We start from the raw sequence: 104,203 nt of genomic DNA on the forward strand, positions 1-104,203 counted from the left end.
AGGAGAGCAAACTCTAGCAGATTAAGAATAGAAAACAGGTGTTAAATTCTTATTTTCTAAGATCTTTTTCCTTGTTAATTTTCAATCACCATAATAATGCACGTATTTTAATCCTATCACTTTTTCCTAGTCAAGTGTTTTTTGTTGTTTCTTAGAGATTTTTTTGTAAGATATTATTCTCTTATGTGGCCTTTATATTATTTACGGTGTTTGCTATGTTTATTATTTTTTTAATAAACATATACGGTATTATGATTATTTCTATTAATTTAGATTACTGTAAATATGGAATCGATATTATGGTTATTTCTATTAATTTAGATTACTGTAAATATGGAATCGGTTAATTGATTTTAAAAATCAATTAACAATATTGTTTCCTTGATGGAATGAAACAATACGGTGTTTACCATTTGAGGGTCCCTAACCTAGCCTATAAATAGAGTGCCTGTGTACACCATCAGTACAGCCATCAAACAATAGGCATAGGTTAGAAGACACCTCATAATTTTGTTCTTAGAAGTTCTGGATGAATGCTTAAGCAACAATGGCGGGAGGTATGCCTAAAAAGTTCTATTTAATTTTCCGCTGCGCATGTTAGGTTAAAGAAATAATTGCTATTTAATTATTTCTAACATGTGGTATCAGAGCCATCCTCTGTGCTATTTTGCTTAGCGTATAATTTTACTATGCGTTATCAATATTGAATCAAGTATTTTTTATTGGTTATCTATATTGAATCAAGTATATTCTATTTGGTATTGTTCACTTCTGTTTGTCAATATTGTTTGAGCAATATTTCGTCTTTTGTGACATGATAGAAACGCATTAGCGATTATTTTGTAAATATTTGTTGTTCACGTACTGTTTGTGAAAACCCATAAATTTGATATAACTATTTTTTGTTTTATCACTATTCTGTATATTGTGATATACTGCCTAATTTTGAGTTGTTGTAATCTTGATATGGGTATTTTCATAAAGGGGTGGCGGCTAGGGTTCCATTTTTAGGGTTTTCAACTCATCTTGAACATTACGGGTCGGGTTGGTTGGTGACTGGGTAGGGTTTCGACCCATTAAAGTTTTTGGGTTGGATATATTTTTCGGGTAGGGTTTTTTAAAACCCATGCAGTTTTGAGCCATTTAAGTGGGCTGACCAAGTTTGGGCCAGCACTATACATAGACCCAGAGGCTTGACCTGATTAAGTGGGTTGACCCAATTGCCCAAATACAGTAGCCCATTTGGAGTCTTGTGACCCAGAAGCCCAACCTAACCAATTGCCCAAATACAGTAGCCCATTTGGAGTCTTGTGACCCAGAAGCCCAACCTAATATAGTAGCCCATTACAGTAGCATTTAAATAAAATAAAAGATTTGGCTCATATGGGGTTCGAACTTGGGACCTTCATGTCCATAAAGTGACAAGCTTCAAACCATTGAGCTAAGCCTATTTTTATGCTTTCACATTAAGGTTTTATTTCCTTTATTATTTACAGTATTGTGTATTAAAATTATTGTTTATTTAATACATGAATTGAGGAATATATTTTTAATTGTTGAATTTATATTGTTTAAATATAAATTGCTTGATGCCTAGACCTAAGAATAATTAACAATACCATATATACTGGTGTGTTTACAGTAATATCTAAGAATGCAATGTCGGGGAAAGTTCTGGCAAGAAAAGTCTTGGGATTTAAGTGTGTCCGGTGTGACCCCCCTCACTTTCCTGGGAGCTCATCTGCTTGCACCTTGGAAAATGCTGTTTACCCCATTTAAGTATTGGTTTGTTATATTCCTGGGGCTATTAAGGGGACATCTATAAAGTTGTTAGATGTTAATGAAGTAGCAATTATCATGATAATTTTGAGAGAGCCACAGCATCCCAATTTTGAATGACAATTGTATCAAGATTACACACACGTAATTATCATAATAATTATGGGAGAGCCAAAGCATCCCATTTTTGTATGATAATTACATCAAGATCACACGCATGAACCTCATAAAGATTTATTAGATGTTCATGAATTACAACGTGATTATTATGATTTTGGGAGAGCCAAAGCATCCTAATTTTGTAATAATTGCATAAGGATCGTACACATGAACTTCATATAAAAAAATTAACATCGTATTGTAATTAACTCATAAATTTAATTACCTATCCCCAAAGGGAAGTTTTTATTTTTATGACTTAATTAGAATGAGATAACAAATTTAGTATTAAAAGTAAAATTTCTTTCGGTTGCCCAAAGGTACGAAGAATTTTATTTATTAATATTTAAATTTATTAGTCTTATCAATAAAGAGTAAATTTCATGTGTGATGCAACATTTGCCCAAAGGTAGGTTGAAATTTACTATTTAAATTGGCATTGGCTAATTTAAAATAAAGTTACTTCATAGCATTAAAGTATTTTTTATTTTTTATATTCTTGATCATTGCAGCTATTCGTATTACTCTACTTTTGGTAGTTTTATATTCCAATACTTTAAGGTAATATTTTCTCTGACTGAAAAATATTAATATGCTTTTTTATTTGGGGTGTTAAAAATTTTGGTGCTCCGTGTGGACAAACCACCTACTCCCGCAGAATTAAGTACGCCACGTGAGATTATTAAGCATGAACGGTGGGAGTGATTTAATCACTTAAGTTAGATGTTCATGAAATCTCATGTCACTAAAGTCATCAGAGATTTATTCCTTAATGTTTTAGAGCTAAAGTTTTATAAAGGTTGTTTATGAACATTTAGTAAGTTCAAACAAAACTTGGCCAGAACCCTAATAGAAAAAAGCTTTAAAGACAAACCTTTTACAGTTTCTAAAGTGTTTATAATCTCATTATGGGAATGAAGGAAATTATAGCTTGGCCTAAGTCTATAAAGATTGAAATTTTTTTTGAGTCATTATTGGTCTATTTCATTTTTGAATTCTCTCTTCTAAGTGTAGAATTTTATTTTTTACTACACATAAGGATAAATGGTTAGTAAGTGAATTTCTAACCATGTGTGTTCAAGAGAATCTATAAAGTGTTCACATGATTACTCATGTTAAGGGAAAGACTGATAAATGTAATCATGCCCAACACTTAAAGCATGAGAATAAGGTGCCAATAGAGTATTATGGCAATCAAGATACCTATTTCTCATGCAATAAGGAAAATTAAGGGCATACAAAGAAAGATTGCGTGAAGTATGAGAAATGACTTAAAATAAAGATAATCTCATATATCTAGTATGTCGTGAATCTCTTTTAGTGACTCATTCAAATATGTTGTGGATTGATTATGGTTTAACAATCCACGTTGTCAACACAAATGCAGAGTCTTTTTAAAAGTGAATAACACGTGTTTATAATTTGAGGTTGTTGGGATCTATAGGTTAATTTTGAGATTCAGTTATATTTTTTACCTAAAAAATTATTTATATTCCATAAATCTTTTAGAAATTTATTTTCTAGTTTGGTTTGTTAAAAATTTCAATTTTATTTTTGAAATTTTTCTTATTTTAGGTGGAATATTGGTTGGAGTTTATTTAAAGTCTATTTAAAATTGGCCTACATCCCAATTTTTGAAACAAAATTATTTGTTTGTTTCTGCATACTGATGTTGACGTAAAGTAGAGTCTTTGAGAATTTAAAAATGCTCTTGTTATGGCTTTGGAGATTGCAATATATCTCTATACAGAAAATAAAAGTCGGTAATTTACTGACTTTGGTACTTGTGTGGACTGCATAAGGGAAAGCATACCAACAAGACCATTAGAGGTGCCAAAGAGAGCCTTTTAAAATTCTTGAGATCATGTACATTGAAATGTGTTAACTTTTCCATACTCATTGCCTAAATGGTCAGAGATATTTTTATCTCTTTTAGTTATGACCATATAAAGTTTATATATCTCTATCTTCTAAATATTAAAGCTGGGGTATTGAATGTTTTTAATACCTATAAGGAAGAAGAAGAGGAGAAACAATTTGAAGATCATAAGATCTAATATAGGCATAGAGTATTAAGGTAGGTACACACAAAGGGAAATGATTAGTAATACTAATCTGCTATTACCCTTATAGAGTAAAGCTTTGAAGACCGTTGTGTATATGTTAAACAGTATTCCATCTAAGGTTGTCCATAAGACACCTTTTAAAGTATGAAATAGATGGAAGCTTAATTTAAATTATTTACACATATGGGGTTGCCTTGTTAAAGAGAGGATTTATAATCCTCGCCTTAGGCAATTAGATTCAAGGACAACCAGCGGATCTTTTATAAGCTATCTAGTAAACTTTAAAGGGTTTTAATGTTTTATTGTCCTTCATATAAGCCTAGAGTTGTTGATTGTAAAATTTCTAGAGGATACAGAACCTAGTGGGAGTGCTCATTCACATAAATTGGAATTTGAGGAAGCACTAGAGTTGGCCAAATCTCCTCCTCATAGAGGATGATTGATTGTATTCAGGGAAAATCAGATTGATTATCCTGAGCCACAATCACTTCTAGAACAACCAACTCATACAGAACAGGTTCAAAATCTATTCTCCCATTACAAAATGCAGAGAAAGTAGAATTAAGAAAATCCTATAGAATAAGTAGATCAACAATTCTTAGTGATCATGTTGTATATCTCCCAGAGTCTGATGTTGACATTGGACATAGAGATGATCCAAATTTGTTTTCACATGCTATGAATGGAGAAAACTCCGCATTGAGATTCAGTGCCATGAAGTAAGAGATAAATCTATCGCTCAAAAGTCAAGCTAGACTCGTAGCCAATGTTTTTACTCATAAGGAATGCATTGATTATCGTGAAACATTCTCTCCAGTGTCTAAGAATGATTCATCAAAATAATCATGGCATTAGTAGCTCATTTTGATCTAGAGTTACATCAAATTGATGCGAAAACAACATTTATGAATGAGGATCTTAAAGATGAGGTTTACATGACACAACCTAAACGTTTTATAAAATAACAGTCAGAAATACTTGCAAATTAAAGAATTCTATTTATGGGCTGTGATAGATCTCTCACCGGTGATATATTTTTTACAAGGTAATTGTTTTATTGTTTACTGAAAACCTTGTTAATTAGTATATATACCTTAAGGTCAGTGGGAGTACAGTAATCTTTCTAGTCCTATATGTAGATATTGTTTTTACAAGTGGTGATTTAGGTTTGCTACATAAGGTTCATTTCACAAAACTTTGAAATGAAGGATTTGGGTGAAACCTCTTATGTCTTTTGACATAGAGATTCACAGAGACATAAAGAATATTAACATTGTCTCGGAAGGCCTACATTGAAAAAGTTTTGGGAAGATTTAGAATGAAGGATTATGTACCTTCAGTAGCAATTAAGAGAGACTAATTAAATACAGATTAATGTCCCAAAAGGTATTGGAATAAGGGCAGATGAAAAGTTTTTTAAAGCGTCTGCATTATGCATAACCATATGACTGGCAATAAGAATATTGGGTCAATAAAGTGCTGCAAATAAAGTCTTGCGGTATATGCAAGAAACCAATAAGTACAACTTAACCTAAGGATACATTTCCATTTGAAGGTGGTTAGTTGTTCAGATTTGAGTTTTGCTGATTGTGTAGATAGTAGAAAGTCTATTTAGGGTATATATATTTTTTATTGAGAGATATATCTTAAAGATGCAGTATGCAGACTATGGTTGCTACGTCTACCAAAAAAGCTAAAATTCTAGCATGCTATGAATTTAGTACACAGGCATGATGGTTGAGACATTTTGTTGAAAGTCTCAATATTGTCGATTTTACAGTTAGACCATAAAGATACTCTACAGTAATTCTACTATAATCTTCTTTTATAAGAATAAAGAGTAGAAGCAGAAGTAAATCGACATCAAGTATCTCAGTACGAGAGATAACATTAAGAGACATAAATGGTCTATTGAGCATATAAGTACTGAATTAATGATTGCGGATCCCATGACTTAAAGTTTACCGGTAAAGAAAGAATAAAGTCATGCGGAATATATGAGACTCATTAATTCATTTTCGCTTGGTTTGTCTCTTTTTGGTCTATGGACATAAAGTTATGATAATAAAGATTTTGTGCATATTTGTTATTTTATCCATGATGATAAATAAAGTTGGACCCGAATGACTTATAGGAAGTTCATTCATAAAGCTTGATTATCCATAAGGTACTCATGTAAGGAGTGTTTTACATTGTGATACATGGAAGGGACGACCTAATTTTATAATAGTTTTACCGCCATGATTCGTGTGAAACATTTCTTATCTGAGTGGGAGGATTCCATAAGTGATTGGCCAAATTAAAGAACCTAATACCATAAGGTCATGTGTCATAAAGGCCAAGTGGGAGAATGTAAGATATTATTCCCTTATGTGACCTTTATATCACATTTACGGTGTTTGCTATGTTTATTATTTTTTTAATAAACATATACGGTATTATGATTATTTCTATTAATTTAGATTACCGTAAATATGGAATCGGTTAATTGATTTTAAAAATCAATTAACAATATTGTTTCCTTGATGGAAGGAAACAATACGGTGTTTACCATTTGAGGGTCCCTAACCTAGCCTATAAATAGAGTGTATGTGTACACCATCAGTACAGCCATCAAGCAATAGGCATAGGTTAGAAGACACCTCATAATTTTGTTCTTAGAAGTTCTGGAGGAGTGCTTGAGCAACAATGGCGGAAGGTATGCCTAAAACTGTTCTATTTAATTTTCCGCTGCGCATGTTAGGTTAAAGAAATAATTGTTATTTAATTATTTCTAACATTTTTCTCTTTGTTGAGTTGTTGGTTGCAGTTTTGTAGCTGCTGATCTGTGTTTTGGTGTTTAGAGCTTTTTGCTCTTGTTGCTGGTTGGAAGAGTTGTTTGTTTCTTTACTATTTTAATAATAGTTTCATTTATTCATTATTAAAAAAAAAAAAAAAAAAATTCATCTTAATTGTGTTAGCTTGGAATAACTTTGTTAGTGTTACTTGATTGTGTCATTTTGATTGTTAGGATGTGATTAGACAACTCTTGAGTTCATGAAATTAGTTTAACATAATCTGATTTTTTTTTGTTAGTTTAACATAAGCTGATTTATAGCATCCTTGTTATATCAAACTAAACTATACTAAATACGATGTAAGCATGTTTTTGCCAAAATTACTATTTTTAGCTCTAGGTTATGCCTTCTTGGTAATACAAATCTGCAAGTGAACTAAGTTGGTCCAATTACAAACATGTTTTAAGTAGTGGTTGTAGCGTGAAATTCTTTGATAGCCTTTCAAAAAAAAAGGAGTTCAATCAAAATGAGAATTTATGAATTAATTTCTTTGATAGCCATTCTAACTATTCTGACAATAATATTACTGGTGCAGAGCTCGAAAGTTTCCGTTTTTTTTTTTTTTATGCATATCATTACTTTCATGTTAGGAAATCGTGTATGATTTTTATGAAATAATGTAATAGTTGATTTTGTGGACATTTACGTTACATTTTTATGAATATCTCTTTTTGGATCTCTTTATTATAGTTTATTTTATAGACATTTAAGGTTTCATTGTTATGCTCTTCAAAAAATAGTTTCATTGTGATTATTGAGGTGGTCAAAGCAATTAAGAATCGATTGGACTAGAATAACAATGTTCTGAAAAGAACATTCAAAAGTGATTTGTTTTATGAGTCACTTGAAATACTTAAAAATTACAAAAGAAATGAATCTATATTATATCTACAAGTATTGCAAATCACAAAAATGATTCTAGGAATGCAAAACTAATTCCAAGTTATTTTTCTATAAAATCTAACCATAGTTAGCACCTTGAAACATATAACAAATCAGGAGCATGCTCCTCTCGCGTGAAGTTCACATTCCCTTTTGCTAAAGCTGAAAAGAATGACAGGATCATATTGACCCAGATCGGCCATTACATTTCATCTGACTGAAACTGAAGTTGAACAACAAAGAGAAATAATGCCCTACCAAATCAAGGACCACAAGCCTCCTTATTCCCACAAAATACCTAGAAATCAAAACTGTAGCTGCGAAATTGAATATGAAATGGAAATCATGTGGCTTGTGATAAACTGGGGTAGAGCGAGAGGGAGAGAGAGAGAGGGGGGACGGCGGTTGGGGGGGGGGGGGGGGGGAGGATTTGAGCACAGAGAGAGAGGGAGAGACGGTACAAACAAACCTCGCCGGAGATGGATTCCGCCGCCGGAAAAAAGGAGAGGAAATGGACGGCCGGCCGGAGAGCGAGCGAGCTAGAGAGAGAGAGAGGAGACGGGTTTCAGCGTTGGGGGGGGGGGGGGGGGGGGGGAATTGGGGAGGTGGGGAAAAAAATAAGGAGAGTATTTAAAAAATTAGAGTTCCAGGTTTTTTTTAAAACACTTGCCACGTAAGTGAGGTGGTGAGGAGTGGTATGTGCGGTGGCGCTCAATCATTTCTCGAAGCACTGAGGAGGGAGTTGGTGACTGAAAGTTCCACTGTACTTCCCAAGAAAAAATAACACAAAAATATGTACCAAAACATGCACGCCCAGAAGATTCGAAGAAGGCCAAACAACAATGTGTCAGCTGACAGCAAAGATAAATATAAAACGCATGCTTCCTTATTTGTTAATTATTTTTAACTTGTAGCTTTTGTTTGACTTTTCCTGGATCGGGTAGTTGGACATTTCTCGGCTACTACTCCCATCTGTGCTCTATTCATGTTGAGTGCCTGTTGAGATTGAAGTGCACTGGCTTGTGATGGAAAGACCTATTGGACTTTGAGTATTTGATATATCTCTGTTTTGTGCCCCTGTTTATGTAGATTGGTTCTTAATTTTAAAGAAAAGGCTTTTGTCATTTGGTTATTCATTTGAAAATCTGCATTGTTGGGGTGTTTCACATATTTACTTTGACATTTGTTTTGCCTTTTTTTTTTTGTTGGTTACTAATTTTGTGTTATTTTGGTTACTAATTTCTTGTGTAAAAAAATCTGCTATGATCCTGTTTTCTGCTCTGTCTATTTTTAGTTTTACATGATATTGAGAATTTCAGCTTAGCCGTGGATATCTTGCTGTAAGTGTATGTTTCGTGTTTGTTAAAATGTGCCCTTAATCATTTCTTGTAATATATGTAAGATTGCAACTTTACATCTTCAAGGTTTTCTCTCTCACATATTTATTTTTTGTGCTTGCAGGTTTTTTGAAAAGATAACATGGAGGACAAGTGTGCAATCAAGAAAGATCTTACTGAAGTATTACGTTATCATTAGAACTAATTCTTTTTCATGGTTCTTTTTCTCAAATTCAATCTTACTAATCATAATTTATGACTTGTGCAGTTGATAGGCAATACACCAATGGTATATCTCAACAATATTGTTGATGGTTGTGTAGCCCGTATCGCTGCCAAGCTTGAGATGATGGAACCCTGTTCTAGTGTTAAAGACAGGTAAATATCTTGGGGCTTTTTTTTATATATATTGATTGTGTTTTGCTTAATATTAGAGTGATCTAGCAACTAGAGGATTTCTTTAAGAATCTTTAGTTGGGACTAATGCATAATATGCATTTGGATAAAATTTTCGGCATGCAGGATTGCGTACAGTATGATTAAAGATGCAGAAGATAAGGGTCTGATTACTCCAGGGAAGGTTAGTATTTAAAATTCCCCATATCTACCTTTTTTCTTTCTTTAAATTGTTCATACAAATTCAACTTTGCCTCTCTTGTTCTAGAAGAACTGCAACCCATCCCACCCTACACCTAAAATTGTCTTTGTGATGGCAGCTATGTGCTTTTGTCTGTTATACAAGTTCCATTGCACATCCTATATACATTTTACACACTCTATGCTGATGTTAACCCTTTCTCTTTTTTGGATGAATAAATGTTAACCCTCATTATGACTTAAACAGTTAGATCGGGAGTTTTTTTTTTTTTTTTTTTTTTATGAGTAACTTCTCAATTACACAAAAAACACCAATTACACCTTCCAGCAGAAAGCTTGAACTCCAAGCTCAACCATACACCCAAAAGGCCAGCCAAAAGAAAGCTGACTAAACAACATAACAAACAAAACTGCCCCAGCAAACAGTTTTTTTTTCTCGGGGATTTGTTCACAGTTCAGTGATGCTCACGCTGGAGTTATTTTTTTCCCCTATTTTTACTTTTCCTTTAAGCAAATCATGTTGATTATATAAGGGATATTTTCATATTGCTAGATATGTTGGCCATATTATTGAACAGTTAACTAACATGCCTTCATTCTTGACATGCTTGAATGGCGGCAAAAGACTGTCCTCATTGAGCCTACTAGTGGTAACACTGGCATTGGATTGGCATTTGTCGCAGCAATTAAGGGTTACAAACTCATACTTACCTTGCCAGCTTCAATGAGTCTTGAGCGAAGAATTGTACCCCAAGCTTTTGGAGCTGAGTTGTACCTTACAGATCCTGCCAAGGGCATTCATGGCGTTTTGGAGAAGGCCAATGAGCTACTAAGTAAAATACCAAATAGTTATATGCTTCATCAATTTGCAAATCCTTCCAACCCGAAGGTAATCTTTGTGTCAAATATTTTGTGATGTGGATAGATGATTGACACACTTAACTGATCATTCTGTGAATCTTTGTTTAGATCCATTATGATACCACTGGTCCAGAGATATGGAGAGATTCAGGAGGGAAAGTTGATGCACTGGTTGCAGGGATTGGGACTGGGGGTACTGTAACTGGTGCAGGGAATTTCCTCAAGGAGAAAAACCCAGAGATCAAGGTTGACTTGTATACATGTTTGTGGGTTTTAAGAGAGAGTACCTGTTCCTATTTTGTTTTACTAATGGTATGTTTTTTCTTGTTTATGTCTAGGTGTTTGGGGTAGAACCAGTTGAAAGCGCAGTCTTGAATGGAGGACAGCCTGGTCAGTTTAACATTTTTTTGTACATGTCCTTAATGCTTTACTCTTTCTCAGTACTTTTTCCCTTGTGTGTCCTTGGAATGTGTTTAGAACACCTAGTATTAAAAAAAAAGTGCCAGATTTCCAAGTTTCATTAGTATCAAAAAAATTTACTCCTTAGAATATAACAGTTTGAGATATTGAGTGGTGTGAAAAATATTTTTGAAAACTAAACCCAAAGTGTTGCAACTTTTTCATAGTGTTATTTTGTAACAATCTAGGGAAAAACGCTAGCCACATCTGTGCTATCACTCTGAAATGACTAGCTAATTTATAGATTCCCTAGAATCCCTTATAAAGCTCAATTTCACCTAGTAACTAGACAATGTTGGACTTAGCGTTCATGGCTGTCTTTATAAACCATTCACTCTGTGTGGGTTACTCCTCATCTTCCCAATGTGGGGCAGGAGTGTTATAAACTCCCCTTCTTAAGCCCTTGACATCATCGTTTTGCCACGTCATGTGGTGCTCCAGTACCACATGATCTGATGTTACTAAGTGACTCTAAATACCATTTGTAACGACTCAAGGAAAAGCATTAGCCACATCTACGCTATCACCCCAAAAGGACTAGTCAATTTAGAGCTTCTCTAGAATCCCTTATAAAGCCCAATTTAACCTAGTAACTAGACAATGTGAGACTTAGTACTCATGACTATCTTAATAAACCACCTACTCTATGTGGGTTACTTCTTATCTTCCCAACGTAGGACAAGGGTGTTACATATTTTGAGGAATTACTTTGAGAGCATCAGTAAGTAACACATTTTGCATATATCAATTTGGAGCATTATTAGTAATTTTCTTGAGTCTTGGGCCTAAATTGTTGTATTGGTACTAGGGGTGTACAAACGGAGTGGTTATAATCGCTTTAAAACCGCTAACCTATTTTAAAAGCGGTTATTAACCGCCTAGGCGGAGGCGGTTAGTGGTTATAGGGTTTGGGAAAAGTGGTTAATAACCGCTAACCACTTATATATATATATATATTAGAATATATGAATTAAAAATTAAAAAATTAAAAACGTTGGGAGAGGGGCGTCGTATTGGGCATTGCTGAATGCCCAAAACGACGCCGTTTTTGACAATATATATGACCATCTTTTAGGTTTAGGTTTCATTTCCTCACCTCTCGTCTCCTCTAGCCGCCGCTCAGCCTCACCCGTCACCTTGGCCGCTCACGTTCCCTCCCTTCCCGGCCCTCACTTCTTTCTTCATTTTTGTTCACCTCTAACCTCTCACCTTTCGGGCTTTCACGTTTCACCCCCAGGTCAGCGAGCGCTTCAAACAGCAAAAGGTTGGCTAGGTCCCACTCTCGTCCTCTCTCTTTCAATTCGTTTTTCCCATTCTCTCTCTCTCTCTCTCTCTCTCTCTCTCTCTCTCTCTCTCTCTCTCTCTCTCTCGCTTACTAGCTCCGAGAGCAATTAGGGTTAAAAATACAAATTGAATTTCAATTCCTAGCGAATCTTCTAGGTTTTGGTTTTGGTTTTGCTTCTCAAGAGATGGAGTTTTCTTGGTGGTCTCTCATACTAAGACTCGAGGATGAACGGCAAGGCATTGTTAGAAGGTAGAGAATGGAGATCCGGTGCTTCGCCGGTGAAAATGAACAGCAAGACATTTCAGGGAAATATGACTTTTCTTTTTGTGTGCTCAAGTTCTTTGGTGGATCTTTCTCGAAGAATTAGCTTCCTCTCGAACGCTTCATTTCGATTTATTTGGAAAATGAAAAGAAAAGTGTTTTCTTTGGAATCGAAACATTTTTGTAATGTTTGGGTTTTAGATTTGTTTGTATTTGGTTATATAGATTTGTAATGTTTTGGATTATTTTTTTTTGGATTTGTAATGTTTGGGTTTTAGATTTGTTTGTATTTGGTTATTTAGATTTGTAATGTTTTGGTTGTAATGTTTGGATTTTGGATTTGTATTTGTATTTGAATTTTTGGATTTAAAACCTGTACTAAAATCAGCCCAAAAGTGACCAAAACGGGGCCCAAAAACCGGCCGAAAGCCCAAATTAAAAGCAGTTATATAACCGCCGGTTATTTAGTCAATAACTGCTAACCGGCGGTTATAAAAATAACCGTCTCCGCCTATGCGGTTAGCGGTTGCGGTTGGTAAAATGTAATAACCACCTAGGCGGTTAGCTGTAGCCAATAATCGTCGGTTATAACCGCGTGTACACCCCTAATTGGTACAGTTTGAGTCCAGCACCAAGTTTCATTAGTATCAAAAAAAATTACCGCCAAGAATATTGTTGTAATTTTATATGTTAATTCTAAAATTATATTTCTAAATTCAGGGGATCTCATTTTGTTAACCTAAAAAATAGGCTTGGACCAGCTTAGCTTGAGATCATCAAGGTATCTTGAGTAAAGATGATTAAACTTTGATTTGCTAGAACATATGGCACAATTATCTGCAGCTGATGTTGATATATCAAAAGCTAGTAATAACTCGGGGGAATTAATAAGCCTGCTTGTGCATGTAAATGCCAGTAAGTTCCATCTGTAATTGATAAGTCCATAGCGTAATGATTTTATGAATCACTTCCATATTGGTACAAATCCTGGTAAATTCAGAATTTAAATGTTCTTTGAAACTAGAATGGCAATCTATCCATTTTGGTTTACTTCAAACTAATTTTTAATATCAGAATTTGAAGACAAGTCTTTTTCGTTAATGCAGATTGAAGTTGCACATGTTTTGATAGTCAAATCTATTGTTGAATTGGGGTTGCATAAATGAATTTAGTTAAACCTATATGGCTTCTTTCACCTGCATCGATTGTCAATGACAGTTCTCTAACCATATATATTGCACGCCCTCACGTCTAATAGGTATGCATCTGATCCAAGGAATTGGTGCTGGTGTTATCCATCCTGTTCTGGATGTCAACCTGCTTGATGAGGTTATTCAAGTGAGTCTGGAACCATTTTATTGGCCTTCACTTCAATTTCACATTTGAAAATATGTGCTTCTGCTATAGTTTGTAAGTTATTGTTGCATTTTGAATAAAAAGTACCAGCATGAGCATAGTCAGAATACATCATAATAATGGGGAATACAAGTAGAATTGTCTTGCAATAGAGGTATAACTCATTTGTCACCTTTTTGATAATTATGAATGAGTAAATTCTGAATGTTAAGGGCAGACAATCAGGCTCCACAAAAGCGCATCAAGGAGTTGGTTTGTTTAAGTTTTTGCCCAAGGAAGTTTTTTTTTAGTATTATTTATTTAATCATAGTCTTAGAGAGTTGTTTGTTTTAATTTTAGTTTTATTTCAGTCATATACTAGTAGGGTTCTTTTTAGTTGTACTTAGTCCAAGGCATATCATCTAGATGTGAATCAGCTTTATAGGGCCTGCAATGGGTCTGGTCTTTTATATCACGAAGAAATCTAATTCTTTCTGAAGATTTTTTGGCCACTTTCTGAAGTATATTTTAGAAATGAATATATTATCAGGCTTGGTTCGGGTTCAGAAATTGTCTTTCTTGGAAATCACATAGTTACCAAATATTTTGAGAATAAAAATGGAGAATTCTCTGGGAAAACTTTTGTATATCTTTCCTATTTTGGTTCTGTTAAGCGAGACATGGAAAAGAAAAAGCAAATGTTTTCCATGAAACGAGTCATTCTCTTAAACTAATTTCAAACTGCCAAACTCAAATGTCTGCATTTTAGAATCAATGACAGAAATGCTTTTAGACAACAATAAAGAATTCTTGTGCGTGGACAAGTTTGAGCATATTGACATCTGAATTTTGAAGAAAATTGGATATTCTGATTGGAGTTTGCGAAGACTGGTGTAATTGTTTAGTGTCTGATATAATACTTTTTACCTCAAAATGAAAGAGGACAACTCTTAAGATGGCCAGGGCCTTAGACATTCCCATAAGAAGTTCAAACTAAAGTTGCAATCCTTGTGATAGTTATATATGGCGCTTGAAGTGCAATTATACTTTTGAATGGAGACCTTTCAATAGTATTTTCTTTTTGAATCTGTTGAAGCATTGTGACAAGTGGCTGCTATTGTTTACAAGGGAATATTTCTGATCTCTGTTAGCTGCAAATCCAGGCATGAATTTCCTTTAAATGACTCGCTGATGTTTTGGTAACTTTTTCAGGTATCAAGTGAGGAAGCTATTGAAACTGCTAAGTTGCTTGCCTTGAAAGAAGGTTTGCTGGTATGTTGATTGTTTAAGATTACCTGCACTGATTCTCTAGGAACTTTTTACACTCCATTTCTAAAGTTTTTTTATTATTATTATTATTCATTTTCGGGTCTTTATTATTTTCAATTTCTATGATGAATGTGGGAGCGTGGTTTTGTAGGTGGGAATTTCATCTGGTGCTGCAGCAGCTGCTGCAATAAAGCTGGCAAAGAGGCCAGAAAATACTGGAAAACTGATTGTTGTAAGTCTTAAGTACTTAGGTTGATTAATCACCCTCTAAGTATGTTTCACACAGAATTATTTGGTTCACCAGACTCACCCCAAATTCTAGGGTGTATATTTCTACAACTGTCTTATCCTAACCTAGGTAGTGAAGGATGTTTCAGAATACTATGATGAGTTTTTTCAAGCTGTCCATTACTTTTGTAAAGCTTCTGCTTTTGTGGCTGTAATATCATACTGATCAGCTGTCCCTCTGTGTTCATTTTTTTGGATGGATTTTTGCACGAAATAAAATTAAAAAAAGGAAAAAAAAAATATGATGGCTTCAAAATGTTTTAATTCCATTATCTAAAAATATATCTGTTTTTCTGTTTGACTTTGTTTGGCATGCAGGTGATTTTTCCGAGCTTTGGAGAGCGTTATCTGTCGTCCGAACTCTTTGATTCCATTAGGCATGAAGCAGAAAACATGACTTTTGATTGACTGAATATGTCTGAAATGACGATAACTGTGTTTTATATATATATATAAGTAAAATGATGAGAAATTCCCTATATTTTGTTTGTCGTTGAGTAAAATCTTTATATTTTTGCTCCATTTGTTTCGAAGTAAATGTTTTTCGTCGTAAAATATTTTCAACGAAATTATTTTTTAAAAAAAAAATATGATTTTTTTTAAAAAAATATTTTCTAGCATTGAGTTCTTACGAAAAAATTACCGACAGTGAAAAACTACCGGTGACGAGATTCTGTCACCGGCTGTTATGATTTTAGCCACTTTCACCAGATTTCAGCCAATTTCGCCATAATTTGGCCTAGTACGGCCGAATTCCGGAGGCAGTTGAAAACTAGCCGAATTCGCAAGAATTTAGGTTAGCCAAATTCCGGTGAAGGTTGCCGAAGTTTCGGCCGTACTATTCAAATTCAGGCCAATCTGGTCTGCCAAAATCAAACCAACAATCGGATACTAAAATTTAAGAACATTTAGTGATAGATTGAGGTTACCAAGTACCAACAAACTCTAATGTCCAAATTCTAATTCTAAGATATACGTACAATAATAGAGATTAAATCTTAGAAACAATTTAAGATTTTGAAAACTGGAAATAATTTTCAAAAAAATTGAAGAGACTTTTGTAGTCGAATTAAATTTTTTTGAAGAGACTATTTTAATCAAATTATATTATCTTCTTCGTTGCTAAAACCCAAATACACAGCAGAACTCAGGTTGGTGATAAAAATACTTGGGTTTCAGAATTGACGGGGGCCGCGCGGACGCAGGCCCCCACTATCACAAATTATGACGTAGACTCTACCACTTGGGCAGATCTTAGGCGAGCACCCCTCCTAAGTGCAATGGAGGTCACTAGCCTAGGCCATGGGCCTTCTTGATCACCCATTGACCCCGTCCAGGTAAGTATGTTTGAATGGCGCTCCTTGCTCCTTTTTTATAGTCGCACTACTCCGCCTTTTCATTGTTGTTTTCCATGTGGGACAGATAGTTCTAATAGGGTTGAAGCCGCTTTGGACTTTTTAGCTCGAATGTTTTGCCCCGTAAGGCAAATAATTAGTTGATTAATATGACAATACAAAACAAAAGTGATACAAATTTTGTGTTGCCCTTTTCTTTGAAAGCAATTTTACAATGGGCGAGTGTTAAAGAGTTTATATATACATGATTAATATTATACTTAAATCATATGAATCACTTAAAATCATAATATAGAATTGATGTCTGCTGTTGACATTTACGATGGCCTACTCAATCTCATAGGTTGCCTTTTCTGTGACTCAAACCTGTGACGTAGTACTTAATTTTGAGTAGAACTTACCTTTGAAAATCGGCTTACAATATAGTAAATTATTATAAGAATGTCATACAGTTTGATAATGTGATGGTGAAAATCAGTCTTTAGATCAATACTTATAAAAAAAAAAAACTAAGGGTTGATTTTCATTAATTGTCACGTCAATCTCAGTTGTATGACAGTCATATAGTAGTTTACTAAATAGCATTACTTTTAATTTAGGGTAAACACTTTTTTGGTATATGTGGTTTAAAATTTTTATTTTTTGCCTATGTAATTTAATTCGTATCACAAATGGTACCTGATTTTTGAAAAAAGATCGAATTAGTACATACGTTAGTTTTTTCGTCCAAAAACTAATGGTATGCCACATTAGTGCCACTTAACACCATTAAGAACGCGACACATGTCCCATATGCTAAGTAAATCATCACATTAGCGCCATGTCTCTGCCATATATTTAAAAATAAAAAATAAAAATTGACAAGGATGGACAAACCACCCTTTTGGCCAAAATGAGGGTGGCTTCAAGGGTTGCTCGGCCACCCACATTTAGCCTGGGGTGGCCTAAGGGCCAACCCCCCTCCCCTCAATTTTAATTTTTTTTTTCTCTTTTTTTTCTTTTTTCTCTTTGGCCCTGGGGAGTGGCTTCGGCCACCTCCATTTAGCCTAAGGTGGCTTTGGCCACTCCTAAGGGCCAACCCCCCTCCCCCCCCAATTTTTTCTTTTTTTTCTCTTTGGCCCTTGGGAGTGGCATAACCACCCCTAGGGCCATAGGGGTAGTTCGGCCACCTCAAACCGGCCAAACCTCATTTCTCCAATGTTAGAATACACGGGTGGTTTGGCCCCCTAGGGGCGGCTAAACCACTCCCTAGGGCCACGGGGGTGGTTCGGCCACCCCCAAGGGCTAAAGAAGAAAAATAATAATAAAAATAGGGGTTTGGGACCATTTTCTCTTTGAGGGTGGCTAAACCACCCCCATTTTCGCCAAGGGGTGGTTCAGCCACCCCTAGACTAGCAGTGGCCTAACGATTTTTCATTTTTCATTTTTTTTTTTTTTTTGTTAAAGATCTTTTTGGTACCTATAATTTGGAAAAATTTTATTTTTTGGTATCTCCAGTTTTTTTTGCTCTTTGGTCATTGGGGATGGCCGAATCACTTCCATGGGCCAAAACTCATTAATACATTTTTTTTTTTTTTCCGCTCTTTGGCCCTTGGTGGTGGTCAAAACCTCTTAATATATATATATATATATATATATATATATATATATATTTATTTATTTGGCCCTTAGGGGTGGTTCGGCCACCCCAAAACCGGCCAAGGGGGTGGATCTTTTTTTTTTTTTTTTCTTCTTCTTTTTTTTTTTTACTTTTTTTTTAAAAAAAAAGTTTTATTATTTTTAACTTTTTTATTAATTTTTAAAGTTTAAATTTTTGACACGTAGCAAACCATTAGTTTTTAGACGAAAAAACTAACAGAGGTACCAATTCAGTCTTTTCCCAAAACTCTCAGGTACCATCTGCAATGCGAATTGAAACTGAAGTATCAAAAAATAAAGTTCCTAAACCACATGTACCAAAAAGGTCTTTAACCATTTTTTTAAAAAAATAAAAAATAAAAATGTGGCAATGATATGGCGCTGATATAACGATTTACATGGCATATGGGATAGGTGTCACGTTTTTAATGGTGTTAAGTGGCGCTGATGTGGCATACCTTTTTTTTTTTAAGGAAAAACTAACAAAAATACCAATTCGATTTTTTCTCATATGTGATACGTATTGAACCACATGGAGAAAAATTAAAAACTTTAAACTAAAGGTATAAAAACCCTATTTAACCCTTTAATTTAATATATAAAATATAATAATTAAGATATTGAGATATATTGAAAATTATGTATGCTTATTTTACAACTAGTTCCTTTTCCAACCAAAAAGAACATTCAGGGAAGGGGAGGGGCTGCGCCATTCTGGCTAGCGATGGCTCGGGGTCGGGGCGATTATGGGCGAATCTGATTGACCAGGGCCTTTAGGCAAGTTTGTCCCTGCCCCTGCACAAAACGCAAATAACAAAAGGTTAATTTTAGGAAGATGATTTTCTCGCAATCTTTTCTCTCTTTTATTTTTTTTTAAGAATATGTTTGATATTGCGATTTCACATATTAAAACTATAATTTTGAACTAAATCGCTGAAAATTGATTGTTTAGATTTTATTTTAAAAAAATTACAATTTAAAAACGTAAAAAGATATATGATTAATTGAAGCAGTCATTACTAAAGAAAAAAAATTGTTGAGAAGATTATCATCCCCGAACACAAGTGAGCCCAGCAAGTCAAATTGACTCGGCATCTCTCGGCTTGGTCACCATCATATCAAGTACATATTACTGGGTCATGTAATACGAGCACCTCGGACTATAAAGACCTTGGACTAAAAGCGTCTCAAGATATAAAATGAGTAATGATTCACTACCACCTAAATATACAACTTTTCACCACCTTGTCTATGTGGCAAGGTGGTCCTCACCTTAATTTATTTTGAATAATGATTCAATGCCACCTAAATATACAATTTTTCACCACTTTGTCTATGTGGCAAGGTGGTCCTCCACTACTTTTTAAGTTTTTTTATTTTTTAAAAATAAATTAAAATGGGGGACCACCTTGCCACATAGACAAGGTGGTGGAAAGTTGTATATTTAGGTGGTAGTGAATCATTACTCATTTATTTTTAAAAAATAAAAAAACTCAAAAAGTAGTGGGGGACTACCTTGCCACATAGGAAATGTGGTGAAAAGTTATATATTTGGGTGGCATTGAATCATTATTCATATAAAATATCTTGAGACCCCCACGCCTCGAAGTACAAGCGTCTTAGAATGACTTTTCTTCAAACATACTATCAAAACGTATAAATTCGGCTCGGACTTTACAAGAAGATGTTTGAAAGCATTCAGAGAACTATACTTGGGATTTATGGGTTAATTTCTTCTTATAGGATTCTCCATTATCAGTAAAATACTCATATCCCGAACATCTCATACAAGTCTAAAGTCTATGCAATTTAGGACTCAGATTCCTAATCTAATTGCACTCAATCACTCCAGTAATTTTAGAACTATGTGCTTATAAATAGGCTGCTACCCCAGGTAAAAATTTACACTCCAATCTCTGAGTTTACTCTACTCTAAATGCTCCCAAATTGTTGATCGAAAATTAACCTAGGCATCAAAGTGGGTGAAGTAAGCAGGTGAATTACAAAGCAACAACAAATTACTAGGCGATGCGTCACCATAGGGTCCATATTACAAAGCGACAATGAATTACTAGGCGGCATGTCACCATACGGTCCATACCAAAAACTGTACCAACAAAAATCTTGTTAAGAATATAAATATCTCAGGTTAGTCCCCCCGTAAGATTATATTTGTTAAGTAGGGGGCCCTATAAAAACGGGGGACCAGGCAGAGGACGGGTCTCTCTCTTTCTCTCTCGGTCTCTCTATCTCTTAGTTTTCTCCTTCTCTCCCTTGCTCTCTTCCTCTCATTAATTCTCTCTCTCTCAAGTTCCTCAAAATCACACATTTACCTTACATTTGTATCTCCACTCCAAACACAAATATGCTAACTTAAGTATCGGAGAGTCTTCTGCCTATCACCGAAACCCTCTAACTGCCTCTTTACTTGGCAGGAGCACTGCTCTTATGCTAAAAAACTCCATAAAAGCTTGACCCCTCGAAGGAGATGGATACCCCTCCGAAGGGTTCTCGAAACGCCCAAAAGTCTTGTTGATAGGTACCCCCCTTTATAATATAAAATATCTGAGCCAAGAAATGTTCTAACAAATCTAAGAATCAATACGTGGCTGTATAACTAAATTTACTGAATAACCATGCATACGTTGGTTAATTACTATGCTACAATGTTATCCAGGTATGTAATTATATCATGGCGCACCTGGAGATGTCCCGTTGGACATTACTACAATTCCTGATTGGTTGCAGTACACGAATCTGCAACCGGCGTCGCAGAGAATCAAGAAGCAACGCTTTGTACACTTTTTGATGCATTTATTTACGCAATTTATATACCATTGTTTTAGGTCGTTGCCTCCCTCTGCTACGCTGACGGTCTCCAAGATTATGATGCACAGAATCAGCCCTATAATGATTTCTTTTGCCATCTTTCTCTCCCTCTCCCTGTGATCGTGTGTATGTGCATAAGAGGATGGATGCTATGAATACTCAATAATTTATAGAAATGGGTGTGGCTTAAATTGGCCAAGGAAAACAAAAAAAAAAAAAAAAAAAAAAAACTTCACTTAAGGGTACCGAACTTTCACTATTTTTTTAAAAAAATTACATGAACTTTAAACCATCTCAATTTATAGTATCTATTTTTCAAAAAGTCTCAATTAGAGGTCCTCAGTTAAATTTTTTGTTAAATCCTATCGAAATTTCTAAAATACCCTTCTTTTTTTCAAAAAGAAAATTGCTAGGATTTAGGTGTTTGTTAGAATTTAACGGAATTTGCAAAAATACCAATGCCTAAATCTTTGAAAATTTTTATATATATTTTTTTAAATAAACACAATGGTATTTTGGGAATTTTAATGGAATTTAACAGAAAATCCTAACGGATGATCTCTAATTGAGACTTTGACTTTTCAAAAAATGAATACCCTAAATTGAGACGGTTTGAAATTCAAGTATCTTCTTTAAAAAATATGTGAAAGCTTGATATCTCTAAAAATAAAAATGCAGGGGCTTAATTATTGTGTTTCAGCCAGAAAAATATGGAGAACCTCTGCCTTTTGTAACGGCTGCCACTGAATCTCCTTAAATTGTTCATTCTCTTTCACTAAGCCTCAGATTCTTTGTCTCTCTAAATATATACAAGATGGTGAAATTGCCATTAATTAATGTTGACATTGTAAAAATATATATATAGAATTATAACGAACCTAGATCGAGGCAAAAAGAGAAAAGAAAACGATCTCTTCATGGAAATTCAAATCTTGATGCGATAAAAAATAAGAATTGACCTTTGCTAATTTATCTGCCTTTTGTTTTTCTAGGGATGTCTCACCAAAAAAAAAAAAAAAAAAAAAAAAAAAAAAAAAAAAAAAAAAAAAAGAAGAAGAAGAAGAAGAAGAAGAGAATGCCATGTAAACAGTTTTACCGCATCAGATGCCACTTGTTAAAAAAATTATTATTTTACACTAAAACACAAACCAAAAACTAAAAAACAAAAAACCAAAAACAAAAATTAGGACCATCCACCGTTGCAAGGGGGGCGGCCACCCTCAGGGAGGTATCTCATCCGGTCGCCACAAATTGAGGGAGGAGGAAGGGCTAAAGAGGCAACCCCCACCAGAATAAGAACTTGAGCGAGCCACCTCTTGCCCCCTACCAAAGGGTGGTTCACGCGACCACCCCTATTTGAGTTTGGCCACCTTACAAAGGCGGAGGGGTGGCTAAACCCAACCCCTTGACCCCCCCCCCCCCCCCCCCCCCCCCCTTTTCCTTCATATTTTGGTTTTTTAATTTATTTTTTTAAAAAAAAAATTAACATGTAGCCTTAATGTGGTTGATTTTGTAACACTCCAATCTGAACCAAAGTTAAGAGAAAAGTGATTTGAACCCTATGGTTAGTGGGAATCAAATTGGACTTGAACGATATGGATTTTTGGACCCGGAATGACCCTCAGGCCAATTTATGGCTTGGGGGATCGATACCTAAAAGAGGGCATGGATCCCCATTGTGGAGATCGATCCTCGGGACCACAGGATTGATCCCAGGGTCCCAAAAACCCTATGGACCGATCTCCCATTTTTCAAGAGCAATCCATACTCGATGGTTTTCGATTTTTAGGGTTTTTAGAGGCTCCAAAACGATTGTGTAAGGCTATAAATACATTCTGAACATAACCCTAGCCCCCTACACATTTTTCTAAACCTCCTAAAGTAGTCTAAGTGAGTGGGTCAAAGCGAATAGAAAAAAAAAAAAAAAAAAAAAAAAAAGAAAGAAAAAGAAAAAGAAAGAGAAGTATTGTCATTCCAAATTATTGTTTTGGAGTTTCAAAGCCCTGCAAGATAAGATAATCGTTTATTTTTATTGTTTGATTGTGTTGAGTAATTATTTTCCCTAGGTCAATGTGTATGGGTGAGTATCCTTGGGATGATTTAACCGTTATAATGTCATATAAGATTGGTTTCACTATTTCTTCCATTTAGAATACTGTTTAAAATTCGATAATGATTTTAGTTAGTTTATTTTTAGAGTTTAGCATTGAGGATAGCAAAGACCACAATTGTTAACGGAGTTTGTGGGTTGTTTGGTTGTGTTAGATCATTGGGATGTAGAAACATAAAGGCTTAGATTCAAAGTTTGAGGCCTTAGATGATGTATATGATGATTCTTTAGAAGTTTCAAAACCCTTAGAAGCCTTCCTATGGTTAGGATAGGTAATTCTAAGGTTTGGGAGTGCTCAGGACAAGTCAAGAATTGTCCCATCCCTATTAGGATCAATCCTACCCTAGCATAAGATCAATCCCATCAGACAGGATCAATCCCAATACTGCCATGATCGATCATGCCCTATTCCAACACTATATTTGGTCTGTTTTAAGGTTCTATGGTAGGTTTTTGGTATGGTAGAACCTTATAACATTAGGATTTTTTCAAAGAACCTTGTTGGTGAGTTCGAGGTTGATTCTGAAGACTATTCTTACAATCAAAGTGAGTGAACCTGGCATTGATACTTTTATCCATCTCTTTTGTTGGCATCTATTTCATATATGAAACATACATGTTATCTACTTGCATGAAAATATATTTTATAACTAGGTGAACTCAGTTTTTATGCATATGGAATACTTGAAAGAAAGAAATGGACATGGAAAGGGAAAGAAATTTGTTTAAGTATTTTTTTACCATTTCATGCATGTAAAAGACATAGTATGATTACATCGTATGACATGACTTTTAGTTATGAGCTACCATTATACGAGCAAGTCCCTATGGTCCAATTTATGTTTACATTATTGTCATTGGATCCAAAGGGCTAGATAAGTGACTGGAACAACCATGTACCAATGGTAGTCACGACCACACAATATCGCTAGTAGCGTAGGCCACTTGAGGTCGGACCTGATCGGGTTACTAGTTGGTGGCCACTATTGTATTTTATTCGAGCACTGGTGTTGTATTAGAGGTTCTTCCAAGAATGCACAAATCCTATTAAAAAAAAAAGGGTTAAGGGCTTGAATAAACTATATGAAGTTGAGTTATAACTTTATTGTATTGTTTATCATATAACCGTACGTATAATGTATTTCATTCCTACATTGATATCTTGCTAAAGAACTATCTTATACGATGATTTATTTTAACCTTAAATCTTTTTTTATCAACTTATGAGGTCACTGCATAGATAATTGTTTTTTATGTGATATTGATTCATTAAGTCGTAGACTTACACCCTACCTATTTTTACCTGTAAAACTTGTTTGTGTTTTACAATTAGTGAGCAATTAGATGACGGGCCCTATGAAAATGTGTGCGATCATGAATGATCTATTCATGCTAGTTTATGAAGAGATAGAGCCTAACTTATGGAATTTTACATGAAATAAGTTTGATGGTCAACTTGATGAATTCATTGATGGTAACTTGTAAATCTGGCAATGCCTTTTATTTGTCCCAAGTCCCTACCATTTGGTTGAAGCAATTTTTTTGTTCTTGTTTTTGTTTTTTTTTCTAATTGAATAAGAAAGAGGGTTATAAAGGAAGATTCTTCCCACTTCTAATCCGAAAGGAATAAGAAGTAGGCGATCCTATTAATGAAAAAGGGGTGGGCTCCCCAACATTAGACCCAAACCAACAAAAACAACATTGAGATATTTACAAAAGGTAGAAAATTTGACAAATAAATGACCCGGTCATTTCAATGGGCCGCATAAGGTAGTTTCAAAAGTGAAAGAAAAATAGATCAGGACAAACCCAATTGCATCCCCACTTGAGGCCTGCAACAACCACCAAAATATGGCAGGAATAGTAAAAACGTTATTAGAGTATGGAAAAAGGATTGCAGTAAATAGATTAACCAACACAATTTTAAATGCAGTAGTTTCACATAAAGGAAAACAATAATCCAAGTAACATAAATAAACAACAGCTAAAACAACAACAGAGAGCCGGTTGAGCGGGGCGGGCTGGGAGCCACCAGCAAGGATCGCAAGGGCCGTCGGGAACCACTGAAAACCGAGGCAGGGGAAGGCTAGAGGGGGAAGCGTGGATGACGAAAGCAAACGAGGCGACCATCAGTAGAAGCGAAAGATGCCAATGAACCCACTAGTGAGGCGCGTGTCATGCAATATTGGACGAAATAGCGTAGATCTAGATCCAAATATTTCGACCCAACAACGTAGCCAAAAATCACAAAAAACACGGTAGAGGAAGAGGATGGAAACCGGAAAACTCTGTGTTATGGAGACAGAAAGCATAAAAAGCAAATAAATTGCCTCTGATGAAGTGGATGGGGCTAGAAAGAGTTCTAGCATGATAGAGACATCATAGGAGGCGTAAGCGACAGGGAAGGGGAGGGAAAAAGGATAAAAAGGGAAGAGAAAAGAGTTCTAGCATGATAGTCTTCTATATTTGCATTTCATTTGACAATGGAGTGGTCACCTTGAGATGCCGTGAAAGCTTACCTACACACTCTTCAGCTTGTATACATTTTTACCTCTAATTACCTTTTCATAAATACATGTCTCTACCCCAATATATATATATATATATTGTTTCATTGGGAATAAAGTACGTATCATATAATATCTACTCCATAAATGTTATTTTTATATTTATTATATATTCTTTGTACATATATTTTTTTAAATCAACTATTAAATATATATGATCTACATGTGTGTTTTACATATCAAATGGTTAATTAAAAAAATAGATGTAAATGAGATGTACAAAAGATGTTTGTGTATCATGTCTCTATCTACTCTACTCTAGCTACAATCATACGTATATATACTTAGTTTGCTACAAATATTTTGATTATTGTAGAATTAATTTAATTGTCGTTATAACAATTAGCTAAATGATTTTTTTTTTTAAATGGATCACGTATGCCTTCTATTTATCTTCTCAAACGGTAAAGATGACTATGACACCTCAAAGGAATTCATAGTCCCCCCCCCCAAAAAAAAAGAAGTCCAAAATGGCAAAATCTAAGGCGGATGTCAAAGGCGGCCAAACAGATAGATAAATAGTTTGTGGTTTGATGAACATAATTGTTTTGGGATGCATGTGGTCCCTGACTTTTGTTTGGGGATGTATTGGAATTATATTACAGATTTAATATTGTCCTTGTGTTATTGTTCTTGTGTTGGTAGGGAATGTATTTATGTTGATGACAAACAGATAGATAAATGGTTTGTGGTTTGGTGAACATAATTGTTTTGGGATGCATGTGGTCCATGAGTTTTGTTTGTGGATGTATTGGAATTATATTACAGATTTAGTATTGTCCTTGTGTTATTGTGCTTGTGTTGGTATTGTGAATGTATTTTTGTTGATGACAAACAGATAAATAAAGGTTTTGTGGTTTGATGAACATAATTGTTTTGGAACGCATGTGGTCCATGAGTTTTGTTTATCAGCTTATTGCCCACGTGTTACCCTAAACAGTTATGTGATGTATTTATGTTGATGACAATGATTCATATTATATATAATTGTTGCACCTTCCACATAATAGGACTATCATATTATACAACGATCCAAAGTCACAAAATGGGAGTGGTAGATTCACTCCATCAAACATCCAAAAATGCCAAAGTCGACGATACCATTACAAACACACATCTTTCACAAACACACTACCATTACAAACAGATAAAAACATTACAAGTACTACCATTACATACACTATCAATGTATGACTTACACCCCCATCAACCATACTTCTACAAAAGCAATAAACCCAACTGTCAAAAACAGCAACATTTGAGTAAGTTGCCTCTTCTGTGCTCTAAGTTGTATAACATCTTCAAGCACTTCAATTCATTACGCAAGTTAGACAGTAATTCCTTAGCTCGGGGACATGTCGCTTTGTCAAACCAAAGGAAAAAACGGCATTGCCAAGCTTTCTAACCAAAACAAAAAACACAATAAGCATCATACACGGCACACCCAAAAAAACAACATTGCCCCGTTATACATGCATTCACATAGGTGATACTGGTTTGGGCATATTATCAAACAATTGGGGTACAATTCACTTACCCTCTGTGTGTCATACATGGCACACCCAAAGAAGCGCCTCCCAGAATTTGCAATCGTCCAAAAGGTTTTTAATGGAAATCAAATGGTGCATTTGCACGTCAATGCATCCACACCCAAATTAGCTTTCATATACGACATTGAAGAGGATGACCGTGACGGTGATTGCAAACCCAAAACAGTCGGATTTTGAGAAATTTTTGCAAGAAACAAGATTTGAAACTAAGGTGTAGAAAAATTACCGTTACTCAACCTTATTTGCATGGGTTTGATCAGATTTGGCTTATATTCCACCTGCGCCTTCTCCTTCTTCGAACTTTTTTTTTTTGAGCATCATTCCCCAAGAGTTGACAGTTTTCAAGCCTCAGGATTCTGCTTAAAAGAAATTTCGCACGTGTTGGGGTTAATGTGTAAAGTTGAAAATAAAAACGGTGTCGTTTTTAGTATGAGTTGTCTATGCATACGTGGGCAAATGATGACTCACCCTAACGGAAGTTAGAAAAATGGATGGAAAAATGACGGAATGATCATTTTCAAATTCGCAAAAAAAGTTAAGCACTGAATACTTACTTTTAAAAAGTGAGGGATCGAATTCAAATGGCGCTCCGACTTAAGGATTTATTAGACATTTATCCATATCATTAATACAAGTTAATACTAATTTATTAAATCAAACATCTATTCATTAATTAAAATATCAATATATGCTAGAAATTAAAATTATATAAGTATATTGTATGTTAATATGCTATAATTATAATTATAAATATAAGTGTAAAGTATAAAATGTAATATATAATGACATTTTATTATCTAATTTGGTTTTATGATGAATATTGCAACTGTTGGAAGAATGTGCGTATAACAAGGAACACCTTTTTGCAAAATGCCTCATCTTAGCTCCACGTTTAGCAAAATGCTTAACTAAATATTGAATTGCTCTATGTTTTTTGAATGGAAATTTCCTTCAAATTCTCAAAGCCAAGAATCAAAAGACACATTCTGGAAAAGTAGATAAGCTATCACGTAACTCACTTGAGAATTCTTCTTTTTAAGCCACGTGTTGCTTATATGAGGTGGTCAGAAGGCAAATGTGTTATCGTTGTAGTTGGGGTTTTTCGAGTAGTCCTTATTTCAAATGGCCAGACTTTCTTCTACTCTCATATTCTCAATTACCTTTACCACACGTCACACATTTAGTCATATGAAGTCTTTTTTATTTTATTTTTTTTTCCTTTCCAAAACATCACACAATACGCCTTTTCAGTTTTTTCAAAACACATCACCCCCTCATCTCTTTTTCATTCATTCTTTATTGTTCATTTTCGTTTCTCAATCATTTCCAAAACATAAAGCAAAACTGTCGTTCTTAGTTGTTCTTCAGCCTTCGAATGTTTTGGCGTGGGGGAAACCATCACACGCGCTTGCCGTCCTTTGGGTTGTGGTCTTGTGTCGTTTGGGTATTGGAAAGGGTTGCCTTATCGAGTGGTTCTACAACCTTCCTTTTTATTAATATTTTTTTTTGTTTCCGTTTCGATGAGATCCTTTTATTACTTTTCTTCTTCTATTTTGTTTGATTTTCTTTCAGAAATCTTCCTTATTTTCCTTTCCGGTTAAATATGAAATGAACTCTTACTTGAGTCGAGCTGAATACTCGATAAGGCATTCGGCTCGACAAATAGGCGACTTCGAGCTCGAGCTCGAGCTCGGATCAATCATTTTGAGAATATTAACTCGAGTTTGAATTAGGATATTCATCTAGCGAGCTAAGCTCGGACAAGAATTTCAAAGCCTAGCTCAAGCTCGGTTTGCTTAAAGGACTTCTTAAATAAGTCAATCCCAAAACATCAAAGTTCGATTTGGCTCGACCTCGATTGCAGTCCTAAGAGTCGAGTAAGAATTAATACACCTCGTTTCACAAGCTCCAAAAACGCCATTCTCTCTCCCACGCCACGCGCGTGCCCCGCACGTGTAAACACTCATTCTACGGATCTGTCTCTTGCTCAATATCTTCGTGCACCTTCCCCCCCTTTCTCTCTGTCCGATCTCGATGATCTGGTGCCTGATCTCGTACCAATCTACCAAGCCCGAACCCCAGAATTCAGTCATTTGACGAACTTACGTACGATTGGAGAGCTTCAGAGATGGCTTTCATGGCAGTCTTGGAGTCAGATCTCCGTGCTCTCTCCGCCGAAGCTCGCCGTCGCCACCCCGCTGTCAAAGAAGGCGCCGAGCACGCCATTTTAAAGGTCACTGCTCCTATTCTCATTCATTCCACGTACTGTCGTACATATACATACATACATGAGTGTGTTTGTGTGTGTGTATTCGTCTTTATATGTACGTGTATGTATGCCTGGATGTGTAAATGTCTGCATGTATGTAGGTTGGTAAAATGCTATTTGTTTGGCTGTTAGTAATTGATTTGAATTCTTGGAGTTAGTATTGGAATTGGAGTCTCGGAGTTAGTATTGGAATTGGATTCTTAGAAAATGGCGCTGGAATGTTGAGATGAGTGGTGGACACATTGGGAAGTTAATTTGGAGTTTTCATTTGAGGGGAGACCGGGTTCTACCGGGGTGTTTGATTAAGCGGAAAATAGAGGAGAAGGAAAGTAAAGGAAGGAGCAGAATCTTCATATTCGTGATATTGACTGAAAATTGTATCCGTTTGTGGATTGGGTTCAGTGCAGCTGCTTGTTTGGTTGAGCTGAGATTTTGAAATTGTTAATGCTATGTTTGGTTGCAGAGAAACTGGAGGGAAAAGAAAAGGAACATAAGGAGATTTAGGGTTTAAATCTTTTTTCTTATTTTGATCTCAAGATAGTTAATTAAGGTTCAATGAGCAAAATGTTTGTATTAGGCACAGTGGGTGAAGCTGCCTTGCGACTTTGTCTCCAAATTCATAAAACAGTAGAGCTTGGAATTTCCTTTCCCCCCCCCCCCCCCCCCCTCTATTTCATTCTAGTTTCATTCTAGAATTGGATGAAAAAAAGTAAGGAATTTAAGCAAGAAATTTAACCATTTTATTTGTTAGCTTGTTGGTAAAAATGCTTGAAGCCCTTTCCTATTGGATTTTTTTTCTTTTCTTTTCTTTAATTGATAAGTTACACATTCATCCAATGGATCTTGATTACTGAACCTGTGAACTCACCTTCCAGCCCATTTTATGGGAAGAGGAAGTGCTATTTTACCTAGAGCACTTTCCTTTGGTTTCAAGCCAAATTCAGACTGCGATGCCACCAACATTTTTGAAAAACATTGAAAAAAAGGAAGGTGGTTGAAGTATTTTTCAGCCTTTGTTGTATTCCTTTTTTGCCATATTTCTTGTTGAGAACAAAGCGAGCCCTTATGTTCCCTACACAGATTGCCAGGCTAGCTCACGAATGATAATATCTATCGTAATTGTGTCCCTCTTGCAGCCATACTTGACTGATTTAACTAGTTAATCTTAGAATTTTAATTGGTTAGGGCTTGCAACTCATGCTATGCAATGCTGAGGAGGCCATGAAACTAAAAAAAGAAGAAGATACTTTGTTCATTGGCATTGATTTGGTTGTTTGTCAAAGGTTGAGTTTTGAATTTACTTGCTTTTTTATGTCAACTTGCAGCTTCGTTCATTATCAAGTTCCAGTGAAATAGCGCATAATGATGACATTCTACGAATTTTTTTGATGGCTTGCGAGGTCAGAACTGTCAAGCTGAGTGTTATTGGACTTTCATGTCTACAAAAGCTCATATCTCACGATGTGGTTGCTCCATCAGCTCTAAAAGAAATACTTTCAACACTTAAAGATGTAAGTTAATATTAATATTTGGCATGTATGATGCTTGCTGTTGCTTCAAACAGGAGTTAGCATATGCTCTGGCCTTTTGTCATGAGGTGATAGGCTAGCATAATTTTATGTACTCATTTTAACTCTATGTTTCTTTAAACAAAGTTTCATGGTATTGTAATGCAAAAATTATTATCAGAATTAAAAATAGCTCAAGATGAATTATGGTGAGAATTATTCTCAAAATAAATGAATCCAACATCTTAATGAAAGATATCCATAACCTGTGACGGAGGTCGCATTTTGGCCGATAAAGTTTTTTTTTGATAAATAATTTATTTCATTGAAGAGCACAGTGAGGTGCAACCCTAGTACACATGATGTATACATAAAGTACCCCTTACATGCTAAAACAAAAATCCACAAATTCAAAATGATTAGAAAAATGAGAGATATTATATGCCACGGTCTTCCCTTGTCTTAAGCTCCTTCCTTGGCTTCTCACAATCTTCAAAACATCTAGCATTCCTCTCTCTGCGTATGCTCCACATTAAGCACAATAGGGCCATCCTCCACACGTCTAGAGCTGAGTAGCTATTCACCTGACCTCGCCAACAACTTTACACCTGTACCACCTTTGCAGGCATAACCCAGTGGACTCCGAACAAGGTAAAGATCGCACTCTATAATTCTCTTGTCACTTTGCAATGCAATAAAAGATGATCAATAGATTCTCCGCTCCTTCTATACATACAACACCATTCCACCACTATGACTCATCTCTTTATCAGATTATCTAAAGTCAAAATCTTCCCATGAGCTGCGGTACACACAAAAAAACTCACTATCAGAGGGGCTTTAACTTTCCAAACACTCTTCAAGGAAAAGAAGAACCCCTCGAAGTAGAAAACTCATGAAAAAATGACCTCACCTCAAAGTTCTTCCTCTTTGAAGGAATCCACCGAATACAATCCTCACTACCTTGTCTCCATCTGAGTGAATACAACACCCAAAAATGCAAGCACCAAATCACCTCCCAATCTTGGACAGATCTGACAAAAGACACATTCCACTGAATAGCTCCGTTGGAAGACATCATGTTGTCCCCAACCCATACTTCCTTACGAGTAATACTAAATAACTTTGAAAAAGTTTCCTTTAATGGCTGATCCCCACACCAAGCATCATGCTAGAAACGAATCTTGTATCCATCTCTCACTTCATATCTAATATATCTCGAGAAAACATCCCACTCCCACCTAATATGTTTCCACACTCCAACACCAAAATGCTCCCACTGCCTCCTTAGAACACTAACCACCACTCAGTCTATCATATTTTGCTTCCACAACCACCCGCCATAACACCTCCCTCTCCGTAGCATAATGCCATAACCATTTACCCAACAATGCTTGATTAAACTGAATCAAATTTCTTACTCCCAAATCACCATATTGTAGAGGAGAACTAATTGTCGACCATTGAACTTGATGGAATTTAAACTCCTCCTTAATACCTCCCCATAAAAAATCTCTTTGCAATTTCTCAATCCTATTTGTCGCACTCAAAGGAACATGAAATAAAGATAGATAATAAGTGGGTAAATTGGATATAGTACTTTTGATCAACGTCAACCTCCTTCCCTTCGACAAATATAGCCTCTTCCAGCCTGCAAAACGCATTTTCATTTCTACAATACCATTACATATAGTAGCTGACTTGTATGGTGCCCCCAAAGGAAGTCCTAGATATTTCATTGGTAGCACTGCCACCCTACACCCAAATATGCCAGCCAACCTTTCTACATCATCCACCTCGTTAATAGGAATGGTCTCTGACTTCGACAAATTAATCTTCCACCCTGAGACCACTTCAAAACATAAAAAAAAGACATTTCAAGCTACAAATATGTTCACCATCAGCCTAGCAAGAGATTAGAGTATCATCTACAAATAACAAATGCGACACAACCATTCCTGCAACATCTCGATCCCACTGTAAAACCTGCCAAAAGACCCCTATCCATTGTGGCTAACATCATCTTACTCAAAGCCTCTATAACCACTACAAAAAGTAAAGGTGATAACAGATCCCCTTGTCTTAAACCTTGAGTACTACTAAAGAATCCAGATGAAGCTCCATTTATTAATACGAAAGGCCATCCATGCTCTCCCTTTCTCCTTGAAACCGCTTCTTCCAACAAGTATAACAGGAACTCTTAATTCACATGATCATATTCCTTTTCGAGATCCAATTTGCATAAACCTTGTACTCCTGAACTGAGTCGACTATTAATACACTCATTAGCAATTAGAACCGAATCCATAATTTGTCTCCCTTTAACAAATGCGTTATGTGAATTTGATACGATCTTCTCCAACACCTGTTTCAATTTGGTCGCTAGCACCTTATAAGTTATTTTGTATACAACACCCACTAGGCTGATTGGAAGAAAATCCTTAATATCCACCACGTCAACTTTCTTTGGTATGAGAGATATGAAAGTTGCATTAATACTTTTCTCAAACCGCCTTTTACTATGAAATTCTCAAAAAACTGCCATTCTATCCTCTTTCAACGTCTCCCAACAAGTTTGAAAAAAACCCATAAAGCCCCAGGGTTTTATCTCCATTTAGATTTTTAACCACCAATAAAACCTTACTCTCCAACCAAGAACCCTCGTCTTCACCAATGGCTTGAAAAGAGAGTCCATTCATCTTTGGCCTCCAACTATACTGTACTGAATACAGTTGCATATAAAACTTTACAATATGATCCCTTATCTTTGTAGAATCTGTAGAAAAGGACCCATTAACAGGTAGAGACTTGACAATATTATTTCTTCTATTTGAATTTGCCACCCTCTGAAAGAACTTGGTGTTCTTATCTCCCTCTTTCAACCAAAGAGCCGAGATTGCTGTCTCCAGCTCACTTCTTCACATAGAAGCAACCACTCCAACTCCCTAGCGAACTCCTCCTTCCTCACCTTCTCATCCTCAACCTGGCTGATAAAGTTATAAGGAGTCGTCCACTTCTTCTTGCATATTTGATTATAGAGTGCTTTCAAGAACTTAGTTAATTTTTGCTCTTTTGCTAAAAGCCAGAGAATTGAATTAAACTTGGTATCCACATTTAATCAAATGTTGTTGCTTTACAATCTTAGCAATTAGAGGAAAATCCAATTCTTATTTGTAGTTATTGATAAATCTGAAATGAGAAAGTGCTATGAAGGAGATAGAGGAAAAGGGGTAGAAAAGATGCAACTTTATACGGAAGTATACAAGTATTTACACAAAAAATTCGCCATACACTAATCTTAATCCTCTAGTCAATATTTGAAGCTGGAATTTAATCCATACTCATTTCTAGGACAAGTTTGCTTGTATAGAAGTTGCTGAGTTGCTGAACATCTTCTCTCCCCCCCCCCCCCCCCCTTCTTCAAAAAAAAGAATAGAAAAAAGAAAGTCTATATGTATATTAAATTCATATCCTATTTTGGCCACTGCAATATAAAAATCCTGGCTCTGCCCTTGGATGCTGTATTGATGGTGTTCGATGAATAAGCATGCAATCAATAATATATGAAGCAAAGTTGTTGCTATGGGTAATGATTTTGGTGCTTGAAAGAATATCTTCAGAATTCATAAAAAAAAGGTATATTCTCTACTAGAGAATATGAAATAAAGCATAATATCTTAGTTATGAACTCCCTGTGTTCATGATGGGTGTTTCAATGGGAATTTCTATTTTTTATTCTTGTCATTCACTCTTCTAATGTTGAGCAATTAGTTCTGCACCTGAAATTATACATAGTTCTCTTCTTGATGCAGCATGCTGATATGGCAGATGAAAGTGTTCAACTTAAGACCCTTCAGACTATATTAATAATATTTCAATCACGCTTACATCCTGAAAACGAGGTAATCATTGATAGAATGGTTCGATCATCTTGGTATGAACTAAATGTGCTTGCCAAGTAGTTGCCATGGTTCAGAATAAATTATATATGGAATTATGCTTTTAAGAAGACTGCACTCCAGCTGGAGAAATTAAAATATTTTTTAGCATAAATGAAGAATAAACAGGCGCTTTGGAATATTGTGCAACACATTTGATATATTCATATTGAGTCATTAATTGCACATTCTGGGTATGACACATGAATCTTAGACTTTCTTGTAAATTATGGGGAAGATTTTGAGCAAAACCAGAGTGAAAGAGTTTTTTTTTTTTTTGGTAAGTAATAACCAGAGTGAAAGAGTTAGAAACCTCAATTGTGAACCATTGTGAGATTTTTATATTTAGTAAATTCAATGAAATGCTTGTTATTAGATATGAATGTACTATTGTTTTTTGATAAGTAATCGCAAATTGATTAAAAAACACAAAGGCGCAACCCAAGTACAGATGGAGTATATAAGAGGAAAACCTAGCTAGAAGCATAAAAGAGATATAAGAAAACATGAAAGTTTGAAGTACTAAAATTTGAGGCAATAGTCCAAAGAAAAAGAGTTTGAAAGATAAAGCCTTTAATTCCACTAAGGTCCCGTTACGGCCCTCAAAGCTCTGATCATTTTCTCTCCAGAGACACCACATAAGGCAAGGCGGAATATCTTCCAAATTGTATCAAGCTGAAACCTACCTTCTGGCGCTCTCTAACAGGCAAAGAGATTTACCACCCTCCTAGGCATAACCCAAGCCAGCTCCAAAGAGCACTTGCAATCTCACAGTGGAGTGGAAGATGGTCTATTGACTGCCCATACATTTTAGAGCATCTCCAACAGAATAGGCAAATGACTCATAATAGTCAAGCTTGACTATGATGAACCATTTTTCATCTTCAACAGAATAGGCAGAATATAGTTTTTCCTTCTAGTGTTACTTATCAAATTTTTTTTTTTCCTTCTAGTAGAAAAGCCTATTCACTATTCACACTACAAACAGTTTTTTTTTTTTTTTTTTTTCTCTCTCTTCCTTTCCTTCTTCCACTCTCTCACTCTCTCACTCTCTCTCTCTCTCTCTTCTTTCACACAAAATAATATTTAAAGAAAATAAAGAGTAGAAAAAAGAATCTGTTGGAGAGAGTATAGAAAAAACAGTAGCTAAAGTAGAGAGTTGTACTTTTTTAATAGTTACTTTGACTATGATTGCTGGAAATGCTCTTACACATGCGACACCATTCAACCACAATTATATGTCATTTCCTTAGATTGTACATGATGAGGATCTTTCCTCAAGAGGCTGATCAAGCAAAGAAAGCCACTCTCAAGGGAATATTATTCTGCCAAATACTCCCCTAAGGGAAATGAGTATTATCATGGGGAACAAGAACATTGTAGTAAGATCTTACATCAAACGGGTTTAATCAGGTGGGTTGGGAGTTCACAACCTCACCCAGTTTAATCAAGCTCTTCTGGGTAAATGGTTGTGGAGATATGGTAGGGAGAGAGAGGCTTTATGGCGTTTGGTGATTGACGCCAAATTTGGGAGCCTAAAGGGGGGGTGGTGTTCTATTGAGGTGTCGGGTTCCTATGGAGTGGGGGTTTGGAAATATATCAGGAAAGGATGGGAGAAGTTTTGCAGTTATGTTCGGTTTGTGGTAGGGGATGGGTCACATATCAGTTTCTGGCATGATTGGTGGTATGGGGAGAGATCTTTGAAGCATTGTTATCCAGTTCTGTATAGTATTGTGAGGAACAAAGCTGCAATGGTGGTGGATAATTTGGCTGTTCAGAATGGAAATATTCATTGGAATGTTCTCTTTATGCGGCAATTCCAGGACTGGGAGATGGAGATGGTGCTTTCTTTCTTCGAGCGGTTGTACTCCACTTCGATTTGACAAGGAGAGGGTGACAAGTTAGTTTGGAACCTTTCTACAAGGGGTTTTTTTGAAGTAAGGTCATATTATGAAGTGCTTAGTAGGAAAGAAGGCCCATCATTCCCGTGGAAGAATATATGGTGTGCTAAGGCTCCAACAAGGGTGGCGTTCTTTGTATGGTCTGCAGCTTTAGGAAAAATATTGACCCATGACAATCTGCGAAAGAGGAATATTGTGGTTATTAATCTGAGGTGCATTTTCCTTTGTTTTGAGGCAGTTTCGGGATTAAGGATTAATTTAGGAAAGTCAGAAATTGTTCCTATTGGTGAGGTGGAGGATGTTGAAGGGTTGGCCCAACTTATGGGTTGTAGGGTTGGATCGCTACCTATGACATATTTGGGTATGCCTTTGGGTGCCTCTTACAAGTCCGTTCTTACTTGGAAAGGGGTGATTGAGAAAATGGAAAGGAAACTGGCTGGTTGGAAGCGTATGTATTTGTCAAAGGGCGGTCAGTTGACTCTTATTAAGAGCACGCTGTCCAATATCCCCACGTATCTCTTGTCGCTGTTCCCTATTCCTTTGAGGGTGGCTAATCGTCTTGAAAAAATCCAGAGGGATTTCCTATGGGGTGGCATAGGGGATGAGGCCAAATTTCATTTAGTGAAATGGAACAGGATTTGTACTCCGTTGCATTCAGGTGGGTTGGGAGTTCACAATCTTTCCCTGTTTAACCAAGCTCTTTTAGGTAAATGGTTGTGGAGATATGGTAGGGAGAGAGAGGCTCTATGGCGTTTGGTGATTGACGCCAAATTTGGGAGCCTAAAGGGTGGGTGGTGCTCTATTGAGGTGTCGGGTTCCTATGGAGTAGGGGTTTGGAAATATATTAGGAAAGGGTGGGAGAAGTTTTGTAATTATGTTCGGTTTGTGGTAGGGGATGGATCATATATCAGTTTCTGGCATGATCGGTGGTGTGGGGAGATTTCTTTGAAGCTTTGTTTTCCAGTTCTGTATAGTCTTGTGAGGAACAAAGCGGCTATGGTGGTAGATAATATGGCTGTTCATAATGGCAATATTCATTGGAATGTTCTCTTTACGCGGCAATTACAGGACTGGGAGTTGGAGATGGTGCTCTCTTTCTTCGAGCGGTTGTACTCCACTCCGATTCGACAAGGAGAGGGTGACAAGTTAGTTTGGAACCTCTCTTCAAGGAGCTATTTTGAAGTAAGGTCATATTATGAAGCACTTAGTCGGAAAGAAGGTCCATCATTCCCGTGGAAGAAGATATGGTGTGCTAAGGCTCCGACAAGGGTGGCGTTCTTTGTATGGACTGCAGCTTTAGGAAAAATTTTGACTCATGACAATCTACGAAAGAGGAATATTGTGGTTATTGAGTGGTGTTGTATGTGTAAAAAGAAGGGGGAGTCTATTGATCATCTGTTACTTCATTGCGACACCGCCCGTGAGCTTTGGAGTTTTGTGTTTTCTTTATTTGGAGTTGAATGGGTCATGCCACAATCGGTGATGGGTTTGTTGACTACTTGGGGTGCTTTTCGAGGGCATGACCTAGCAAAAAATGTTTGGCGCTTAGTTCCTCACTGTGTTTTGTGGAGCATTTGGAGGGAGCGGAATGCGAGGCTTTTTGAAGATGTCGAGACTGTAATGGTAGTTTTAAGGAAGCGTCTTCTTAACACGCTATATCTATGGATAGCTCCCCATCTTTGCCACCTAGGTGTTTCTACTTTTGTAGACTTTCTTAATTTATTAGTTGTTCCTCCTGTTTAGGGGCTCTCTTATATACTTCCCGTGTATTAGGGTTGCGCCCCTCTGCGCTTTTTTATTGAATTTTAAATTACTTATCAAAAAAAAAAAAAAAAAAAGTGGTGTTGTATGCGTAAAAAGAAGCGGGAGTCTATTGATCATCTGTTACTTCATTGTGACGCCACTCGTGAGCTTTGGAGTTTTATGTTTTCTTTATTTGGAGTTGAGTGGGTCATGCCACAAACGGTGCTGGATTTGTTGACTACATGGGGTGCGTTTTTTGGGCATGGCCTAGCTAAAAAAGTTTGGCGGTTAGTTCCTCATTGTGTTTTGTGGAGCATTTGGCGGGAGCGGAATGCGAGGCTTTTTGAAGATGTCGAGACTGTAATGGTAGTGTTAAGGAAGCGTGTGCTTAACACGCTATATCTTTGGATAGCGTCCCGTCTTTGCCACCTAGGTGTTTCTACTTTTGTAGACTTTCTAAATTTATTAGCTATTCCTCCCTTTTAGGGGCACTCTTGTATACTTCCCGTGTATTAGGGTTGCGCCCCTTTGCGCTTTTTTATTGAATTTGAAATTACTTATAAAAAAAAAAAAGATCTTACATCAAACGGAATACGATAAAGTGAAGTGTGAGATAAAGAGATTCATCTCCCAATCGTGACCGCTTTGAGAAAATTAATATTTCACTGATGGGAGGCACTAGAAATCTCCAAATGCTCTGCCACAACAATATCCTTAAAATGGGCAATGCTAAACAAGTTTGGAAAAGTTGTCTTGAGGGCTTGATCTCCACACCAAACATCATACCAGTCTTGAATTTTGGAGCAATCCCTTAACTCAAATCTAGTATGGCTAGAAAGCTCCCTTTAATCCCTCCTAATATTCTTCCAAAGTCTCACCCTATACGGCTCTACCTCTTTAGAACGCCACCCACCCTAAGAACTGGTATATTTAGAATCCACAACCACTCTTCATAAGGCCTCTCTCTCATGAACACAGCTCCAAAGCCACTTCCCCAGAAGAGCCCAGTTGAAGACAATTAAATTTCGAACTCCCAACCCTCATTCACATAACGGAGTACACTCCTTAGTTTAGCTAACCAAGTGAAAGTTGAACTCTTTGCCTATTCCACCCTATAAAAGATCTTGCTGCAACTTCTCTAGGCAATTGGCCACACCAACCGTAAGGGGGAAATGGGACATGAAGTAGGTAGGCAGATTATATAAAGTGCTTTTAATCAATGTAACTCTCCCAATTTACAAGCGTAAAACCCGACCTTCTAAGATTATCAACTGTGAGGATTCTACCCAAAGCTGTCGTCCATGTAAAAAAAACTATGCGGGGCAGGGCCTTAACCTTCCAAACACTTCTTCAGGGGAACAAACAAGGCTCTCTAGACCAAAAAGTGCTATTATAGCTCTTCACTTCAAAACTGTGATTGCTAGCTGGGGTCCACAACGTTTTGTCTACCTCCCCCTAATGGGTTTTCAAGGAGTATAACAAATTGAAGAAAGAGTCAAGAGGTTCCATTTCCCAATCTTGGACTGCCCTGATGAAACTCAGATTCCAATAGATGTAAGTGCCGGAAGAATCCAAGTAATCCGATACCAAGTCTTCTTTGTCACGAGCTATTGAATAAAGTTATGAGAATGAAGACTTGAGAACCATTTCTCTGCACTATACATCATGCCAAAAATGAATGCGAGACTCATCCCCAACCTTGAAAAAGACATAGTTGTAGAAATTCCCGTAGCCATTCCTAATATCCTCCAAAGGCACACCCCATAGGGCTCTTGAGTTTCCTCTGTAACAACTCCCTTTTCGGATCCCATACTTATCAATAATCACTTGTCCCCAAAGAGAATTCTCCTCTTGCATGAATCCTAAAGCCATTTACCTATCAAAGCTTCATTGAACCATACAGGTTTTTAACTCCCAACCCTCCTTTAGGAATTGAGGAGCAAATAGTCTTCCAGTTCACCAGGTGGAACTTAGGCTCACCACCAATTCCTTCCCATAGAGAAGAAGCTCCAATCTTCAAGCTATACTGGTTGGTAAAGGAAAAAGGGATAAGGAGTACCCAGGTAAACTTGATAACTTACTCTTGATTAGAGTTAGGCGACCACCCTGAGACAAAGTAGATTTTCTTTCAACTAGCCAATATTCTTTCCATTTTCTCAGCTACCCTATCCCAAATAACTTTTGACTTAAAAAGAAGCACCCAATGGAAGACTCAAACTCAAATATTTCAAGGGCAAAGAAGAGATACTACAACTAAGAATATCAATTAGCTCTTCCTGATGCGGTGCCTCTTCCACTGCGACTAATTTAGATTTTTGAAGATCGACCTTCAAGCTTGAAATAGCCTCAAAACACATGATAATGTGACTGAAATTATAGATTTGATCTTGATCTGCATCACACATAATAAGTATATCATCTGCGAAAATGTGGGATATTTCTTGGAGACAACAATTTGGATGTTTACCCGGAATCTAGATAATAACCCCAGCCTTAGCTCTGGAGAGCATCTTACTAAGAGCCTCCATGACAATCATGAAGAGGAGATGCGAGAGAGGGTCTTCTTGGCGGGGGCCTCGGGAGCTACGAAAGAAACCTTGCAGGCTACCATTAATCAAAATAGAGAAGCGGGCCGTGAAGATACAAGTAGACATCCATTTCCTCAATTTAGTACCAAAGCCAAGACATTCCAATAGACAGAGGAGGAGCTTCTAGTTGATATGGGTGTAGGCTTTCTCCGAATCCAACTTGCAAATAACACTAGGAATACCCGATTTCAACTTGCTATCCAGACACTCATTTACTATAACAATTGAGTCTAGAATTTGTCTCCACCTATAAAGGTGTTTTTATTGTTCGGAATGAGTGATACCAACACTTCTTTCATTCTGAAGGCAAAGACTCTAGCCAAAATTTTATGGACACTCCCCACCAAGTTGATAGATCTGAAATCCTTTACTTCCCACAGCCTAATCTTTTGAGATAAGGGCAATGAAAGTAGCATTAAGTCTCTTCTTGAACAACTCATGCTCATGAAAGTTATGGAAGATGCACAAAAGATCCTCCACTATACCCCAACATAACTGAATCAAAGCAATGGGTAAGCCATCTGGGCTCGACGCTTTGTCACCATCCATACTAAGCAACGCTTGAAGAACTTCCTTCGCTTGAAACGGTCTCTCTAGCCAATCTACTTTTGCACGGTCTAAAAAGGGAAACTCCAAACCATCTAATTTGACGCGCCAATGAACCGTTTCATTTAAGAGATTCTTGTAATACTAAATGATGGTATCATTGATCGCCTCTTGATTGGAGGTAATAGAACCATCGCTGTTAAGACTGGAGATAAAGTTGTTTCTCCTGTAGGAGTTGGCAAGGCGATGAAAAAAATCTCCTATCATGATCCCTTCTTTTATTCAGGTCACTAGATTTTTGTATCCAACTAACTTCTTGCATAAGAGCTACATTCTCCAAATCTACTTTTGCCTTAGCCCTCCTGACTCTCTCCTCTTCTAAAACATCAATGGATGTCCTCCATTAAGGACTTCTTCCTCTCCTCTACATTTCCGAAGAACTCCTTGTTCTAGCGTTTAAATCAAGTTTCAATCGTTTTGGTTTATTAGCCAAAACAAAACAGGCAATACCGTGGAACTGATAAGAATCCCCCCATTGTTTCCCATGTCTACAAAACCTTTTGCTTTCAAGCACATATTTTCAAATTTAAATGAGCCCAATCCTCTAGATAGACCTCCGTTGTTGAGCAAATTGGGAAAATGCCTGATAAGGGTCAAGGAAGACGATGCTAGATCAGTTCTAGGAAATGCTCTTCCCCATCCAAAGAAACTAGAAATCTATTACTCCTGAATAGAGAGGGGGGTCTTCCGAGCGGCCCACGATTGGGAGGTGGATGTTTTGGCTTCTTTTTTCTCTTTGCTGTATTCAACTAGAGTGAATTGTGATGGGGAAGATCAGCTCCGGTGGTATCCTTCTCGCAAAGGGAAATTTGATGTTAGATCTTTCTACAAGGCTCTTGTTTGCAAAGAGGCTATCCAGTTTCCTTGGAAAAGTATTTGGCGGACCAAGGTTCCCTTGAAAGTGGCTTTCTTTGCTTGGACGGCAGCGCAAGGGAAGATCCTCACCTTGGACAACCTCAGGAAGAAGCGTGTCATAGTGATTGATAGATGTTGCATGTGCAAAACGAATGGGGAATCGGTGGATCACCTTCTTCTCCATTGCGAGGTTGCACGCGCTCTATGGAATGCCTTTTTTAGTCGCTTCAGTTTGTCTTGGGTTATGCCTCTGCGAGTGGTAGATTTATTCGCTTGTTGGTGGACAGGTGGACGTTCTCAGAGTGCAGCTGCGTGGAAGATGGTCCCTTGTTGCATTCTGTGGTGCTTGTGGAGGGAACGCAATGACAGGCAGTTTGAGGACAAAGAAAGATCCATTGAGGAACTCATTTCCTTTTTCTTTCATTCCTTGTATTCTTGGGTGGCGGCGTTCCTCGCACCTTTACCTCTTAGTTTTAATGATTTCCTTGTTCTGTTTTCTTTTTCTTCCTAGCTGCTTTTCTTGTATACTTCCTGTGTACTTGATTGCGCTTTGCGCTTTTTAATGATATCTCTCTTACTTATCAAAAAAAAAAAAAGAATAGAGAGGGGGGTCTTGGTTATTGGACCAAATGAAAGACCCTCTAGCTAATGTGCTCTGAAATGAAATATGAAAATTCCCTCATGGTAGAGTTTAACCGAGATGGCCCAACCCTTTTGTTCGGGAAGCGAGATACATTGAAGTCTCCCCTGATGCGCTAAGGAACTTCCCACCAACTGAAAACCCTTGATAACTCTTCTCATAAATAATGTCTTTAGAAATCTGTATTGGGACCATAAACTCTCATAAAAGTCCAATCAAACTGGACTTTATTTGTATCAAAATGTGCTTAATAAGTTATTTGTATGGGTCTCGGCTCATCATAGCCTGAGTCATGTTACGTTTGCAGAATTTTTAATTTCCTGCTCTTTTGTTTCTTTTTTTTAGGGGCATTTTCGTATACTTCCTGTGTATTAGGGTTGTGTCCCTCTGTACTTTTTGATGATATGACATTATTTATCAAAAAAAAAAAAAAAGATTTTTTTCAATTTGCATGAGATAGAGAAAGTGACCAACGCCTCTCCAATGCATTCTACTGCACATTTATCTCACATTAAGAGAATTTCCCGAGGCTGGCAAAATAGACCACCTTGTGAAAGGTCTACCCTACTAGCCCCCGGACTGAAATGTGCTCCATTTATGTTTCTTGAAGACACTACGTCAGGCTTCCAAGTTTTCAATAATTTGCTAATGCTGAACCTTTTCCTGCATCGTTAAGTCCTCGAACATTCCAACTAATAATTTTCAAATTGATAATGGAACAGAAGCCTTGCCACGATACCAAAAGTATAGTAATCTTATTGTCTTGTCCTTTTTTGTTTTGTTTTGTTTTTTGTTTGCTTTTGCATCTGTCTAAATAACTGAAAAGAATTGTGGATAAATTTGGTACACATACTAGGGCTTGGCTTTATATGACAGCATAGACTTTTAGTCATGGCGGGGCACATTATGGAGTTTTCATGCCTCAAATTCTGCAATTCGCAGGAGAATACGGCTCAAGCTCTTGGTATCTGTCTTCGACTTCTTGAAAGTAACCGATCCTCTGATAGTGTGCGGAAGTAAGTCAAATTTGTTGTATAAGAATATTGAATGTTGTGAGGCCTTTCTACAACTCTTCTTTTTCTGTTAATGTTTCTTCATTCCTAACCTACTTTTAATTTATGGAGATGTCACTCTTCTTTTCCATCTGAATCTTTTTCCCTTCATTTCCATGTTTTCTAGTACCGCTGCAGCTACCTTCAGGCAAGCGGTGGCTCTGATTTTTGATCATGTGGTTTGTGCTGAGTCTCTTCCTACGAGCAAGTTTAGTTCTGGAGGTCAAATCTCTCGAACTGGTACAGTTACTGGTGATGTTAATCGCGGCATCAACCTTTCTGAGTATGTTATTTCTAGTGAACATCTTCCACCACTTTTTCTGCATCTCTGTCTATCTAGTCAATTCTTGGTAAAATAGAAATTATAATGTACTGCCTGTGAGTCTTTGTTTCTCTTCATTTCAGCATTGATCAAAGTAGTATTGGGTATGAGAGTGGTGGTGCATGCATTGTTATCAACCTGCTTGTTTGCATGGTCTCATTTTAAATATTCAACAACTGGTCTCTATCATATTCATATGACTGACCCAAGCATGAACAGGTCATTGGAGAATGAATTTGTCTCCGGAGGGCCATCATTGGTGAGGGAGACCCTAACTAAAGCTGGAAAGCTTGGACTTCGTTTGCTTGAAGACCTGACAGCTCTTGCTGCAGGTGGATCTGTATGTGCTGGTTTAGAACTAGTCCATTGTGTTCCAAACTGGATATTTTTTTTGTCTGGCCTTATGATTATAGGCTCCTAAAAACCATTTTTATTGTTTTCATCATTCCATATGTTGTGCAAATATTAATGCCACTATCAGTCAAAGTGACATTGTTTCAACATAATTTCTAACCAATGGATTATGTTTTTGACCTTGTCCTACAGGCAAGTTGGTTACGTGTCAATTCGCTTCAACGGACGTTCGTGCTTGATATACTTGAGTAAGAAATCTTTTTGGCTCTAGTCTTTATATTTCTTTAACTTGCATTCACAATAGAGTTACTGAATTTGCCAGATAATCATGAAGTACTACTGTCTGAAATATATACCTTAAGTATCATTTACTTTGTTCATAACCATTTATTTTTATTTTATTCTTTGAGATAAGGAAAAAGAAAGAGATTAAGATAAGGAGAAGAGGAAGAATTGGAAAGAAGAGGGGGGGGGGGGGGGGGGGGGGGGGGAGAGAGAGAATCCTGATAAAATAATGTAATAAAGTACTCCCTCTGCCCTATAATTAAGTGTTCTTTCCTTTTTGGTGTGTCCCAAAATGAGTTTGAAAGTATGAATTCAACAAATGCTAAATCATGAACTAGTTTATTTGCCATGTTACCCTAGCTGTGAAGTTAAAACAAAGCAAAACGAATATCCACTCTTCAAGTATCAAAGCATTTTACAAGGGTTATTATGGAAAAATACTATCAAGAGCGTGTTTTTCTTCCATTTAATGTATTCTGAACAAATTCGAAATCTGTGTTGTATTTTCGTATGTTTTGAAGTAGTTTCGGGTTTGAGAATCAACTTAGGCAAATCTGAAATTGTTCCTATCGGAGAAGTGGAAGATGTCGAAGATTTGGCTCATCTTTTTGGATGTAGAGTTGCTTCATTGCCAATGAAATATTTGGGTTTGCCATTGGGTGCTTCGTATAAGTCCACTGCTATTTGGAATGGAGTTATTGAGAAAATGGAACGTCGGTTGGCTGGTTGGAAGAAACTTTATTTATCGAAGGGTGGTTGATTGACTCTGGTTAAAAGCACTCTTTCCAACCTATTTATGTATTACTTGTCATTGTTCCCTATTCCAATGGGCGTGGCTAATAGACTCAAGAGACTCCAAAGGGATTTTTTATGGGGTGGCATTGGGGATGAGGTTAAATTCCATTTAATGAATTGGATGAGGATTTGCACTCCGATAAAATCAGGTGGAATAGGAGTTCAGAGTTTGATTCAGTTCAATCGAGCCTTATTGGGAAAGTGGTTGTGGCTGTTTGCTATGGAGAGAGAGGCTTTATGGAGATTGGTGATCGAAGCTAAATATGAGAGTAGGAGGGGTGGTTGGTGTTCAAAGGAGGTAATGGGGACATATGGAGTGGGAGTTTGGAAACATATTAGACGGGGGTGGGATAAGTTCTCCAATTTTGTCTATTTTGACATGGGAGTTGGGTCAAAAGTAAGCTTTTGGCATGATCATTGGTGTGGGGATAGACCATTGAAGCTCTCTTATCCGGCTTTGTTTAGTATTGCTTGGTGTAAAGATGCGTGGGTGGCGGATAATATGCTCTTTCAAGATGGAACTATCCGGTGTAATGTAATTTTACACTACTGGTCAAGAATTGGGAGATGGAGCTGGTACTCTCTTTCTTTGAATGGTTGTATTCTTTCCATTTACGATTTGGAGAGGAGGATAGATTAGGCTAGAGCTCTTCTAAGAGGGGTAAGTTTGAAGTAAAGTCGTTCTATGAAGTGTTGACTAGCCAAGATGGTCCGTCATTTCCATCGAAGAGTTTTTGGCGAGTAAAGGCTCCTTTGAGGGTGGCTTTTTTTGTGTAGACAACCCACACGATAATTTGTGAAAGAGGAATGTTGTGGTGATTGAGTGGTGTTGTATATGTAAGAAGAGTAGGGAGTCCATTGATTATCTAATGCTTCATTGTGAAGTCGCCAGAGATCTATGGAACTATATTCTTACTCTGTTTGGAGTAGAGTGGGTTATGCTGAGACGAGTCATCGATTTGTTGTAGAGCTGGGGCGGTTCAGTTGGGTGTGGTACTGTTAAGGAAGTTTGGAAGTTGGCTCCATTGTATTTAATGTGGTGTCTTTGGCGTAAGAGGAATGCTCAATGCTAAGCGCTTTGAAGACGTAGAGATATTGGTGATAGAATTGAGGAGGCTTATACTTAACATGTTACAACTATGGATAGTGGCTCATCATAGCTTGATTGTTTCTACTCTGCATATTTTTTGAATTTATGTTATTCTCTCTTTTTTTTTTGATAAGCGCAAATTTTATTAAAAAAACAGCGTAAGGCGCTCATAATATACACAGAGTATACAAGAAGAAACAGCCTCAACACCGACCCGACCCAAGCACAACCCAAAAAAAACCCAACCCCTAAGCCCCTAAAGCTTACAATCCTCAATCTTATCCAACCGCCTATGCTCCACATCAAGTGCAGAGAGGAAGGTCACAGTTTCTGTCTCTTTCCCCTTATCCCCGAACCCCATCGAAGAACAAAACATAGACCACTCCAATGGATAGATAAACTGGGGACCACCCGCAGAGAGAGGATGAGCTCAACTAGAACAACCCCCGCCTGAGACACCACGATCTGCTAGAGGAAGAGGACGAGCTTGACTTGGTAAACCCTCGCCTGAGAAGCCCATATCTTTTTGTTCTCCTAGACCCACCGCTGACTTTGGCTTCCTCCCTTTGCGTTTGTACTGAATCAGAGGCTTAGATGTGGGTTCTTCCAGAGAAGAGATTGGAGGAACCCTCTCGGCGAGCCCATCTCTTGCAAACATGACCACCCAAGGCAGATCCAGCAAAACCCAACGCAGAACCATTAGAACCCAACCTAGAGGATGCCACAGAAGTAACCGGAAGCCGAAATCCAAAACCGCATCTGGACAAGTACCTGAAAATGAACCCATACCCGAATCCGGATCCGGATTCAAATCGAACTCCACAACTATTGAAGAGAGAACATGCTCCGCCGAAACCGACTCTCTAACCTTCTTCAAAATGGGTTTAAACCCAACCCGGGCACACTTGACACCTAAGGAACATTTGGGCTTCAGTCCCAGCCCAATGAACTGGGCCATAGTTGAGGTGACCCGGTCCAATTCTGACCTGTGGTGCCCGAGAAGATTCTTCCACAATCTAGAATTTTCTAGCTTCAACTTCCTTCTCATGCTGCCTCCATGATTCCGGTTTGTCGAAAACTTCTCCTTCAACCCCAGTGTCTTCTTCTCCAGATCAAAGCATTTCACCGCTACTCTCAAATGCTCTTCATCTCTAAACAGTGACAACGGCAGCAAATCCATCTCGTGCATCTCCGCCATCGGCTCGCCGTAGCCGAAAACTTACCAGAGGAATCAACCGTCCCACGCACCACCTTTGCGAAGACGAAACCACCCCACCCTTCTCGGAGCTGACCCTGAAAGGATACCCATCGGAAGAAAGCTGCACCTGCTTCCCAACTGAAGATACCTCAGCACCCACCCTCGAAAGGATACCCATCGGAAGAAAGCTGCACCTTCTTCTCTTTCTTCCTATTAGAGGTTCTCTTTGTATACTCCATGTATATTAGGGTTGCGCCCCTCTGCGCTTTATTTAATGATATGAAATTACTTATAAAAAAAAAAAAAAAATCTTATATTTGTTCAATCTTAGTCTTTTGTCAAATAGGAGATTCATTATGGGATGGAGGGAGTATTAATCAACGACCTGCTCCCCCTCAAGCAGGTGCAATATTTTGCCCAGCTTTTATACAGTGACAAGAAAATTTATATCTATTGGGAAAAAGAATTAAAGTTTATAGTATGGTGTCATTTAGTGAACGCTGGAAAATGGATCCTAACTTTACTTATTGTGAACAAATAAAGCCATGACTCAGCATCTCCTTTATAGAGGGACATTATGCTTCGACATGGTCCATTATGTTATCTAGCAGTAGATTATCAGGAATGTTGATGTTAACTTTAGGGTCACATCAGAGTCCTAGGTTGTTCCCTTAAGCCAACTCCATGTATTTTATCATTTCCCGAAAACTCAGGAACTCACATACTTGTGCCATTATTTTATAGTTTGTTTTGGTATTTGAGGGTTTGTTGGGTTTCTTTCTTTTTGTGGGCTGCTTTGGTTGTTCTTGTGTATACTTCTTATGTACTTATGGGCGCTTTACGCTTTTTTAATTATCAAAAAAAATTATTTTATAATTTCTTCAGCAGTTGACCTGGCAGAATTGCTTGTCTTTCATTATGCCCAATTACTGAACTACTGCATGCCGTGCCGATGTTTAGACCCCTTATTCATCAATTGAACCTTCCAGATCTGCCTTTGTCATCTACTACCCAACCCAAATATGGTGTCCTGGTGGCTTTATTTACTTGTTCTTGATGCTTGTTCTGCAGATTCATTTTATCCAATTATGTGGCTGTTTTCAGAACCTTGGTTCCCTATGAGCAGGTAAATGTAAAAATATCTAAAATAAAAATATTGTTTTCTGTTGTTTTGTTTAAGCATGCTAGTTAAACTTTAAAAGTTGAAAAGATTGTTTGGGAATTCAACAGGTTTTGCAGCACCAGATATGTTCACTTCTAATAACTTCAATTCGTACCAATTCTGAGGTAGCTAATTTTCTGAAACATGTAGTGTAATTAGTCTTTTGATCCATTGGGTTTTTTTTTTTTTTTTTTTTTTGGGCATCTCGAGAATAATTTTACTGTTGGCATTCTCTTTCCAAGTTTGAAGGAGAAACAGGAGAGCCTTATTTTCGACGGTTGGTTTTGCGGTCAGTTGCTCATATTATCCGGCTTTACAGTTCATCCCTTATAACTGAATGTGAGGTGTGTTCTATATGTAAATGATCTTCTACCCATGCTGTGACATACTGATGAAGTTATTAGAAAAGCCAATGCTTGTTTCTTCAATTCTATTATTTTTACATTGGTTGTCCTTGATTGCTTGCATTTTTTACTTTCTATGCTTTAAAATAATTATTTTCCTTGAAGAGAATCTGGTTAGTGTTTATAATCAAGTGATAACACTTAATCTACTGCATCAAACTTCTGAACTACATTTTGTACTTTTCTTATTGTCTAGTTTGTCTAGGCTCTAGAAATGTGTTTGACGGATCTTCTATTACTAAATCTACATATTGTGCCCCTTCTCGTAATATAAATTTATCTACCGCACAAAATTGCTCTTCACAGTGCTTCTTATGACAAAAAGAGAGCTTACAGCAGTGCATTTGAACAATTATAAAAATATGTTCCCCAACTAAGTTCTGCCTAAGAATTTTCTTCAAGAAAGTGCAAAAGACATAGCCCACGAAGTACAGTAGAAATGCAAAAGAAGAAATAACTACATCCTAAAGTTTAATAAATTAGCAGTGGGTTATGCCTAGTAGTGTCTTGGATTTATTGAGTGGGTGGGGTACTTTGCTGGGTCGTGGTACTGTTAACCGGATTTGGAAGCAGGTTCCTTTATGTGTTTTGTGGGGCCTGTGGCGTGAGAGAAATTCTAGGCTTTTTGAGGATGTGGAGGTTCCGGTGGGGGCTCTTTGTAGAAATGTGCTTCATATGTTATATCTTTGTGTGTCGGTGCATAGCCCGGGGAGTATGTCGTTTGCTGATTTTTTACTTTCTTGTTCGTTCATTTCCTCTAATTAGGGGCTCTTTTTGTATACTTCCTGTGTACTAGGGTTGCGCCCCTTTGCGCTTTTTAATGAATTTTTACTTATAAAAAAAAAAAAAAAATTAGCAGCTCCCAAAAGGTTAAAAAAAAAAAAAAATTGCCAACATCCAATCATAAAGGGATCTCAAGAACAGCATCTTCATATCCTCCACTGAAAGCTCGAAACCTTCAAAGGTTCAATTATTTCATTCTATTGAGATGCAATGCTTGAGACATAAGGGAAGTGGCATTGCAAATTAAGCTACCTTGATTCCTACTGAAGTGCCATTTTCAACATGTTAGTATTTCCATGACTGTTTTTGGCATAACCCACATAAACCAAATAGAGAAAAGAAAAGCGACCAATGTTCCTTGGTGACAGAATGATGCAGTGAAAAATAATCCACTGTCTCACCTCTGACTTTACACTTGCAACACCAATCTAAATTATCTTCTTCTGCTCTCTAAGATACCCACTATTTGACTATCACCAAAGCTGCTAGCCAACCGAAGATAGCCACTTTCTGTGGCACTTTAACCTACCAGTTGCTCAGTATTTATAATTTATCCCTTCTTTTTCGTTTTCTTTATAACAAGTTGAATTAATAACTTGGATTAGATTATGGCCTTATCAAGCAGAAGAAAAAGGAGTAGCCTGCTCCAACGTGAAGGTGCTTTGGGAATGTTATTCAAAGTATTAGGCTAAAGTTGAAATTTATTGTAGAATTTTGAATTGGATTCTGAACCTTATAGTTTTGTTGCTGAAGAGAATTGAAACAATTACCTTTTTTTATTTTGCTGAAAAAGTATTGAGTGGCAGATTACTTTTTCAAAATTAGGACATTCTGTTCAAGTCATTAATTTGTAATTGTCTTTTATTTATCTGTTTATTTGAATGAATTGCTTCTGTCTACTTCAATCTACAGCCATCAACTAAATGTGTTTTTATTTTATTTTATTTTATATATATATATAATTTTTTTTTTCCTGCAGGTTTTCCTTAGTATGTTAGTGAAGGTTATCTTTCTCGATTTGCCATTATGGCATCGAATTCTTGTTCTTGAGATCTTGCGGGTAACTTCAATGGTTCAGCATATTCATGTTCATTTTTATGGTTGAAATATTGAGTGGCTTATAAGTATCCCGGGATTTTCTTTTCATGATCAGAATTTTTGGAATTTGATAGGGGTTTTGTGTGGAGGCACGGACATTGCGGGTTCTCTTCCAGAACTTTGATATGTAAGCTCAAACATCTCATTAACCCCCTGCCCCCTTTTCTCATCTAGCTTTTATTACATAAGAAGAAATAGCAGAAAAGAAGCAGTGATCATTGGCCCATTGAAAGTCTACCTAAGAAAACATTTCGAGTCTAGCTAGCAATGGGCCTCCTCATTGGCACTATGAGTTTTTTTATACAACTAGTACTAGTCAAAATTACCAAAACCATAGTTTCTTGAAAGTAGGGAAGACTCAAAAAACAACTGACCCATGTATAATTTCAAGAAGCCAAGGGATTAAGTATAAAAGGTAAGAAAACCTAAGTCTTGAAGATAAGGGAGAAACAGCCTGAAAGACGAAGCACAAGCAGCAACATGATTTCTGTAATCATTAGAGATAACCAACCCTGACCTGCCTGTTCCTGCTTGTCATTCCAGCTTCCCTAAAAATAATTTAAAATGCCGATCATCTTCAAAATATCGTTCATGTTTCTCCTTTGGTTCAATTCGGAAGAAGACATGACAGGGACTACTTCTGCAAGTGCCTCCAGTCTAGGGAAGCCTTGTGGAAGAGACTCGAATTCTGATTGCCTGGTTGTAACATTAAGAGGGTTTAAATAGAAGGCCTTGGAAACAAGTGTCTATCTAGAGAAGCTCTGTAATAGTCACTATACTCTTCCTGTTCTCATTGTCCATGCATTTTAATCATAGCCAAGATATCTGCCAGTTAATAATGGATTTCGTGTGAGTCCCTAGTGTTGATAGAAAGATGGGGTACGTACTGTATCCTCTGAATACTTACCATAGGCAGGGAGAAATGCAAATACTTGAATTTCTTTTTGTGAGTTCCACTCAGGTCTGGCATGATATGATGCAAGCATTTTAAAAAAAGGACAGAAAAAAAAAGGAATTAGTACCCGCATGTGTATGCGCACGCGCATGTGATATGAAGTAGAAGCAAAATTTTGTTGCATGTCACCAATTCTGGTGTGATTTCTTTCTAAACTGTGTCATAAAAGATGTTGGCCCCGTTTGAAAACCCCCTTGCCCTCCCCTCCCCTTGGGTTTTTTTTTTTGAATGATTGAAAATTAAAATTGATGTGATATAAAGTTGATATAATTTATATGGAAAAGTGAAAAAAAATTTGTATTGTAGTGAGTTTTTTATTTAAAAAGTAATAAGAAAGTGTTGATGTGATATAAAAAGTGAAAAAAGTTAAGAATGTTTTGAAGTTGATGTTTTTTGGGAGAAGTGAAGGGAAGGGGAGGGGTGGGGAAAGTGGTTTTCAAACGGGGCCGTTATTTGATTCCATGTGAATCCATCCCAAATAAATTGTTGACAAGCTGTAGGTAGAAGGCAAGACACTTGCCAGTGGGGTAGCTTTTCGATATCTATGCATGCTATGAACATGATTATTTTCCATAAAGAACATTGGCATTAATAGGATTGTAGATTATGTTTATTGAAACTGGCAAACCATAATTTATTTATTTATTTTTCTTTTATTACTAATGTAATGCATTTCAGAAAGTGCAGAGGGGTATAACCCTAATACATAGGAAGTATACAAGAGAACACCTAAATAGAAAAAGACAAAAGTACAAGAAAATCATTAGAACTAATCACTAAGGGAGCTAAAAGTGCAATTGTCCAACTAAAAAGAGCATAAAAGAAAAAATGACTTGAGCTCCTCTAAGGTCCTTTCTTAGTTCTCGAAATTTCTGTCACTTCGTTCCCTCCATAGGCCATGCATAAGGCAAGAAAGCATCATTTTTCAAACAACAGCACTCCAAGAGCAACCACCCATCCACCAGCAAGCCAACAAATCAACCACCTGATTAGGCATAGCCCATGATATCCCAAAGCGACTAAAGATAGCATTCCATAAGGTACATACAAACCATAATGTTATGATGCCTAACATCATGTGACCAAAATATTGCAGTTAAGAAGATGAATAGCACAAACAGATTATATTTTTAGGACTAGTACTTCATGGTAAAGACTTTAGATAGAGCTGAATGGGAGGCAGGATTCAGTTAGCTGAACCAATACTGATCGAGACTTTGTTCATTCAGGTTGACTTGTATGTGCATTTGACTCTTTAAAGTTTTTTCTGTGCATCTTATTTGAAAACAAGAAGAAAAACAAGAATATATTGAGCAGATTTAGCAATGAAATGCTATATTTTAGTAATATCTCAATATGATAAGAGTTTGATAATATTGCTGATTTGGCGAGTACTTTTGGCTTTTATCCAAGTGTAGACTATTCCTGTAAAGGTCCAACTTCTAACCATATCATATGAGTGTTATAGTTGGTCATTTTTCCTCAAAAGAAGTCAAGTTCTGTAAAACCATTGTTATGTGTTATCCACTGCTTTCATCTGCCTTGTAGGCATCCCAAGAATACAAACGTTGTGGAGGGCATTGTTAAAGCTCTTGCGAGGGTTGTTTCAAGTGTACAGGTAAGATATTAGAGCATTCTTGACTCTCGTATCTGCAAGGTCCTAGCCAAATTGTTTAGTTTGTACATGATTGGTACACGTGTCTTTGTGTCTTGAAGATCCATTTAAGTTTGAAGATTACTCATTGAACTGATTGGGTGCGTAACTTAACAGTTAAAAAAAGAAATTCATCAAAGTTTTTCTAGTATGTCTTGACTTTTGTTAGATGGAGTGTCTTGATTATGGGCTATGTTTTATGCCCTGCAAGTGCGATCTCTATTCTAACCGGCATTGTCTTCAACGGCTTCTTTCCTTTTTTTTTTCTTGCTTTGAAGACTTTGTATAACAAATTTGCGCTGTGATTGAAATGCAATTTTGTACTTTCCTAGTATATGATATAGAATAGTACCTTACATCCTTTCTACATTGCCAAACCTCATTGTGAATTAATCATGGGTTGTCACGGTGGATACTCTTAGAAAGAGGGGCTTCTTTTTAGCTAATTGGTGTTGCTTGTGTAAAAAGAATGAGGAGACGACTAATCACCTTCTCATCCATTGCGAGTATACTTCGGCTCTTTGGCAATTGATCCTTAATCTTTTTGGAGTTTCGTGGGTTATGCCTAACAACATCCAAGAACTTCTTCATTGCTGGAAAGTTCAAGGGAGGGGACATCCCAAAGAGGCCATCTGGAAAGTTATTCCTGCCCTCTTAATGTGAAGCATTTGGAGACAAATGAATCGTCGTATTTTTGAGAATAGTGAGACTAATGTGCTCTTTCTAAAATCTTCTTTTTTGAGATCTCTCTTGGGTTGGGTTCTTGTTAATGTTCCTAACTTTGTCTGTACAAATCTGGTTGATTTGATTGGTTTTTTACATTGTAGCAGCTTATAGGGTAGAGTCCATATTGTATACTCTTCGTGTACGTGGGTTTAACCCTTTTTTTCTCAATAAAATCTGAATTATTCATAAAAAAAAAAAGGGTTGTCCTTGAGCTTCCTCCCCATGTTATGATGCCCAAAGTATCACCCATAGTACTATATAAGTTCTCTCTCGTTTTGCTCAGTTTGTGGGTATTCTCCTTTTTCTATCTGGGAAACTTGTCACTTTCTAGGGATTGCCATGCCAAATCTTTTTGGTATTTAAACAGATCAGGGTTTTGCCACTGTAGCACTGCTTAGCAGTCCAGCCTGATTTGTATCCCTCACTTTAGTGTATGCTCTTGGTGCTGTTGTGTTATTCACAGATATTTTCAGTTAGTAGCATTGAGAATTTCTCATTTAGATGGTATGGCATTAAGCATATTTTAATTTACGTTGGCAAACATAACTCTTTTAATGCTCTAGTTTCTAGAGACAAGTGAAGAGAGCCTGGCAGCTGTTGCAGGGATGTTCAGCAGCAAAGCTAAAGGTAACCACTTAGCTATCATTGACACCACCCATTTGTTGTGGCAATATAAAAAGATTTGTTAAGCTATGTTTTTTTCTCAATGATCTACATTTAAAATGAAACTGAAGCAATAATGGTCTTCAATTTGTTTCATCTGATGAATCATCTTCTTGTCAAATTACCGTATTTATTTTAGCTACATTATTCTCAAACAGATTTAGAACTACTAATTAGTTTTGGTGATGAGACATCTGGTTCATGTTGAAATTATGGTATTTTTTTACCAGATGATCCACCAGGACTGTGGGCTCAAGTGGTAAAGGGTGAGGTGAGGACAGGGTAGTTCTAGATGCAAATCCTATATATATATATATATATATATATATATATATATATATTTATAATTTTTTATTTTTTATGTTTATAAGTAAGAAAAAGCTATAAAACTAATCAGCGGTGGTTATTCAAAGAGAAATATTGTTGTTCAAAAAGTTCTGAATTTTTTGGCTAATAGAATCATATTAATAAATGAGAGTTTTCCATCTGTGTGCCAAGCTCAGAAAAGTTATATAGTAATGAATGATGAGATATAAAATTTCTAATTAAATTTCGCGAGAGCTATTACTTTTTTTTCTTTTTTCTTTTTTAATTTTTCTTTTCTTATAAATAATCAACAGTTTTTATTAAAAGCGTAAGGCGCCTCTAAGTACACAGAGAGTATACAAAAGGAAACACTTAACTAAAAAAAGCAAAAAACACGCCCATTATATGCGTTCTATTTCCTTGGGTGAAGCTTCGATTATCTGGTTGTTGGCTGTTATGGAGGAGGTGCTTAACACAGAGGTGGCCAAGGAATTTTCGAAGAAAAACATAGCAGGAAAGTTTTCTTTGTTCAGCAAAATGCAAATAGAAGTGGCCTTTTTTGGTCATTAGCGAATATGCTGGAGAAGGGTGGCACGATTCCATTGTCAGTCTAGAGGGGGGAGAGAAGAAAGCTTGGCTTGGCTGGATGTCTGAATTGCGTATTGTCGCAACATCTCTCAGTATTTCAGATGGTGATAATCATGTTGGATGTACGGGTGGGTCTTCTAAGCCTTTGGTTAGCGATGTCCAAGGCGTCTCTCTTCCGAGGAGACCTCTTTGTGGGTTTGCTTTAACCAAAAGGGAGGCTCATTTTCCGGAATACAGGAAGCCAGAGCAGAGGGCGGTGCATGCGCCGTATAAGGCGGTGCTGATTGGTTGCACTAGATGCCAAGAACCCAAAAGGATGAGACAACTCCTTTGGCTTGTACGCCCAGTTGTAAGGGGGTACAAGTGAGGTTCGTGCAAATTTTGGCATTGCTGACGGCTGGCTGGATGGTCGTGTGGCAAAAGGTGAGCAAGGGCCTTCGTGTTGTTGTCATGAACTGGGATTCTAGATGGAGTGCATGAGAGAGGAGCTGGATTGTTGGATTAAAAGGTTGCATATGGGTCGAGTTTTTCTTGGGTCGGCCCGAAGGACGGATGCTTCCTCAGATACAGACGTGGACCTTTCTAGGTCTGATCCTTTTAGTGATCTTGAGTTTGATCTTGGCCCAATTGATCCTAAACCCATTCCTTTCTTGAGGGACCAACCCAATGGGTCGATTATCCATATCCAGCCTAAAGCCACTACTGTCTAGAGGGTGAAAACGCTGTCCGGGTCGTTTCCCATTTTGGGTTTGGTTTTGGGCTTCAACAACAAATCGAGAGTTGATCCAAGCTTCGATGGGGGAACAATCTCTCAGATGTCCCGCCGGAGGGTTATGGAGAAGAGCCCAGTCAGTTTTGCGATAAGGGGAAAGGGATTTTGTAGTACAATGTTGACTGCACTATTGTTGGTGGAGATTAGCTTGTCTCGTTGGAGTATTCAGCCTCTACCGCAACCTCTTTCTCCTATCCCAGATTCCACTAGTGGTCTAGTACACAAGCTTTCTTTTATGCTTGGGCCATCGAGTGTGTGGTCCGTCGACTCCTCTGTTGCCGGGGATGCTTATGCTAAACGCTCACTGGCAAAGGACAATAAGCTTTCTGAAGTAGAGCCTACTGTCGAGGGTATTGTTTTGGGTGTGGGTGGTTGTGAATCAATCAAAGATTCATCACAGTAGGATATTGACTTGGGTCTGTCGATTAAGGAAGATATTAATCAGAGCATAGGCCGGAAAGGGTGCAGCCAACTAAGGACAACAAGCTAATTTTTGAAGCAGAGCCTACTATCGAGGGTATTGTTTTGGGTATGGGTGGTTGTGAATCAATCAAAGATTCATCATGGTTGGATGTTAACTTGGTCTGTCAATTAAGGAGACATTAACAGGAGCACATTCTGGAAAGGGTGGAGCAAATTCTTTTTCTTTGGATGGGTTTGTTGCGTGTGGTGCAGATAAGTTTGGTGTGGCAGGTTTGGAATTGGCTCTTCTTCCCAGGGATGAACCCTTGATGTGTGAACCATTAAGCTGGTGTCTCCTTTTGGCTTCAAGTTGGGTTTTGCAGATGAAGGTTGTTTGACATGAAACTGGGCTTTCTTGTAAAGAGGTTTTGAAGGGCAATTTTCGGTGTTCCTTATAGCCATTGAAGTGAGCCATAATGAGGAGTGGATTCTTCAATAAAAATTCTTATTATTCAAAAATAATAATAATAATAATAATAATGAGGAGGAGTGGAACTCCAACTCTAAATCAGCCGTTAGAAGTGCTAGAGAGTTAAAAAGATTATCATGCTCTATCAATTATGACTCTACGGGTGGTTGTTCAAGCCATAGCAGAGTTAAAGGGAAGGGTACCTTGGTTCATTTATGAAGCCTAAAATTTTATCATGGAACGTAATAGGTTTAAATGATGGGGAGAAGCGGCTTAGAATTAGAAATCTTCTTAGAGATTGGAAGGTAGATCTTATATGCCATTAGGAGACCAAATTGGAGAGTATATCATACAATGTTGTGCGTAGCTTATGGGGGTGTAGTTATGTAGATTGTTGTTGTTTAGACTCCAGGGGCGTCTGGCGGTATTTTGCTCATGTGGGATAAGAGGGTGGTGGAAAAACTTGATGTGTGGGTTAATTCTCAGTGGCCGTTTGTAGGTGTTTATGGCCCAAATGCCGATGGTGATAGAAGGATTTTTTTTTTTTTTGATAAGTAAGAAATATCATTAAAAGCGCAAAGCGCAATCAAGTACATGGTCTAGAATTGATAGATTCTTAGTTTCTGTGGAGTGGGAGGAACGCTTTCCTGAAGTAACACAAAGGAGACTACCAAGACTTCTTTCCGATCACTTCCCTTTGTTTTTGGATTGTGGGGCACCAAGAGGAGGAAAAAGGTATTTTAAATTTGAGAACATGTGGCTGAAATATGAGGGTTTTGTTGAGCAGATCAAAAAGTGGTGGTCGTCTTATGAGTGTTCGGGATTACCAAGTCACATTTTGGCGTTTAAATTGAAGGCCTTGAAGACAGATTTGAAGAATTGGAATGCTGAAGTGTTTGGTGATGTAGGGAAGAAGAAGAAAGAATTACTGGAGGGTATTCGTGAGATGGATTCAGTTGATGAAGGCCGAGGCCTAGAGGAGGAAGAGAAGGTTCGCAAGATAGATATGTCAAGAGAGCTGGAGAAAACTCCTATTTTTGAGGAAATAATATGGAGACAGAAATCTAGAGCTTTGTGGTTGAAGGAGGGGGACAAGAACACAAATTTTTTTCACAGGATGGCCAACTCGCGTCTTAAATTTAATCAAGTGGATTCTCTAAGCATAAATGGTGAAATCTCCAGGAATCCAGGGGAGATTCAAGAGCATATAGTTCAATTTTATAAAAACTTGTATTTTGAGAATTGTTCTTGGCGGCCAAGGGTCGAGGGCCTTTCTTTTCTTTCAATTGATGCAGATGAGAGTAGTTGGCTAGAAAGAGAGTTTGAGGAGGAGGTATGGGATGTCATCAGAGACTTCAATGGAGATAAGGCACCAGGCCCCGACGGCTTCACTATGGCTTTCTTTTAGAAGTGTTGGGATATTCGAAAACGTGGCATTATGGCTGTTTTTGCAGATTTTCACTCTCGAGGCAAGTTTGAAAAGAGCTTCAATGCTACTTTTGTCTCTCTGATTCCAAAGAAGACTGATGTCTTGGATGTGAGAGACTTTCGGCTTATCAATCTAATTGGGGGAATTTACAAGATTATTTCCAAAGTCCTTGCGAACAGGTTTAAATCAGTTTTGGGCAAGATTATTTCAAACACTCAAAATGCGTTCATAGGTGGTCGACAAATCTTGGATTCAATGCTTATTGCTAATGAATGTGTGGATAGTCAAATTCGTTCGGGGGAATCCGGGTTGCTGTGTAAGTTGGATTTGGAAGAGGCTTATGATCATGTGAATTGGGATTTCTTGCTTTACTTACTACAACGATGTGGCTTTGGGGAGAAATAGAGGGCTTGGATTCGTTTTTGTATCTCTACAGTGAGATTCTCCATCCTCATCAATGGAACTCCGTCGGGTTTCTTTACCAGCTCTCACGGGTTGCGACAAGGTGATCCTCTGTCACCTTTATTATTTAAGGTGGTTATGGAGGCTTTGAGCCGGATGCTGGTTGCTGCGTTGGAGCAGGGTTCGATGACAGGTTTTGCAGTGGGACCTAGAGAGTCAGAGGCAATAGTAGTGAATCATTTACTTTTTGCTGATGATACGTTGATTTTTTGTGGGGCGCAAGAAGAACAAATTCGACATCTGAGGTGTATCTTTTTGTGCTTTAAGGCAGCATCGGGCTGAAGGATCAATCTAGGAAAATCAGAAATTGTTCCTATTGGTGAGGTGGAGGATGTTGAAGGGTTGGCTCAGCTTTTGGGTTGTCGAGTTGGTTCTTTGCCTATGACTTACTTGGGTCTGCCTTTGGGTGCCTCTTACAAGTCCGTATCTACTTGGAAATGGGTTGTTGAGAAAATGGAAAGGAGGTTGGCTGGATGGAAGCGTATGTATTTGTCGAAGGGCGGGCGGTTGACCCTTATTAAGTGCACGTTGTCCAATCTCCCCACGTATCTTTTGTTGATGTTCCCTATTCCATTAAAGGTGGCTAATCGTCTTGAAAAAATCCAAAGGGATTTCTTATGGGGTGGCATAGGGGATGAGGCCAAATTTCATTTAGTGAAATGGAACAGGATTTGTACTCCGTTGCATTCAGGTGGGTTGGGAGTTCACAATCTCATCCAGTTTAATCAAGCACTTCTGGGTAAATGGTTGTGGAGATATGGTAGGGAGAGAGAGGCTTTATGGCGTTTGGTGATTGACGCCAAATTTGGGAGCCTAAAGGGTGGGTGGTGTTCTATTGAGGTCTTGGGTTCCTATGGAGTGGGGGTTTGGAAATATATCAGGAAAGGATGGAAGAAGTTTTGCAATTCTGTTCGGTTTGCGGTAGGGTATGGGTCATATATCAGTTTCTGGCATGATTGGTGGTGTGGAGAGAGATCTTTGAAGCACTGTTATCCAGTTCTGTATAGTATTGAGAGGAACAAAGCTGCAATGGTGGTGGATAACTTGGCAGTTCATAATGGAAATATTCATTGAAATGTTCTCTTTACGCGGCAACTCCAGGACTGGGAGATGGAGATGGTGCTTTCCTTCTTCGAGCGGTTGTACTCCACTTCGATTCGACAAGGAGAGGGTGACAGGTTAGTTTGGAATCCCTCTACAAGGGGCTTATTTGAAGTAAGGTCCTATTATGAAGTGCTTAGTAGGAAAGAAGGCCTTTCATTTCCGTGGAAGAATATATGTTGTGCTAAGGTTTTGACAAGGGTGGCGTTCTTTGAATGGTCTGCAACTTTAGGAAAAATACTGACCCATGACAATTTGCGAAAGAGGAATATTGTGGTTATTGAGTGGTGTTGTATGTGTAAAAAGAAGGGGGAGGACTAGGTGTTTTTACTTTTGTAGACTTTCTAAATTTATTACCTGTTCCTCCCGTTTAGGGGCGCTCTTGTATACTTTTCATGTATTAGGGTTGTGCCCCTCTGTGCTTTATTGATGAATTTGAAATTACTTATAAAAAAAATATATATACAAGAAAGGCATCTAAGAGGAAGAAGAAAACAATACAAGGAAATCATTAAAACTAAACGATAAAGGTGCGAGGAATGCAGCCGACCAAGAGTACAAAGAATGAAAGAAAAAGGAAATGAGTTCCTCAATGGTTCTTTCTTTGTCCTCAAACTGCCTATCATTGCGTTTCCTCCACAAGCACCACATAAGGCAACAAGGGACCATCTTCCACACGGCTGCACTCTGAGAACGACCACCCGTCCACCAGCAAGCGAATAAATCTACCACCCGAAGAGGCATAACCCAAGACAGATTGAAGCAACTAAAGATGGCGTTCCAAAGAGCGCGTGCAACCTCGCAATGGAGAAGAAGGTGATCCACCGACTCCCCATTCATTTTGCACATGCAACATCTATCAATCACAATGACTCGCTTCTTTCTGAGGTTGTCCAAAGTGAGGATCTTCCCTTGCGCTGCCGTCCAAGCAAAGAAAGCCACTTTCAGGGGAACTTTGGTCCGCCAAATACTTTTCCAGGGAAAATGAATGGCCTCTTTGCAAGCAAGAGCCTTATAGAAAGATCTAACATCAAATTTTCCTTTGTGAGAAGGAGACCACCAGAGCTGATCTTCCCCATCACAATTCACTCTGGTTGAGTACAACAAAGAGAAAAATGAAGCCAAAACATCCACCTCCCTGTCGTGGGCCGCTCGGATGGTGATAGAAGGTTTTTGTGGGATGTACTGGCTGGTTTGCGTAGTTGGTGGGACTTAACTTGGTGCATCGGGGGGATTTCAATGAAACTCATTTTCCAAGAGAGAGAACAGGTGATTCCCGCTTGTGCTCACCTATGTTGGAGTTTTCTAATTTCATCTTTAAGTAGGGGCTCATGGATATTCCACTTTTGGGCGGCTCTTTTACATGGTCTAGTAATAGGGACCCTCCTTCCAGGCCTACGATCGATAGATTCCTAGTTTTCCCGTCTTGAGACTCCCATTTCCCAGATTTGCCCTGGAAGAGGCTTCCTAGACTTTGTTCAAATCATTTCTCCATTCTTCTTGATTGTGGAGGCATTCCTAGTGGTAAAAGATACTTCAAATTCGAGAACATGTGGCTAAAGTTTGAGGGTAGATATTTTGGACATGGATGTTATGGAGAAAGTTCTTGAGGTAATTGTCTTGTCGATGATGTTGTTTTTAGTGACAAATTTTGATAAGAGAAGTTAAGCTTAGATGGAGAGGCGGTGTTGCGTGGAGGCTAAGTCCTTTATGTTTACGGTGGTAGAAGGAGCCTCTGTGGTGAGATTGGAAGAAAGGAGGGGGAATTTCTCAGGGATGATTCTGCTTGGTGCTCACATGTTTGGTTGGCTAGTTTCAACGGTGGAGAGTCTGTTGTGGTGTCCGGGGGAAAAGGATTTCCTTAGGTCCTTAAGGGAGGGGTCTAAGGTGCTTATTGTTAGACGAGGGGGCAATGTAGCTGGTAGATTTCTTGAAGTGGCAGTGTATGCTGTGGGTGGCCGGAGAGGGGTTATTTACTTCCCTGAAGGTTTTGAGGGACGGGGGTGGAGAAAAATTGTTCTTGAGTTGGGTAAGGTTAGTGCTTTCCTCAAAATCCCGGATGGGCAGGGTTTGTCTCCTCTGGCTTCAACCACAGAGAAGTTAAGCTTAGATGGTATTGAAAATTTTAAAGTTTCTGCCCCTGCTGTCCAAGCCGTCTCTCCCGTCTATCATGGAGGGTCCTCCTTCGCCGATGTTCTGCGTAGGGGTGCTAATGGTCTGGAGGTGGAGAAGAAGATGCCTCTTCCTGTGGCTCCGGTAGAGGTGAAGCGCCGTGATCCTTTGGTGAAGGAGAAGAAGCTGTTTCAATCAGAGAAACCATTGGGCAAGGACCGGTGTGACCGTTGTGGCGCTGATTACGTGAAGGAAGGGTCGAATGTCAGTCGGCTGCATGAAAATTCTGATTCTCGAGGCATGGATGATAGATATTTCGGTGTCTCTTGTGCAGACCGTCAGCTGTCAGGGGTGGAACACACGTTTCCCTCTCTCTTGTTGTGGAAATGCCAGCTGGAAAAGTTGAAGGAGGACGTGGACCAGGCTCTTAACAGAGTTTGTGAGGGGCTTTATTCGTTTGGGCCTGGCTGTAAGTCCAAGCGGTTTGGGCGGAAGAACAGCAACAAGAATAAGAAGAGGAGGCTGCGTTGGGCTCCGGTAGCTCAAAAGCCCAGAGATGACCCGTTAGTTGCAGTGCGTCCTGACGTGGGTCCTTCGTCGGCGTCGGGTGATGGTGGGTCAGAGACAGTTCCGGCCGTTTCTGAGCTTTCCGGTGGGGTGTGTCCTGCAGTGCGTCCTGACGTGGGTCCTTCATCGGCGTCGGGTTATGGTGGGTCAGAGACAGTTCCAGCCGTTTCTGAGCTTTCCGGTGGCGTGTGTCCGTCGTCATTCTCGTCTGTTCCTTCTGTTTCGGAATTTCAGTCCCCCAAACCTGGGCGAAATCCTCTGCCTGATTTCGGGACAACGGCTCAGGAGGTTGGAGTGGGTTCGCATGGGTCGATGGCCTTTTCTTCGGTGAGTCCAGGGCCTTTCGTTGGCTCGGCTTCTTCCAGTGATATGGCTAGCTTGGCATCTCAAGCAGAACTGAATACTGGGTTTGCGCAGTCAGTGCCCAGTATGGAGACCAACCTTGCTGTGTTTGAATCTTCAATGCATGTAGACGGTGAGCAGGCTGTCGGGGCTGGTTTAGACATTCGGACACCTTGGTTGCTGCGGTGCTTTCTCCCTCTAAATCTGCGCTGGTTTCTGACCCATTTCCTCATAAGTCTGCTGCTTTGAGGGTTTGGAAGGGGCTGGATATGGTCCCGGTTTTGGAGGCTGAGGGAGCTTTTTCTGGGGGTATTCCTTGTGAGCAAGAGGGTTCAATTGAGCTTGTCGTTGCTCAATCTGCGCTCTGTTCTGCTTTTGTGGAGGGTGGTGTAGGCGATGAGGTGGAGGATTTGGGCCCGATATCGGTTTTGCCTTTGGCAGTGGAGATGGACGAGGATTCCAGTTCGATTGTGTCTCCTAGATGGGTGATGGAGAAGGTGAAGGGTTACTACAAACTAATAGGAGTGTCATGTGATCAATTTGAAGACAAACTGTTGGCTTTGTTCGAACTAATCGAAGCCAAGCGGGACCAATCGTTGGCAAGGGTTTCCTCAGTATCAGGAGTGAAAGGTCAAAGGGAAATTAAGCGGCTGGATTGTTCCATAAACTATGACAAGAAAGGGGTTCAATCGTATAGTAGGAGAGGAAAGGGAAGGGGCTTGTTTTGTGTTAATGATGCTTAAAATTCTATCTTGGAATGTTAGGGGATTAAATGAGCTAGACAAGAGATTGCGTATTAAAGGGCTCATCAGAGATTGGAAGGCTGATTTGGTGTGTTTGATGGAGACAAAAATGGAAGTCATTTCTAGAGAGGTGGTTCGAAGTTTATGGGGTTGTCAACATGTGGATTGGTGTTATATGAGGGCTTGTGGGGCGTCAGGTGGGATTCTAATTATGTGGGATAGGAGGGTTGTGGAGAAGGTGGATGAATGCGTGGGGCGGTATACTTTAGCTGTTTCGTTGCGTAACGTTAATGATAACTTTTTGTGGGCGTTTGGGGGTGTGTATGGGCCTAATGATGATGGGGAGAGGAGGGTGCTGTGGGATGAGATGGCTGGTTTGATGAGTTGGTGGGATAGGCCGTGGTGTTTTGGGGGAGATTTCAATGTGGTGCGGTTTCCAAGTGAGCGTTCTGGAGTTGGTGGTTTTTCTGTTGCTATGGAAGAGTTCTCGGAGTTCATTCATGGGCAGTGTTTGGTGGATCTTCCTCTCAAAGGAGGGCAGTTCACCTGGTCCAATAATCAGGTTTGGTCTAAAATTGATAGGTTTCTGTTATCACCGGAGTGGGAAGAACATTTCCCGGATGTGTCACAAAGTCGTTTGCCTCGGCTTTTTTCGGACCATTTTCCCTTGATGTTGGATTGTGGAGTGCATAGAGAAGGGAAAGGATATTTCAAATTTGAAAACATGTGGCTCAAATCCGATGGTTTTGTAGATCTTGTGCATCGTTGGTGGGAGTCTTATGATTTTCAAGGTCTACCAAGTTTTGTGCTGGCTAATAAGTTGAAAGCTTTAAAGGTAGATTTGAAGAAATGGAATGCGGAGGTTTTTGGTGATGTGAGGAAGAAGAAGAAGGAACTTTTGGAAGGTATTAAAGAGTTGGAGTGTTTTGAAGAAGATCGGGGGTTAGTGGAGGAGGAGAGGGTTCAGAAGTCAGACATGATCAGAGAGATGGAAAAAACACTCCTGTGCGAGGAGATTAATTGGAGGCAAAAATCTCGGGCTCTGTGGCTAAAGGAAGGGGATAATAATACTAAATTTTTTCATAGGGTGGCTAATTCCCATCGGAGGCACAATCATGTGGGAGTCTTGAGGATAAATGGGGCTCTGTCTTCTGATCCGTTGGAAATTAAGGAGCATATTGTGAATTATTATGACTCTCTTTACACCGAGCAGAGTTCGTGGCGGCCTAGGGTGGATGGGATTTCTTTCTCCTCCATTGATGCGGATGAGTGCCTCTGGTTAGAACGAGGCTTTGAGGAGCAGGAGGTGTGGGAGGTGGTGAGAGAGATGAATGGGGATAAGGCTCCGGGTCCAGATGGTTTTTCTATGGCGTTCTTTCAGCAATGTTGGGGGGTTCTCAAAAAAGATATTATGGGGGTTTTTTCAGAATTTCATAATAGTTGCCAGTTCGAGAAGAGCTTGAATGCTACTTTTGTTTCCCTTATTCCTAAGAAGGCTGATGCGATGGAAGTTAAGGATTTTAGGCCTATTAGTTTGGTGGGAGGGGTCTATAAAATTATCTCTAAGGTCCTTGCTAACAGGCTTAAATCAGTGTTGGGAAAAATTATCTCGAGTTCTCAGAATGCTTTTATTGGTGGAAGGCAAATCTTGGACTCAGTTCTTATTGCCAATGAATGTTTGGATAGCCAGATACGGTCAGGGGAGGCTGGGTTATTATGCAAACTGGATTTGGAGAAAGCTTATGATCACGTGAATTGGGATTTCCTTCTTTACATGCTTCAGAGATGTGGGTTTGGGGAGAGGTGGAGGGATTGGATTAAATGTTGCATTTCTACAGTAAAATTTTCCATATTGATTAATGGTACCCCTCATGGTTTCTTTCAGAGTTCGCGGGGGATTAGGCAAGGTGATCCTCTTTCTCCTTTGCTGTTTGTGGTGGTTATGGAAGCGCTTAGCCGGATGTTGTATGCGTCTATGCATCAAGGCTTGCTGTCAGGTTTCTCTGTGGGCATTAGGGAGGTAGTGAAAGCCCTTAATGGTGATAAGTCCCGGGGTCCTGATGGTTTTACTATGGGTGTTTCTTGGCTTGTTGGGAGGTGCTTAAAGCAGACATCATGAATGTCTTCCATGATTTTCATACTAGAGATATGATTGAAAAAAGCTTCAATGCTACCTTCATTTCTATTAGAGCACTAGCAGCAGATACTCAACGATTTTCCCTAAATTTAGGGAACTAAACTACTTTTTGCTTCCCTATCCAAATGCACTCCACAATAAATTCCCTTTATAATTCCTTATATCATTTAAATATTATTTCCTTACCTTTTCTTTTTTCTTTATTTATTTTTTATTATTTCTTTATTCTCTCCCAAGCCACTCTCCCACTCTCACTCTCAAATCTCAATCCCAGCTCTTCCGCTGCACTAGTCCAATACTCACAGAGCTCAAAGAGATCCTCCACCTCCGCTGTACTAGTCACAACCAGCCGCTTTAAAACAAAACTATTTATCTACTTGGATGCTTATGGGTCAGAAGTTTGTTGAGATGAAAATATTCCAGCTGTTGTTGATGCCTATCGACTTGTTGTAGATAAATCTGTGTGATTACCGAGCACGGTAGATTGGTATGGATTAGTACAAACTTATGAGATGATGGGCATCATTCTATTCGCTCCATTACTTCTGAAAGTCTGTATTCTTACAGTCAAATGCACAATGGCTCAGATAGAGGAGTTTCTTCACCCATTTCGCCCAATTGTTGAAGAAGAAACTCATCCCATTTTGCCATTATTCTTTCAACGGGTAAGGATGGCTCAATGCTAATACGTCGTACAGATGTTGAAGCAAAATCACAGCTTGAACGAAAGGGAAAGGAGAATGTTCTTGAACGAAGGAGGAGGAGGAATAGGGGTGTGTGTATAGAAAGGCATCCAAGGAGAGATGATTTTTTCTGATTATAATAATGTATTGGGTAGCTACAGTGCTACCCAATGCATTGGAAAGCACTATAGCTACCCAATGGTTTAGGGAAGATATAGAGAATCTACTGCATGTGACTTTTTGTAGTTTTTTTTTTTTTGAGATTTTACCTATATATAGGGAAGGGAAGGGGTTTTAAGGTATTTGCTGGTAGTGCTCTTATTCCAAAGAAATCAAGGGCCGTTGATATCAAAGAGTTTTGACCGATTAGCTTAGTGGGTGGAGTGTATAAGATTGTGCCCAGAGTTCTAGCTAATAGGTTGGAATTGGTTGTGGAGAATATCATTTCTAAGCCTCAGAATGCTTTCATCAAGGGCAGGCAGATCCTAGACTCAGTTCTCATTGCCACTGAGTGCATTGATAGTAGGCTTGGCTATGAGGTTCCAAGTCTTCTATGTAAGCTGGATATTGAAAAGGCTTTTGACCATGTCAATTGAGATTTCTTTTTGTATTCGTTGAAGATGTGCAGTTTTGGGGTAAAATGGTGCAAATGGGTGGCTTATTGTATTTCATCTGTGCGCTTCTCAATCTTGGTGAATGGGACCCTGTTAAGTTTATTTAGTGGTTCCCGTGGCCTAAGACAGGGAGATCCATTGTCTCCCATTTTCATTATTGTTAGGGAAGTGTTAAGTAGAATGATTTCAGCTCTTGTTATCGAACTTCAAGGTGGGGTCTAGGAGTGGTGATGCTAACAACATTTCTAACCTTTTGTTTGCGGTTGACACCTTGATTTTTTGTGAGGCGAATTTTAAACACCTGTATATTTTGTGAAGTTTGTTTTTATGCTTTGAAGCGGTTTCTGGTCTGAGTATTAATTTGGCTAAATCAGAGCTAGTTCTGGTTGGCAATGTTATGAGCATTGAAGGTTTGACTAGCATTTTGGGATGCAGTGTATCTTCCTTACCATGAAGTATCTAGGCCTGCCCTTGGGAGACTTGTTTAAAGCCAAGTCTATTTGGGATGACTTGATTGAGAAGGTAGAGTGTTGTTTGGCTGGATGGAAGACGATATACTTATCTAAGGGTGGGAGAGTTACCTTGATTAAAAGCACTTTAACTAATGTTAATTTGCCTACCTACATCATGTCCCTCTTCCCCTTTCTTGTTGGCATAGTCAAGCGCCTAGAGAAGTCGCAGAGGGATTCTTTGTGGAGTGGCATGGGTGAAGAGTTCAAATTTCACTTGGTCAACTAGACTAAGGTGTGTACTCCAATAGCGGAAGGAGGGTTGGGGGTTAGGAGTTTACTTGTCTTCAACTGGGCTATCTTGGGGACGTGGATGTGGCGCTATGTTCATGAGAGAGAGGCTTTTTGGAGGGTGGTTGTTGATTCTAAATTTGACAGTGCTTGAGGTGGGTGGTGTTCTAATGAAGTTCATGGGTCACATAGGGTGGGGTTTTGGAAGAATATTAGGAGGGGTTGGGGAGAGCTGTCTAGCCACCCGGGGAATGGCTCCAAAATTCGTTTCTAGCATGATGTTTGGTGTGGGGCTCAATCTCTCAAGTCATCTTTTTCGGACTTGTTTAACATTGCCCGTTTTAAGGACGTTGCTGTGGCGGACCATTTGGAGCTTTCTAGTGCCTCCCATAAGTGGAATATTAACTTTCTCAAAGTAGCTCATGATGGAGATGAATCACTTTACCTCACTTTTCACCTTGTTGTATTCCATTAGAGTGAGACGGGGCGATGATGACAGACTTCGTTGGATTCATTCCAAGAGAGGGTTGTTTGATGTTAAATCTTACCATAAGGTTCTTGTTCCCCATGGTATCACTCATTTTCCTTGTAGGAGTATTTGACGGAATAAGGCTTCCTTGAGTCTGGCTTTCTTAATGTGGCCGGCCGCCTTAGGAAAATCCTCACCATGGACAATCTAAGGAAACAACATATTATTGTGGTTGAGTGATTTTGTAGGTGTAAGAAGAATTGGGAGTCAGTAGACCATTTTCTACTCCATTTTGAGATCGCAAGTGCTCTTTGAAATACTATCTTTAGCAGTGTAGTGCTGGTTTGGGTTATGCCTAGAAGGGTAGTAGATCTCTTTGCCTGTTGGAGACTGCCAGGGGCTAGATCTCAGCTTGATGCAGTCTAGAAGATGATTCTGCCTGGCCTAATGTGATGTCTGTGGAGGGAAAGAGACGGTCGTAATTTTAGGGATTACGAAAGGACCTTAGTGCAATCAAAGGATTTATTCTTAACTCTTTTTCTTTGGACTGCTGCCTCAAATTGTAGTTTTCAAATTTTTATGCTTTTTTAGATCTCTTCTTTGCTACTTGCTAGGCTTCTCTCTTGTATACTTCTTGTGTACTTGGGTTTTGTTTTTGCGCTTTTTAATGAATTTGCGATTACGGTGATCATCATCTAGCTAGATCAAGGGACTTGAACATTTCACTGAAGCAGAACTAAGAAGTCTCATTCAGGTGTTGCCTGAGGAGGTGTTTTAGCATAACTTTTAAATATCACAACAATCTGCTGGCTAATAGGTGAGATAGTGAACCATAAAGATTCAAAAGGATTTCTGACTATGCATAGAGTCAGCATGGATTGGGAGTTAAGTTCTGTCACACTCGGGGATGTAAAGTTTGGAAACTTTTTTGACATACTTTAACGCATTCATATTCATTCTAAAAATTAGCTCTTTTTTTTTTTTTTTCCTGGCCTTGTAGAGTTCATCTCTTAGCATTATCGTGATTCTTGTTGCACACAGAATTTGATGATATGTATCTTCTGCAGGGATTGAGTGGAGTCTTGATAATGATGCATCCAATGCTGCAGTCTTGGTTGCTAGTGAGGCCCATTCGATAACTTTGGCAGTTGAAGGTCTGTTGGGTGTGGTCTTTACAGTTGCTACTTTGACAGATGAAGCTGTTGAAATTGGGGAGGTACATGCTTCCCTTTTCTTTTACTTTCCCTTTCTAATACTTTTTGAGGAACATGTCATATGCTAGCATGATGGTCATTGCTTATTCTCTCTTGGTGCAAGTAGCTTGAATCTCCCAGATATGATAATGATCCACCCGCAAAATGTACTGGGAAAACTGCTGCTCTCTGCATCTCAATGGTTGATTCTCTGTGGTTGACCATTCTTGATGCATTGTCCCTTATTTTGTCCAGGTTTGGTGAACTTTTCTATTAAAAGATCTTCTAGTCTTAAGAAAAGATGAATTTCTGTGTATCTGACCCGAAATAATTTTGGAAGGTCACAAGGAGAGGCTATTATATTGGAAATTTTGAAGGGATACCAGGCATTCACTCAGGTACAACAATTTTAACATACTGACTCAACGGATAACTATTGCTGTCATTTTGTCTTTGTTTTATTTCAAGAGTGAAAATATAGCATTCTTAAGTCATGGTTCTGGTTTAGGTACTACTGTTGATATAAGTGGCATCAGCTTTAATCTTTAAGCAAAGAATTTATTTTCAATTGCCCTATCGTAGATGATGATAGTTTGTATGATTGTGCCACAGGCATGCGGGGTTCTTCGTGTCATAGAGCCTTTAAACTCTTTTCTAGCATCTCTTTGCAAATTTACAATCAATTTCCCCAGTGAAGCAGAAAAAAAGAGGTATTATGTTGTTAATATCACTGTACCATCTCATCACTCATGATGCTTGTAGCTTCACTATTCAAAGATGGTGAGAATCTATTTATTTTTCTCTAAACGCAGGTACCGTAGTTCTTTGTATTTTTATATTACAAATTTGTACCATTTGCTAACATTTGGTGGCTCCTGATATCTCTTATTATGGTTTTACTTTTTGTTTTTCTTTTGTTCATTCCCCCCCCCCCCCCCCCCCCCCCTGGCTAGGTTAGTCACTTTGTTTCACATAAGACACCTATAAGTTTGCATGTCTTCATTTTGTTTTGTTTAAAAACCATGCTGTTTGTTAAATTATGAGAATCCTTCGCTTACATTATCGTTTTGTTGGACCATTATTATTACTTTTTTCCCTTTTTACTTTATAGTTACTTATGTTGACGTGGTAACAGAGGATGAAAATATATTGATGTTTCTTACCACGAGGTTTAGACTTGTTAAGTGGATTTTGGAAGACACCATAGTAGCCAAAGCCATTCTCTTACAATTGCCTATGTTAAGAATCGTTGAAAGGAGTAGGGGTATCTCTCATGCAGTACATTTGGGAAAGGTGAGCATGGCATGGTTGTCGGAGATAGTAGAGGCTCTAATTTTGGAGGAGGGCTGAAGGAGTTCACAAAATCCTAGAGGGTTGGCAACACCGCTTATTGCTCAGAGATGCTCAAATTGCCTATGGTTGCTATCTGGTGTTGGCGGAATATGGTGGTGTTGGGCGGTGTGGTTTCATTGTTGTATCGGAGGGCCAAAATAAGAGAAGGGGTGGAACAATTGTGCTTTTGAGCTGCGAAAGGTCGCATCTTTCTTTGTGGTGTCATTTGGTAGTGGACGAAGAGGTGGAGCTGGTGCACTTCTCCAGCCAGCATATAGCAGTGGTCATGCATTGTCAAGTGTGGTGGTAATGCATTGTTGAGTATAGTGGTCATGCATCATCAAGTATTGTGGTTTGATGCTTTTAAAATCAACCCTTGTTGGTGGGTCAATCAAAAGGTGTGGGTGTCAAGGGTTTGGGCCCGTTAGGGGTCAGAGTTAATTGCATGACCTGGCCCAGGGTCAAACCCACCCTTGTGGAGGGTGAATTGCGGGCCAGGGGTCATGCTAATTTGGGGATGGGCTTGGGTTCTAGTGTTGGCTGTGCGAGTGCAGGCCCAAGCTCTGTCCGAGCTTATGGTTCTCTGCTGGTTATCTGCGTGCTTCGCCGGTGGGATCTGTAGCAGCCACCGTGCAGTTGAGAGATAAGGGGAAGCGGATTTTGAAGGACAATAGTTTCAGCTATGTCGCCTACAATGATTGGTCTAAGGCCTCGCCGGAGTATGCGCAGCAGCTCCATGTGCAATCCCCAAGCTCAAATTTCCCCGCGTTTACGTTGAGAAAGATCGTTCAGGTTTAGGCCCTCGGTCGTGAGTTCCGATGATGATTTTTCTTGTTTGGGAAGTATTTTGGGTTTGAGCAGGACTTTAGTTTCTAGAGGTGATTCTATCACTGATGGTAATCATTTGGGTTAGGGCGATTTGGTGATAGAAAAGGAGATCTTAGTGTCGAATCCTTTCAAAGCTCCTTGTTTGGATCACTCTGTTGATGAGGTAACCTCTAATCCTTCCATTTCTTCTGATTTGGTAGTGGTGGTAAAAGGGAAAAAAAGGATATCGTTGGGATTGAATCTGCCCCTGTTGTCATCACTCTCAGAGCAGTCCAAGGGGGGGGGGGGGGGGGGGGGGGTTGTCTTAATGTGGGTAAGGAGATGGGTCTTTCGAATAAGGGTAAGGAGAGTGGGTTGGTTCCTAGGGAGGGTTATTCAAGTTTTTTGGGTGTTAAAGACTGCTAGTTTGGCTGGGCTTGATGTGTGTTGTGTAGAAAGGAGTTGTTTTTTCCATGTTCGGATTGGTGCTATGCGCTCGGGAGGAACCCATTGTTTGTGTGCCTCTGAATTGCTGTTCCCCTGGTGTGTTTGTCAAACCTGAGTGTTCAGGGCCAACAGCTTCTAGCTGGGTCCTGTAGAAGGTGAAGCACATATGCCATTATGTTGGATTATCATGTTAGGGGTTTGAAGGGGAACTAATAGTGTTTACAGCCATTGAAGTGAGTCATAACCGGGAGGAATGGGTTTCCAACTCCAAATCAGCCAACAGAGGCAAAAGAGAATTAAAAAGATTGTCATGCTCCATCAATTTGATTCTACGAGTGGCAGTTCTAGTTGAAGCAGAGTAAAGGGAAGGGGTAACCCAGTTTGTCCATGAAGTTTAAATTGTTATCTTGGGATGTAAGAAGGTTAAACAAGGGGGAGAAACGTCTTAGAGTTCAAAATATGCTCAGAGATTGGAAGGTAGATGTTATTTGTCTTCAGGATACTAAACTAGAGCTTATGCCTTGTAGTATGGTGCACAGAAGACCGAGATACTTTGAAGGAAGAGAGAAAACTCCGCACCCTTTCAAGGCTAAGTCCATTTGGGATGATGTAGTGGGCAAAATTGAAAGATGGCTGGCTAGTTGGAAGATGATGTATTTGTCTAAGGGTGGTAGAGTTACCCTTATAAAGAGTACTCTATCTAATCTCACCACGTATTTCCTCTCTCTCTTCCCCATTCCTTCTAGCGTTGCTAGCCGTATAGAGAAGCTTCATTGTGATTTTTTGTGGGGAGGTCTTGGTGAAGATTTCAAATATCATTTGGTTAGCTGGTCCACGGTTTGTTCCCCTATTTCAGATGGTGGTTTGGGTATCCAGAATTTAAGGACCTTTAATAAGGCTTTATTAGGGAAGTGGTTGTGACGTTATGAGCATGAGAGAGAGGCCTTGTGGAGATCAGTTGTGGATGCTAAGTACAGTTCTACTTGGGCTGGTTGGTGTTCTTTAGATCCCCCTGGGTCTCACGGAGTAGGGCTTTGGAAGAACATCAGGAAGGGGTGGAGCTTATTTAGTAGTCATACCAGACTTGTTCTGGGAGATGGTTCCAGGATCAGATTCTGGGATGATGTATGGTGCGGAGAGATGCCCCTTAAGGAAGCTTTTCTAGGTTTGTATGACATTGCTTGCAACAAGAATTCTCTCGTTGCAGCCCATATGATTCTAGAGAATGGATCTTTTCAGTGGGATGTTAGGTTCATTCGAGCGGCCCACAATTGGGAGGTGGACGTCTTGGCTTCCTTCTTCACCTTATTGTATTCTATCAGACGTGATCGTGATGGGGAAGACAAGCTTTGGTGGTTTCCTTCACGCAAAGGGAAGTTTGATGTTAGATCTTTCTATAAGGCCATCTCCAGCAGAAGCTTCATTTTAACCAAAAAGTCAAATTTGACTATTTTTACCACTTTTTCTTCATCCAGCAGTATAGTCATCTTAATTTTTTTCTTAACTTCAGCAACAGTGAATAGCCACTATTGGCTATTCACTGTTCACATGTTTACTATTTTTTTATTGTTTTTTTCTCTTCCCTCTTTCTCTCACTCCTCTCTCTCGCGTCTCGCCCACCGGAGATGACGAGGTCCGACGCCGACGCCGACGCCTCTCTCTCTGCACTGACGCCGCTCGGAATAGACACCGGTCTCCTCTCTAAGTGCCGACGCCGAGGTCCGACCGAGCCTTCCAAAGCTCCAAAGCCGAACGAGACCGTCCTTGACGACCCAGATGTCGCCGCCGTCTACGTTCGTTGCTGGCCGACTCCACCGTCTTCGTCTCCAGGAACTCCACAATCTCCAGCTTCCCCATCGTCAGATCGCCCACCACATGGTACAAAAACACCATTCTCAATCCCCCGTTTGTCTGTCGAGAAACACCAAGGAGAAGTAAAGAAAATGTTGAATCCGGCTTCCCCACCGACAATCGACCGCTCTAGCCACCATCGACCGCACCAGCAACCATCGACTGTTCTGAGTCTTGGGTGTGGGTGGGCAAGGCTGGTTTGGTTCTGGGTCTTGGGCGTGGGTGGGCAAGCTTGGTTTCAGTGGTTTGGTTGTGGGTTTGATGGGGTTGGCCGGTTGGGGCTGAGGACGGAAGAGAGAAAAAAAAAAAAAAAACAATAAAAAAATATTATTTAAAAAAAATAAAGAGTGGGATAGATATTATTGTTGGAGTGTTTTTAAGATAACCAGTAGTTAAAATAGAGATTGTCACTTTTTGAGTAGCTACTTTAACTCCAACTGCTGGAGATAGCCTAAGATACTTGCTTACAAGGAGACAGCTCATTTCCCCTAGAAAAGTGTTTGGTGGACCAAGGTTCCTTTAAAAGTGGCTTTTTTCGCTTGGGTGGCTTTTTTTGCTTGGGTGGCAGCTTTGGGGAAAATCCTTTGGACAATCTCAGAAAGAGGCAAGTCATTGTGATTAATAGATGTTGCATGTGTAAAAAAAATGAGGAGTGTGTGGATCATCTACTCCTACATTGTGAGGTCGCTTGCGTTCTTTGGAATGCCATTTTCAGTCGCTTCAATCTGTCTTGAGTTATGCCTCCTCGGGTGGTAGATCTATTTGCTTGTTGGTGGACGGGTGGTCGCTCTCAGAGTGCGGTTGTGTGGAAGATGGTCCCTTGTTGCCTCTTATGTTGCTTGTGGAGGGAATGCAACGATAGACAGTTTGAGGATAAAGAAAGAACCATTGAGGAGCTCATTTCTTTTTTTCTTTCTTTCTTTGTATTCTTGGACGGCTGCGTTCTCTGCCCCTATAGTGATTAATTATCATGATTTTCTTGTATTGTTTTCCTCTTCTTCTTAATTGTCGTTCTTGTATACTCCCTGTGTACTTGATCGCTCTTTGCGCTCTTATTGAATTTTTCCCTTACTCATCAAAAAAAGTATGGTGCATAGTTTATGGGCTGTACATGTAGATTGATGTTGTTTAAATTCAAGGGGGAATCCAGTGGTATTTTGCTCATGTGGGATGGAAGGGTGGTGGAGAAAATTGAAGAGTGTGTGGGAGAGTTTTTGATTGCCGATTCTTTTAAAAATGTCAAAGAAAATTTTCTTAGGCTTTTGCAAGTGTTTATGGCCCTAATGCCGATTGTAATAGAAGGCTTTTATGGGATGAATTGGCTGGTTTGCTTAGTTGGTGGAACTTGCCTTGGTGCATTTTTTTTTTTTGGGAGAGAGAGATTTCAATGTCACTCATTTTCCTACTATGAGATCGGGTGAAGCCTATTTTTGTCTATCTATGGTGGAGTTCTCAGATTTCATTTTTGAGCAAGGGCTTATGGATATTCCTCTTGTGGGAGGTTCTTTTATGTGGTCAAACAGTAGAGACTCTCTCTTGTGGTATAGAATTGATAGAGTTCTTGTTTCGCCTGACTAGGAAGCCATGTTCTCTAATTTGACCCAGAAAAGGCCGCCTAAACTGTGCTCAGATCATTCTCCTATTCTTTTCGATTGCGGGGTTCTTCATAGAGGTAGAAGGTATTTCAAGTTCGAGAACATGTGGTTAAAATCCAAGGATTTTGTAGATAGGTTGAAATAGTTGTGGACCTCTTATCACTTCCAGGGTTCTCCGAGTTACATTTTGGCTCACAAACTTAAGGGTTTGAAAATTGATTTAAGAGTTTGAAATGAGGAGGTGTTTGCCAATATAGAGAGAAAGAAAAAGCTTATTTTGGAAGAGTTACAGGTTCTTGAGGGTTTGGAAGAAGAGAGTCTTAAGTGAGGAGAAGAAATTGAGGAAGGCTATAATGATTAATGAGTTGGAGAGGACAATGCTTTTGGAGGAGGTGAGGTGACTTAATAGGCAAAAATTTCTGGCACTGTTGTTAAGAGAGGGTGACAAATGCACAAAGTTCTTTTATCGAGTTGCCAATTTGAATAGAAGGAATAATTCCATTGAACAATTGGCGGTTAACGATAGATCAGACTGAGATCAAAGAACACTTTGTGTAGTTCTACGATAGCTTGTTTCTTGAACGGTATAGTTGGCGGTTTGGTTTGGATGGCTTGTCTTTTGATTCCATTGGGGAGGGGGAGGCCATTTGGTTGGAGATAGCTTTCTAAGAAGATGAGGTCTATGAGGTGGTGAGAGTAGACATCATGAATGTTTTCCACGATTTTCATGCTAGAAGGTATGTTTGAAAAAAGCCTCAATATGCTACCTTCCTTTCTCTTAGTTCGAAGAAATTAGGGGCCATTGACATTAAGGACTTTCGACATATTAGCATAGTGGGTGGAGTTTACAAAATTGTTGTCAACGTTATAGCTAGCAAGTTGAGTTTGCTAGAGGAGAAGATTATTTCCAAGCCTCAGAATATGTTCATCAGGGATGGACAGATTCTAGACTCTTTCCTCATAGCCAATGAGTGCTTGGAGAGTAGGATTAGATCTGGGAAACCATGTGTGTTATGAAAGTTGGATATTGAAAAGGCTTATGATCATGTTCATTGGGAATTTATTATTATTATTATTATTTTAATTTTTGTATGTGCTGAGGAGATTCAATTTTGGGGATAAATGGTGTAATTGTATAGCACATTGTATTTGTTTAGTGCGCTTTTTTGTTTTGATGAAAAGTACTTCAACAGGTATTTTTGGTAGTTACCGTGGTTTGAGTCAGGGAGACCCTTTGTCTCCCTTGCTCTTCGTTATTGTTATTGAGGTGTTAAAGTAAAATGATTTTTGCAATAAAGAATGAGGGTCTTTTATCAAGCTTCTTGGTGGGGTCTAGGAATCTTGGTGCCTTCAACATTTATTGTCTTTTGTTTGAGGACGATACCCTAATATTTTGCAATACAAATTCAAATATTCATAACTTGTGTTGTTTGTTTTTATGCTTTGAAGCAGTCTCAGGTTTGAGGATTAATTTGGCTAAATTAGAGTTGGTTCCCCCCATTGGCAATGTTAATAATGTTGGAGGCTTGGCTAGCATTTTGGGTTGCAGGGTCTTTTCTTTGCCTATGAAATACTTAGGTTTTCCGATGGCAGCTTCATTTAAAGCAAATCTATTTGGGATGGTGTTATTGAGAAGATAGAGTCGTTTGGCTGGATGAAAGATGATGTATTTGTCAAAGGGTGGGAGGGTTACCTTGATTAAAAACAATTTGTCTAATCTGCCTAATTCATATCTCTTTTTCTCCTCCCGACTATCATATAGAGAAATTGCAGTGAGATTTTCTGTGGGGTGAGATTGGTGAAGACTGAAGAGTTCAAATTCCTCTTGGTTAGTTTGTCTAAGGTTGGTACTGTAATATATGAAGGAGGGTTAGGGGTCTGGAATTTGCTTTCGTTCAACCGAACTCTTTTGGGGAAGTGGCTTTGGCGTTAAGCTCATGAGAGAAAAGCCTTGTGGAGAGTGGCTGTGGATTCTAAATATGGCAGTTTGTATGGTAGTCGATGTTCAAATGAGGTCCATGGGTTGGATGGGGTGGGGCTTTGAAAAAATATCAGGAGGGGCTGAGGGAGTTTACTAGTCATTACTAGATTTGAGGTGGGTGAGGTTTCAAAATTAGATTTTGGCATGAAGTGTGTTGTGGGGGATTAAGCCCTCAAGATAGCTTTTTTGGACTTATTCAGTATTGCCCGTTTAGGTATGTTTCCGTGACAGACCATTTGGAGGCTTTCTAGTGACTCTCATTAGTGAAATGTTAACTTTCTTAGAGTGGCTTGCAATTGGGTGGTGGATTTCTTTACTTCATTCTTCAATTTGTTGTATTCCCTTTAGATTGAGACGGGGAACTGAAGACAAGCTTTGTTGGGTACGTTTCAAGAGATAGTTGTTTGATGTTAGATCATACTACAATGTCGTTGTTCCCCATGATAGTACTCATTTTACTTGGAGGAGTATTTGGCGGATTAAAGTCCCATTTAGAGTGGTGTTCTTTGCTTGGTTGGTCGCTTTAGGGAAAATCCTAACCATGAATAACCTAAGGAAGCATCATGTCATTGTGGTTAATTGGCGTTGCATGTCTAAGAAGAGTAGGGAGTCAGTGGGTCGCCTTCTACTCCATTGTGAGATTGCCAGTGCTCTTTGGAATACTATCTTAAGTAGTGTCGTACTGGCTTGGGTCATGCGTAGAAGAGTGGGAGACCTTTTCGCTTGCTGGAGTGCTGCAATATGGAAGATGGTACGGTCTTGCCTTATGTGGTGTATTTGGAAGGAAAGAAATTATCGAAAGTTTGAAAACCGTGAGCAGATGGTGGTGGATCGAAAGGTGTTTTTCTTCAAGACTCTTTACCATTGGGCTGTTGCCTATGATATTCATATTTCTAGCCTTTATGTTTTTCTTGATAATTTTTCTTCTTTTAGTTAGGTGTTTCTTTTGAATACTTCTTGTGTACTTGGATTGCGCTTTTGTACTTTTTAATAAATATGTTGTTATTATAAAAGAAAAAGACATGGTAACAGATTCTAATAGTTATGTACTGTATTAATCTCTACATATGCGTGGATATGTTTGGAACAGTATCTACTTTTATATCTTTAAGGTTGCTTTACAAGACAAGCTGTGTTTTGACTATTGAATGAGGCATCTAAATGTAAATAGGTTTAAAAAAAATAAAAAAATTTAAAAAATGGATTTAAGAAAGATTCCTTACTTTTCAATCCGCATTTTCAATTACACCTTAGGTTTGTAGCTTCACGTCTTTAATTCAACATTTTTCTGGTCTTGGTTTCTACTTTGAAGATTTAAGTCCCCTGACAATGTTGAAATGGGATAACAATTGAGATTTCAGCAGTTCGTTACAGTCGCCTGGGTCAAAACGCTCTGAACAATTAGTTGATCAAAGGGACAGCATTGTGCTTACTCCTAAGAATGTGCAGGTAGTTAATTCAGCTACATATTTTCTGTACCTTTTACCAAGAATAAAAACTTTTTTCGACAATTTATTTCTAAAGAAAATGGTTTCCTTGCAATTATCTGGTTGAACAACTATTTGTATAGTTGATTATAGTTGCTCTTTCAATTTAGGCCTTGAGGACTCTCTTCAACATTGCTCATCGATTGCTTAATGTGTTGGGACCATCCTGGGTTTTGGTACGTTGGCTGACATATTATACTTCGTGTCAATAGCTTCTTTTTTATACTTACATTAATGTTTTATGAAAATTAACCGTAGGTGTTAGAAACTCTTGCAGCTCTAGACCGAGCAATCCATTCTCCACATGCCACCACACAGGTAATTTTCTTAAAAATATTTTAAATGTAAAATCCTGCCATTATTAATTGAATCATAGTTGCTTCATGTAGGAAACTAGATCTTTGAAATCATATACCTTTGAACATACATTTTTTGATAAGTAAGAAGAGAATTTTATTAAAAGCGTAAAGGCGCCCCTAAGCATACATGAAGTATACAAAAGGACACCAAAAAGCAAAAGAGGGGAAAGGGAAAAAACACCCGAAAAACCCAAAAGAAAAAACCCGAAAGACCCCTACAAAACAGCCCACAAAACCCCGATACTAATACATCGCAATAGTCCGCTTAGCCTTGCCCCTACTAGAACCTAACCCTCTAGCATCATAATTAATCGAGCACTCTAAGTTTTTCACTTCACGACTCCCTTTAAACTTAGAAGAGGAAACTGAAGCCTCAATGCGATGCTCCGCATCAATACTAGTCATGAAATCTAAAAAGCCCTCCACATTCCCCTCGTGGGATAATCCTAGAGTGTTAACACAGAAGCTAAGATCAATCGCAGCCCCAGGAGAATCACCAATCGCCTCAACACCACTTCCCCGCGAAGAATTCCCTTTGATCTTATGCCGCTTCCCCATACTATCCCGATGAAAATCTCCCTCAATGGCATCCAACAAAGCCAGGGCCGAATCTTCATCCTCAGCACCATCGGACTCCCACTCCAAGAGTAAGTCTGGAGGAATTACGCCCAAGGGGTGAGGAGAGTCACCTTTCTCTCCCTGATCCCACAAAACAATCTCCCCAGATGGACTAAACCCTACCGGCCACTCCTGAGATTGGATCAATCCATTCGAGTTAGGATTCTCGCCCTTGTCACCGGTCTTCGATTTGCAATCGCTCAAAGGGGAGGGAACTCTCGGGAGAAGGAAACCGCGCCGAAGACCCACTCCCCCACTTGGCATCGGCAGATTCTGAACCACAGACCCGTCCAAAGCCTGGGAAGTACCCGAACACTGTGTCATCGGCGAACTCAAAGCTGTCACTGCCTCATCAATCAGGGAAATATCCATCTTACTCGCTTTGGCCTTCGATTTCCGCTGATACCTCATGACCGATTTTGTTTCGGACGGGTAAATGGGAGCCCCACTGTCCGCCATCACTGGAAGAGACAAACGAATCCTCTCTCCCAACGCATCCGCCCCCAAAGAGGGAAACTCAAATCCTTTAGGGCCCGACTCCAGTCCCCCACGCAGACCCGAGGTTAAGCCACACACAGACCCTTCTAAACGCATGTTGGGCTTCGCCGCACACACTGAGATATCTTCAATCACCGCCGTGCACACGCTAGGAAGCTCTCCAATATCCGACAACCCTCCATCCATGCCAATCGTCATCTTCTCCGACCTAGACCCATCTTGCCGGGCCAAAACCGGATGAGCGGATAAAGCCGGAGTCTCCACCGGGGAAGAACCCCCCATCAACGACGAGCCTAACTTGAACCCCCGAACGGTAGAACTCGACCCGTCCACGGCTTCCGGCGCCGAAGAGCCCAATCCTGAAATTCCATAGTCCAACCTCGCTTCGTCGAGACCACAAACCTGATCCGGGAAAACCCCCTTAGCCTTCTTGGGGTTGGGCTTAGAGCCCAACTTCTTAGAACCATCCTTACAGCGTGGCCTACTAAGCACAGCTGAGGAGATCCTGCACCGGCCCATTTTCAGCCCAACAGAAGAGCTCCTACTCCAGCCCACGTTAGACCCACTCACCCAATCCAGCCAAACTCCAACCTGTTCAAGAATCTTTCTGCAGACTCTGACATCGCTGTCCCTTATACTGCACTTTCTGACTTTTCGAACCTTGAAGCCATCGCCACAGAGGTCTTTCCCCGCCGGAACCAAAAGGCTTTTCTCCCAGGCGTAACAGTCCACCGCCTGCCGAACAATCGCGCAAGACCGGTCCTTTAACGGGAACTGCTCCTCGCACCAGGCCGCCTCCTCCTGCGCGACCAGATTCCGGCCACCAGAGGCAGAGATGGTTGGCGTCGAGCGAACCGCCTCCGCGAAAGACAGAGGTCCCGCAGCCTTTCCGAACCAAACCCCACCTCCTTCCCCCTTGACTTCTCTTCCGGCGAGGAACCACCGAGCCCGCACCCTACCGCAGTACCAACCACTTCTAAAGCCTTACGCAGCTCAGTGATAAACTTGAGCCAACCCCATCCACCCCGCCCCTCAGGAATGCGAAGAAACCCTCTCTGAACGCCCACCCCATAGACCGCTACCTCCATAAACCTGCCATTAATGTTACCTCCAGTGCGGACTATCGTCACCTTCGCCCCCTCCCTGAAAGATTTGACAGAATCGGGCATACCATTACCACCCCTCAGCACCTCCATAGTCGAAACCAGCCAATCGATGCACTGGTTGCTAAGGAGTACCGCACCGGAATAAAATTTCCGATTTTCTTCCACCCTTAGCACTGACACCCCTTCAATAACCGAGAAGACAAACGCTTTTGCCTCCACCAGAAATCGTCTATCCATCCCTCACAGCCCAAGCGTGACGCGCCTCAGAGCCCTAGAAAAAGTCGTCTATCCATCTTGACTGAGGGCCAACTCCAGTAAAACGAGACGAACCCTTCAGTCGCACCCAGCGAGACAAATCAGAAGCAAGAACTAGCGTGACGCGCCACCACTAGCAGGACCGAAAGGAAGGAGCGGGAGGAAAAGATGAGAGAGAACGGAGAAAATTCAAATTTCAATTAGACCCGACCCACTCTCATATAACCTCAAAATTAGGCTGTTGGGTATGTTTTCACTACCTCCTCTAAATACCACAGGATGTTCCTGTGAATTATGACCTTCACCTAGGATGTCATTATGTCGGCAAATATATCCTGTCACTTGTTCGGCTGTACTTTGGCTTACATGGAGCTGAATTGTTTTCCTGGTGTGATTGTTGAAACATGTTCGCTTGCTTATTTCTTCTGGGACATTGATCTGCAAAGCTTGAGTAGTCTATGCACTGCTTTTCTTCTCTAGCATAATGACTCAATTTAATATAGAATTGCTATTTTCTTTGTCCTTCCCCCTTTTATTTATTTATTTATTTTTATTTTTATAAGTAATTGAAATATCATTGAACAAAACCAGCCTTCGCCGCCACTGGAGGTCCACTCGCCGCCACCCAAGTATGCCAGTAGGCCTAAAAAAACTCCAAAACAGACCAGAAACTGCCAAGAACCAGGGGAGACAGCCCTTCACGATCGATTTATCCAAAAATCACGCCACCCAATGATTGGAGGTCGATCGTTCCACCAACTCTCCACCAGTCACCAGTGGTGTGACCCATATTCCGCCTAGCAGTCCTCTGCCACGACATTCACTTTGGGTTCACCAGTCACGCTGCCACAGTGATGTGGGTGCAAGATGGTGAACCCCATCAGATGGATTTGCACGAGCACCGAAACAGTAACAAAACCCAGAAACGAAGAGAATCCAGAAAAAGAATGCTCTAATACCAAGTAGCAAAGAAGAGCGAAATAGAGAGGAAGAGAGAAAAAATCTCTTATTCGTTGACGATTCTTTCATACGGTTACATAGGTTTAAATAGAAAATACCTACAGGCTATTATGGAAAGAAATAATGAAAATATTACAATCGGAATAATAATATGAATAAATCAAGGAGAATCAAATCATAGCGTATCGGTAGTTTCCATCTTCAACACCTTTCTTCTTTTCCCATTAATGCCAAAGGAGCACCACCCATGTCGTACGACAGCAAGCCACTAGTTGGACGTAATGGAAATGGAGCTTTGCTCCCCCCATCGAAAGAGATGTCAAGAAAAGCCACCCCATCCCCCCCCTGCCCGCCAGATTACAATGAACCCTCTCCAACCACTACCCGTGTACTTCACCCCCTCCAAATACCAGCCAGAGGCCCAGAGCTATTAGCACATCGTTGTGCTAAGCAGGCCTTGTCCCCGTCCCTCGGCGATTTAAAAAAACTCGGTCGACACTTCTCCCTGGACCAATTTGTCCACGGTGGTCAACAGCCATACAACATTCACTTTGCACTGCTCGAGGTGCCCTAAGCTTCTTTTAACAAAACACAAAACTGAAGACCATGCTACAACTGAAAGCTCAATAGCTTTGGTCTCTACACAACCAAATCAAGAACCCCATCACAGATAAGCATCCACCGTGGGTTCAACCATGCCAGCAACCAAGAAGACACACACACACAAAAAAAAAAAAAAGACGTTGGCACGCGCCGATGAGAGAGAGGGAGGGAAGGGGAGATAGTTTAGAGTGAGAGAACATCACTTCGATTATTCCATTGAGTTTTGCCCCATCACCATTGATTATTCCAGATCTGAAGCACCCCTTTTTCTTTCATAGAGAGATCCAGTCATCAATCAATAAAAATGGCCCTATTGACCAGGATTCAAACAGGTCAATCTTGTTGCATCTATTGATAGCATTCTCTCAAATTAATCCAAAGAATTAACCATCTGGGAAGAGCTCCTAGAATGTCTCAAGATGGGGGAGCAAGAAAACATGAGTGCCTCTTGTGATCTTTCTCAAGCAAGAAGAGACAAACTTCAACTTTTAGAAAGAAGCTGATAAGTAACCTTGATTGTACGTAATAAGGCAGCCCTACTCTCATCAATCACCTTACAGTAAGTTTCTCCTATGCTGTATAAATGTTAATAATTTATTAAAATTATGTTTTTTTATATACTAGTGATGAAAAAGAAAAATCTTATTGATGTCTGGCAAGGCAAGTATTGGAGTGTTTTTAGCTCCCCTTGACTAATCTAAGCTTGTCATTGCTTTTACACTTTGAGGGAAAATATTATTCCTCTCGAAACTAGTATAGGTGCAATATTTCCGTGAAATTATATATGAATGAATGGTGCTACATAGTCATTTTGTTTAAGCATTGAACTAAATTGATATAAGATGGTGTGGAAACCTGATGTGTTGCTTGCGTCTTTTCCTGATTTGGCTTCCACTTCCCTTTCCTCTTAGCACTAGATAGCTTGAGTGTTGTAATCGTAATTAAACAAACCTCTGCTACTTCATGTGTGGGCTTAAGAAAATATAATAACATGTCTGATGTGTTATTGGGTATGTATGCTATACAAGAATTTATTTGATGCGTAGTGCACTGACTTTTACTTACTAATTAGCAACTGTATTGGAACCCAAGTGACTAAATCCAGCCCGAAAGGGTCTCTTTGGTGTGGCTTCCTTCTCCCGAGCGGTGTGGTCCTTCCTTTGACTGGAGTTGGTGGGTCTCCTCTCTCTTCAGCCTAGTCTGTGGGTGTGCAGATGATGGGCCACTAGGCGTTGGTTCCCCCCCGAGGCTTGTGGTCTCTCCAATGGTGAGGTGCCCTCCTCTATTGTCGTCTTCCTTAGAGGTGTGTGAATCTTCGAGGGGAGGTGATTTTAAAGGAGTTGGTGGTTCTCCTGAGGCTGTGATAGATGTTAGGTTATGTTTCCATACTTTGGGGGTCTCCCACGAGAGGAATGTCAATGACTTTTTGGAATTATTGGCTCAAGTTGATGAGGAGCTGCGTCAAGAGGTTTCCGTCTCCACTGCTAAGTTTAAAGGGAGTAGAGGGATGAAAAACTCAGAGTGCTCGATTAATTATGATGCTGAGGGTTTTGGTTCTAACTAGGGCAAAGGCAAGAGGGCCCTTGCTGTGATGTAATGGTCTCTGGGTTTTGAGGGCTAGATCCTGTTGGGGTGGTTGTTTCCTATTGTTTTGGGTTTTGCGGATGTTTTTCTTTTTTTCTTTCTTTTTCCTGTTCTGGTGTCATTTTTGTATATTTCCTGTATGCTTAAGGGTGCCTTTACGCTTTTTATAAATTTCTCTAATTACCTATCAAAAAAAAAAAAATTCTATGACCAAAGGTATTGCTTATATGTGTGTGGATGTAATGGGCATCTAATTTTAGGAAGTACTCATGTGCAACTTCTACATAAATGGTTGGTTGCACCATCTCTACCAACAAACCTCCTTTCAAAACTTCCATCGATTAGGCTTCTCATAAAGCTTATTCTTGAATTTGTGATTTCCTGAATAGGATCCTAATGTATCCATTGTACTTATTTTTCTTATCTAAAACATTTGGTAGATCAAACAATATTGTAATTGGCTGTAATTGCATAACTGGGGGTGCAACTTTGATGGGTTGGATTCATTTGTTTATTATCATGTGAACTATATATAGCATAACTCCTTATGGTCTTGAGTTAATTTTAATGGTTGATTATTTTTGCTCAAATATCTGTTAATCCAACAGATGTTAACTCTGTCATAAAAGCTTACATGTCATCATTATTGTATCTATAGGAGGTCTCCGCAGCTGTCCCAAAGCTTATGAGAGAATCATCTGGTCAATACAGCGACTTCAATATTCTCTCTTCTTTGAATTCTCAGGTAAGGAAAGCAAGTTAAGGCATCTTTGGAAACTGAGTTTAAGGTTTACCACATCTTTGAAACCCTTTGTTTTTTTAAATATGTTTTCATTTTGAGAATTTACTGGTTTTCTTGTTCTTTCCAGTTGCTAATGGCCCTGTATTCTGAAAAAGAGAAAGTAAATGTTTACTACATCTTTAAATGTTTCCTGGAAACGACCAGACTTCAAGAGAATTTTTGATAAAAAAAAGTTTTAAATTGCCATGCCAAATACGTTTTCAGCATCATTGAAAATGGGCCCGTGATGATCTTTCTTTTCCTTCTATTTTACACAATTACAGGCAACGTATTCTAACCTTTTGTTTTCCTCTTTTTTCCCCTTTTTTCTGTTTACAAAGCTTTTTGAGAGCTCGGCATTGATGCACCTAGCTGCCATTAAGTCTCTCCTTTCTGCACTACATCAGTTGTCACATCAATGCGTAGCAGTGGCTTCAAGTGCTTTTGGACCAGCATCAAGTCAAAAATTTGGAAGCATCAGTTTTTCAGTGGAGAGAATGGTTTCCATCCTTGTTAATAATCTTCACAGTATGTAATGCTAGTGATTTTGCATTCTGTGTTTGCATATATTTATTGCATGTATGGCTTTTCAAATTAATAAGTTATAAAGATAATAGAGGATGTTGTTTGTTTGGTCAACTACAATGTGCTGCCATTTATACATTACATACTTGCCATGTTTGAATTCGATTTGAAGTCTGATTTAGAAACAATTTGTTATATATATATATATATATACACACACAGATATATAACAGCACTTCTTGAGGCTTCACAGAATATTCACAAGTTATATTGTAATTTCCCAATCTTTTCATAATTTTTGGCAAAAAAATAAATTAATACCCTACAATGGCTACAAGTATTGAGACCGTTATTTTCTTCCTTGTCATTTCTGATACAATGCAAACCTACTACTGGCCTTTATCCAACTTTCCTTGACTAATTTTCATGGTCTTTTTATCTAGAGCAATTCAACTTCAATGTTGATCTTGAACCTGCATATTCTGACATGTCAAAACATAGTAGTTCTCATGGAATTTATTGGATATAACAGAATGAGCGTCCCTGACAGACATCACTTTCATATTTTCATTTTCTCTTTTGATTTCATGTTCGACACTTCGCTCCACTGTTTTGGTGTAACAATTCCATGACTATTGACTCAGTGATAATGTTTCCTGCCTTCTTGTTGGAAGTTTGTTGAGTTATGACAACTGTATATATGGATAGAGTTGTTTTGTTTCTGTTATTTGATTCATTCTGAATTTATCTACCGTATTACAGGAGTGGAGCCATTGTGGGATGAAGTAGTTGGCCACTTTCTTGAGGTGATGATGTTCAATATTTCTTTAATAACATATGATTGTAGCACCATTTACATCCTTCTTGACATCACAGGAATATTTTGCAGCTTGCAGATAATTCTAATCAGCATTTACGAAATATGGGACTTGATGCATTGGATCAATCAATATGTGCTGTTTTAGGTTCGGACCAGTTCCAGGACAATACACCATCTGGATCCCATGGTACATCTGAGCAGGTGAGAATATTTGCCTCTTTATGGTTGAAGTTGGGTATTTTATTGTAAATAGGGATTGGTATTGTTTGTCATTGACTCTCTCTCTCTCTCTCTCTCTCTCTCTCTCAGATGGGAACCAGGCTTGCAGAGTTGAGATCACTTGAATGTTCTGTCATATCTCCACTGAGGGTTCTTTATTTTTCTACTCAAAACATCGATGCTCGTGCTGGTTCTTTAAAAATTCTACTGCATGTATTAGAGGTAATATGTTACTACAAGGGACTTATTAGTTTTGCTTTCATTCCGTCGCAATTCTCAGCCTATTCATAATTTCTTCTCACAATCTTCTTACAGAGGCATGGAGAAAAATTACATTACAGTTGGCCTAATATTCTTGAAATGTTGAGGTTAGCCTTTGCTTTACTATATGCATCTGATTGCTGGTTCCCTTCCCATGATTCATTTGATATTCCTTTTCTGTGAAGGTCTGTAGCAGATGTATCAGAGAAGGATCTTGTCACTCTGGGATTCCAGGTTAGAAAATTATCCGATTGAGATTTTTCTGAGTGCAAGATGTGCTGTTGATTTCATTACTCGTTTTGGCTAAGGATATGCACAGACAGATTAACAAACATATGTGTGCATATATAAAAATAGAAATGGGCTTTGTATAATATGCAAGAGAAACTACTTATCAAAAAAAAAATAATATGCAAGAGAAACTACATAATACATTTTATAGAGCAATCATTTGAAGTTACTATTTTTTTTTATTGTATAATGGTCTGGTCTGTTCTACATATCCAATCTGACTTGTGTATTTGTCTGTAGAGCCTACGAGTCATTATGAATGATGGACTTTCAACTATACCGGCAGACTGCCTTCATGTGTAAGATCCTTTTGTTTTTTGGCCATGCTTGTGTAAGATCCTAAGTTTGGCTTTTGTTACTATTTTACTAACATTTTCCTTGAAAACTATTTCTGTTTTCCATTGACTACTGTTTTTTGTTTTTCCATCATTACTTATATTTTTCTTTTGGGAAAATATTTCAGAACCCCTTGTGCGTTTTCAAATTTTGTGTTTTAGACCTCAGTTTTCAATTTGGCCATTTTAATACCTGAGTTTACAAATATTTTAAATCTAAGACCTCTAGCCATTTTTCCCTCAAATAAATAACAAAAATGATATGAAAATACTATTATGCCCTTCCATTAAAAAAAGTTGAAAACAAAACCTGATGAGAAGGGCATAAAAGTAGTTTACAACTCTTGGGGGTGTAGTAGGGAAAACCAAATTGAAGGTAGATGTTGAAGCTATGATATTAGAGCTGAAATTTGATTGATCATGGATAGTCTTATAAAATGAATCATGGTCGTGCAATTAATTTCTTCCACCTCCCTTTTTTCTCCTTTTTTTTTTCCTGGGTATAAAGGGAGCAAAGCCATGGCTCCTCATTATAGTCTTAAGTCTCGAAAGGAATGGAGGAAATAAGAGGGCTTAGGCTGGGCTCCATTGAGCAGGCTAGGGCTGGGCCTGACCTTCAAAATAAGGTCTGTGCAGGCCTTCATATTTGAGCCTTACTGTAGGCTGAAGCCTGCCCTAGACTCCAGCCCCCACAAAATGCTCAGGTCTATTTGCAAACAAGAACTTATTCATATATGGTTGTCACTGCAACATGGAGAATTATGAGGAACACTGTTTACACATGTTGGTCATACTGATATTTATCTGAATATTGCAGATGTTTAGATGTGACTGGAGCCTACAGTGCTCAAAAGACAGAGTTGAATATAAGCTTGACTGCAATAGGCCTCTTATGGACTGCAACTGATTTCATTGCAAAGGGGCTTGTCCATGGGTCTGGGGGGGAAAAGGAAACAGGTTAATGTCATTGTAAACTAATTAGCTCATCAATTGCATTTGCTGTGATTTATTAAAGTATTTGGTTTTTCCTCACTGTATATTTTAGGAATTTTGGATGTGCATTCTATTCCAAAGCAAATGGATGGTGAAAAGACAGAAGAACTAGCACTCAACATTTCTTATACTATGAACGAGCAATCTTCCCTGATAAATATAGTTGACTGCAACAAGTTGCTATTCTCTGTTTTCTCGTTACTTCACAAGCTTGGAGCTGATGATAGGCCAGAGGTAGGATTTCATGTCTGTGATAATGGATCGCATTGTACTATTATACACTTTTTCATTGGTGACTACTCATCAAAGCAAGGCCTGAAAATTCCAAGTGATGGCATTTTTTTTTTTTTTTTTTTGAGTAAACCGATGTTCTAGAGATTGTTTCTTGGATGGTTCTACTATTTTCATCTTATAACATGGTTGTTGATTTATCAGTTATAGCATCATAAAGAAGTCTCTTGTGACCTTTAAAGAGAATCAGAGTACTGATGGCTCAAGTAGATTCAATTTGCATAAGAATGCTTCTATGTTTCTTTTAGTTAGAAATTTTAGGATCTGGATGTTTAGGCCCAGTTTGGCGTTGCAGTTGAGAGGGCCAAAAGCTCTTGTGGGCCCTGAGAAAAGCTTTCAGCAAATTTATTTGTGTTTTTGGCATTACATGCAAAAGCACATTGGTCAACAGATGAAACTAAAAAGCAGTTAGCACAGAGAAGTAGAAATTTGGAGCTTTTCCAGATAATGAAGAACTTGCTTTTTTCCCTTCTCCTTGCATAATTATGGATCTTCCATTTTCTTTTGCATATTGGTTACCATTTACCCGCTGCAATGTAGGTGATTGTGTAACATTTACACCATTGTGGCTGTTTAATATACCTGTCATGGCTGAACCCATTCTACGTTTCAGGTCAGGAATTCAGCTGTCAGGACACTTTTTCAAACTCTCGGAAGTCATGGGCAAAAACTATCAGAAAGTATGTGGGAGGATTGTCTTTGGAATTATGTTTTCCCTACATTAGATCGTGCGTCTCACATGGTAAGCTGAATTGATATTTAAATATTAAGTTTGAGAGCTTTTTTACTCCAAATTTGACTTCTCTTTCTTTCTTTGTTTTTTCCCTTGTTCAAGGCTGCTACTTCATCAAAAGATGAATGGCAAGGGAAAGAACTGGGAACTCATGGAGGAAAAGCAGTTCACATGCTCATACATCATAGGTAAGTGAAGTTTAGAATATTAATCTTGATTTGAAAGGCTTTTCTGTTTGCCCCCAATTGTAATAACATATCCTTATTTTTAATGAATATGCAGTCGTAACACAGCTCAGAAACAGTGGGATGAGACACTTGTACTGGTCCTGGGTGGAATAGCACGTATATTACGATCTTTCTTTCCTTTTCTCAAAAGCTTAAGCAATTTCTGGTCAGGTAGGTTTACCATTGAGTTTTCCTGTATCTGGCTTCTTCTTTTTTTCAAGTTTTTTTATTTGTTCTTTCTGTTATGAGTCCCACAAGTATGACATTATGTTTCATTTCTGCAGGATGGGAATCTCTGCTCCTTTTTGTAAAGAATAGCATTTTAAATGGTAGCAAAGAGGTTGCTCTCGCTGCAATTAATTGTTTACAGACAACTGTTCTTTCTCATTCTCTTAAGGTAATCATCAAATTTTCTGAACTGCTTTGATTGTAAAGTAAAATGTCCTTTAATTGCATTTATTCTCCCAACAATGCCTTTCATTGTTAATACAGCATTCTTTGACTTCTACCTAATATATGTACAAGAGAGTAGCATCAATTAGGTATGCTCATTATAGCACTGAAGAAACTGTATGAATCAGGGGAACTTGCCGGAGCAATACCTTCACTCAGTACTTGATGCTTATGAGTTTGTTCTTCAGAAGTCACCAAACTACAGCGGTAATACAGTTAGCAAGGTCAAGCAGGAGATTTTACATGGTCTCGGTAATCATTTATTGAACTTGGACTTTTGGTTAGGTTTTACGAATATTTACATAAAATGCAAGTGCTTGAATGCAAGGAAATGGTGTATCTGATATTCATCCTCACTACCCTCCGTTGTGTATCCATGATGTGGTTAAGGAGAAACTGCTAATGTTGTCTTTGCTACTCTAACTATGAGGGAACCAGCTCTTCAACATGCTTATGTTCTTCTCTATTTGTATAAACAGGAGAACTATATGTCCAAGCACAAAAGATGTTTGATGATAGCATGTATACACAGTTGCTAGCAATCATAGATTTGGTGGTTAAGCAAGCCGTAGTAACTACTGAGAGCTTTGAAACTGAATTTGTAAGTATGATTTCGCTCTCAACCCCTTTCCTTTTTACCGTTTCTATTTATTTATTTTTTCCTTTTGGGGAATCTGTGATTACATACTATAGCCATTATTTCCTGTTCATTTTGTATTGCAGTTTCTCTAACCTGAGAAAAAAATATATTATCAAAATAACACAGCCTAAATTAAGAGGCCTCCATGCTTTCTGCCACTATTGAGAAAGAATGAAATTGTTTTGAGAGTTAAGACGTCATTTGAGGGAAGTTGAGTTTAAGATGTCGTCAACAAGTATACTTGGTCGAGATCAGAGATTAGCATGAATTGGCAATGACACTGTTCAAACCATCCTCTTCCGCCCTTCTTAATAGAATTATGGTCTTACACATTACCTTCGTTCATTTCAAATCTCTTGGGTCCAGTGTATCGAGAAATTCATTATAGTAATCAGTTTTGATCTTCTTATTACAATTCCTGTACTATCATGTATTCTTGGCAAGTTTTGGTGGTTTGGCTGTCATCTTGGACTGTTTTATTAGTGATAGTAGAACTGAAGTGCTATAGTTCTGTCAGAGCTTCCTTACCTCCTCCTGTTTCTATAACGAAGCAAAGTGAAGGGAATGAAAAATAAATAAAGGAATGAAAGAGGGATCAAGTGTATTTGAAAATAAGCGTCAGAGGAAAATTTAAGTTGGCCGACAAGTTAGCGTACTAGTCTTGTAAGAGCCTGAACTTGCATCCCAGAAGCTGTCAGAGTCCTTACCACTATCTCATACATAGCCATCTCTTCCTCTACCTCGCTGTGCTTTCAAAGGAAAGAAAATAACGATATAGTCATTAGCTACTTCTCAGAGTTTGTAGAAGTAGTAACAGGAGTGCATCAAGAATACTGATACTATTCAATTATCTATCTCCATGGATCAAATTCTCTCCCCTGAAATTCATGTTGCTTTTCTCTAGGGAAATGTTCCACCTGTACTACGGACTGTTCTGGAAACCCTACCGCTGTTATGTCCAACTGAGCACATTTCTTCAATGTGGCTTAGTCTCCTTCGGGAGCTTTTGCTATATCTTCCAAGAGCTGATTCTCCCTTACAAAATGAGGAAGATGAATCAGAGCATGCCAGCATGAGTGATCACGTGCCAGGTATAAAATTCATTTCCTTGAACATTAGCTAGATTTTGATTTTACCTTTAACTAACAAAAAGTTCAAAATTTATGCCTTATTTTTCACAGATGCCAACATGAAGACAATCGCTGACATACCTAATGGCACTGCTTCCATATCACAAACCAAAGTGCAAGCTTCATCTCTGAGTTCTGGTTCAACAACAGTTTTAACAACAGGCATCCCAAGTTATCTGTTTGCTGAAAAGCTTGTTCCTGTGCTGGTAGATCTTTTCCTACAGGCACCAGAAGTTGAAAAGTATATCATATTTCCTGAGTTAATTCAAAGTCTTGGAAGGTACTAATTACTGTAACCTGTGATGCTAAATTTTTGTACTCCATTATAATAGTAGGTAGTGAATCTACTAGAGGGGGACAATCTTTTGGAATCTGCAATTCTACATGCAGTGTCCTATTGTAACTGGAGATGATTAGGCACTGTTCTGAAACATTTTTCTGTGTGGTGTCAAGACATGGATGGGTAATGATTGGATCTGTGAACAAAGACTACGGGCTTGTTTGGTAACGTGTCTGAAAATTCTTCTTCTTCTTTTTTCTTATTTTTTTTTTTAAAAAAAAAAAAAAAAAAAAAGAAAAAAAAAAAAAAAAGAAGAAGAAGAAACTACTTTTTGAAAACATGTTATCAAATGAAACACTTTTCAAAACAACAAACACAAAACACTCTTCAAAAAATAAAACACCACTTTTTAGAAAACTTTCCTAGAAAAATATTTAAAGGAAATACGCTTATTTTTCCAGTTGTGGAGGCTTACTTGTTATATATATATATACCCCAACAGGACAGAGGGTGCGGATGCACATGGCCACCCCCAACAGTCACCCTGAGTTTTCTTTTCCTGTTTGGAGTACCCTGATTTTTTGCTTTTTTGGTTTTGTTTCTTTTATTTTTTGAAAACACTTCGAAGATTTTTTTGCCTTTTAGAAACACTAAACCACACTTTTCAAAAAGTTTACCAAACAATTTACTGTGGAGCACCCCACAAAAAACACTTTTCAAATGTAGACGCCACTACAAACACTTCTCAACTTTCTATCACATCAAAAACTCTTTTCAAATCAAAACACTTAAACAAACATACACATAATTTCTCAATGATGACTATTGTAGCATATATGAACCTAAATGCATAGTTGATGATATGTAGAATAAAATATTTAATAGCATACATAAGGTTGAGCGTCCATTGCACTTATCCTCGTTAAACTGTTTCTTATTTATTCCTTGTTTTTGTCTTAGGATTCAGAAATATTTACACAAGTAATTAACAGGATCAATCCTCTTTTTAGGTGTATGATGACAAGGAGAGACAATCCAGATGGTGCACTTTGGAGATTAGCTGTTGAAGGCTTCAACCGCATTCTAGTTGATGATGTCAGTAAGTTAACTGTGAATGGTGGACCAACTCCAAATATTAGTAAACCTGCACGAACACATATCTGGAAAGAAGTTGCAGATGTTTGTGAAATATTCCTTGTTGGATATTGTGGGAGGGCTCTTCCTTCCGGTTCTCTGTCACCTGAAGCACTAAGGGCTGATGAGTTGCTCGAGATGGCTATCTTAAACATTCTTGGTGACAGGATTCTTAAGTCACCGATTGATGCACCTCTAAATGTAATCTCCTCTCTCCTATGTTGAATATAGAAACCTGAGAAGCATTGCTTCAAATCTGAGGCCTCAGAGCAGCTTATTTCCTTTTTCTTGTTTCTTTCTTTTTTTTTCCCCACTAAAACTTTTGTTGTTATTCACAGATTCTGCAACGACTAGTTTCCACCTTGGACCGTTGTGCATCACGCACGTGCTCGTTGCCTGTTGAGACTGTGGAACTTATGCCTTCCCACTGTAGCAGATTTTCCTTAACTTGCTTACAGAAGTTATTTACCTTGAGCAGGTAATATATTGCACAGGGTGATACTTTTCTTAACATATTGATGTTCAATATCTAAATATGTGAATGTTTAGTGTTCTATTGCTTTGTTATCAAACTTGATGGCCAACCATTTCAAGAGATCTTGTCCAAATTCTGGTCTATGAGATGGTCCTCTTTCTATGTTATTCTTGGTCATCTGCTTTACTGGGACCTGAATGCCAATGCCATTTCTTTTGTCACAGCAGATGACTAACTAATGAAGTTAAATAGTATGATAATGGTCTTTTAAATGAAATAAATACCTTGAGTAATCAGTTGGTCCCATCAACTAGAATTACCATCTTTGTGCAGCTACTATCAATCTACCTGACTGCCTTCCATCAGGCATCCCATTTCCCCTGTACTTCTTTACAATGTTTTTTTTTTTTTGTTACTAATGAATGAAATGTCTTTTAGTTATCCATGAACCTCAGTTTTCTCAATATATTTTTATGGGTAAAATACACTTACTCCCCATGAACTGCTGGGTCATTTGCAAATAGTCTCCCAAACTACCATTTGTGATACTTGACCCCAATTAAACTACCTTTTCTTTTTTTGGGGTGGTTTGCCCTAAGACTGAGGGGTGGATTAGCCACCCCCGAAGGGATGCAGGGGTGGCCGAACCAGCCCATAGGATTGTGGTGTGGTTCAACAGCCCCCTCGGCTTAAGAAGGTGGTTGGTATACCCCTTGAGGATTTTTAGGTGACCGAATCACCCCCAAAGGTTGCGGGGTGGTTTGACCACCCCTAAAGTATCTTTGGGGTTGGCCGTACCACCCCTATCTCTCTAAAGGTTGAGGGGCTCAAGGGGTAAGTGCAAATGAGGTGTTGGTTCTAGGGGACAAAGTGTATTTTCCTGTAACTCCTGGTAGAACAATTGTATTGAGATTTGGAGTACTGATTTGAGATCATTCATGATCTGAGTTACAGCAAAGAAACCGACAATTGGAATTTGACAAGATCTGAAGTCAGCAAAATCTCAATCATGATGCTCATGACCAGATGTGAATACATCTTGAACAGATTTCTCACTGATGAGAATGACTTAGGTATGTAGCTTCTATAACTACATATACAATTTATCAAATATTAGTAATGTTCTTCTTTTGTCCATTTTGTCTTCAAGATTATAATCTCTTGAACCACTTGTACTATTCCTGCAGGGGAACGTCCATTGCCAGCAGCTAGGCTCGAAGAAATAATCTTTGTCCTTCAAGAACTGGCTCGTCTGGTTATTCATTTGGACACAGGATCCGTTCTTCCCTTGGATCCATACTTGAAAAGTGGCCTAGCAGAGGAAAATCACGACAAACATCCGCATCTACTAGTTCTATTTCCCTCTCTCTGTGAGCTTGTTATATCAAGGTGAGAGATAGTATGTCTGAAATAATTTCAAAAGGGATGATATCAGTAAGAGGCATTATATACCTCTATCATAATAAGCAAGACTAGTTAAAAAAAATTTGTTTCAGATTACGTGGTGCAATGATTAAAAACATTACCATCAAATACTGTTTCCATGAAGTGGCTTATCCTTCCTTATGTTTTTGATAAACAGGGATGCAAGAATAAGAGAGCTTGTGCAAGTACTTCTCAGACTCATCACCAAGGAATTGGCACTTGACAAGGTTAGCTTAGCCAGTTGAGTGGTGGAAGAATACACGTTGACAAGATCCAATCCTCAGTAGACACATCATAACGTTATTTGTTTATAAAAGGTTTAGGTCAGGAATTTTTCTCATCCTCAATTGTTCAGGGTTGTATATTAGTTTGTACATTATAGGAAGAAGAAAAAAATGCCAATTTTGTGGATTATGAGCATGGGATATCATTGGCCCTGGGTTGCATGTAAGAGATGTATACATGCAGTTGTATTGATTCAGTATACAAAATATTTGTTCAAAGCTTGCGGCTGGCTCAATTTTTGAGGGACTTGAAGACACACTGGAACCTGAACTGCAGTTAGAAATGAATTGGAACCTGGACTACTTTGTTTTTTTTTTTTTTTCCTCTTTTCTGGGCCACTACCACAATTACTCACTTATATTAAATTGTATGAAGGCTTGTAGACTAACATTACTGGAGTCAAGCAATTGTGAGCATCCTGCTGGAAGGGGGACTATTTGTCAAGGGTTAGTTTCGAATGTATTCTAGTCTCAACTTATTTTTAGTTAAAAGTTGATTTGAAGTTTTTGAGAGAGTAAATATTTTGGGTTTTATATAATTGTTTATACAATTATATTTGTGCTCTGCTTTCCCATTAGAGAAAATAACTAAGGAGTCAATAGAGGTATAAGGTGATGGGATGGCGACACATCCCAAAAATTTGGGAAACCTAGCATTTCTCATACTCATAACTGTGTACGCAGACGACATGACCACACATTGATGCTACTTTTGTTTGCACCAGATATAGTTAAAAAACAAAGAATAAGAAAGAAAATTGTAATTTTATTGATTGTTCTACATGTTACAGAAGATTAATAATCATAATATTTATGGTACTAGCACTCCATACTAACAGGATTAATATTCGATTGTAGAAATAAACAGAAATTCTACTTAATAAATGAATTTAAATAGAATCACATCAACCTACTTTTACATAAAGTAGACCTCTTATAAAATAAAATTGACATTCAACCTTACTCTAAAATGCTGTAAAATAAAGGAAAATTACACTTAGTCCTCCCAACTTAAACACAATTTGCAAATATACCATCAAACTTTAAAAAAATAAAAAATGACACAATCCCCCAAACTATTAATGCATAGACATAACTCCTTCTGTTTGATCTCAGGGTTAAAACAAATGGAAAATGAATCACATGACATGAAATGTGCGATTTTATATATGCCTCTTACTACTAAAATTACCCCCATATATATATGACGTTAAAATGTCATAAGTAAACTTGATTGTAATTTGATTCTTCTATATATAGTGGATAAAGTTTTATGGGGTTGGCTACCTCCGAGTGATTTTACTTTTGAAAAGTTTTTCAGAAAGTTTTCACGTCATCACTAAAATTGTTGCGTTTGATTTATTTATTGCTTTATTTAATTTTGGTGAATTGGGTGTGGTTTGTGATTATTGAGAAAGCAGTTATTCACCTCCCTCTATGTGTCATTTAAAGTTTTTTTTAAAAAAACATTTTACATTATTAATTGTTTATAATATCTCAGTGTAATATATATATATATATATATATATGAATGGTATTTTTAAATTCTTTAAGATTTTTTTTTTTTTTTTTTGAAAAGAAAAATTCTTTAAGATTTGTTTGTTGAATCTCTGCCGCCTCTAGACCGAGTCATCCTCTTTATGCTCAAATGCCACTTGTCACTCGATCAGCCTGATCTCTAGATATGAATCAAACCCTTTTAGACCACAAAGCCCTTTGGAACCATCAGTACCTCTCAAACAATTTGCCAAGTTTCTGGCACCTCCAAAAACTCCACCTTTCACGTCCCCGACACCTACGTGTCGAAATCTGCATGCGCCATGCACGTATAATAATCCTCCCATCCCTTCACACTGCAATACATTCCCACAAAATTATGTCACATTTCTCACTCTGAGAACACAAAATTTCACTTTTTTTTTTAAATTTGAACGTACACCGGAATAATTAAGGAGAAAAGAATAATGAGCCAACAGAAGAGGCCAGAGCAGGAAGCCGTCAAGTATGGCGATGTTTTTAGTGTCGAGGGAGAACTTGCGGAGAAGACAGTATCACCAAGGGATGCAGCGATGATGCAGACGGCAGAGAACGCCATGCTCGGGCATACCCAGAAGGGCCGTGTGGCCGCAGCCATGCAGTCGGCCGCCATGCGCAACGAGAGGGCTGGCCTTGTGGATCATAATGACATGACCGACAATGCAGGCGATCGTGGTGTGAGCATCACGGCCACCGATCTTCCAGGAAAGCGTGTAATCATCGAGTCGGTCGGCGGACAGGTTTCTTTCTTTCTTTTCTACGTTTTAAGTTTCAATTTGTAGAACTGCATGCAATGATATATATATATATATATATATATATATATATATATATTAGCTTTCTCCAAGAGCACGTACACAGAGAGAGAGAGAGAGAGAATTATGTCAAATTACGGAATCGATAAAATCTCAAATTTTATTAAAGAATCTTGGCATTTAAGTTTGGAGTTTATAAATCATTTTGCAGAATGTAGACATGCATATATTAATTTGCATAATTTAAATTATCCATGTATAACACCAAGAGGTTGGTTTTTATGGTCAGTACATAACTCCGTCAGCTAGAAGTTCTTTTGGGTAGGGATCAAAAGCAAAAAAAAAAAAATTGTTGATAAGAGCTAATAGGCTAAATTTTTATTTTTTTACCTTATAATTTTTTTTTACCTAATTTTTTTTCGAGAAGGCCATGACCGGCCTATACCAGCCCCCCTAAATCCGTCCGTGAACTTGATCCTCCTATCTATGAAGCATCAGGTTTAAGCAGGTGCCAGGCCTGGCCTATTCACGCCACCTCTAAAAAAATTAATTAAAAAGGTTTCTTAATATTTAAATTTATTAGAAAAACAAATAATTGAAGTCTTTTTTTTTTCTTCTTATCGAGTCTAAAGGTTCGACCCTTTTAAGTTCAAATAATTATTTGGAGTCGCGACAAATGCTCAATCTTCATGTGGAGGAGATGCTTTGCACTGTATCCAGGCCTCTTCTATCCGAAAAATAGAAGAAGAAAAACAAAAAAAAAACCACCAACAACTTAACTGGATAATCTAGTATTTTGTGTTATAAATAAATCAATAATCTTTGTTGATGGACATCTTTTATTATTAGTTTTCTGTAGTTTGATCTTGTTTGATATTGAACGTACGGACAGGTTGTTGATCAATATAGCCAGCGGCTTCCCTTAGCACCCCCATCCACAATGGAACAAGAAGTTAGTGGTGGTGCAAGTGGTGCAATCACCATTGGTGAAGCGCTAGAAGCCACTGTCTTGACAGCCGGACAGAAACCTGTGGAGAGAAGTGACGCTGCCGCTATTCAGGCGGCAGAAGTTAGAGCAACAGGCCGCACCAGTGTAGTACCTGGTGGGGTTGCTGCCGCCGCCCAGTCCGCAGCGACTCATAATGCTCGGGCAACAAGGGACGAGGACAAGACAAAGCTTTGCGATGTTCTTTCGGTACCTATCATCTCTCCATCTAGAGAATACTATATGTACATTAAGTGCCTATCAAGTATTCATAAAAAAAATGAATTGTCTTTTAAAATTACCATTTGATCAAAATCATCATTTGATCAATTACACTCCCAATAATTATTTTAAAAGCCACCTTATTTTTTTTTAGACACTTAATATACACGTAGAATTACTCATCTGTCTATGCCCTTTCTGCTATTTATTTTTAGCGGGGATGTAAGTATTATGGTCAGGTCTAAGTAGGAAAGCTACTCTTACCATTTTTCGCATTATAAAAAAAAAATTTTAAAAAAATGTTCTTAATTTTACTAAAAATTTTAGGAAGAAAAAAAAAATCTGCTGGTGAATGAAAAGATAGTTAGGTAGATTAATATACATTTACCTGTAGAACAAAACTTACTTTAATTACGTCAATTCTCTATGCAAACAGGTCGATCATTTATTTTGAATTGTCACGGTACATTTTAGTCAAAATAAAAATGAGTTTAAAACTTGACCTTTTTTTTCATGATAAAAAAAAAAATGTTAGGATTTAGGTATTGGTAAAAAATGATTGGAATTTGCAAAAATATACATGCCTGAATCTTTGAAATTTTTAAAAAATTGTTTTTAAAATGTAAACATGGAGTTATTTTTGAAATTTTGATAAAATTTAACGGAAAATTCTAACGGATAGTTGAAATTAAAAAAAACTAAAAGATGAATACCTTAAATTGACACTTTTTAAAGTTTGGATATATTTTTTCAAAAGCTATGAAAAGATGAAGGGTTATAAGTAAATTTTTTTCCTTTTTAATAATAACATTATTTCATGATAAAAATGAGTATTAGCAAGGAGCACTAGTTTTATCGTTGCTAAATGCTAACGAGCATTCTTGGGGAAGCATTACCCGTCGTTGCCGCGCGATGCTCATTAGCAACGGCAACTTTTGTCATCGTTAAAAACCTTCTTCATTTTTTATTTTTTATTTTTTTTGTATGATGATTAGTTTTGGATAGTTTATAAAGTAGCTAGATTATATATTTATATCAAAGTTATCATTTCTAACTTTGTATGCATTTGATATCTATTCAAATTAATGACCTATTAAATCTCTGCTTTTCCTTGAATTCATAAATGACAAACTACACTTAAATCTAGCCATTATTTGTAGATTTTACTTTTAAAACTATAATAGAAAGCTTGTATATCTTTATAAAATATCCCTAGCTATTATATATTTACATGCATGGTAAGTTTGCCTACAGAATTTTTATTTTTTATTTTTTTCATCGATCCAGGATGCGACCTTAAAATTGCCCTCGGATAAACCAGCGACACGTCGGGACGCCGAGGGGGTGACGGGTGCGGAGATGCGAAATAATCCAACTCTAACCACACATCCAACAGGCGTGGCGGCTGCTGTGGCTGCAGCTGCTAGGCTTAATCACAATAAATAAGCAATTATATATATATATATAATACTTGAGGAACAGCTCTTTTGTTTTTTTTTTTTTTTTTTTCTTCATTACATGTACATCGATCTTAATGCCTTTCTCTCGTTGTCTCTTCGTTGTAATCCATGACGATGAAATAAATTGAGTATTTGTAGTCCAGTAGTGTCAGAAATATAATACACAGCAGAATAAATTATTCGATATATCTCGTATGTACCGAAATATATATATATATATATATATATATATATATATATATATATATATATATATATATATATATTTAATTGATTTTTTCTACATAGAATCTCAAGTTTTGCTCTATTAAAGTTTTAGGAAAAACTTAAATTTACCGCCATAATGTTTACACGAATTTTCAATTTTGGTACCAATATTTAGATTGCTTCAATTGCACCCAAGAAAGTTGAAAAAATTTTCAATCCACCCCCTTCCGTCCAATTACTCCGTCTGATGAGACGGAAATGGACTCAAGTGCGCGGCATGTGACTTATATGCAGATAACAGGACGAAAATACCCTCAAAAAATTGAGCCGTTGTTTTCTAAGTTAAAAAAGTCCGGTCCTTGTAAACCACTTTCAAATGCAAAGTAAAAACCCAAAAAACATCCTGGGAGACCGAAGAAGGAACCAACAACAAATTTTTGATTTAGGATTCCTTTGCGGATTATCATCAACAACAAATTTCAGCCGAAATCGACTTTGGGCTAAGGGTTGTCGTGATTAAACCGACCGAAGTGGGTGTTCGATCAAGGTATGTTCAAATAAAAAGACTCCTCTTTTAAATTTAGGGTTTTGTGCAAAAGTAGGTTACGTCATTTTTGTGTTATGATATCTTTTAAATTCATTCGATAATTCTTTTATTTTGTCTTGAATGAAGCGAAAGAACCAAACTAAAATGTGCTTAGGGTTCCGTCGTTTTTTTGTTATGAAATCTTTGTTTTATTCAGAAGATGCTTTCAATGATTGGCTTTGTATATTTTTTATTGAAAAGTTGCTTTCTTATTGGGTCCGTGTGTTTTGTTGAATTTCAATTACCTTTGTAGCTTTGTATGATAATGGGACCATGTGCTTTGCTTTTACATGTGCATGATGTGCTGCTTTGTATTGATTTGGTGTTTAAAAAACAGCAGTTGTCCCCATCAGGAGAAAATGGTACATGATTATATCTGTGTGTATAGTTAGTTGGTGTATTGTCTGTTTAAAAAACAACAGTGGTCAGATGAGAAAAATGGTGCCCGTGTGTGAAGTTAGTTGATGTATTGTGTGTTCAAAAAAGAGTA

At 38.4% G+C, this 104,203-nt stretch overlaps 3 protein-coding genes and 1 non-coding gene across 10 annotated transcripts; 3 read left to right on the forward strand and 1 right to left on the reverse strand.

Annotated features, from left to right (window-relative positions):
• The first annotated feature begins 8,642 nt into the window (after positions 1-8,642).
• Positions 8,643-15,896, forward strand: LOC133851683 (cysteine synthase-like). Of its 5 annotated transcripts, none has more exons than XM_062288214.1 (11): positions 8,643-8,772; positions 9,185-9,241; positions 9,329-9,438; positions 9,583-9,640; positions 10,283-10,546; positions 10,627-10,764; positions 10,857-10,908; positions 13,782-13,861; positions 15,071-15,130; positions 15,279-15,359; positions 15,734-15,896. In XM_062288214.1, the coding sequence occupies exons 2-11, from the start codon at positions 9,203-9,205 to the stop codon at positions 15,821-15,823; spliced, it is 972 nt and encodes a 323-aa protein (XP_062144198.1). In that variant the 5' UTR covers positions 8,643-8,772; positions 9,185-9,202; the 3' UTR covers positions 15,824-15,896. The 5 variants fall into 5 exon arrangements, with proteins under 5 accessions (XP_062144198.1, XP_062144201.1, XP_062144202.1 ...); XM_062288217.1 differs by having other exon boundaries at positions 8,666-8,750; positions 9,184-9,241; XM_062288218.1 differs by having other exon boundaries at positions 8,682-8,768.
• A 703-nt stretch (positions 15,897-16,599) lies between these two features.
• Positions 16,600-16,760, reverse strand: LOC133853062 (U1 spliceosomal RNA). The gene has a single exon (XR_009896189.1). It is a non-coding gene; the product is annotated as a U1 spliceosomal RNA (small nuclear RNA).
• Positions 16,761-29,358: 12,598 nt separating this feature from the next.
• LOC133851003 (uncharacterized) lies at positions 29,359-98,520 on the forward strand. 3 transcript variants are annotated; one of them, XM_062287288.1, is made up of 44 exons: positions 29,359-29,697; positions 31,059-31,244; positions 35,054-35,143; positions 44,455-44,528; positions 44,692-44,847; positions 45,106-45,226; positions 45,433-45,488; positions 49,680-49,734; positions 49,839-49,895; positions 50,013-50,114; positions 51,937-52,017; positions 52,130-52,182; positions 54,559-54,628; positions 55,954-56,017; positions 71,057-71,205; positions 71,310-71,437; positions 71,523-71,580; positions 71,795-71,892; positions 80,557-80,644; positions 80,793-80,858; positions 80,941-81,000; positions 87,324-87,410; positions 87,788-87,974; positions 88,734-88,777; positions 88,861-88,992; positions 89,101-89,232; positions 89,326-89,378; positions 89,457-89,505; positions 89,803-89,861; positions 90,715-90,854; positions 90,943-91,124; positions 91,795-91,923; positions 92,017-92,102; positions 92,197-92,312; positions 92,426-92,538; positions 92,723-92,846; positions 93,074-93,195; positions 94,139-94,325; positions 94,416-94,644; positions 95,655-95,979; positions 96,117-96,256; positions 97,208-97,326; positions 97,441-97,642; positions 97,836-98,520. In XM_062287288.1, the coding sequence occupies exons 1-44, from the start codon at positions 29,593-29,595 to the stop codon at positions 97,921-97,923; spliced, it is 4,962 nt and encodes a 1,653-aa protein (XP_062143272.1). In that variant the 5' UTR covers positions 29,359-29,592; the 3' UTR covers positions 97,924-98,520. The 3 variants fall into 3 exon arrangements, with proteins under 3 accessions (XP_062143272.1, XP_062143273.1, XP_062143274.1); XM_062287289.1 differs by having other exon boundaries at positions 80,560-80,644; XM_062287290.1 differs by lacking the exons at positions 29,359-29,697; positions 31,059-31,244 and having other exon boundaries at positions 35,068-35,143; positions 44,369-44,528.
• Positions 98,521-99,926: 1,406 nt separating this feature from the next.
• On the forward strand, positions 99,927-102,906 carry LOC133852775 (late embryogenesis abundant protein D-34). Its single transcript, XM_062289525.1, has 3 exons — positions 99,927-100,238; positions 101,146-101,448; positions 102,748-102,906. Exons 1-3 carry the CDS (start codon positions 99,927-99,929, stop codon positions 102,904-102,906), a joined length of 774 nt encoding a protein of 257 aa, XP_062145509.1.
• The last annotated feature ends 1,297 nt before the right edge of the window (positions 102,907-104,203 follow it).

This window comes from Alnus glutinosa, chromosome 12, assembly GCF_958979055.1.
Source record: "Alnus glutinosa chromosome 12, dhAlnGlut1.1, whole genome shotgun sequence".
NCBI lineage: Eukaryota > Viridiplantae > Streptophyta > Magnoliopsida > Fagales > Betulaceae > Alnus > Alnus glutinosa.

What these genes read in the sequence shown, in the direction of transcription:
- LOC133851683 (XM_062288214.1), top strand. Translation starts at nt 9,203, where the DNA reads ATGGAGGACAAGTGTGCAATCAAGAAAGATCTTACTGAA. An exon ending in AGAAAAACCCAGAGATCAAG is followed by an intron (nt 10,765 to 10,856) that starts GTTGACTTGTAT and finishes GTTTATGTCTAG; the next exon opens with GTGTTTGGGGTAGAACCAGT. An exon ending in CTTGAATGGAGGACAGCCTG is followed by an intron (nt 10,909 to 13,781) that starts GTCAGTTTAACA and finishes CACGTCTAATAG; the next exon opens with GTATGCATCTGATCCAAGGA.
- LOC133851003 (XM_062287288.1), top strand. Translation starts at nt 29,593, where the DNA reads ATGGCTTTCATGGCAGTCTTGGAGTCAGATCTCCGTGCTCTCTCCGCC. An exon ending in CCTTGGTTCCCTATGAGCAG is followed by an intron (nt 49,735 to 49,838) that starts GTAAATGTAAAA and finishes GGAATTCAACAG; the next exon opens with GTTTTGCAGCACCAGATATG. An exon ending in GAGCTGATGATAGGCCAGAG is followed by an intron (nt 91,125 to 91,794) that starts GTAGGATTTCAT and finishes TCTACGTTTCAG; the next exon opens with GTCAGGAATTCAGCTGTCAG.
- LOC133852775 (XM_062289525.1), top strand. Translation starts at nt 99,927, where the DNA reads ATGAGCCAACAGAAGAGGCCAGAGCAGGAAGCCGTCAAGTATGGCGAT. An exon ending in TCGAGTCGGTCGGCGGACAG is followed by an intron (nt 100,239 to 101,145) that starts GTTTCTTTCTTT and finishes ACGTACGGACAG; the next exon opens with GTTGTTGATCAATATAGCCA. An exon ending in AGCTTTGCGATGTTCTTTCG is followed by an intron (nt 101,449 to 102,747) that starts GTACCTATCATC and finishes TCATCGATCCAG; the next exon opens with GATGCGACCTTAAAATTGCC.